Source organism: Salmo trutta, chromosome 22, assembly GCF_901001165.1.
Source record: "Salmo trutta chromosome 22, fSalTru1.1, whole genome shotgun sequence".
NCBI lineage: Eukaryota > Metazoa > Chordata > Actinopteri > Salmoniformes > Salmonidae > Salmo > Salmo trutta.
This window is the reverse complement of record NC_042978.1, coordinates 29,570,057-29,714,235: the sequence shown is the minus strand read 5'-3', so window position 1 is coordinate 29,714,235 and position 144,179 is coordinate 29,570,057. Positions and strand designations below refer to the sequence as shown.

At 42.5% G+C, this 144,179-nt stretch overlaps 4 protein-coding genes, 1 long non-coding RNA gene and 1 pseudogene across 5 annotated transcripts in view; 5 read left to right on the top strand and 1 right to left on the bottom strand.

The window, feature by feature from the left end:
- The first annotated feature begins 6,560 nt into the window (after nucleotides 1-6,560).
- LOC115158562 (regulator of G-protein signaling 5) lies at nucleotides 6,561-8,803 on the top strand. Its single transcript, XM_029707664.1, has 4 exons — nucleotides 6,561-6,788; nucleotides 7,066-7,211; nucleotides 7,612-7,778; nucleotides 7,941-8,803. The coding sequence occupies exons 1-4, from the start codon at nucleotides 6,619-6,621 to the stop codon at nucleotides 8,139-8,141; spliced, it is 684 nt and encodes a 227-aa protein (XP_029563524.1). The 5' UTR covers nucleotides 6,561-6,618; the 3' UTR covers nucleotides 8,142-8,803.
- Nucleotides 8,804-11,804: 3,001 nt separating this feature from the next.
- On the top strand, nucleotides 11,805-16,329 carry LOC115158561 (uncharacterized). Its single transcript, XR_003868688.1, has 3 exons — nucleotides 11,805-11,942; nucleotides 14,197-14,406; nucleotides 15,941-16,329. It is a non-coding gene; the product is annotated as an uncharacterized LOC115158561 (long non-coding RNA).
- A 24,565-nt stretch (nucleotides 16,330-40,894) lies between these two features.
- Nucleotides 40,895-52,804, top strand: LOC115158560 (regulator of G-protein signaling 5). Its single transcript, XM_029707663.1, has 5 exons — nucleotides 40,895-41,038; nucleotides 44,089-44,202; nucleotides 45,464-45,525; nucleotides 50,377-50,543; nucleotides 50,654-52,804. The coding sequence occupies exons 1-5, from the start codon at nucleotides 40,995-40,997 to the stop codon at nucleotides 50,813-50,815; spliced, it is 549 nt and encodes a 182-aa protein (XP_029563523.1). The 5' UTR covers nucleotides 40,895-40,994; the 3' UTR covers nucleotides 50,816-52,804.
- Nucleotides 52,805-68,772: 15,968 nt separating this feature from the next.
- On the bottom strand, nucleotides 68,773-83,965 carry rgs4 (regulator of G protein signaling 4). Its single transcript, XM_029707662.1, has 5 exons — nucleotides 83,792-83,965; nucleotides 83,287-83,385; nucleotides 75,578-75,639; nucleotides 70,739-70,902; nucleotides 68,773-70,252 (listed from the first exon to the last, which is right to left on the bottom strand). Exons 1-5 carry the CDS (start codon nucleotides 83,833-83,835, stop codon nucleotides 70,013-70,015), a joined length of 609 nt encoding a protein of 202 aa, XP_029563522.1. The 5' UTR covers nucleotides 83,836-83,965; the 3' UTR covers nucleotides 68,773-70,012.
- Nucleotides 83,966-99,018: 15,053 nt separating this feature from the next.
- Nucleotides 99,019-103,247, top strand: LOC115158969 (tripartite motif-containing protein 29-like; annotated as a pseudogene).
- Nucleotides 103,248-122,680: 19,433 nt separating this feature from the next.
- Nucleotides 122,681-144,179, top strand: part of LOC115158558 (carboxyl-terminal PDZ ligand of neuronal nitric oxide synthase protein) — a 199,905-nt gene continuing 178,406 nt past the window's right edge. The window contains exons 1-2 of the mRNA XM_029707660.1: nucleotides 122,681-123,266; nucleotides 123,510-123,581. Of these exons, the coding sequence (XP_029563520.1) occupies nucleotides 123,162-123,266; nucleotides 123,510-123,581 (177 nt within the window). The 5' untranslated portion in view covers nucleotides 122,681-123,161. The remainder of the gene's footprint in view (nucleotides 123,267-123,509; nucleotides 123,582-144,179) is intronic.

The following is a 144,179-nucleotide window of genomic DNA, read 5'->3' as shown; positions in this document are numbered from 1 at the left end:
TATCCCCACACACACTTCTTATTTACTGGATTTCACAGGCATTATGGTGCCTGCTGCTGGCCTTCAGAACACTCACCACACCACTGGGCAATTCACACAAGTTGCTAGGGAAACCATGGTTTTGCAGGATACAGAGAGACAGACTATTATATAAAATTATGCCTGTGGATTTTGTGTTAAGATGGAAACACTGAACTGTTTCTGTTGCTAGCTGAGGTGAATAACAGTTTTTTTTTAAATGGCCATGCGAGGACAGAAAGTACACTTGATAGAGAAGAGACAGAAAGTACTCTTTGTGATCAATGCTGATTGGTTACATCAATGCAATCAATTATTGATGTTTGTGTAGCGGAAGCCCCTTTGGAGCCACATAGAGAAAAATATGTTGTCCAAGGGAGAGGGTGCTAAACTCTCCTATGTTGCTAGCAAAAACTTTACTTTGAATTTAAGAAAAATATATATATTGAATGGGGTTCGACTTTAATTAGGGACAGACGTTCCGCTAGCGGAACGCCTCACCAATATCCAATGGTAGAGTGTGGCGCGAAATACAAATACCTCTAAAATGCTATAACTTCAATTTGTCAAACATATGACTATTTTACACCATTTTAAAGAAAAGACTCTCGTTAATCTAACCACATTGTCCATTTCAAAAAGGCTTTACAGCGAAAGCAAAACATTAGATTATGTCAGGAGAGTACCCTGCCAAAAATAATCACACAGCCATTTTCAAAGCAAGCATATATGTCACAAAAACCAAAACCACAGCTAAATGCAGCACTAACCTTTGATGATCTTCATCAGATGACACTCCTAGGACATTATGTTATACAATACATGCATGTTTTGTTCAATCAAGTTCATATTTATATCAAAAACCAGCTTTTTACCATAGCATGTGATGTTCAGAACTAGCATACCCACCGCAAACTTCCGGTGAATTTACTAAATTATTCATGATAAACGTTCACAAAAAACATACATTATTTTAAGAATGATTGATACAGAACTCCTTTATGCAATCGCGGTGTCAGATTTTAAAATAGCTTTTCGGCGAAAGCACATTTTGCAATATTCTGAGTACATAGCTCGGCCATCACAGGCTAGCTAATTTGACACCCACCAAGTTTGGTGCTCACTAAACTCAGAATTACTATAAGAAAAATTGGATTACCTTTGCTGTTCTTCGTCAGAATGCACTCCCAGGACTTCTACTTCAACAACAAATGTTGTTTTGGTTCCAAATGATCCATAGTTATATCCAAATACCGCCGTTTTGTTCGTGCGTTGAGGTCACTATCCGAAGGGTGACGTGCGAGCGCATTTCGTGACCAAAAAATTCAAAATATTCCATTACCGTACTTCAAAGCAAGTCAAACGCTGTTTAAATCAATTTTTATGCTATTTTTCTCGTAAAATAGCGATAATATTCCAACCGGGCGACGTTGTATTCATTCAAAGGCTGAAAGAAAAAAATGGAGTAGTCTCGTGAATGTGGATCTCCAGTGTCACTGTTCCCAGCCTGACCACTAACAAATTATCCTGCTGTTCTTCGCCCAGAGACTGCAGACACCCCATTACACTTTCTGGCGCCTTCTGAGAGCCAATGGAATCATTAGAAAATGTCACGTTACAGCACAGATGCTGTATTTTCGATAGAGATGCTACAGAAGGACAGAAATTGTCAGACAGGGCACTTCCTGTATGGAATCTTCTCAGGTTTTGGCCTGCCATATGAGTTCTGTTATACTCACAGACACCATTCAAACAGTTTTAGAAACGTTAGAGTGTTTTCTATCCAAATCTACTAATTATATGCATATTCTAGTTTCTGGGCAGGAGTAGTAACCAGATTAAATCGGGTACGTTTTTTATCCGGCCGTGAAAATACTGCCCCCTATCCCAAACAGGTTAACAAACACATTAATAAGTACATTAGACTTCATGAAAGCACTCCCCATTTGTGTCCAAAAGGCCTTTATAATTTTTTCAGGACCCAATAAACCAAAAAATGCTTAAACGTTCAAGCCTTGTCTTCAGCTGCGACCCAGAATGAGCTAGCAGTGACCAAACAATTTGTCTCGACCGCCCAATTGGTCCCAGACTGCTCTCCTGTTTCCTGAAAGAGCAGTGGAAAGCAGGACATCTTTAAAGCTGAATGCATAATCTCTGAGCCTCTAACAACCAATACCTAATAACTAAAGCATCCCTCCCAGCTGGATCCAAATGGAGCTGCCATATAAGGCTTAGTGGGAGATCTGGGGAAGGCCATGATAGAATGAGATACAAAGAGCTACATTGGAGTGAATTATGATACCAAGGGGCTAGGTAAGGTACAATGATTATACCTAGGGGCTAGTTAAGTTAGAGTGAGATATTTTATGTAGGGGCTGTGTAAGGTAATAATAATATGTGGTGTATAATACCTAGAGGCTACATAAGGTAGAGTGATTAAACCTTGGGGCTTCATAAGGTAGAGTGACGATACCTAGGGGCAACATAAGGCAGAGTGATGATCCCTAAGGGGCTACATAAGATAGAGTGAGGATACCTAGGGGCTACATGAGGTAGATTATACCAAGGGGATACATAAGGTAGACTGATGATACCTAGAGGCTACATAAGGCCGAGTGATGATACTTAGTGGCTACATAAGGTAGAGTGATTATCCCAACTGGGCTACATAATGTAGAGTAATGATACCTAGGAGCTACATAAGGTAGACTGATGATACCTAGGGCTACATAAGGTAGAGTAATTATACCCAGGGATAGGTAAGGTAGAATATGTTGTAATACCTATTGGCTGCATAATGTAGAGTGATGATACCTAGCACCTAAGTGAGGTGAGGTCAGGTGGTCTGAGACCAAATGTGACTAAGAAGGTACGGAGAGGTACTGTAAGGTACTTGTCCTCAACGGCTACCCCTCATGGTGTCACACAAGGAGAGAAGAATAATTACCACAGATAAAACGTTTGTAATACTGTATTCCGCCCTGAACTGAAATGTCAATTCAGGTTTTAGGCAGTGTTGTTCGGCTTTGCGGTGTTCGTTATTTTAATGTTAAAACTGAACACTAATGCGACAAGCAAACAAAAGAACATTCGAACAGTTCCGTCAGGTGCAAAACACTAAACAGAAAATAACTACCCACAAAAACCCAAAGGAAAACAGGCTGCCTAAGTATGGCTCCCAATCAGCAACAACAATATACAGCTGTCCCTATTTGAGAGACATACCCGGCCGAAACAAAGAAATACCAAACATAGAAAAAAGGACATAGAATGCCCACCCCAACTCACGCCCTGACCAACCAAAATAGAGACATAAAAGGATCTCCAAGGTCAGGGCGTGACGGTACCCCCCTCCCCAAAGGTGCGGACTCCGGCCGCAAAACCTAAACGTATAGGGGAGGGTCCGGGTGGGCATCTACCCGTGGTGGCAGCTCGGGAGCAGGGCACAGGACGGACTGATTCATCCCAGCGCTCCAGAGACACAGTACGCAGCACCGGCGCAGGATAACCTGGACCGAGACAGCGCACCGGAGACCAGATGCGCTGAGCTGGAACACTCCGCCCCGGCTCAATGCCCACTCTCGCCCGGCAGATGTTAGGAGCTGGGCTCTCAACGTGTACTGGGGACACCGTGCGCTCTACCGCATAACACGGTGCCTGATCAGTACTAAGATGCCTCCTGTAAGCACGGGAAGTTGGCTCAGTATTCCATCCTGACTCAGGCCAACTTCTCGAGTTCCCCCCCCAAAAAAATGTTTGGGGCTGCCTCTCGGGCTCCCGTAGCTCCCGTAACTTGTCCTCCCAGAATCTTCGCTCCTTCTGCCAAGTCCATCCGTCAACCCGATGCTCCAATCCACGCTGCTTGGTCTTCTTATGGTGGGTGGTTCTGTAATGGTCTTCGTCGTCCTCGGATGAAGGGGAAGAGAAATCAGACCAAAATGCAGCGTGGTAAGTGTTCGTTATTTTAATGTTAAAACTGAACACTAATGCGACAATCAAACAAAAGAACAACCGAACAGTTCCGTCAGGTGCAAAACACTAAACAGAAAATAACCACCCACAAAAACACAAAGGAAAACAGGCTGCCTAAGTATGGCTCCCAATCAGCAACAACGATATACAGCTGTCCCTGATTGAGAGCCATACCCGGCCGAAACAAAGAAATACCAAACATAGAAAAAGGGACATAGTATGCCCACCCCAACTCACGCCCTGACCAACCAAAATAGAGACATAAAAGGATCTCCAAGGTCAGGGCGTGACACTTATCAGGGGATCTTCAATCAAATCAGGTCTTTGTGAGTGTGTTATATTTTGCATCTAACTGTGGCAGAGTATCAGCTGCTTGTGTATATTTTCAGAATCCCAACCAAAGACTGAAAGGCTACTACGAACTGCTACTAGACCTGGGTAAAGCATCCCTTATATGGTTTGCCTTCCAATAACTGATCTTCACCTCTATAAAGAAACCCTCATCTTAGCATAAATGTTGAATTACTTGTGTGTATGCCAGTGCTGTAGGTTTGTAAATCAAATTTTATTTGTCACATGCACCGAATACAACAGGTATAGTAGACCTTACAGTGAAATGCTTACTTACAAGCCCTTAACCAACAATGCTTTAAGAAGTTAAGATTTTTTTTTTAAATAAGTGTTAAGTAAAAAAAAATGAAAATAGAAAATAAAAGCAACAAATAATTAAACAGCAGCAGTAAAATAACAAGTGAGGCTATATACAGGGGTTACCGGTACAGAGCCAATGTGCTGGGGCACAGGTTAGTTGAGGTAATTGAGGTAATATGTACAGTACACGTAAGTAGAGTTAAAGTGACTATGCATAGATTATAAACAGAGAGTAGCAGCAGCGTAAAAGAGGGGTCTGGGTAGCCCTTTGATTAGCTGTTCAGGAGTCTTATGGCTTGGGGATAGAAGCTGTTAAGAAGCTTTTTGGACCTTGACTTGGCGCTCCGGTACCGCTTGCCGTGCGGTAGCAGAGAGAACAGTCTATGACTAGGGTAGCTGGAGTCTTTGACAATTTTTAGGGCCTTCCTCTGACACCACCTGATATAAAGATACTGGATGGCAGGAAGCTTGGCCCTAGTGATGTACCCCCTCCTGAAATCCCTCCTGAAATCCCTCCTGAAAGGGTTCTACCTAGCACCAAAAAGGCTTCTACTATGGGAACAAACAGAAGAACCTTATATGGTTCTACTTAGCACCTTTTTGTCTAAGCGTGTATACAAGCAACTATGAAGGCAGAGATGCTTTGTAGAGATGTTGTTTGGTTTGAATGTTTCTGGACTCTTTTCACCTGAGTTGATTGAAAAAGGGCTCAAAACAAGGTATTTCTGTTTCATTGTAGTATGTGTTTGCATTATTACTGTTTGTATATACTGTACGCTCAGTTTACAAAACATCAAGAGCACCTTCCTAATATTGAGTTGTACTCCCTTTTGCCCTCAGAACAGCCTCAATTCATCAGAGCATGGACTCTATGAGGTATTGAAAGCATTCCACAGGGATGCTGGCCCATGTTGACTCCAAAAGTGTGCTAAGCTGTCATCAAGGCAAAGGGTGACTACTTTCAAGAATCTCAAATATAAAATATATTTTGATTTGTTTAACACTTTTGTGGTCACTACATGATTCCATGTGTGTTATTTCATAGTTTAGATGTCTTCACTATTATTCTACAATGTAGAAAATAGTGAAAATTAAGAAAACCCTGGAACGAGTAGGTGTGTCCAAACATTTTACTGGTATTGTTTATCCAATCAAATGTTGTAATGATAATTAAACTTTACAAAATAATCAAACCACATTTCCTTCCCTGAAACAGGCCCTGGACTTTTTATATCTATGAGATCATCTTTGTTGAGGGGTAATTCCTACAGTTGTAAGATGTAGTATTATTACTGTATTCTCATCTTATCTCCCCTGTTATCTCATGTGTGTTTGTGTCCAAGCAGTGATCATTAACAGCAGACAAAACAGCAGCCCCAGACTTTGCCTAGTCAAATAAAGTTTAACAAAAATACAGCAGACAAAGGAAGAGCGTAATAATTGTGCTGACATCCAACAGGTGGTGGATATAACAGTGCACATGTTGGCACCTCTTCCTTATGGTTAGTAAGCACTGCCACACATACACACATGAACTGAACACATGTAAGCACACACGTGAATGGATGCACACACACCCTGAAATGGACACACACACACAAATACCCGCTGGTCCATGTAAGTGGGAGATTAATTTTGTCCAATTAGACAATAATATGTTTTCAGCTAGCAGAAAGAAAACAAACAACATGAAGGACGTGTGATTTCAGGGATGTCGAAAAAAAAATATAAAAAAATATCAGAAGCTTTTATCATTAGGTCACACAGTCATATCCCAGCTTCACCCTCCCTCCATCTCTCGCCCCCTCTCTCCTTTCTATCCCTCTCTCGTTCTCTCTCTCCTTCCTTCCTTTCCACCTTCCCTGCCTTCCTATTCCTTTTCCTCCTTCCCTATCTCTCTCTCCCTATGTCTCTCTCTCTCTCACACACACACACACACGCAGAGTCCTCAGGCCGTGTCATTGGCTGAGCAGGCTGATGATGAGTCGCAGGCTGGAGGATAAAAGCTCTCTGCTCCCTCACTGCAGACACACTCTGTTGATATCAGTTCAGCTGCTACACATCTACCTATCTTGCTATCGCTCTCTACCATCCACAGCAACTATGTGCAAAGGACTAGCATTACTGCCTACCACCTGCCTGGAAAGGTATATAGAACAATTTTTTTACCATCCACAGGTTTACTGTTGCCGTCTCTGGCATTTGGATTAGAGGATTAAAGGGGATAATTATTGGGTGTTGTAGCTTCTGTAATGGTGAAAGTGAAGGCGGCTTTGGTAGATTCTAAATTTAGACCTTGCAGCGCAGAGACGTGTCTAGATTTTTTTGTGACTAGTTTGTAACAAAATATTGTGCTGAACAAGGACATAATTCAAGGACTTGTGGTGTATTTATCTAACCTATGGTGTTATTCTCTCTCTCTAGGGCCAAGGAACTAAAAGCAAAGCTGGGCAGGTTTCTGCAAAAACCCGACTGGAGTCTAGCAAGCTGCAAAATAGGCAAAACTAGACCTACTCTGGAACAATGCATGAGGTGGAAAGAGTCTTTCGAAAAGCTGTTGTCCAATAAGCGTAAGTAAACCTTACTCTGAAGACACTGCAAACACACATGCAAACATACACGATTAGTCTAGTTCCGACATAAATAATCCTTTAAGATTAGAGTGGGACATTTTGTCCAATTTTAGTCCCAGATTTTAGCCCCAGTATTACTGGAAGCTCGCTAATTACGAAGATAAGAGAAGACTTGATCCTCACTACATCACACAGCCGCTACTGTAGATTAGAACACACGTGCTGGCACTGTGCTGGTGGCTATACCACAAGATATAGACACATGCATACACGTGTACAGACACACACAGCAGATAATGCAAGGACACAGATGCTAGGATAACCCACTGCACAGCATCATTGTTATTGCACTGTACCAATATGAATCTCTCTCTCTCTTTCTCTCTCTCTTCATCAGATGGACTGATGGCCTTTACAGCTTTCCTGGTGTCAGAGTTCAGTGAGGAGAACATTGCGTTCTACGTTGCCTGTGAGGACTTCAGGAGCACTAAGTCTGCTGCCAAGCTGTCGGCGAAAGCCCAAAGAATCTATGATGAGTTCATCTGCACCGACGCACCCCGGGAGGTATGCATTGCCAACAGCTTGCTTTACTCTCCCTCACCTATGGAATTTGCATAGCATCCCACGTTCAATAATCTTAATTATAACTCAAAAGTGAAAAACAAAAAACCTTAATTCAGACTGCAGCAGATGACTAACCTCCCTCTCTCCATTCTCTCTCTCCAGGTGAACATTGACCACGAGACTCGTGACATCACCAGGGCCAACCTGAAAGATCCATCTACATCCTGTTTCGACATGGCCCAGCATAGGATCTACCTTCTCATGGCTAAGGACTGCTACCCTCGCTTCCTTCGTTCCCCGGCTTACAAAGACCTGATCAGCCAGCTCCGTGCCAAGTGCACATCCATCTCCAAGAAGGCGTGAATTAGTAATAGGGGACCTACTGTGGTCGTCTGAAATTTTAAATAGAAAAGGAATGCATTGCCCTTGAGCATTGAACGTGCGTGAAGCCTCAAGACAGGAATTGTACAGATGGACGAATGTCTCGTCATGAACCAGAGGTTCTGGTGCCAGCTACTCTGAAAGATGAGAGTCAATCACCATAAAGCTCTGAAGGAGAGAAAGAGAAAAGTGATACCCCATGAGGACGGAAGTTGAGACTTGAACAAGAACTGTGATGGCAATATCACCACATGATGTCGACTATCATCAGTGAATGTACAGAGACAGAGTGGGCTGAAGGAAGGGTGATAAAGGATGCATTGACAATTTGCATTGACAAGTTGGACATTTACAATCAAAGACACACTGTTATAGTGTCCCAGTCAACTGCATCTATGTCTAACACTGTGTTCATGACTAGGCATGTTTCCTACATGTTTTTTTTAATGTTTATGGGAACTGAGTATTTATTCTATTGATTTGTTTCTACTCTGTTCTGTTGTCTCTGTGATAAATATTCTGTTTCACAAGACCAACAAATGATGAAAAACTGTGCAATATATTTCTACTGTTATCTGATTCTTGATGTTTTTTACTGTAAAACATAAGTTATTTGAATAAAAAACAAAACCACAATATTAAAACAGTGTCTCTGTCATATTTCTCTTTTAGATTTTATTCTAATATCACTTCCAATATCACTTTTGAGTCAGTTCACTATATTGATGAGTGTAACGGCTGTCGGGAGAGAGAGTAGACCAAGGCTCAGCGGAGTTAGTGTTCATCATGATTTTAATTTACTAAAGAACACTACACAAAACAAAACGAGAAAACTGACAGCCAAACAGTCCTGTCACGTGCAAAACACTTACCCACCAAAACCCAAAGGAAAAACATGCTCCTTATGTGTGACTCCCAATCAGCAACAACGAACTTCAGCTGTGCCTGATTGGGAGCCACACAAGGCCTAAAACAAAGAAATACAAAAAACCTAGAAAATGAACATAGAACGCCCACCCAATGTAACACCCTGGCCTAACCAAAATAAAGAACAAAAAACCCCTCTCTATGGCCAGGGCGTTACAATGAGGTAACTGAATAGTAGGTTGTGATCAGCAGGGTTGGGGAGTAATCTGATTACAAAAAAACTGTAACTGTAATCAGTTACGTTACCAGCAAAATTATTGTAATCATATTACAGATACTTTTGCTGGTAACGTATGCAGAAAAAAAGACATTAACACCTTTATGTTTTCTCGATGACATTCAATTCAGCATTGAAAATAAATTGTGCTTTATTGTCACATACACCACATAGGTTGTTGTTTTACAGGGTCAGCCATAGTTGTACTGCACCACTGGAGAAAATTAGGGTTATGTACCTTGCTCAAGGGCACATAAACAGATTTTTAATATTGTTGGCTCAGGTATTCAAACCAGCAACTTTTTGGTTACTGGCCCAATGCTCTAACCGCTAGGCTACTTGCCACCCTACAAAGGCACAAGTTTAAGTTTGCTCCACCTCAGCGAGTCTGACCACAATTCAGACCACTGTGATGACACATCAAATGTGTTTGATGGATCCTTTTAGTCTTCTTCTAATATTTCTTAGACGGAAAGTAATCCAAAAGGAACTGAAAGTAATCCGATTACGTTACTAAATTTGGCTAATTCAAAAGTTATGGTACTGATTACAATTTTGGACAGGTAACTACATTAGTAGCTATAACGGATACATTTATAAAGTAACCTACCCAACCGTGGTGATTAGTACATGTGGGTTCGATTCCCACGGGGAACCCAGTACGAAAAAGAAAAAAAAAGTTTATTTTTATTTTTTTAAATGTATGAAATGAAATGTATGCATTCACTACTGTAAGTCGCTCTGGATAAGAGCGTCTGCTAAATGACTAAAATGTAAAATGTAATGATTATGCCTGCGTAATACAACACTGGCAACGTGCCATTTAATAAAATGTTCACTATATACTGTAGTTAATAACTAAGTAGCACAAAATATGTAATTTAGCTATGCATTTTCTATATATTTACTATTCATAATACCGATCAGAGCCTCTCCTTACGAAGCTAGACAACATTCAGTGTAGCAGGATATCAGACATACAATACAACGGTCATCTCCGGATGATGATAGAACATGTTTGCTCATACTCTATCATTACTATGATTATTATGAGGCTATTTTCATTAAACCCAATCAGCAGTGATATTAACTTTAGACTAATTGGGTCAGCAAGGCAACCGTTTTGGGATGTATTCCAAATCACCAGGAACACCAAATGTTCCTGCCAGCTAATAACTGTGCATTGTATGTGCATTGTGTAGACTATCTGAGCTTTTGTTTCATATGGTGTGAACTGGAAGCTAGTTCTTGGAAACAGGAAATAAAAGAGAGATAGTGTGAGAGCATCTACGTAATATAGAGTCATAAAGCCTTGTTAGTTATTATTGTTTGATCAAGTCATCTATATTTGCAACCAATGATATAAATCAAACTAGCATTGTGGCATAACAGTTCTCAGCATATATCATATGCCTACCGAACTAGCTTTATTGACACTCCTCTGCTGCTACAACCACATCAGCCATCTTACATATCCACAATGGTTCATAATCATGCTGAGATTATGTCAAACCAGTTGTATGACTTCATTTAGATAATGTTGAGGTAACACTTTTCAAGTACTGTCACTAATACATAGGCAATGTAACTACATGGTAACTATTCAAGTAATGACTTTGTTGGTAGACTACACAATATTGCATAGTACCCACTACAAATGTGATAAGAATAATTATCTGATTTAGAAAATGTAATTTTGAAGATGTCTTTTAATCAGCCAATGTCTTAATGACAAGTGTCCAAGTCATGGTTATTTATATGTCATCAGTGAGGAGTGGACCTAGTGCAGGTGGAACACAGATCTGCTGAATTTTTATTTAGGTTAGATCTGATCTTATTTGGAACAAAATGTTCATCAGTCCCAGCCGAGGAGTATCAATAAAGCTAGTTTGTAGGCAAATGCTGAGAGCTGTTCAATGCATTGGGAATGCTGAAGAGGGCTACTCGGGACTATTTTGATGAAGCCTCTTCAGCATGGACTCACAGATGTAAATTCCCTTTAGTGGAGCACCAGGCAATGTTCTGACTGGTAAAGCAATGTTCCAAACCAGAGATAATGGTTGTTTGACCTTGAAGGTAAAAGTAACAAATATAAAAACTGAGCTCTATATCTGACATGGTACAGGTGTCTTCTTTTTTTAAGCCCATAACCGTGTGTGAGGTGTATATTTTTGTTTCAAAGTAGATTTGTTTAAGACTACAAATAAACACTCTGTGTGACCCTGATTTAGCCCACTGCAGTTAAAGGTTTAATGGTGATCTTAGCTAGTACCCAGTTGGGTTAATATTTTGGGCCATAAATGGGTCTCAAAAATATATTTTTAATGGGCTGTAATTTAGTCATCTGGTGTTATTTTTCAGGAATTATGATTGGAACCTGGTCGGGTTAACCAGTTTGGTCACACACAGGCAAACCCATGTGGGCAACATAGGTCCCAAAAGGGGCCTTTAACATTTGTAAATGGGTTATAAGTGGGCTATCTGGCGTGAATATGGTCAGAGGTTGTCTCTGGAACCCAGTTGCGTATACCACCTGGGGCGCATACGCATTCAATATTGGGCACAATACAGAATTTATCATTTAGGCGCTAAACGTTGGAGATGTCCAGGCAAGACAACGGGAGCTGGAAATTCGACCGGTAAGTGGAACTGACTAAATGTAATATTTGCTTGTGTTGTAAGCTAATCGTTTTTTGTATTTTCTGCTGCTGCCTGACTGCAGACTCGTTATAGCTAACATTAGCTAATTAATGTTTGGCATGGTTGCTAGTTAACGCTATTTGGTAACGTTAGCTAACTCAAGGCGGGCTGAAATACAATGGCTAGCTAGCAACTTCACTCGAAGAGTCACCTTGTTGTTGAGTTAGCTAGCTAGCCTTGTTGTTGAGCGAATTGACTTGTGTTGTCGAGTTAGCTAGATAGCCGTGTCAGTCACGCACAAACTATAGACAACATCCAGTCGTTTTCGATGGAAGACAAATGAGCCGAGTAGGTGGGATCAAGTGTCGAGATGGGTTTTTCAATGTCGCGTTTATTGGTCTATCAGAAGTCAGTCAGATGGGTTCCTCCCTGTTTCATTACAGCATAGTAATATGGCTGGGCACATTGGTAAACTAACGTTAGCTAGCCATGCTGCCTCATGCTAGTTGTGTTAAACCCAGCTATACATTTGTTGTATTACTGGTAGCTAGCATGTTTTATCTATCAGTGATCATTGCTTTGGCGATTGATTCGATGGGTAGTCATGGATACAGCACATTACAGATTACACAGCCAAGGACGTGTGACTCACCATGCAATAATTACTCCAAATGCATCTTCTCATTGTTTATTACTATTACATACATTTCAACGTTTGTTGGAAACTGGAAAAGGGATGTAACACCCTATCATTTTACAGTAAACAATGTATTTGTTGATGAGATATGTTTCTATTGTGAAAAAAGCTGATTCACAGGAGTAACTTACTATTAGTGGGAAAACTTGCAAATAAATGTACGTATTTAAAAAAAAAAAATTGGTGAATTAGCTAGCCAGATATCTACTTGGGACAAGCTAGCTAGCTACCGCCAAGAGGATGAAGACCATTTGTGCCTTACTGAATATGCATGACGTTCATTAGGAAAACGCCCACTATTTAGTGCACTCGTCCTTATTAACAAAGTAATCTCTATAAACAATTAGGTAAGTCAAGTCTACCAAACTTAGTGATCTCTGTTTCTTATAGATTCTATTTTTGGAAACAGAAAACTGTATGTAGATCAAATGTTTCATTTATGAGAAAATGTGCAGAATGTGTTGCCAAAATCCATCTAGCTCCATCTCCCACTGCCGGCCACCAGGCTTCCAAATATGGTAGTGAGAGGAAACGCCAACCGGATGTCTCACATTTGTACGTCCAGTGAAATATCTGTCTCATCTATCTGCTATAGCCGGCTTTGTTGAATTATCCAGTTAACATTGGTTAGCTAGCTTGTTTTGCATTGGACCTAACTTTAACATGGTTTGCTTGCTGAACAAGCTTGCATTAGTAGTAAACGAAAAACTCGTGTTTGAACCACTCTGAGTTGATTTTGTCGTTCTTTGTGAGTGAACATTTCTTAGTAGCTAATTATACGGCCCTCGCTGTATTTATCCGCTGTTGGCCGACTCGGTCCAAGCCATGTTTGTACCCAGGCAAATACAATTTGACGGGACTGTATTAAATGGCAGCTGCCATTTTGGTTGCAGAATGCTGATAAATTGATCACGGTTCACATGCAATAATGTGTTGGGAATTTATTATTTTTATGGAATCATGTCCTTTTTTTGTGGAATCGATTTAAGGACTTAAGTATTTTTTTGTGGATTTTTTAATTTTTAATTTTATAAAGGTTTTATAAAGGAACCCAAAACAAAACTGAAATTAGAAACTTTGCCTCCTACACTAACTAAAATAAATATCATGTTAAATTATTGAGCTGGCTAAACTCAGCTTGTTATAACAGGCTGATCAGAAAAGTTGAAATTAGATATGATTTTGGAATTGATTCTCAAATCGCAATGGTCAAAAATATTACAATTATATAATCATAAGCAAATAAGTGGTAAAGGGTTCTTTTGGCTGCGTTTACACAGGCAGCCCAATTCAGATATTTTGCCCAATTATGGGCAAAAGAGCCGATCTGACTGGCCAAAAGACCAATTAGTGGAAAGAAGAAACTGAATTGGGCTGCCTGTGTAAATGCAGCCAAAGGGGCTCATGTAGCCCACATGGGTTTATCCATGTCTGGCCAAAACGTTAACCCAACTAGCTACAGTACCAGCTAAGATGACCATTTAGAGCCCTTAGATAAAGACTGAAATGTTGCACTAAATCAGTAACCTTAAATAGGTAATGTTTTCTTTTCACAGCTACCTATGAACAGGCCTGGATCAAACTTAAAAAGGCAGAGGAGAATTCTGATCTGCAGACACTCAAACATGGATGAAAAAGAGTCAGGACCTAACTGTGGTAAAACAGCAACAGCAGCACTGCTCGAGGGGCTGATTTCCCTATGAATACTATCATAAATGTGGAGGCGATGGAGCAAAAGTTACTTGACAGCTTTCCTGAATGGAGTGGTAGGTGCTATGAAAGGGATGTTTTACAAAACTATTGTAATATTTTATTAGTCCACTGTTAATACAATACCAAAAATGTTGCATGTTAGCAATCACGATAGAGTACTTTAAGTACAGTGCAAAAAGTATGATGATGCAAATTACCAAAATGATTGTTCTATATGATTTGCATCATCACACTTCTTGCTTTGTACTGCAGTGTTTCCCAATCCTGGTCCTAGGGACCCAAAGTGGTGTACATTTTAGTTTTTTGCCCTAACACTCACACACTTCATTTCACTAAGCAACTCATCATCAAGCCTTTGAATTGAATAAGGCATGTGAATGCAAGGGCAAAAACTAAGATGTGTACCCCTTGGGACCAGGATTGAGGAACACTGGTGTACTAAAAGTCCTCTAGCTTGAGAACTTCACATACTGACATGCACATTTTTGGGATTGTATACAGGGTGAGGAAACCAATGTGTACATTTTGTAATTTTGATTGAACTATCACTTTACTCAGAGTTCCTGCATTGCATTTGATCTGAGCATGTGCTATAAATAAACATTTATGTATTTTACAAAGAACTGCTTTAGTCATCTCTTAAGAAAGCTTGCATGGGCAGCAGCATCTGGGGCCTACATGGAGACTGAGAACAAACCCAGGTTGGTCCCAGGTGGGCAGCCCAATTGAAAATCACATTCACAGCCTACCTATTGCCCATATACTGTAGGTCTCACTACACACCCATTGGGGCTGCCGAGTGGTGCAGTGGTCTAAGGCACTGCATCTCAGTGCTAGAGCCGTCACTACAGACCCTGGTTCGATTCCAGGCTGTATCACAACCGGCCGTGATTGGGAGCCCCATAGGGCGGCACACAATTGGCCCAGCATTGTCTGGGTTTGGCCGTGGCAGGCTTTCATTGTGAATAAGAATTTGTTTTTAACTGACTTGCCTAGTTAAGTAAAAAGTAACCCATTGGATAAACCACTTGGGCAACTTATGAAGCTCAACATTAACCCACATAAAGCTTATGGCAACCACATGTGGGGCCAACATGGATACTGAGGACAACTTTTTGGGTCCTAAGTGGTTATCCTATTTGGGGGCCACATGTTAAAACCCTTCTTCAACCCATGTAGGCTTAACTTGGGGCCCCTGTGGGTAAAAGCACATTTGTCCACTGGAGGCCCTCAAGAAGCCCAAAATGAACCCACATAGTCCAACATGGCAACCACATGTGGATACTGAGGACAAAACTTTCTGGGTCTCTGTTGGGTTTCCCTCATGGGCCCAACATGGAAATGTTGGTTGGGTTCTAGCTTATTTTAAGGGAAAACATATTTATTGGCTAAATGTGTTGACTCTGATTTTGTTTGTCTGGTAATGAACATTTCCAATCATATTACACAGTTTTAGATACCTTGCAATGCTATTATGTTTGGAGAGAATACAACATGATTATGATATTTTTCTCACGTCTAACAACCCTGAAACATTGCTTTTCTTTCGCTTTTGTATTACCTCACCCTGTCTATCATCCCCTACAGTAAGCTGTGGAGCAGGAGGTGGACTGTTACGCAAAGGCCACTTCATCATCTCGTCTGTTAAATCATCTGCATGATAGTGGAGAGAGAGTGATGCAGACTTCAGTATGTGTCATCAACTTCCTGACATAACTGACATAACCTTCTAGGAAGCCATTAATTTCATCAAAACAACCTGTAGAAACTACCCTGAAATTCATCCACTGATGTTTTTATAAAGTCTAGATGGTATAAACAAAAACATAAAGGTACAATACATAACATTTACAGATATCAAGAGTTCGTGTTGCAGTGTGTGGTTTAAATGCATTTTACCTTTCACCATTGTAATCTTCTATAGCTTCATTGTTAACAAGAAATGTCATGGAATAAATATACTTCAAGGCAATGTAGATCATAGGCTACCTTCTATACATGATTTCTCAATGCCAAACCTCTTATTGCTAACGCTTGTCAGAAGCTAAGCTACACTGTATATACAAAAGTATGTGGACACCCCTTCAAATTAGTGGATTTGGCTATTGCAGGCACACCCGAGCACACAGCCATGCAATCTATATAGTCTAACATTGGCAGTAGAATGGCCTTACTGAAGCGCTCAGTGACTTTCAATGTGGCATTGTCATAGGATGCCACCTTTCCAAAAAGTCTGCTCATCAAATTTCTGCACTGCTAGATCTGCCCCGGTCAACTGTAAGTGCTGTTATGAAGTGGAAACATCTAGGAGCTCAGTGGTAGGCCACACAAACTCACAGAAAAGGACCGTAGAGTGCTAAAAATCGTCTGTCCTTGGTTACAACACTCACTTTCTAGGTATGCGGATGACCCAACACTATACACTATACCTCAACTAAATCTTGTAATAAATAATGTGGAAATTGAGCAAGTTGAGATGTCTAAACTGCTTGGAGTAACGCTAGATTGTAAACTGTCATGGTCAAAACATATTGATGCAGTAGTAGCTAAAATGGGGAGAAGTCTGTCTATAATAAAGCGATGCTCTGCCTTCTTAACAACACTATCAACACGGCAGGTCCTACAGGCCCTAGTTTTGTCGCACCTTGACTACTGTCGTGTGGTCAGGTGCCACAAAAAATAACTTAGGAAAATTGCAATTGGCTCAGAACAGGGCAGCACGGCTGGCCCTTGGATGTACACAGAGAGCTAATATTAATAATATGCATGTCAATCTCTCCTGGCTGAAAGTGGAGGAGAGATTGACTTCATCACTACTTTTATTTATGAGAGGTATTGACATGTTGAAAGCACCGAGCTGTCTGTCTAAACTACAGGTACACAGCTCGGACACCCATGCATACCCCACAATACATGCCACAAGAGGTCTCTTCACAGTCCCCAAGTCCAGAACAGACTATGGGAGGCACACAGTACTACATAGAGCCATGACTACAGTACATGGAACTCTATTCCACATCAAGTAACTGACGCAAGCAGTAAAATTTTATTTAAAAAACGGATAAAAAAACACCTTATTGAACAGCGGGGACTGTGAAGCAACACAAAAATTGGCACAGACTCATGCATACACACACACACACACACACACATACGCACGAGACATACACATGGATTTAGTACTAAAGATATGTGGTAGTGGTGGAGTAGGGGCCTGAGGGAACGCAGTGTGTTGTGAAATCTGTGAATGTATTGTAATGTTTTAAAATTGTATAAACTGCCTTAATTTTGCTGGACCCCATGAAGAGTGGCTGCTGCTTTGGCAGCTAATGGGGATCCATAATAAATACAAAAATACCAATACTACCGAGTTCCAAACTTCCTCTGGAAGCAATGTCAGCACAATAACTGTTCGTCGGGAGCTTCATGAAATGGGTTTCCATGGCTGAGCAGCCGCAAACAAGCCTAAGATCACCATGCGCAATGCCAATAGTCGGCTGGAGTGGTGTAAAGCTCGCCTCGCCGCCATTGGACTTTGGAGCAGTGGACACGCATACTCTGGAGGGATGAATCACGCTTCACCATCTGGCAGTTCGACTGACAAATCTGGGTTTGGCGGATGCCAGGAGAACGCTACCTGCCCCAATGCATAGTGCCAACTGTAAAGTTTGGTGGAGGAGGAATAATGGTCTAGGGCTTTTTTTCATGGTTCGGGATAGGCCCCTTAGTTCCAGTGAAGTGAAATCTTAACGCTACAGTATACAATGACATTCTAGATGATTCTGTGCTCCCAACTTGGTGGCAACAGTTTGGGGAAGGCCCTTTCCTGTTTCAGCATGACAATGCCCCATGTAATGCCCCTGTGTACAAAGTGAGGTCCATACAGAAATGGTTTGTCGAGATCGGTGTGAAAGAACTTGCTTGACAGGTCTGTACAGAGCCCTGACCTTAACCCCATCAAACACCTTTGGGATGAATTTGAACGTTGACTGCGAGCCAGGCCTAATCGCCGAACATCAATGCCCAACCTCATTAATGCTCGTGGCTGAATTGAAGCAAGTCTCCGCAGCAATGTTCCAACATCTAGTGGAATTCCTTCCCAGAAAAGTGGAGGCTGTTATAGCAGCAAAGGGGGGTGACCATATTAATGCCCATGATTTGGAATGAGATGTCTGACAAGCAGGTGTCCACATACTTTTGATTGTATAGTGTATGTAACCAAGAGCCCCCTGCATGAGGTCGACCACTGGGATAACATTCACAGGAGAGTACTGCCACCATGTGGGGATAAACTGATACAGCACAACATCCTTTCAATTCAATTCAAAGGGCTTTATTGGCATGGGAAACATGTTTACATTGCCAAAACAAGTAAAACAGATAATAAACAAAAGTGAAATAAAACAATCAAAACATCATTGTAAGCCTGCCACACACGCACTATACAATACATGTATTAAACATAAGAATGAGTGTGAGTTTTTGTCACAACCTGGCTCGTGGAAAGTGACAAAGAGCTCTTATAGGACCAGGGCACAAATAATAATATAATTATAATCCATCATTTTGCTCTTTATTTAACCATCTTACATATAAAACAATATTTTTTCATCAAAAATTGTGAATAACTCACCACATGTTAATGAGAAGGGTGTGCTTGAAAGGATGCACATACCTCTGCAATGTTGGGTGTTATTGGAGAGAGTCTCAGTTTTAAATGATGTTCTACACACAGTCTATGCCTGTATTTAGTTTTCATGCTAGTGAGGGCCGGGAATCCACTTTCACATAGGTAAGTGGTTGCAAAGGGCATCAGTGTCTTAACAGCACAATTTGCCAAGGCAGGATACTCTGAGCACAGCCCTATCCAGAAATCTGGCAGCGGCTTCTGATTAAATTCAATTTTCACAGAACCGCTTGTTGCAATTTAGATGAGGCTCTCTTGTTAAGATATTGGTAAGTGGACTAGAGGCAGGGCATTAAAGGGATAACGAATCCAGTTGTTTGGGTCGCCCATTTCGAAAGTACCTGCGTAATTGCGCACCCATCTCACTCAGGTGCTTCGCTATATCACATTTGACATTGTCCATAAGCTTGAGTTAATTTGCACACAAAATATATACAATGATGGGAAGACCTGTGTGTTGTCCTTGTTAATGCAGACAGAGAATAGCTCCAACTTCTTAATCATAGCCTCAATTTTGTCCCACACAGTGAGTATAGTTGCAGAGAGTCCCTGTAATCCTAGATTCAGATCATTCAGGAGAGAAAAAACATCACCCAGATAAGCCAGTCGTGTGAGAAACTCGTCATCATGCAAGCAGTCAGACAAGTGAAAATTATGGTCAGTAAAGAAAACTTTAAGCTCATCTCTCAATTCAAAAATACGAGTCAAAACTTTGCCCATTGATAACCAGTGCACTTTTGTATGTTGTAAAAGCGTTACATGGTTGCTGCCCATATCATTGTATATTGCAGAAAATACACGAGAGTTCAGGGGCCTTGCTTTAACAAAGTTAACCATTTTTACTGTAGTGTCCAAAACGTGTTTCAAGCTGTCAGGCATTTCCTTGGCAGCAAGAGCCTCTCGGTGGATGCTGCAGTGTACCCAACTGGCATCAGGAGCAACTGCTTGCACACGCGATACCACTCCACTATGTCTTATTAATTAATTATTTGACTAAGCTACCTGTATTTGACATTGTGTTGTTATTTCGCTGAACACTAGATGGTTTAATTTTATTTTTGGCAGTGAAACGAGGCTACTCAGGTGAGAAAAAAACATCACCCAAATGTATAGCCCTGTTGGAAAATCTAAATGGACAGTTTTCAAATGTGAATCACATTTTTATTTGGCGTACCCCAATGGCATTGCGCGTTCCCCAGTTTGGGAATAGCCGACTCAATAGATATGGTAGTTTATCAAAATTGTATTTGTTTTCGGATTCTTTGTGGGTCTGTGTAATCTGGGGGAAATATGTGTCTCTAATATGGTCATACATTTGGCAGAAGGTTAGGAAGTGCAGCTCAGTTTCCACCTCATTTTGTGGGCAGTGTGCACATTGCCTGTCTTCTCTTGAGAGCCAGGTCTGCCTACAGCGGCCTCTCTCAATAGCAAGGCTATGCTCGCAGAGTCTGTACATAGTCAAAGCTTTCCTTAATTTTTGGTCACTCACAGTGATCAGGTAGCAGGAGACGCCAACCATTCTTCTGCAGATGGGTGTAAAACTAGTAAAATAAATTGATGTTTATTTCAATGGGTGAGGGAGAAATAACTTGTAGTCTGTATATATGAATGGACAACGCCATCAATCACGTGACACCATTCATTCCTATGTGAAGACTTACTAGTGCATTGAAGCCAAAGGAAGTTGGTTAAGATGGCTTCTCATGGAGACATAAAATGCAGTTTGAGCTACTCCAGGAAGTGACATTCCAGGCTAGCTCAGTGCTGCCCCTCTTATTGAATAACTCCATTTGAAGGCCAACCGGGGTACTGCAGGCTGCCATTGGCAAGTCAATTATCCTCATAACATCTTCTGTGTGATTTTTAGATAATCGGTTCAAGGACATACATCTGGTGTAGTAGAAGCAATTATTGGTACCATGATTGTCTTGGACACATGTTTTTATTTACACAAAGATTGCCATTTTTTCATTCACTATAGTGGGGGGAATCCTGTTTTCTGAAAACAACGCCTGCAGTACGCGGTAGGTCTTGAACTTCTATGGCTTCAATGATAGGGGGCAGTCCTTCTCCACTTAGGCGGTAGTTCTATGAGGGAACCACCAGTGGGGGTACTAGGCTTCTAAATAAAACAGAAGCATTGAGCCCAGTTCTGTTCCCCCCCCCTTCTCCTCCCCCCTAATAGACTGGGGAAAAAATGTATAAAAAATAATGCTTTCCAGCCAGCATTTAAATGCTTTATCATTATCTTTAACCCTGCATTGTTGGAAAACATGTAAGTATTTCACTGTTAGTCTACACCTGTTGAAGTATTGTATACTTCAGAGAGAAGAGGAAGAAACCGAACTGATCTGGACCTCTGACAATTTATTTCACAGCAGAAAATTACTTAAGTATATGGTTTCTTTAGAACTACAGTACCAGGTATGAAGGAAAACCAGCAATACTTCAGTTTAAGGGCTAGTAAATAAATACACCTGGGCTAGGAACTTGTTATCAGACTAAGCTATAGTTGTTTACGAGCATTTCGCTACACCCACAATAGCATCTGCTAAATACGTGTATGTGACCAATAAAATCAGATTTTGTCCTCTTCCACCTGTGGTCATGTTTGAAACGTCTGCCTTTTCACATCCCAAGCTCTGAGGCCGTCGTCCTCCCACCACTCTCTCTAACCCCCAACAAATACTGTACTTTCCATAATATTTTGGCAGGGTGACACAGTATGTTATCATAAGTTATGAGAAAGAGATGTTGGGGGAGATGGAGAGAGGGAGGGAGAGAGAGGGGGTCCATATTTTCCAATAACTGCTAGGGAGGGATTTTTGGAGGGGGGGGGGGGTCCGTTGATGTCCCTTGAGTTTAAATACTTCTGAGGTTAAATGTAGATCCAATTTGGTTACATCTAACCTCAACTAGGAAGGATAGCAAGAGAGGGTGTGAGAGAAGGAGCAAGAGAAAAAGAGAGAGACGCAACTGCATGTTACACTCAAAGCGTGGGAAATGTTTTGTTGCGTGTCCCTAACGGAAAGGGAAAACTGTGCTATCCCCTGACCTTGGTCTCCATGGGGTTTAGATGGTCTATCCTCTGTGGATCACAGAGAGACCATCTCATAGGCCATTTCTCTGTTATTTCATTCAACTCACCATAAGACAAAGAAAATACTCAAATATCCTCAAATATGTATGACTTCCTACTGAGTGCCTGTTCATCACAGATATGTTCCATATAAGCCCACTCACAACATCAGAAATGCAAAAACCTTCTATAAAAATAGTCTATTCAAGAAAATGTGTATTTAATTTTTGTTAACCTGAACGTGTTGGCTAACCTTATCTCAATCCACGGGCTTAGTGTTAGATGAAGAGTGGCAGGAGACTGGACTGCTGTGACCTCAGCAAAGCTTTGACTTGGCCTCTCTCTAAGATCAACTAACACTCTGATTGAGCCTCCACTTTCACATTCTCTGCTTTTAATCCCCTCTGCACTCTGTACCTGCGTGAGAAATCCATTCTGCGCTCCCCTGAGAACATTCTGTTCCCTCTGAATCGAGGCACCCTTGATGAGGAACATAGTGATAAATATGAAGTAAGAAACAGACTGATGCTTTCTGGGCGATTGCACAAAACAAGCAGCAGGTTATTTGTTGTTGTTTAGCTCTCCGAAATTAATCTCAGCGTTCTTTGCATGTTGCTCCATGTTTGAATTTAACTCACATAGGACTGAGAAAATGAACGATCAGGCCTAATCTGCTAAATTCTGATACCAGGGAATGCTTGACATATTTCTACACAAGAGGTCCTGGTAATCAAGACAATATATTGAGAGGAGAATCTGGCTTTCTAGCTTTGATAGCTATAGTACTGTACATCTCTATAATAGGGAGAATAACGAGAGACTACATGAAGTGTGTTCAAGTCTTGCAGGCCAAACGAAGGGTGAAATCTCTCCTGTGAAAATATGATTTTGCTCAATACCTCAGATCTTATCTGACCTACCATAGTCCAAAAAGTATGCAGTTCTGGCCCACACAGTCAATTTAGTCAAATCTCTGTTAGATGTGTTCATCTGTGTGAACCCCCTCCTCTCTCTCCCTGTCAGCCAGCCAAACACTATAGATTACAGTGAGCTCCGTAGGCTACAGGGTATTTAAAATTCCACAAAGGGGATGTTACAAAAGCACAACTCAGCCTTCCGTTCCCCTCGCCATCTCCAAGATCACACAAGTGGTCACCTCAGACTGCAGCCATTTTCCATTATAACTTTAGTTTGGTTTGGCTGTTTTCTAACTCGCCTCTTTAAAGGCAAGCAGTCTGATCTGCCTGCTTCTTCTGCTAAACCAAACACATCGAGACTTCAGGCCCAGATTGAATGTTTTGCCATAATCATCCTCATTATTATGTGGAGAGACATCGGGTTCATCAGACACTGAAGTGGAGGTCTTCTGATTATCGTTAGTGCATTTTGTCCTTGATAACAACACATGGAAAATAAGTTGAGGTTCCTTAATTAATACAGGTGGTGCGATTCCTGTTTCTTACCCTGTATGCTTGGTTTTTGGTTCTTGCTCATGATTGCTACTGCAATAAACAGCATCAGTGCCTACCAAATATACAGTAAATACAGTTGAAGTCGGAAGTTCACATACACCTTAGCCAAATACATTTAAAAGCAGTTTTTCACCATTCCTGACATTTAATCCTAGTAAAAATTCCCTGTCTTAAGTCAGTTAGGATCACCACTTTATTTTAAGAATGTGAAATGTCAGAATAATAGCAGAGAGAATGATTTATTTCAGCTTTTATTTCTTTCATCACATTCCCTGTGGGTCATAAGTTTACATACACTCAATTAGTATTTAGTAGCATTGCCTTTAAATTGTTTAACTTGGGTCAAACGTTTCAGGTAGCCTTCCACAAGCTTCCCACAATAAATTGGGTTAATTTTGGCCCATTCCTCCTGACAGAGCTGGTGTAACTGAGTCAGGTTTGTAGGCCTTCTTGCTCGCACACGCTTTTTCAGTTCTGCCCACAAATTTTCTATAGGATTGAGGTCAGGGCTTTGTGATGGCCACTCCAATACCTTGACTTTGTTGTCCTTAAGCCATTTTGCCACGACTTTGGAAGTATGCTTGGGGTCATTGTCCATTTGGAAGACCCATTTGTGATCAAGCTTTAACTTCCTGACTGATGTCTTGAGATGTTGCTTCAATATATCCACATAATTGTCCTACCTCATGATGCCATCTATTTTGTGAAGTACACCAGTCCCTCCTGCAGCAAAGCACCCCCACAACATGATGCTGCCACCCCCGTGCTTCACGGTTGGGATGGTGTTCTTCATCTTGCAAGCATCCCCCTTTTTCCTCCAAACATAACAATGGTCATTATGGCCAAACAGTTCTATTTTTGTTTCATCAGACGAGAGGACATTTCTCCAAAAAGTGCAATCTTTGTCCCCATGTGCATTTGCAAACCGTAGTCTGACTTTTTTATGGCGGTTTTGGGAGCAGTGGCTTATTCCTTGCTGAGCGGCCTTTCAGGTTCTGTCGATATAGGACTCGTTTTACTGTGGATATACAGTGAGGGAAAAAATTATGTGATCCCCTGCTGATTTTGTACGTTTGCCCACTGACAAAGAAATGATCAGTCTACAATTTTAATGGTAGGTTTATTTGAACAGTGAGAGACAGAATAACAACAACAAAAATCCAGAAAAACGCATGTCAAATATGTTATAAAATTATTTGCATTTTAATGGGGGAAATAAGTATTTGACCCCTCTGCAAAACATGACTTAGTACTTGGTGGCAAAATCCTTGCTGGCAGTCACAGAGGTCAGACGTTTCTTGTAGTTGGCCACCAGGTTTGCACACATCTCAGGAGGGATTTTGTCCCACTCCTCTTTGCAGGTCTTCTCCAAGTCATTAAGGTTTCGAGGCTGACGTTTGGCAACTCGAACCTTCAGCTCCCTCCACAGATTTTCAATGGGATTAAGGTCTGGAGACTGGCTAGGCCACTCCAGGACCTTAATGTGTTTCTTCTTGAGCCACTCCTTTGTTGCCTTGGCCGTGTGTTTGGCCTTGGCCGTGTGTTTTGGGTCATTGTTTTGGGTCATAGCCTTCCCTGTAGCTCAGTTGGTAGAGCATGGTGTTTGCAATGCCAGGGTTGTGGGTTCGATTCCCACGGGGGGCCAGCACAGAAATGAAGTTCTATGAAATGTATGCATTCACTACTGTAAGTCGCTCTGGATAAGAGCGTCTGCTAAATGACTTAAATGTAATGTAATATAAATGTAATTGTCATGCTGGAATACCCATCCATGACCCATTTTCAATGCCCTGACTGAGGGAAGGAGGTTCTCACCCAAGATTTGATGGTACATGGCCCCGTCCATTGTCCCTTTGATGCGGTGAAGTTGTCCTGTCCCCTTAGCAGAAAAATACCCCCAAAGCATAATGTTTCCACCTCCATGTTTGATGGTGGGGATGATGTTCTTGGGGTCATAGGCAGCCTTCCTCCTTCTCCAAACACGGCGAGTTGAGTTGATGCCAAAGAGCTCCATTTTGGTCTCATCTGACCACAACACTTTCACCCAGTTGTCCTCTGAATCATTCAGATGTTCATTGGCAAACTTCAGACGGGCATGTATATGTGCTTTCTTGAGCAGGGGGACCTTGCGGGCGCTGCAGGATTTTAGTCCTTCATGGCGTAGTGTGTTACCAATTGTTTTCTTGGTGACTATGGTCCCAGCTGCCTTGAGGTCATTGACAAGATCCTCCCGTGTAGTTCTGTGCTGATTCCTCACCGTTCTCATGACCATTGCAACTCCACGAGGTGAGATCTTGCATGGAGCCCCAGGCCGAGGGAGATGGACAGTTCTTTTGTGTTTCTTCCATTTGCGAATAATCGCACCAACTGTTGTCACCTTCTCACCAAGCTGCTTGGCGATGATCTTGTAGCCCATTCCAGCCTTGTTTAGGTCTACAATCTTGTCCCTGACATCCTTGGAGAGCTCTTTGGTATTGGCCATGGTGGAGAGTTTGGAATCTGATTGATTTATTTCTTCTGTGGACAAGTGTCTTTTATACAGGTAACAAACTGAGATTAGGATCACTCCCTTTAAGAGTGTGCTCCTAATCTCAGCTCGTTACCTGTATAAAAGACACCTGGGAGCCAGAAATCTTTCTGATTGAGAGGGGGTCAAATACTTATTTCCCTCATTAAAATGCAAATCAATTTATAACATTTTTGACATGCGTTTTTCTGTTTGTTTTGTTGTTATTCTGTCTCTCACTGTTCAAATAAACCTACCATTAAAATTATAGACTGATCATTTCTTTGTCAGTGGGCAAACGTACAAAATCAGCAGGGGATCAAATACTTTTTTCCCTCACTGTAGATAATTTTGTTCCTGTTTCTTCCAGCATCTTCACAGGGTCCTTTGCTGTTGTTCTGGGATTGATTTGTACTTTTCACATCAAAGTATGTTCATCTCTAGGAGACAGAACGCGTCTCCTTCCTGAGTGGTACAGAAGGCCATCATCCCGAAGTCGCCTCTTCACTGTTGACGTTGAAACTGGTGTTTTGCTGGCACTATTTAATTTAGCGCACAGATAAAATTCGACAACATCCGGTGAAATAGGAGCGAGCCAAATTCAAAATACAAAATCGTATATTTAAACATTCATGAAAATACAAGTGTCATACATGATTCTTTAGCTTAGAATCTTGGTAATTGATCCGCGCTGTCCGATTTACAATAGGCTTTACGGCGAAAGCATAGCATTCGATTATCTGAGGACAGCGCCCCACAACAACATATATTTTCAAACCAGCACAGGCGTCACAAAATCATAAATATTGATAAAGTAGATCCCTTACCTTTGAAGATCTTCCTCTGTTTGCATTCCCAAGGGTCCGATAAAGTCCTTCTTTATATCCCAAAAAGTCTGTTTAGTAGGCGTCATTGAGTTCAGTAATCCACCCGTTCAACACGCAGACAAAGAAGCCCCAAAAGTTACTGGTAAAGTACGTCCAAACAAGTCAAACGATGTTTCTAATTAATCCTCAGGTAGTCTAATATCTAAATAAATGATAATATTTCATACGGAGACTAGTATGTTCAATAGGAAAGGAAAATAACAAAGAGCGTGCCCTCGTTCACGCGCGCAAAGAGACTGCTTTTGCCTTAGTGCTACTCTTGGATAAACTACTATTTCTCGTTGGTTTTTCAAAAACAAGCTTGATACCATTTATAAAGACTTGACATCTAGTGGAAGCCATAGGAACTGCAATCTGGGAGGTGGAAGTCATAGTTTTCAATAGCTTCACATTTGAAGTGGCTGGGAGCTCAAAATAAAGAAATTCCGGAGGGATTTTCCTCGGGTTTTTGCCTGCCATATCAGTTCTGTTATACTCACAGACATTATTTTAACAGTTTTGGAAACTGAGAATGTTTTCTATCCAATTATACCAATTATATGCATATCCTAGCTTCTGGGCCTGAGTAACAGGCAGTTTACTTAGGGCACGTCAGACAGGCGGAAATTCAGGAAACTAGACTGTGCACTGAAACGGTAACCTCTCTAGGGCCGGCGGGACGAAATCGTCCCACCTACGTAACAGCCAGTGGAATCCTGTGGCGCATTATTCAAATACCTTAGAAATGCTATTACTTCAATTTCTCAAACATATGACTATTTTACAGCATTTTAAAGACAAGACTCTCGTTAATCTAACCACACTGTCCGATTTCAAAAAGGCCTTACAACGAAAGCAAAACATTAGATTATGTCAGCAGAGTACCCAGCCAGAAATAATCAGACACCCATTTTTCAAGCTAGCATATAATGTCACATAAACCCAGAAGACAGCTAAATGCAGCACTAACCTTTGATGATCTTCATCAGATGACAACCCTAGGACATTATGTTATACAATACATGCATGTTTTGTTCAATCAAGTTCATATTTATATCAAAAACCAGCTTTTTACATTAGCATGTGACGTTCAGAACTAGCATACCCCCCGCAAACTTCCGGAGAATTTACTAACAATTTACTAAATTACTCACGATAAACGTTCACAAAAAGCATAACAATTATTTTAAGAATTATAGATACAGAACTCCTCTATGCACTCGATATGTCCGATTTTAAAATAGCTTTTCGGTGAAAGCACATTTTGCAATATTCTAAGTAGATAGCCCGGCATCACAGGGCTAGCTATTTAGACACCCAGTAAGTTTAGCCTTCACTAAACTCCGATTTACTATTAGAAAAGTTTGATTACCTTTGGTGTTCTTCGTCAGAATGCACTCCCAGGACTTCTACTTCAATAACAAATGTTGGTTTGGTCATAGTTATGTTCGAGTGGCGTTTTGTTCGTGCGTTCAAGACACTATCCGAATGGTAAATAAGGGTCACGCGCACGGCGCATTTCGTGACAAAAAAATTCTAAATATTCCATTACCGTACTTCGAAGCATGTCAACCGCTGTTTAAAATCAATATTTTATGCCATTTTTCTCGTAAAAAAGCGATAATATTCCGACCGGGAATCTGCAATTAGGTAAACAGACGAAAGAAAATAAAGCACTGGGTCGACTCGGGCACGCGCCTAAGCCCATTGTCCTCTGATCGGCCACTTGTCAAAGGCGATAATGTGTTTCAGCCAGGGGCTGCCTCGATATCGTTCAGCTTTTTCCCGGGCTCTGAGAGCCTATGGGAGCCGTAGGAAGTGTCACGTTACAGCAAAGATCCTCAGTCTTCAATAAACAGAGGCAAGAAGAACAACACCTTGTCAGACAGGCCACTTCCTACATGAAATCTTCTCAGGTTTTTGCCTGCCATATGAGTTCTGTTATACTCACAGACACCATTCAAACAGTTTTAGGGCTCCGGGCAGCCGAGCGGAAATGGAGGAAAACTCGCCTCCCTGCGGACCTGGCATCCTTTCACGCCCTCCTCTCTACATTTTCCTCTTCTGTCTCTACTGCTAAAGCCACTTTCTACCACTCTAAATTCCAAGCATCTGCCTCTAACCCTAGGAAGCTCTTTGCTACCTTCTCCTCCCTCCTGAATCCTCCTCCCCCTCCCGCCCTCCTCTCTCTCTGCGGATGACTTCGTCAACCATTTTGAAAAGAAGGCTGATGACATCCGATCCTCGTTTGCTAAGCCAAACGACACCGCTGGTCCTGCTCACACTGCCCTACCCTGTGCTTTGACCTCTTTCTCCCCTCTCTCTCCAGATGAAATCTCGCGTCTCGTGACGGCCGGCCGCCCAACAACCTGCCCACTTGACCCTATCCCCTCCTCTCTTCTCCAGACCATTTCCGGAGACCTTCTCCCCTACCTCACCTCGCTCATCAACTCATCCTTGACCGCTGGCTACGTCCCTTCCGTCTTCAAGAGAGCGAGAGTTGCACCCCTTCTGAAAAAACCTACACTCGATCCCTCCGATATCAACAACTACAGACCAGTATCCCTTCTTTCTTTTCTCTCCAAAACTCTTGAACGTGCCGTCCTTGGCCAGCTCTCCTGCTATCTCTCTCAGAATTACCTTCTTGATCCTAATCAGTCAGGTTTCAAGACTGGGCATTCAACTGAGACTGCTCTTCTCTGTGTCACGGAGGCTCTCCGCACTGCTAAAGCTAACTCTCTCTCCTCTGCTCTCATCCTTCTAGACCTATCTGCTGCCTTTGATACTGTGAACCATCAGATCCTCCTCTCCACCCTCTCCGAGCTGGGCATCTCCGGCGCGGCCCACGCTTGGATTGCGTCCTACCTGACAGGTCGCTCCTACCAGGTGGCGTGGCGAGAATCTGTCTCTGCACCACGTGCTCTCACCACTGGTGTCCCCCAGGGCTCTGTTCTAGGCCCTCTCCTATTCTCACTATACACCAAGTCACTTGGCTCTGTCATATCCTCACATGGTCTCTCCTATCATTGCTATGCAGACGACACACAATTAATCTTCTCCTTTCCCCTTCTGATAACCAGGTGGCGAATCGCATCTCTGCATGTCTGGCAGACATATCAGTGTGGATGACGGCTCACCACCTCAAGCTGAACCTCGGCAAGACGGAGCTGCTCTTCCTCCCGGGGAAGGACTGCCCGTTCCATGATCTCGCCATCACGGTTGACAACTCCCTTGTGTCCTCCTCCCAGAGTGCTAAGAACCTTGGCGTGACCCTGGACAACACCCTGTCGTTCTCCACTAACATCAAGGCGGTGACCCGATCCTTTAGGTTCATGCTCTACAACATTCGCAGAGTACGACCCTGCCTCACACAGGAAGCGGCGCAGGTCCTAGTCCAGGCACTTGTCATCTCCCGTCTGGATTACTGCAACTCGCTGTTGGCTGGGCTCCCTGCCTGTGCCATTAAACCCCTACAACTCATCCAGAATGCCGCAGCCCGTCTGGTGTTCAACCTTCCCAAGTTCTCTCACGTCACCCCGCTCCTCCGCTCTCTCCACTGGCTTCCAGTTTAAGCTCGCATCCGCTACAAGTCCATGGTGCTTGCCTACGGAGCTGTGAGGGGAACGGCACCTCCGTACCTTCAGGCTCTGATCAGGCCCTACACCCAAACAAGGGCACTGCGTTCATCCACCTCTGGCCTGCTCGCCTCCCTACCTCTGAGGAAGCATAGTTCCCGCTCAGCCCAGTCAAAACTGTTTGCTGCTCTGGCACCCCAATGGTGGAACAAGCTCCCTCACGACGCCAGGACAGCGGAGTCAATCACCACCTTCCGGAGACACCTGAAACCCCACCTCTTTAAGGAATACCTGGGATAGGATAAAGTAATCCTTCTAACCCCCCCCCCCCCCCCCCAAAAGATTTAGATGCACTATTGTAAAGTGGTTGTTCCACTGGATATCATAAGGTGAATGCACCGATTTGTAAGTCGCTCTGGATAAGAGCGTCTGCTAAATGACTTAAATGTAAGTGTAAATGTAGAAACTTTAGGGTATTTTCTATCCAAAGCCAATAATTATATGCATATTCTAGTTACTGGGCAGGAGTAGTAACCAGATTAAATCGGGTACGTTTTTTATCCGGCCGTGTTAATACTGCCCCCTAGCCCTAACAGGTTAATGAATCTGCCAGTTGAGGACTTGTGAGAAGTCTGTTTCTAAAACTAGACACTATAATGTACTTGTCCTCTTGCTCAGTTGTGCACCGGGGCCTCCCACTCCTCTTTCTATTCTGGTTAGAGCCAGTTGTTCTGTGAAGGGAATATTACACAGCGTTGTACGAGATCTTCAGTTTCTTGGCAATTTCTCGCATAGAATAGCCGTCATTTCTCAGAACAAGAATAGACTAACGAGTTTGTCAAGGATTCTAGGAGTGGTGGTTGGAGTCAGGCGCAGAGAGCAGAGGTAAAGTATATCGTCTTTATTTTCTCCGGCACAAAACGGTCACGCCAAAACAGAAGGGCGCGTAATAATAATGACCAACCCAAAACACAGGGCAAAACGGTCCGGAGAGAAAATAAGACGTCAGCCAGCACATCCAAAATACAAACAGCGAAATAAATATATTCCCACGGCACAAAAGCAAGGGGCGCAGCCCGGTAAATCTTCTTACTAAACCTGTCATTAAAAATGTAACAATCACGGCCCACCGTCCTGAGTGGACAATAAACAATCCCGCACAACACACCAACTGAAAACACACACTAAATAAGGCCCCACTAATGACAGACACAAAACAGGTGTGGAACAGAGGCAAAACCAAAAGACACGGAAACAACGATCGGTGGCAGCTAATAGGCCGGCGACGACGACCGCCGAGCGCCGCCCGACCGAGGAGGGGCGCCACTTTCGTTGGATCCTGTGACAGAGTTTCAGAAGAAAGTCTTTGTTTCTGGCCATTTTGAGCCTGTAATCGAACCCACAACTGCTGATGCTCCAGATATTCAACTAGTCTAAAGAAGGCCAGTTTTATTGCTTTTTTAATTAGGACAACATTTTTCAGCTGTGCTAACATAATTGCAAAAGGGTTTTCTAATGATCAATTAGCCTTTTCAAGTGATAAACTTGGATTAGCTAACACAACGTGCCATTGGAACACAGGAGTGATGGTTGCTGATAATGGGCCTCTGTAGGCCTATGTAGATATTCCATAAAAAAATCTGCCATTTCCGGCTACAACAGTCATTTACAACATTCACAATGTCTACACAGTATTTCGGATCAATTTTATGTTATTTTAATAGACAAAAAAAATGTGCAAAAACATGAACATTTCTAAGTGATAATATAGTGTATATTTTAGATTTTAGATTCTTCAAAGTAACCATCCTTTGCCTTGATGACAGCTTTGCGCACTCTTGGCATTCACTCAACCAGCTTCATGAGGCAGTCACCTGGAATGCATTTCAATTAAAAGGTATGCCTTGTTAAATGTTAATTTGTGGAATTTCTTTCCTTAATGCGTTTGAGCCAATCAGTTGTGTTGTGACAAGGTAGGGGTGGTATACAGAAGATAGCCCTATTTGATAAAAGACAAAGTCCTATTATGGCAAAACCAGCTCAAATAAGCAAAGAGAAACAACAGTCCATCCAATGAGATATTGTGTCCAAACTTTTGACTGGTACTGAAAGTATTCAGACACTTTACTCATTACTTTGTTGAAGCACCTTTAGCAGTGATTACAGCCTTGCTTTTTCTTGTGTATGACACTACAAGCTTGGCAAACCTGTGTATGGGGAGTTTCTCCCATTCTTCTCTTCAGATGCTCTTAAGCTTTGTCAGATTGGATGGGGAGCGTCGCTGCACAGGTATTTTCAGGTCTCCAGAGATGTTCGATCAGGTTCAAGTCCCTGGCTTGGCCATTCAAGGACATTCAGAGACATTTTCCGAAGCCACTCCTACGTTGTCTTGGCTGTGTGCTTAGGGTCGTTGTCCTGTTGGAAGGTGAATCTTCGCCCCCAGTCTGAGGTCCAGCAAGCGATACCGGAGCGCCAAGTCTAGGAACAAAAGGCTCTTTAAAACAGCTTCTACCCCAAGCCATAAGACTGCTGAACAATTAATCAAATGGCCACCGGACTATTACATTGACCCCACCCCCACCCCTCCATTTGTTTTGTACACTGTTGCTACTCGCTGTTTATTATCTATGCATAGTCACCTCACCCCTACCTACATGTACACATTACCTCAACTAACCTGTACCCCCGCACACTGACTGGGTACCGGTACCCCTGTATATAGCCCCGTTATTGTTATGCTATTGTGTTACTTTTTATCATTTTTTACTTTAGTTTATTTGGTAAATATACTCTTCTTGAACTGCACTGTTGGTTAAGGGCTTGTAAGTAAGCATTTCACGGTAAGCTCTACACTTACCGTCAAATAAAGCTGGAGCAGGTTTTCATCAAGGATCTCTCTGTACTTTGCTTCGTTCATCTTTTCCTCGATACTGACTAGTCTCCCAGTCCCTGCCGCTGAAAAACATCCCCACAGAATGATGCTGCTACCACCATGCTTCACCGTAGGGATGGTGTCAGGTTTCCTCCAGATGTGACGCTTGGCATTCAGGCCAAAGAGTTCAATCTTGGTTTCACCAGACAAGAGAATATTGTCTCTCATGGTTTGAGTCCTTTAGGTGCCTTTTGGCAAACTCCAAGCGGACTGTCATGTGCCTTTTACTGAGGAGTGGCTTCTCTACCATAAAGGCCTGATTGGTGGAGTGCTCCAGAAATGGTTGTCCTTCTGGAAGGTTCTCCCATCTCCACAGAGGAATTCTGGAGCTTTGTCAGAGTTTGGCTGGGTGGCCAGCTCTAGGAAGAGTATTGGTGGATCCAAACTTCTTCCATTTAAGAATGATGGAGGCCACTGTGTTCTTGGGACCTTCAATGCTGCAGACATTTTTTTGTACCATTCCCCAGATCTGTGCCTCGATACAATCCTGTCTCGGAGCTCTGCGGACAATTCCTCATGGCTTGGTTTTTGCTCTGACATGCACTGTCAACTGTGGGACCTTACATAGACAGGTGTGTGCCTTTCCAAATCATGTCCAATCAATAGAATTTCCCACAGGTGGACTCCAATCAAGTTGTAGAAACATCTCAAGGATGATCAACGGAAACAGGATGCACCTGAGCTCAATTTTGAGACTCATAGCAAAGGGTGTGAATACTTATGTAAATAAGGTATTTCCGTTTTTATTTGTAAACATTTCTAAAAACCTGTTTTCACTTTGTCATTGTTGGCTATTGTGTGTAGATTGATGAGGGAAAAAATCATTTCATCCATTTTATAATAAGGCTGTAATGTAACAAAATGTGGAAAAAGTCAAGGGGTCTGAGTACTTTCCCAAAGGCACTGTATATCTCTATAAAAATTATTTTATAAAGCCACTTAAAACCCTTTAGACTGACACCGTCATTTCATTTGTGGTGGAAACTCATTTTTCTCTCAATGAGGATTCATTTATTTCTCTAAGGAGAGGAATGATAACTCAAATATCTATTTATCTCATGGCCTGTATTTAGCTTCGGCTACACTTGCATAATGGGAAAGAGAGAGAGGCATTGTAATTTAAAAGCAAATAATTTTAAGCAGGCGGGTTCTCCGGAAAAGCCTTTGCAAATAAACCTCCTTTATCTAAGCAATTAATGGTGCTGTGGGAAAAGCCATTTAATTTCCTCTCTCTTCTGGCCTGTGATAGCATTCTGGAGAAACATGACACCTTTGTAGGAATCCATCCAGGCCTGCCTGTCATGGGTCAAGTCCAGTCCAGTTTTTAACAGTTTAAAAGTGTTGAGATCACTGGTGTAGCTCACACCCAAACGATTTGGGGGCCCCAACCCCCATCTTCATCTTTTTCAGGTTGGGGTCCCCTCGGAGATCAGGCCCCGCAGATTTTATATGAACATTTATGTTTTTATTTATTCTATTACAGGAAATGTACTTTCAAACTGCAACATTTTCTCTTAGACTCATGGCAAAATGTGTAGAATAGCAGGAAAATAACTCTAAAACAACAACATTTTCACTCGACCTCATTGCAAAATGACTAAAATAGCATGAGATTAGCTATAAAACCGCACATTTTTCTCTCTGCTTGGAAATTGTGGGCTTCCTTGCTAAACTGTGCTACGCCACTGGTGGAGATAGCATTGGAAATAACAACGTGATTCAGAGGAGTTTGGTTAAATCCTTTCCTTTCCTTGGCATCCCATTTGGTTTCATTGATCAAGCCTAGCCTCCATTCCATTGGTTTCATTCATACAGCCTCCATGATGATGCTTGTTCTATTGTAATCTGCTTTATCAGCCTCTCTTGCTGTTGACCTTTGCCAAGGAGGAAGTAAAACGTCAGAGGGGCAGTCTGAGAGCCACGCTAAGGCACTCAAGGAGTCATAACAAAGCACAGAGATTACAGCAGGATTGGTGCTCTGTGGTATTTCTGGAGAAATGTCAATGTGAGATTACACTCGCCTTCCTGCTTCGTCAAACACTCTGGCACCAGGAAGCCTGATATATTCTGTTTTCCCAGGAAACCAGTGATTATGGCAAATACCACGGCTTATTGCACTTAAACGACCAAATAACAACATGATTATTCATGTTAAGTGGAGATGGGAGATTTGAACGATACTTCCATTTTTGGAAAAGGGTCTTGTCTTAGAGAAATTATAACTGGACAACTTGTTCTTTCTTCAGATCCCTTAGAAGTGAGGTGATTTTAGAAATAGTTCTATAGTACTATAAAATATCCATGCAGGTGTTCTGCCTACTCTTTGAAGTGTGATTGGAATGGCATTCGAAATATTGTACCAGGATTAAAGTCAGATTTCATTAAAACTGAAATCAATAACGCGGTAATAAAACATATGACCTCATTCACATGATGTAACCAAAGTTTAGATCCCCTGCTGCCAACATTACAGTTATTGAATCTTCATCTTGGTGATAGAGCATAATGTGAGGGTTCAAATACTTGGCCTCGCTTTACATTACAAGACCATGTATTTGCTAGTATAGCTAACTACTATGTAGTACATAGTTAATACGTAATTACACTGTTTGTAGTACCACTTATTCATTACGACCAAATAGTTAATGCATCTGGACCATTTTAAAGAATCCTGTCTAATTGCTCTCCATATAAGCACAAACTGTATGTGAAATGACAACTAACAACGAAAACAATGACATCCCAGCCAGTGGGGTTGCATGGCAGTGTTTTCCCTTGGCAGACCTTTCTTTGGGTCATTACATCCCTAAGCTGAGCATAGAGCATATGTCCATGGAACAAACAAACTGCCCGGCTGCCAACTGGTCCATGTTTATTTGAACTGCATTATAACGATCGTCTTTGGCAGTTTGGGCTTCCAGTAAAGTCTGTAATCAAAACAAAGTGTTTGTGGTTTTGTATGCTTACATGGTCTCTGATCCGTTACCACTGATGTTGCTGCTTAGAGCACACAAACACTTTCCAAACATGCTAGCTTTTGATGGAGCTGCCACTAACAGAGAAAGTTATTTTGCTTTTTTCTCTACCCCCATCTGCCTGACACAGTGCTGCTGTTCTACTGAGGCGGGGAAAATTGGGGAAAATGTATTGTTCACCATGTCATCAAGATAAGCCAAGCTGCTTGGCGCCCCTTTATGGTCCACTTGAGAACATGCCAGATGACATTCTGTTATCAACAATACTGAACCAATTTCCCTCTCTTCAGTTTCCATTTCTACAAAAAAATGTCTGTCAATAGTCCAATCTGTCACTGTTGATGTCTGGAGGTCTATAGATTAGATCCATAGCCTACATGTTCTATAGACAACACAGCACACAAGGAGCAAAGACAAGTTAGCAAGTCTCAACGAATCTGGTCAAAATATTAATTCTTTGGCCTTTGTTATTGTAACTCAGGGGAAAACGTTATCAAGTAAGTTTGATATTTCAGTAGAACAATGTTAAGACCCTTGTTTATGTAACTAGTGTGGTCCTGGTTTGTCTGGGACAGGAACGGCACCTTCTCCTGTTCAGGAAACTGGCCTCTGTTTTCCGTGTGCTCTCCAAATATCCCTCCCTGCCAAGCAGCCTGGTCTCTATAGCATGGCTACCGGCTGTAAATCATGTTCCGTCGACCAGAGAATGGTATTGTTTTAGTTCCTGTCTTGGATCTCCAGCATCTCTGAGCCAAATTAAGGGTTCTCTTTTTTTCTTTCTACACAGAATGTTCTTCAGACAGTAGAAGGATCAGACTGTATGTCATGTTTACTTGTTCTTTGAGTATCATGAGTGTGTAATTGCAATTTTTCAAGCTTGTTCATCATTTGTTTTTGACATTTGTTGTATTTTTTCCCCCGTGTTCTTCTCAGAGGATTCCTCACATTAGATTTGGAGGGATTGTTTACTTTCAATGTACTGTAAACATGCAGATGAAGCATAAATGGTACCGAGGGACTGATTTACTGCATTATGGTATTTTGTTCAAAGCAACTAACGGTTAACATTTATTGAATATATGTTGGACAATTTAACCTCTAAAATTCCAGCACCATGATCCAACCAACCATGCTGATGTCAGCCATGGTTATTGTGTGAGAAGTTGTCACAAGTTACATTTTTTTATTTTATTTAACCTTTATTAACTAGGCAAGTCAGTTAAGAATAAATACTTATTTACAATGACGGCCTACCAAAAGGCAAAAGGCCTCCTGCGGGGACAGGGCCTGGGCTTAAAACTAATGTCTAGTTTGAAAACAGACGCCTCACAGGTCCTCAACTGACAGCTTCATTAAATAGTACAAAACACCAGTCTCAATGTCAACAGTGAAGAGGCGACTCCGAGATGCTGGCCTTCTAGGCAGAGTTGCAAAGATAAAGCCATATCTCAGACTGGCCAATAAAAAGAAAAGATAAGATGGGCAAAATAACACAGACACTGGACAGAGGAACTCTGCCTAGAAGGCCAGCATCCCGGAGTCGCCTCTTCACTGTTGACGTTGAGACTGGTGTTATGCGGGTACTATTTAATGAAGCTGCCAGTTGAGGACTTTTTGGCATCTGTTTCTCAAACTAGACACTCTAATGTACTTGTCCTCTTGCTCAGTTGTGCACCGGGGCCTCCCACTCCTCTTTCTATTCTGGTTAGAGCCAATTGTTCTGTGAATGGAATAGTACACAGCGTTGTACGAGATCTTCAGTTTTCTGGCAATTTCTCGCATAGAATAGCCTTCATTTCTCAGAACAAGAATCGACTGACGAGTTTCAGAAGAAAGTGCTTTGTTTCTGGCCATTTTGAGCCTGTAATCGAACCCACAAATGTTGATGCTCCAAATACTCAACTAGTCTAAAGAAGGCCAGTTTTATTGCTTATTTAATTAGCACAACAGTTTTCAGCTGTGGTAACATAATTGCAAAAGGGTTTTCTAATGATCAATTAGCCTTTTAAAATGATTAACGTGCCATTGGAACACAGGAGTGATGGTTGCTGATAATGGGCCTCTGTAGGCCTATGTAGATATTCCATAACAAATCTGCCGTTTCCAGCTACAAAAGTCATCTACAACATTAACAATGTCTACACTGTATTTCTAATCAATTTGATGTTATTTTAATGGACCAAAAAAATGTTTTTCTTTCAAAAACAAGGACATTTCTAAGTGACCCCAAACATTTGTACGGTCGTGTATGTTCATCGTTACAACCTTAGTAGGCACATTGTTAAATCTCAGAGCTGTTTCCAAAAACCATCATTACTAAAGTTGCACTTGAAAAGTACTAAATCATGTTTTGCAGAGGGGTCAAATATTTATTTCCCTCATTAAAATGCAAATCATTTCATAACATTTTTGACATGCGTTTTTCTGGATTTTTTTGTTGTTATTCTGTCTCTCACTGTTCATGTAAACCTACCATTAAAATTATAGACTGATCATTTCTTTGTAAGTGGGCAAACGTACAAAATCAGCAGGGGATCAAATACTTTTCCCCCCCACTGTAGTTGGTCCTTAATGGACAGAAATGAGTCCAATGGTCCCTTTATGGACGCTATAGTCTTGTTTTTATCCGACGTTTAGAAGTTGAGCTAGGTAGGAGCAGAAAATAATCTGAAAACTCAATTGCTAACAACCCTTTAAAAAAATCTGGAATGTGGTTTTCGGGGAACAGCTGGACAGCCCATGACGAGAGGTGAGGAGTGTGTTGTGTACCTCCAGTCAAGTTGATTTGCAAATTTTCATAAAGCTTGGTGTTATATTGGCTTAAGTATGATGGTAGGGCGAATTTAATTTAACATTGAGCCTCAACCAATGCCTATACTATTGTGGGGGCTAATAATGTACATTTTAAGGCTTCAAGTTCAACCCTTTGTCTACTGAGAGTAGCTCATGACAGAGTTGGCATGGGAAAGTCAACCTCCAAAGTGAACAAGCCTTTTTTGCTTTACTGTGCATTAGTAACAATGGCTATCAGCTATATGGGAATGGGAACTTAACATCCCAAGTCCAAACCTCAGTCTACTTGCTAGTGCCAAAGAAAGCTGGAGAGTGTGGGTGTGGCCTCTATGTCTATGCATTCCATTACTTGTCAATGGGGAAATGCAATCACTGTTTACTATTGTTTTCTTGATTACAGCATGGTCAGTTGCATTTGTCACACTGTCTAATCAACACAATGTTGCAAACAATTCAACACACAACTACTTTACATTGTTGTATTTCCATCATTTTATCAACTTCTTCTAACATGAGGTCCAGTCCTCTTGTAATAATTATATATGAACAAAAAATGACTGTCTTAACTCCCATATGAATTATAAGGTTTGGTCTTTCACCTTGTTTTCTTAAATGGCTGTAGATGGGATATCTGTGACTGAACGTTTCCTATTTATAGCTAATGATGTTTGCTTTGTGTGATGGTTGAAAAGGCCTAGCATACATTGCTCAAATAGATCATGTTTATCTGAAAACAATTTTTTTCTAATTGAGAAAGATAATCAAAAGGAATGGGAATACTTTATTTAAAGGTCCATAATAAACCATTTATAAGGCATTTACAGTTTGCTCACCATTTATTAAATCATTACTCCAACATTTGTAAATATCAGTACGCTAGTTATTCACACACATATATATATATATATATATATATATATATATATATATATATATATATATATATATATATATTTCCTTAAACATCCTGTTTTGTGTGATAATTGTTTTACCAGGTACCACAGGAATGTCTAGCAATGGCATGCCCATCTTTCATCTTTCTGTATTTATAAAGTATAGATAGAGTTCACTTTAGATTTGGGACTGCAAAAATACTTTACTAATGATTAGTACATGGTTTATAAATGTGGGAGTAATTATTAATACATTTTGAGCACACAATTTATAAATGCCTTTGTTTATTAAGGACCCTTTAAATAAAGTTTTACTAAAGTAATCTTGATTTGCGTGTTAATAAAAGGGATACTTCGGGATTTTGGCAATGAGTCAGATGAACTCGTGGATATACTTTTCATGTCTCTGTGTCCAGTATGAAGGAAGTTAGAGGTAATATCGCAAGCCAATTCTAATAAAGTTAGCACAATGAATGGAAGTCTATGGGTATCTACTAGCATGGATTTATCTAATAAATTACTTAACAAATTTCTCTTTCACCACCTGATCAATGGTTGAGTTCAGTGCAACTTTTTTATCTTTGGAAATGTAAGCATCTGATCCCAGATCTGTGGTTAGGGATTAACCTCTACTTCCAACCATACCAGTTCTAGCAGACCACTTCTCATGCAGTCGACCCTGACTCCTCTGCCTGCAGTCGCAGACATCCGTTTCATTGGCTAATGCTCTTGTCCCAAAGCCAATAGGCTCTCTGTATATAAACTCCCCAAGAGTGCTGAAGGACAGTCAAAAAGAAAAAGGACTCTGAATCTTACGGTGGTGGACTCACTCAACAAAACATCAAAAAGGAAAACTTCAGAAAATGTGTAAAGGATTAGCTGCGTTGCCCCAAACATGTCGGATAAGGTGAGATACCAAAAGCATTGTGCTCTTCTGTTTCTCTGAAAGGGTAATCTCTCCTATTTTTGCCTGAAATAAGCCCAGATAAATTACATTCAAAACATTTCTGAGTTGATTTCTTAGTCAGAAAATGTTTGATCTATATTAAAAATCAGATTTCTGTATTTATAGTTTTTTTTTCATTTTGTAAAAATGCTGAGATGTTTTTAGCATGGTTTAAATTATTGAAAGATTCTGTATGGTAATCTAGATTATTGTGAATATAGTTCATTTTAAGACAAATGGAAAGTTTAAAGTTGATTTAAATACTTGATCAAACATTTTCAACTGTCCAAAAAGTTACACATTTCCAGTTGCAGAGATTAAGGTATAGTTTCATGATCTTAATACCTGAAGGATAGCATTTGGCTGACTGTATTCCCATTTGCAGCACCAACTCAGCAGCAGGTCAATTGCGTCCACATGCAAGACAGGAACATTTAGCCAAGCTTAAAAGCAAAACAGAGGTTCACTATCTGCTCTTTGTCATCCTCTGGTCATGAATTTATAAAACAGTAAAAGCAGCCAAAAGGGAAAGTGGAATCAGTATAATATACTGCACTGCCCTGTTCCTGTTAAATGGGTTGATTAATATAGTATTCATGCATATGATGTATACTTTTATATTGAGTTATGGATTTCCTAAATCAGACTATTATTTGGAGAAGTATTTTTATGAAATAGTAGGAAGTTCATAAGTAACTTATGGCAATAATTCAGGGATGTTTTTCAAACAGGCATTCCCTGAAAGCCGCTCATCAGTCAAACAATTAGAACAGTTACCAGTTGATCAAAAAAACTAAATTTAAGATACAGTATAGTATCCTTTTCATGGGGGATTTCTTTTTTAATTACACATCGTTACTTGGAGATGTCCTAAAAAAAGTTGCCTAGACCAATGCTACTAACACGTCTAAAAATCATAACAAATTATTTTCTTCTTCATGTGGGCTATCCTGATTTAAAATGTCAATGCCCTGAACTCCTGGGCAATCTCTTAATTACAGCACTGGTTAGAATGAATATTCTGTAGAAACCCATGGAAATGTGTGGTCTGTTGTAGTTAGGGTTGAAAATTCCTGGAACTTTCAATAAATTCCTTGGTTTTCCAGAAATTGCAGTTGAAAGATCCCGGAGATAGGAGGGAATAAGCAGGATATCTGGAATCCTCCAACCAGGATTTCTGGAAAACCAGGAATTTGAAAGTTCCTGGAATTTTGCAACCCTACCTGGAATCTATACTCTTAGAAAAATGGTGCTATCTAGAACCTAAAAGGGTTCTTTGGCAGTCCCCATAGGAGAACCCTTTTTGGTTCCAGGTAGAACCCTTTACATTGACATTTACATTTTAGTCATTTAGCAGACGCTCTTATCCAGAGCGACTTACAGTAGTGAATGCATACATTTCATACAATTTCATAATTTTTTTTTCCTGTGCTGCCCCCCCGTGGGAATCGAACCCACAACCCTGGCGTTGCAAACACCATGCTCTACCAACTGAGCTACAGGGAAGGCAGAGGGTTCTATGTGGAACCCAAAAGAGTTCTACCTGGAACCAAAAAGGGTTCTATCTGGAATTAAAAAGGGTTCCTCCTATGGGGACAGCCAAAGAACCCTTTTGGAACCCTTTTTTCTAAGAGTGTAGATGTAGTTGGGTGTCATCCCCGGTCAGGAACAACAAGGTCTGTCTTGCTAACAAGAGGCTGCACGTGTGTCTGCATGTGTGGCTGGGGTTTTAGTTGAGCCCATCTATTGATCACTGACTACATGGATCGATGAAAGGTACAAAGAGGAATCAACTACATGAGGCTCACCACGTCATGAATTATTGATCAGACTTTGTTTTGTTTAGTTGTCTCTGCTGTTTTTCTAACCTGAGTAATGGGAGCAGTAGATAATGATAAAGGTGGGTATTCTATTCAAAGTATTTTTGGTTTACTCACTTAAATGTCCTCTTTGTAAAAAAAATATGTATTTTGATTATTGCCTTTTTGCAAATAGCAAGTAAAATTGTTAGTGTGTAATTGTGTCCACAAAATATTGTGGACACTCTCTTTAAGTTTGAGATGGCTTAGAAGTGGGTCTTTTGATTATTCTGATTAATAGTTAACATAATAAGCTGATTGAAGATTAAAATGAAAGTCATATTATAAAAATGACATAACCTTTTAGCCCTTTTACATGTTATGATTAGATTATAATGTAATCTAACTCCTGACACTGTGCCATTGAAAACAAAGGCTACATCACAGGACCTCTACTAATGGGTCTGATTCATCTGAGGATGTGTTTGTATTATCCTGGGTCTGATTCATCTGAGGATATGTTTGTATTATCCTGGGTCTGATTCATCTGAGGATGTGTTTGTATTATCCTGGGTCTGATTCATCTGAGGATGTGTTTGTATTATCCTGGGTCTGATTCATCTGAGGATGCATTTGTATTATCCTGGGTCTGATTCATCTGAGGATGCGTTTGTATTATCCTGGGTCTGATTCATCTGAGGATGTGTTTGTATTATCCTGGGTCTGATTCATCTGAGGATGTGTTTGTATTATCCTGGGTCTGATTCATCTGAGGATGTGTTTGTATTATCCTGGGTCTGATTCATCTGAGGATGTGTTTGTATTATCCTGGGTCTGATTCATCTGAGGATGTGTTTGTATTATCCTGGGTCTGATTCATCTGAGGATGCGTTTGTATTATCCTGGGTCTGAAAGGGGAAATTTAAAATCCAAATAAATGAATGTGTAGGCTTAGTTTATGATTAGTCCCTCCTTTTTGAGGTTGGGTATGTATTTTGCTCTGTTGCTGATTGCTGTTCAACTTGTATTATATTGAACTTGATTGATTAGTTATAGCTATCTGTGTCTCACTTGGTTTATCTGAATACAATCTGCATTAGCCAAAGTCATTACTAGTGTTGTTATACTGTTCTAACTCATGAATGTGTGCCATTTAAAACATTACAGCATCCTCCTAAATGGCCTTATTTCCTCATGACTTTCCTTTCTTAGGGCTAAAGAGATTAAGTCTAAGTTGGGGGTTCTCCTCCAGAAGCCTGAGAATGGCATTGACCTGATCATCCCATACCCAGAGAAACCAGAGAAGAAGCCAGAGAAGCTTCAGAAGTGAGTAGCACAGACAGTCCTCGCACACACAAAGATTAACAGGAATGCATTCTCTCTCGCGTGAGTGCGTGAACACACCTTATCGCTACATGGTCTGTCAGTTACATCCCTGACTCAGATTCAGTCAATTTTCAAGTGATCATTTTACTTCAAGTGCTCCTCAAAGGAGTGAAACGTTTAGGCCTTACTCTACTTCAAACAGTGTCAAATAGACAATTGTAAATTACTTCCATGATTTCCTGCTTGGCTTTCATCTCCAAATCTGACTTAGGAAGAGAGGGAGAGCTTGTCTCCATGCCTGTGGAATGTCAGTATGCATGTTAGCCTCATAATTGATAGCCGTGCATGTACAGAGACCATTGCATGTACTGTATCAGATGCCTGGAACATCTCCGTCCCAGGCACTGGAACTGACAAGACCAAGATAATGGTTGTTTATCACAAAAATGTATATACTGTACTATATGTGTTCAGTCTCTACAGTTTATCATGCACTACCTTCTACAGGGAAATAATCAGTTGTATGTATGATTACGGAAAGTGAGTGTTGAAGGAAGAGGAGAAAGAGAAAGCAGGAGAGAGAGAATGAGGGGGAGAGAACATCCTGTGAAGTGTCACAGTGATGTTTACATATTAAATAATCTCCAAATTTACCATAACAGCATTGCATACTGTGTCTTCCACTTAATTGCGTAACCTCTTACATAATGGATGTTTGCAAGCTATTTACCCACTAGCTCAGTAGAACAGCCATCATTAAAGATGAGATGCTGAAGGGCTCTCTCTCTCACTAGTGTGTGTGTGTGTGTGTGTGTGTGTGTGTGTGTGTGTGTGTGTGTGTGTGTGTGTGTGTGTGTGTGTGTGTGTGTGTGTGTGTGTGTGTGTGTGTGTGTGTGTGTGTGTGTGTTATGGGAGGGCAATCGAGGACCTCAATGACCTTACAGGGAGCAGTATGAAGAGGCTGTGAGTGGCAAACCTCTGACCCTGGGGATAAAACACTCCGGGTGGGATTCTCTGAATCCAGCTGTTAACATGGCCTTCTGATAATGGGCTGACTTGGTGAAGATGAATAGGCAGGAAATATATTCCAACCAAAGGCTAGTATTGTTTGGGCCTTACAGAAGATACAGTTCTTCTCTTTCTTTGGTTAGTAAGGACTGACCGTGCTCATTTGCTTGTCTCATGTTAAATGAAGTTTACGGTGATTGACTATAATATGTGGGTGTTGTATTGTGTAATATTGTGTTTGTGTGTTGTACAGGCCTATTCCTGAGGAGGCTTCTCAGTGGCGTGAGTCCCTGGACCATGTGCTGACCAACAGCTGTGAGTATGCCCAGATCTACAGGCATGCGCACGCAAGCACACTCTCACACACACACACAACAAATAAGTCCTTACGAAAAGCCATGAGGTCTTGTGCAAAACAATATGTTTCTTCACCCCATCATATGAAACTTTACGAGTCATGCCAAATACAGAGCAGACAGACTAGTATAGGATTCCAGTAACTCTGATGGTATTGATTACAGTAACTCTAATGGTATTCACTCTCGTTATCCAGATCCAGAGAAGTAACATTTCATAATCCATCTGTGGACATAACATCTATATTGTGTAATAAATGAAACCTGCGTCTAAAATTAAACTGCTGGAAAATATGCCTTCCTCAAAGGCCTGGTCTAAATGTTCCATTGTGGTGCATTCCTCTAGGCTGTGTGTGTGTGTGTGTGTGTGTGTGTGCACGCGAATGCCAGGAATCTCTCCTTACTCATAACATACAGTGCATTCTGTAAGTATTCTGACCCATTGACTTTTTCCACATTTCGTTACATTACAGACTTATTTTAAAATTGATTAAGAAAAAATATTCTCATCAATATACAGACAATACCCCATAATGGCAACGCAAAACAGGTTTTTAGAATTTTTGGAAAATGTATAAAAAATAGACCATTTACTCAGTACTTTGTTGAAGCACCATTGGCAGCAATTACAGCCTTGGGTATTCTTGGTTATAATGCTACAAGCAGTGTTTGGGGAGTTTCTCCCATTCTTCTCTGCAGATCCTCTAAAGCCTTGTCAGGTTGGATGGGAAGCGTCGCTGTACAGCTATTTTCAGGTCTTTCCAGAGATGTTCGGGCTCTGGCTGGGCCACTCAAGGACATTCAGGCCACTCCTGCGTTGTCTTGGCAGTGTGCTTAGGGTTGTTGTCCTGTTGGAAGGTGAACCTTCACCCCAGTCTGAGCTCCTCACCCCAGTCTGAGCTCCCAGTCTGAGCTCCTTTCATTAAGGATCTCTCAGTACTTCCATCTTTCCCTCGATCCTGACAAGTCTCCCAGTCCCTGCCACTGTAAAATATCCCCACAGCATGATGTTGCCACCACCATGCTTCACCGTAAGGATGGTGCCAGGTTTCCTCCAGAAGTGATGCTTGGCATTCAGGCCAAAGAGTTCAATATTGGTTTCATCAGACCAGGCAATCTTGTTTCACATGGTCTGAGAGTCCTTCCTTTGGCAAACTCCAAGTGGGATGTCATGTGCCTTTTACTGAGGAGTGGCTTCCGTTTGGCCACTTTACCATAAAGGCCTGGTGGAGTGCTGCAGAGATGGTTGTCCTTCTGGAAGTTTCTCCCATCTCCACAGAGGACCTCTGGAGCTCTGTCAGAGTGACTGTCGGGTTCTAAGTCACCTCCCTGACCAAGGCCCTTCTCCCCGATTGCTCAGTTTGGCCGGGCGGCCAGCTCTAGGAAGAGTCTTGGTGGTTCCAAACTTCTTCCATTTACGAATTATGGAGGCCACTGTGCCTTCACACAATCCTGTCTCGGAGCTCTATGGGCACTTCCTTCGACCTCATGGCTTGGTTTTTGCTCTGACACGCACTGTCGACTGTGGGACCTTATACAGACCGTTGTGTGCCTTTCCAAATCATGTCCAATTAAGTTGTAGAAACATCTCAAGGATGATCAATGGAAACAGGATGCACCTGAGCTCAATTTTGAGTCTCTTAGCAAAGGGTCTGAATGCTTATGTAAATAAGGTATATATATATATAGGTTTTTAGAAAGTTTTACAAATTTAATATATATATATATATATATATATATATATATATATATTATTTTTATTTTTATATTAAATTTGTATAAAAAAAAATATATATATATATATATTTTTTTTTATATTACATTTGTAAAACTTTCTAAAAACCTGTTTTCACTTTGTCATTATGTGGTATTTTGTGTAGATTGATGAGGAAAAACATTTATTTAATCAATTTTAGAGTAAGGCTGTAATGTAACAAAATGTGGAAAAAGTCAAAGGGTCGGAATACTTTCCGAATGCACTGTACATGTGTAAATCATATATTCATCTGGGATCAGATATGTACAGTGCTTACGTACATAAGTACATGTTTATGTGGGTTGTAATGGTATCACATGCTTTGATCTTAGTGTATGGTAGTGGCCTACACACACACACACACACACACACACACACACACACACACACACACACACACACACACACACACACACACACACACACACACACACACACACACACACACAACCATCAGATTAACCCAGTGGTGCAACTCCTCTGAGCAGCCCCATCAGTCTCCTCTCCAGCAAAACTCATAGCTTGTAGAGTAGCTATGAAGCTATGAGAGGTTAGGGCTGTTATTGTAACTTCCCCAGATAGAGCTCAGCTCAAAACTAAAGTGATTAATTACCCGGGAACTGGAAACTGCTGTGCTCTGATTATCTAATGAAGAACTTTTGACATTAACATTACAGTTAATATGGATTCCCCCTGAGTTTCCCTCATGAGGTTTAAATAGGTGTTTTTCAATGTTCTATATTTATTCTCAACCAAATGCTCTACTGTATTACTGCAAACACTCATACAGCCACATCACTTACTGTAAAGTGTTACGTTCCACCAAGACAAACTCAAATGTCGCTCACAACAAAGGGATCTAACAAAAAAAATTATTGACAAAGAGAAAGGGGTTCAAAAGGGGTTCTGAAAGGCACCCATGTGGGTGCCCCCTGAAAATTGGCAAAGCCACTAGTAAGGGGTTCTGAAAGACACCCACCATGGATGCCCACTTGGATTGCCTCCGGAAAGACCAACTAAAAGAAAAACCCACAACAACTTAGGATAGAGAGTGAAAACAATATGGAGCAAAACAAACATGGGAAACACCAAAACTGGCTTCTTTCAAACTTAAATAAGGTGCGCTCGAAATCGCATCCCAGCTGACAAAGTGCAGCTCTCCCAACATCGCTCACCCTCAACTGGAGCACTCAGCCAGCCACTCCTAAATAGCACCTGGGTCAACACAGGTGAAACACCTTCCTACTAACGAGATGGCAACCAGCACAGGTATAGCACATACTGACTGACGAGGTGACACCAATCGGTGCACCCTATGTGCTAAAGTCCAACCTCAAAATATAAATGGAAAAACCAAATCCTGTAATGAAAGCAATATTGTAAAATGGGGAACTTGTAGTCGTAGGGGCAGAAATCTTGCAGGAGGCAGGCAAGTTCTGTTGCAGAAGCTATGCTTTTACGTTCAGGTGACGATTGTGGTCTAGACCCACAATCTGAAATATTTACAAAATAATAAAATGTAATTTTACTTAAATGAAAAGAAAATGCCTTGTAGGCAACCTGTCTATTCCATAAAGACTCAGGTTGGGGTATACCAGGCTTACATAAGCCTCCCCTTACAACTACCAAGATCACTCTGCCAAAGAAGCCAAAACCAGGAATTTAAATTCTCTCTGCCCCTCCCTGGGACATACCACTTTCAAAATGACAATTAAACCACATACTGTAACTGGTGTTAAATGCAAAAGGCATAGGCCTAGTTCGAAATCCTTAATCACATATTAGTGTTAAGCAGACAATCATAATCAGAACTCGTTCATAAAGGAACTTCATTTAATTCACAATTCACACTCATTCATAATATTGGCGTCCTGCGGGAAGGCCATGAAGGCACCTGCGCGCACACACATACCTTTTACAAAACAGGTACTCTGGCATAAGGCAACTAACAACAGGAATGCTGGGAGGCTGTGAAATATCTAGGTAGCTAGCTACCTCCTCATTTGACTCAAGACTAAGCTACTACCTTGCATTCAGGCAACCTAGCTAGCTAGCTACACTTCAAACTCTAGCCCTCTAGGGATATCAGAAAATGTTACCTAGCTAGCTAGCATTTAGGTTAGCTTAGTTATCGAACTAGCTAGCTAGAGAAAAACGTAACCACTAAGTCATGTAAAATGTGTCAAATAATTGATTTCCTCACATCCGCTAGCTAAATTGCTTTCTCCAACAGGTTTCCACTTATTGGTTCCTCAGTTTCCCCATTGCACCTCTGGAGCCAAAATCTAAATGAACCTTGGACCTTTGAACCACCATCTGAGTGTTCCTTCATTTGCTAAATTGCATACATTTTAGTTTGTGGCATTGGAGGGTGTGGTTAACAAAACAAATCATTTCCTAATGTTTGTTTTGCAATTTGAGTTAAAAAAAAATAAAAAAATTCTCCAAAACTTCTCTTGAAGTTGCACTTCCTGTACATTTTAATTTAGACATGAAGTGCTTCCTGTGTGGCAATGATACATGTACAGTTTCTTCTCACATTCAATGTGGGAATTCTGCCTGGGACCCACAAGCAACAAATAACCTTTATTTTAAAGTGTACACTAAAGAACATTTGACACAGATGAGGAGCTCCAAGAACTAAACATCAAACAATCACATTTGATGGAAATAAATAAAGTGAAGTGGCTGGATCAGGATGCTGGTTATTTATTTATATATAGTCAGGCCCAGTATAATGTTCTCAATTCAGCAGACACTTTTATACAAAATGACTCACAAGCAACACATATTGAGGATTAGCGGGCCATGTAAGAATCCAACCCAAACTCTGCTGTTGTAAACACTGTGCTACTGTACCAACCACATAAGCTATCGGAGATAGTCCTATCACATCATCTAACAGTTTAAAACAGAGGCACAGTGGCAGTTTGTCTCCAGAATTCAGGTCTCATGGGAGATGTTAGAGGAATGGCACAATGCTCTCTGTGTGGCAGGAAAATATGGGACTACTTGTTCTCTCTCTCTTTCTCCATCTATCTCTTCATCTCCAAGGTGGCCTGGCCATGTTCCGTAGCTTCTTGCGCTCTGAATTCAGTGAGGAGAACATTGAGTTCTGGGTGGCCTGCGAGGACTTCAAGAAGACCAAGTCTCCCATGAAGATGGCTGTGAAGGCCAGGAAGATCTATGAGGACTTCATCCAGACCGAGGGACCCAGAGAGGTGACAGAAAATGTGGCCATCAAATCTGTCGTTGTATTTGTTGTGGAAGCCCAGACTTACCTTTGCCTGCCTTTCTATGTCTCTTTCTCGCTCTCTCTTCCTCCCTCCAGGTGAACATTGATCATTACACCAAGGATGTGACCCTGAGGAACCTGGTTGATCTTTCCCCTGTGACCTTTGACCTGGCCCAGAAGAGAATTTATGCTCTGATGGAGAAGGACTCCTTTGGCCGCTTCCTGAGATCTGAGCAGTACCAGGAGCTGGTCAAATAAGGAGATGATCGCAGAATAAGGGTCAATTCCAAACCAATTGGATGTCATTTGAAGTGGATGGAATTAGGCCTTTTTTAAATAATTTGATGCAAATGACACAAGCGAGACTGCAGGTTTGATAACTAAGGGCCATCATAAAGATTGATCTCATTCTAGACCAACTTAAATCTATATTTCAAATTACTTCTATATTTGTCTTATCTACCTGCAGCCAATCAAAATGTCACATGTCAATTCAAAAAGTAAAGAGTATGGAACATACATTTTGACAGTATTTGTTAAATAAGGGACAAACAAACCACCAATCAATTAAACAGTGATTTAAACAAATACATTGGAACATCACATCTCTTGGGAAGATTTACCAAAGGTCATAAATATTGCAGACAAAATCTCTCGCAATGATTTTGTCCCATAGTCTAAATAACAAGGAAGATCCTAGACAGACAGATAGACACACCATATTTGTACATCATAGCTTTCCCAGAAAAAAAACTGAAGTGTCTTTCAGAGTTTCTGGAGAGAACAATCTGACCTCTGCCTTGAGACTCTTAGTGACACATCCAGTACCCATCAAGTGTTCTAAATGGGGGAGAACGGGTGAGGGACTTGGCCACACTAGCGTTCACACAGCCAAGTGATAAACAGTTTAAAAACAACAGACATAGAGACCAAGTGTCTTGAGTAGCTGTGAGTTGGCTCCAACGTGCTCTCAGGCCATCCTTGGGATCAGTGGTAGGCAGTTTGTTCAGTGGTTCACGGGCCACTGCGTTGTAAGTTGCTAAAATGGGAAAACCAAGTAGGGGTGGATCTCAGAAGAGAAAAGAACTCTATTCTCCAGATAATTCTTTTTGACCCATTTGAACTAAGTAGGCATACATTAATTCATACATTAATTCATACATTAATTCATACATTAATTCATACATTAATTCATACATTAATTCCATCTTAGGTCATTTCAGCCATTCATTTCACCTACAGATGGTCATGAAGCAAAGGAGATGAGGAAAGGACACACGCAATACAACATCATTTTAACGTTTAGGAACTTTACTAACCTAACCAAAGAGAAAGATATGCACTCCATTATTGACTAACTAATCTTATCCAGAATTTCAATACAGCTTTCAGCATTTCTGTTTGTCACTAACCATTCACTATAATAACTAGCCTTCACACCTTTCATAGTCAGAGAAGTATATGGTTTTGAGGGTGGAGGTCTTTGGTTATGCAAAGGGTCTCTCAGTCCCATGTAGCAATAATATATCACTACCTTACAGTGTGTTTCTATAATGCTCTTCTATGTTTTTATGTATTTAAGAAGTGCAGCTGTCATAGCCATTTCATTGAAGTACTATTACACAAATACTCAATACCTTAATAAGTCCTTATTGTTGCCCAATACAGCATAATTTGACTTTCTGCAACACTGCAGGTCAGGAGTTGACAATTGTAGTCATTTTAATTAACTGATTTTCCCATTTATTTTCACTTGAAGCTAAAGTGACAAAATGTTAGATCACATACTTTGTAATCACTTGACATCATATAGTAATTTAAAGTTTAGTAACAATACCAACACAAAAAACATGTTTCTAAAGTGGCATTGATAAGGGTATTCAGTTGCATAGATTGGCCACTCTACTGCTATTGCTCAAGATGTCATGCCTTTAGTGAAAACACTTGATGAAAACATCAGTAAGGACTTATGTGGTGCTAAGTTAATATCTGACTCATACAGTCTGTGCATGTATTATTTGTAGTCACCCACATAAAAGGCATCAATACATTAAATTCCTGAAGATGTATTTATTTTTCTATGTAAATACAGTATCTACCAGTATTTAGTAGTATTTGTGTTGATTAAGTTATTCATGACTACCCCACTGGAATGAATGGGAGTTGTGGCCAAGAGAGCACTGGGGTCCAGGAGTATCTAGGAGAGAACTGTCTTTTCATTGTCATAAAAGAGAAAACATCTGACTATCTATTGTCACTCTGTTTTTATTATCCAATATCAGAGGATTTTTTTCCCTTTTTGCGATCACAAGTTTATCATTAACTGAAAACATCTCTCAACATAGTACCCAAGAGAAGGCATACTCAAGGATTACACAAGCATATTTGTTTCTTATAAACACCAAGTGTTTCATGATAAGTAATTATGTGTCTTTGTGTGATGACATAAGGGATATTTATTACACAGATACATACATATACAAAAGGAATAAAACCCCCAAATAACCATTTAAAACCTTGAGCATCATAAAGCCCATTGAAAATAAACACCCACTAGGACATTTTCCAACAACAAAACACGCAGCTTTTTGAGGCTGAGTTAGCTAACGTCCTTACTCTTGACTTGTGTTTTTCCCACACGGCGAGTGAGGGTGTTTTTCTTCTTCAGAACAAAGTGCGTCAGTCGGACCCCGGAGGAGTGCATCGTTCGCCGGCGAGCGAATGAAAATGTCAGAATAGCGAGTGGAAACAGAAAGGAAGCAGATGCACTCTGGGAGATACAGCCAACACAAACAGTGTCAAGTCCTAACATGTACACACTCCTTATTACGGTCACAGTTCCTAGAATCACAGAAGGGTTGTGATGGCCCCTTGGGGGCATCGGTGAACCTGATAAACATCTCGTTGGGTTTCTCTCTTTTAGATGTATTCACTTCTCACACAGTAGTGTGTTATATGTGTTGACATCTACCCAAAGCTGTGTCATTGGAAAATATCAAGAATATCAGTCAGACATCTTAGTAGATCTTTATAATATACCTTTCATGAGCAAACCAACCCATTGTTTATAAGGAGTGTAAATACTATTAAAAGCCTGACCAGACAACATTATTTTATAATGTTAAGAAATAGCTGACATCTCTTTATACTGCCTGGCCAAGCAACACCACTACCATTCCATGAACCATGCAGACCACTAGCCATATGTCCAAATATATACCCAGAGAGTACACACAATGCTAACCCAGAGATGACAACCCACACACTGTGTAGATGGGCAGATAGCACCTCAATGCTTGTTATGGTCATCTGTTATATTGTTATACCATGCAACATGAAGAGATTGTGGAGTACAAAAAGGGGTAGGATTACCGAAACAGCAAGCCTGCTCTTATAAATGATGTGTTTACAAACATAAGAAAAAGAGTTTCACCTTCTCTCCTCATTTGAACTTTTCAACTGCTCCTAGTCTCTTAGTCTCTAGAAGCAAAAGCTGTCTCATCCTACAGCATACAGTGAGGAAGCTTCTCAGCTGAATTTACTCATCTGTCAAGGAACATCACCATTAAGACTTGGGAAGAAAACTAAACTGTGCTTCCTAGGGTCTCTAAGTTTAGATCCCACTGATGGATGGTGACCATAAACCTCCATATAATGTTAACACTTTATTTGGATAGTCCATCTGTCGATGCTCTATAGACTATCTACAGACTATCAGTAACATTTCAACAAATTTTCTACTAACCCTAGCCCTAACCTTAACCCTTATCGTAACCCTAAACTTAACCCTAACTGTAACCTTAGCAAGCAGTTGCTTATCAACAGATAGTTGGTTGATTGTATGACCTACAGATGAACTATTCAAATAAAGTGTGACCAATATGATTGATGTTTACAATAGTTTTTTCTGAGAGCATTGTGAGCTTCTTACTCACTTGGCTCCACTTTAAAGACTGGAATGTTCTGTCCCTTTCACTGACATAGTCTGTAACATATGCAGGCACACACAGACACACACACACACTGAGGTCATTCATACCCGATAACTCTGTGGCAATAACTCCAGAACTTTGTCATGAATGCTCTGAAAATAGTTTTGGTTTAAACACTGATGGTAAAAAAGCAATGAATAATAGACTGAACAGACAGCACACTTGAACTTCATTCTTATTCATTCAGATCCATAATTGCAAAAGCTAAGGGTGAAGGAGCCAGGGGGGATGGGGGACATGTCCCTGCCCCAATTTTAGAAGCAGGTATATATAAATAAAAAAAGCAGTCTGGGTCTCAACCTACTGTTGAGGGTTACAAAAGTAAAATATATAAGGTGCAATTTTAAATGTTGGTTGAATGGACCTGCAGTTGCTCTCCCAGAGCAAGGTTCCAGAGCTGCAGGCCCCCACAACTCCAGAGATGCAGAGCTGCAGCCTGGAGGACTCAGTATGATGACATTACTAACACCAGGCCCTCTCAGTGACTCTGTAAAGACCAGACATGCATGGCTTCTGTCCTGCCTGCAGCTACAGAGACACAGAGAGGAGAGGAAACAGAGGGAGAGAAAACAGAGAGAGAGAGAGAGAACAGAGAGAGAAGAAGAGAGAACCAAGGGAGATAAAGAGAAAGAGAGAATAGAGGGAGAGAGAGATAGAGAGAGAGAAAAATGGGGAAAGTATGCTGTAATGATATGCTGCGGTTGGTAAGGATAATGTAGCTTTGCTAACAAATTGGCAGCCAACGTAAAGTAACTTATTTGAAAAGTCATTACTTTATTACTGTCACGCCCTGACCTGAGAGAGAGGGTTTGTTTCTCTATGTGGTTAGGTCAAGGTGTGGGGTGGGCATTCTATGATGTCTATTTCTTTGTTTTGAGCCGAGTATGGTTCCTAATCAGAGGCAGCTGTCTATCGTTGTCTCTGATTAGGAATCATACTTAGGCAGCCTTTCCCCACCTGTAGTTGTGGGATCTTATTTTTGTACTGCTTGTTAAGCCTGCAAGACGTTACGGTCGTTGTCATTGTTTATTGTTTTGTTTGTAGTGTTCTGATTTATAATTAAATACAAAGATGAACACTCACCACGCTGCACCTTGGTCTACTCCCTTTGACGGTCGTGACAATTACATTGCTCAATATTTTCTTAACATTTGTCATAATTAGTTAAAGCAATGAAATTGTATCCACTCTTGTCTGACTTCAGCTGCATATTTTCCGTCATTTTCTTGAAATCTGAAAACGTTGTGAAGCCACGCACATTTCGGAAGAATTGTATTATGGGCCCTAAATGCACGGAAATAGTGTACACTGCTTGTACACTTCGTATTTTGCCGATTTTAGTATGGCATACGGGAACTTTTGGCATACTAACTATATCCATCCACCAATAGCATACTACATACTAAATTTACATAACAAATAGTACGATTAGTGCGGTTAGTATGAGTATTCACATGGCTTTCTCACATGGCTTTCTCAGATGTCTCAATTCTTATTAGCCAATACCCATCACGTGATCGGGTCCTTCCCACAGGCATTTCAGCTAAGAAGTAGGCTACAAGTGAATGATGACAGACACATCGTGGACGCAACTGCGTGTGTCCCTTTTATCGAATTCCGAGGCGCACATTGAAGAATTTAGAACTGTCCACATTTAGCCTACTTTTCATCAGCCAACAAGATGAGTAGGCCTAATGAACAGCAAAAGCACTAACCTATGTCAATCTATTATCCTCCATCCTCTATTATCCTCCATAAATAATTATTCCAAATATACTCTGGGACAGTTGTGGGATGCGATAGATCCCAAATAAATACAACCACTCACATAAAAAAAGGCATGCGTTGTTTCTTGCCTTACTGCACAAGCTGGGCATCAATCAGAAGTGATAATACATTATTCACAAGTGATAGGCTAACATTGTCACCCATCAGAATATTCTTAACTTAATATAGTCTTTAAAAGAAAATATGACCCCTTTTTCTCCGCAATTGGTAGTTACAGTCCTGTCCCATCACTGCAACTCCCATACGGACTCGGGAGAGGCAAAGGTTGAGAGCCATGCGTCCTCCAAAACACGACCCAGCCAAGCCAGACTGCTTCTTGACACTGCTCGCTTAACCGGAAGCCAGCCGCACCATTGTGTCGGAGGAAACATCGTCCAACTGGCGACCATGTCAGCGAGCTTGCGACCGGCCCGCCACAGGAGTCGCTAGAGCGCAATGGGACAAGGACATCCTAGCAAGCCAAACCATCCCCTAACCCAGACGATGCTAGACCAATTGTGCACCGCCTCATGGGTCTCCAGGTCGCGGCCGGCTGCAACACAGCCCGGGATCGAACCCGGATCTGTTGTGATGCCTCTAGCACTGCGATGCAGTGCCTTAGACCGCTGCGTCATTCTGGAGGCCCAATTTCATGTTGTCTTTACAGATGATAAATAATATACGTGTGAAATTAGTTTTGATTTAGAATGGACAATTATAAAGCACCCGTCTCGGAACAGGGGCATGGAAGAAAAAAATACAGCACGTCATCTATGTACTTACAGTGCATTCGGAAAGTATTCAGACCCCATGACCTTTTCCACATTTTGTTACGTTACAGCCTTATTCTAAAAATGATTTATTTATTTTTTAAATCCCACATCAATCTACATACAATACCCCATAATGACAAAGGGAAAACAGGTTTTTAGAATTTTTTGCAAATGTATTAAAAATAAAATACTGAAATATTCAGACCATTTGCTATGAGACTCAAAATTGAGCTCAGATGTATCTTGTTCCCATTGATCATCCTTGAGATGTTTCTTGATCAGAACCCACCTGTGGTAAATTCAATTGAGTGGTCATGATTTGGAAAGGCACACCCCTGTCTATATAACTCCCACAGTTGACAGTGCATGTCAGAGCAAAAACCAAGCCATGAGGTCGCGAAAGAATTATCTGAAGAGCTCCGAGACAGGATTGTTTCGAGGCACAGATCTGGGAAAGGGTAACAAAAAATGTCTGCAGCATTGAAGGTCCCCAAGAACACAGTTGCCTCCATCATTCTTAAATGGAAGAAGTTTGGAACCACCAAGACTCTTCCTAGAGCTGGCCGCTCGGCCAAACTGAGCAGTCAGGGGAGAAAGGCCTTGGTCAGGGAGATGACTCAGAACCCGATGGTCACGCTGACAAAGCTCCAGAGTTCCTCAGTGGAGATGGGAGAAACTTCCAGAATGACAAGCATCTCTGCAGCACTCCACCAATCAGGCCTTGATGGTAGAGTGGCCAAATGGAAGCCATTCCTCAGTAAAAGGCACATGACAACCCGCTTGGAGTTTGCCAAAAGGCACCTAATGGACTCTCGGACCATGAGAAACTAGATTCTCTGGTCCGATGAAACCAAGATTGAACTCTTTGGCCTGAATGCCAAGCATCACTTCTGGAGGAAACCTGGCACCATCCCTATGGTGATGCATGGTGGTGGCAGCATCATGCTGTGGGGATGTTTATCAGTGGCAGGGACTGGGAAACTAGTCAGGATCGAGGGAAAGATGAACGGGGCAAAGTATAGAGAGATCCTTGATGAAAACCTGCTCCAGAGCGCTCAGGACCTCAGACTGGGGCGAAGGTTCACCTTCAAATAGGACAACAACCCTAAGCACACAACCAAAACAATGCAGGAGTGGCTTCGGGACAAGTCTCTGAATGTCCTTGGGTGGCCCAGCCAGAGCCTGGACTTGAACTCGATCAAAAATCTCTGGAGATGCCTGAAAATAGCTGTGCAGTGATGCTCCCCATCCAACCTGACAGAGCTTGAGAGGATCTGCAGAGAATAATGGGAGAAACTCTCCAAATACAGGTGTGCCAAAATAATGTCTGTGAGTATAACAGAACTGATATGGCAGGTGATACCCGAGGAAAATCCATCAGGAAAAGTTGTTTTTGAGGTCACAGGCCATTTCAATGCTAGCCTATTGGAAAGACAAATATATAGGACCCAGATTGCAGTTCCTATGGCTTCCACTAGATGTCAACAGTTTTTAGAAAGGGTTTCAGGCTTGTTTTTTGAAAAACGAATGAGTAGTTGTAGTTTTTCCAAGGTGTCCCTCATTAGAAAAGTAGTCTTGTTGCGCGCGTGAATGAGGTGCGGCCTCTTTGTTATTTATCTTCCCAATTGAACATACTATTTTCCGTCTTAAATTTGATAATTTATTTAGATATTAGAGTACCTGAGGATTAATTAGAAACATCATTTGACTTGTTTGGACTAACTTTACCAGTAACTTTTTGGATTCGTTTGTATGCATGTTGAACGAGTGGATTACTGAAATCAATGGCGCAAACTAAACTGACATTTTTGGATATAAAGAGGGACTTTATCGAACAAAACAACCATTCATTGTGTAGCTGGGACCCTTGGGATTGGAAACAGAGGAAGATCTTCAAAGGTAAATGATTTTTTTATGGCTATTTGGGATTTTGTGACGCTTGTGCTGGTTTGAAAAAGTATTTTGATGCGGCTTTTTTTTATCTGACAAAGCGGTTGGATTAACAAGAAGTTAAGCTTTTAAACGATGTAAGACACTTGTATTTTCATGAATGTTTAATATTACGATTTTTGTATTTAGAATTTTGCGCTCTTCAATTCCACCGGATGTTGTCGTAGTGGCACGTTAGCGGTACACCGATCCTAAAGCAGACAGAGAAGAGCTCCAACTTCTTAATCATAGCCTCAATTTTGTCCCGCACATTGAATATAGTTGCGGAGAGTCCCTGTAATCCTAGATTCAGATCATTCAAGCGATAAAAAACATCACCCAGATAGGCCAGTCGTGTGAGAAACTCTTCATCATGCAAGCGGTCAGACAAGTGAAAATTATGGTCAGTAAAGAAAGCTTTAAGCTCATCTCTCATTTCAAAATAACGTGTCAATACTTTGCCTCTTGATAACCAGCGCACTTCTGTATGTTGTAAAAGCGTTACATGGTTGCTGCCCATATCATTGCATAATGCAGAAAATACATGAGAGTCCAGGGGCCTTGCTTTAACAAAGTTAACCATTTTCACTGTACTGTCCAAAACGTCTTTCAATTTGTCAGGCATTCCCTTGGCAGCAAGAGCCTCTTGGTGGATGCTGCAGTGTACCCAAGTGGTGTCAGGAGCAACTGCTGGTTGGGTACCACTCCGCTATGTCTCCCTGTCATGGCTTTTGCGCCATCAGTACAGATACCAACACATCTTGACAATCAAAGTTCATTTGATGTCACAAAGCTGTCCAGTACTTTAAAAATATCCTCTCCTGTTGTCCTGGTTTCCAGTGGTTTCCAGAAGAGGATGTCTTCCTTAATTGACCCCCCATAAACATAACAAACATATACCAGGAGCTGTGCCAAGACCGCAACATCTTTTGACTCATCCAGCTGTAACACATGGAAATCACTGGCTTGTATGCTAAGCAATAATTGTTTTAAAACATCTCCTGCCATGTCACTGATGCGTTGTGAAACAGTGTTGTTTGATGAAGGTATTGTCTGTGTAGTTTTCTTGGCCTTTTCCCCCAGTATTGTCCCGGTCATATCCGCGGCAGCAGGTAGAATTAAGTCCTCCACAATAGTATGGGGTTTGCCTGTCCTAGCCACTCATTAGCTCACCATATTAGACGCTTCTAGCCCCTTCTTATTAATGGTATCTGTTGCTTTTATACATGTCTTACTACTCAAATGTCGTCTTAATTCTCGCTCAAAAAACTCCCTCGGCTTATTTTTCAAGTTGTCATGTTTCGTTTCTAAATGTCTGCGCAACAGTGAAGACTTAATCAAGTTGTGAGTCAATGTAGTTCTCATCATATTTGCGCAGGTCTAACATATTTGCGATGGTCCAATATCCCTGTCTGTTGTTCCATGCTTCCCCGGGTAAGGGGGCAGTAGCTCTTCAGCTGCATCAGATTCACAACTGTCAGTGTCCTTGCTAGCTGGGCTAGCAACAAATGTAGAATTACTGATGATAGCATTGGATATGCTCGTGGAAGCAGAACAACTTGTGTCATCAACAGGTGCAGGTGTAGTACTGCTGGTAGTAGCAGTACTACCAGTACAGCTGGTATGTGTCTCTATGGACGTGGGCCTTATTTTTGTATTTATTTATTTATTTATTTTTAATTTTCGAGCAAACAGAATGAGCAGCAGCTACGTTTGGTTATATACGGACCGTTAGCGGAGAGAGTAACGGTTAATGTGATTGGATGTTACTTATTTGACTTGGCTACTGTACCTGTATTTGACATTGTGTTGTTATTTCGCTGAACACTAGATGGTTTCCTTTTATTTTTGGCAGTGAAACGAGGCTACTCAGGTGAGAAAAAAACATCACCCAAATGTATAGCCCCATTGGAAAATCTAAATGGACTGTTTGAAAATGTGAATCACATTTTTATTTGACGTACCCCCGACGGCACTGCGCGTACCCCTGCAGGCATAGCCTATAGAAAGGTTGCGCAACATGAGCTCATGGGCTCTCATCAAGTGTTTGATTCGATTTTCAATTACATTTGCATTGATGTCAGAGTGATTAGAGGGACAATAGAGTGCTGAGTACCAGGCAGTTAGCAAGTTTGGTAGGCTACTAATGATCATCAGCAGCATCAGAGTTTGGAGAAGCCTAATTACCGTGAATAAACAGTGACGTGGAATTTGACAGCCATCATGACTCGTGACCGCCGTTGTGAAGGTAATATGGTCACCAGTGGCCCTCAGTATTTTTTCAAGAGCGTGGCCTTATTACTATTACAGCATATACAGCATATACTCTCATTCATATTCCATTCACCTAGTTCATTGTAACAGCGATAGGTTTAGGCCCAATCAAGACATCAAAACTAAGAAATAACAGATATGGAATCATGTAGTAACCAAAAATGTGCCAAACAAATCAAAACATATTTTATATTGGAGATTCTTCAAAGTAGCCACCCTTTGCCTTGATGACAGCTTTTCACACTCTTAGCATTCTCTCAACAACAATCATGAGGTAGTCATCTGGAATGCATTTCAATTAACAGGTGTGTCTTCTTAATGCATTTGAGCCAATCAGTTGTGTTGTGACAAGGTATGGGTGGTATACAGAAGATAGCCCTATTTGGTAAAAGTCCATATTATATGGCAAAGACAGCTCAAATAACCAAAGAGAAATGACAATCCATCATTACTTTACAACATGAAGTGCAGTCAATACGGAAAATTTCAAGAACAGTCGCAAAAACCATCAAGCGCTATGATGAAACTGGCTCTAATGAGGACCCCCACAGGAAAGGAAGACCCAGAGTTACCTCTACTTCAGAGGATAAGTTCATTAGAGTTAGCAGTCAGAAATTGCTGCCCAAATAAATGCTTCACAGAGTTCAAGTAACAGGTACTTCTCAATAAATCAAATCAAACTTTATTTGTCACTTACTTACAAGCCATTAACCAACAGTGCAGTTCAAGAAGAGCGTCTGCTAAATGACTTAAATGTAAGAAGAGTTAAGAAAATATTTACCAAAAAAACTAAAGTAAAAAAATTATCAAAAGTAACACAATAACATAACAATAACGAAGCCATATACAGGGGGTACCGGTACCGAGTCAGTGTGCGAGGGTACAGGTTAGAGGTAATTTGTACATGTAGGTAGGGGTAAAGTGACTATGCATAGATAATAAACAGCGAATAGCAGCAGTGTACAAAACAATTGGAGGGGAGGGGGTCAATGCAATAGTCCTGTGGCCATTTGATTAATTATTCAGCAGTCTTATGGCTTTGGAGTAAAAGCTGTTAAGGAGCCTTTTGGTCCTAGACTTGGTGCTCCGGTACCGCTTGCAGTATGGTAGCAGAGAAAACAGTCTATGACTTGGGTGACTGGAGTCTCTGACAATTTTATGGGATTTCCTCTGACACCACCTATTATATAGGTCCTGGATTGCAGGAAGCTTGACCCCAGTGATGTACTGGGCCGTACGCACTACCCTCTGTACGGTCAGATGCTGAGCAGTTGTCATTCCAGGCGGTGATGTAACAGTCAGGATGCTCTTGATGGTGCAGCTGTAGAACTTTTGAAGATCTGGGGACCAATGCCAAATCTTTTCAGTCTCCTGAGGGGGAAAAGGTTTTGTCGTGCCCTCTTCACGACTGTCTTGGTGTGTTTGGACCATGATAGATCGTTGGTGATGTGGACACCAAGGAACTTGAAACTCTAGACCCGCTCCACTACAGCTCCATTGATGTTAATGGGGACCTGTTTGATCCGCCTTTCCTGTAGTCCACGATCAACTCCTTTGTCTTGCAAACATTGAGAGAGAGGTTGTTGTCCTGGCACCACACTTCCAGTTCCCTCACCTCCCTATCATCGTTGTCGGTGATCAGTCCTACCACTGTTGTGTCGTCAGCAAACTTAATGATGGTGTTGGAGTCGTGTTTGGCCACCCAGTCATGGGTGAGCAGGGAGTACAGGAGGGGACTAAGTACACACACGCAGTGTTGAGGATCAGCGTGGCAAAAGTGTTGTTGCCTACCCTTACCACCTGGGGGCAGCCTGTCAGGAAGTCTAGGATCCAGATGCAGAGGGAGGTGTTTAGTCCCAGGGTCCTTAGCTTAGTGATGAGCTTTGTGGGCACTATGGTGTTGAACGCTGAGCTGTAGTCAATGAACAGCATTCTCACATAGCTGTTCCTTTTGTCCAGGTGGGAAAGGGCAGTGTGGAGTGCGATTGAGATTGCCTTATCTGTGTATCTGTTGGGGCGGTATGCGAACTGGAGTGGGTCTAGGGTATCTGGGAGGATGCTGTCGATGTGAGCCATGACCAGCCTTTCAAAGCACTTCATGGCTACTGACGTGAGTGCTACGGGGCGGCGATCATTGAGGCAGGTTACCTTCGCTTCCATTGGCACAGGGACTATGGTGGTCTGCTTGAAACATGTAGGTCTTACAGTCAGGGAGAGGTTGAAAATGTCAGAGAAGACACTTGCCAGTTGGTCCTCTCATGCTTTTAGTACACGTCCTGGTAATCCATCTGGCCCCGCGGCTTTGTGAATGTTGACCTGTTTAAAGATTTTGCTCACATCGGCTACCGAGAGCAATATCACACAGTCATCCAGAACAGCTGGTGCTCTCGTGCATGCTTCAGTGTTGCTTGCCTTGAAGTGAGCATAAAAGGCATTTCGCTCTTCTCGTACGCTCACGTCACTGGGCAGCTCGCATCAGGGTTTCCCTTTGCAGTCCATAATAGTTTTCAAGCCATGCCACATCTGACGAGCATTACAGCCGGTGTAGTAGGATTCAATCTTAATCCTGTATTGACGCTTTGCTTTTTTGATGGATCGTCTGAGGGCATTGAGGGATTTCTTATAGGCGTCCAGGTTAGTGTCCCGCTCCTTGAAAGTGGAAGCTGTAGCCTTTAGCTCGAAGCAGATTTTGCCTGTAATCCATGTTTTCTGGTTGGGATATGCACTTATTGATGAAGCCGATGACTGAGGTGATGTACTCCTCAATGCCATTTGATGAATCCCGGAACATATTCCAATCTGTGCTAGCAAAACAGTCCTGTAGCGTTGCATCCTCGTCATCTGACCACTTCCGTATTAAGCGAGTCACTGGTACTTCCTGCTTTAGTTTTTGCTTGTAAACAGGAATCAGGAGGATAGAATTATGGTCAGATTTGCCAAATGAAGGGTGGGAGAGAGCTGTGTATGCATCTCTGTGTGTGGAGTAAAGATGGTCGAGAGTTTTTTTCCCTCTGGTTGCATATGAAAATATGCTGGTAAAAATGTCGTAAATCTGATTTAAATTTGCCTGGATTAAAGTCCCCAGCCACTAGGAGCACACCGGGTGAGCATTTTCTTGTTTGCTTATGGCCTTATGTAGTTGGTTGAGTGCGGTCTTAGTGCCAGCATTGGTCTGTGGTGGTAAATAGACAGCTACAAATAATATAAATGAGAACTCTCTTGGTATATAGTGTTGGTCTACAGCTTACCATGAGGTACTCTACCTCAGGCGAGCAATACCTAGAGACTTCTTTAATATTAGACATCGTGCACCAGCTGTTATTGACAAAAATACTCACACACCCACCCCTCGACTTACCAGAAGTACAGTTGAAGTCAGAAGTTTACATACACTTAGGTTGGAGTCATTAAAACTCATTTTTCAACCACTCCACAAATTTCTTGTTAATAACAAACTATAGTTTTGGCAAGTCGGTTAGGAGATCTACTTTGTGCATGACTCAAGGAATTTTTCCAACAATTGTTTACGGACAAATTATTTCACTTATAATTCACTGTATCACAATTCCAGTGGGTCAGAAGTTTACATACACTAAATTGACTGTGCCTTTAAACAGCTTGGAAAATTCCATAAAATGATGTCATGGCTTTAGAAGCTTCTGATAGGCTAATTGACATCAATTGAGTCAATTGGAGGTGTACCTGTGGATGTATTTCGAGGCCTAGCTTCAAACTCAGTGCCTCTTTGCTTGATATCATGGGAAAATCTAAAGAAATCAGCTAAGACCTCAGAAGAAAATGTAGTCTGTTTCATCCTTGGGAACAATTTCCAAACGCCTGAAGGTACCAAGTTCATCTGTACAAACAATAGTACGCAAGTATAAATACCATGGGACCATGCAGCCATCATATCGTCTCCTAGAGATGAACATACTTTGGTGCGAAAAGTGCAAATCAATCCCAGAACAACAGCAAAGGACCTTGTGAAGATGCTGGAGGAAACAGGCAATAAAGTATCTATATCCACAGTAAAACGAGTCCTATATCGACATAACCTGAAAGGCCGCTCAGCAAGGAAGAAGCCACTGTTCCATAACCGCCATAAAAAAGTATACGGTTTACAACTGCACATGGGGACAAAGATTGTACTTTTTGGAGAAATGTCCTCTCGTCTGATGAAACAGAAATAGAACTGTTTAGCTGTAATGGCCATCGTTATGTTTGGAGGAAAAAGGGGGAGGCTTGCAAGCCGAAGAACACCATCCCAATCGTGAAGCACGGGGGTGGAAGCATCATGTTGTGGGGGTGCTTTGCTGCAGGAGGGACTGGTGCAATTCACAATATAGATGGCGTCATAAGGATGGAAAATTATGTGGATATATTGAAGCAACATTTTAAAACATCAGTCAGGAAGTTTGGTCACAAATGGGTGTTCCAAATGGACACTGACCCCAAGCATACTTCCAAAGTTGTGGCAAAATGGCTTAAGGACAACAAAATCAAGGTCTTGGAGAGGCCATCACAAAGCCCTGACCTCAACCCTATAGAAAACTTGTGGGCAGAATTGAATAAGCGTGTGAGAGCAAGGAGGCCCACAAACCTGACTCAGTTACACCAGCTCTTTCAGGAGGAATGGGTCAAAATTCACCCAACTTATTGTGGGAAGCTTGTGGAAGGCTACCCGAAACATTTGACCCAAGTTAAACAATTTAAAGGCAATGCTACCAAATACTAATTGAGTGTATGTAAACTTCTGACCCACTCGGAATTTGATGAAAGCAATAAAAGCTGAAATAAATCATTCTCTCTACTATTATTCTGACATTTCACATTCTTAAAATAAAGTGGTGATCCAAACTGACCTAAGACAGGGAATTTTTACTAACATTTAATGTCGGGAATTGTGAAAAACTGAGTTTAAATGTATTTGGCTAAGGTGTATGTAAACTTCCGACTTCAACTGTATGTATACAGTACCAGTCTAAAGTTTGGACACACCTACTCATTCAAGTTTTTTCTTTGTTTACTATTTTTTTACATTGTAGAATAAAATAGTGAAGACATCAAAACTATGAAATAACACATATGGAATCATGTAGTAGCCAAAAAAGTGTTTAACAAATAAAAATAAAAAATACATTTTGATTGTTCAAAGTAGCCACCCGTTGCCTTGACAGCTTTGCACACTCTTGGTATAAAGAAAAACCCTTGATTGAGTAGGTGTTCTAAAACTTTTGACCGGTAGTGTATACTGTATATATAATATATTGTATGCTGTATAAACTTTTTGGGCCCAGGTGCTTCATACCCGGTAAGCCACTGCATTAATCCGGCCCTGTGTGTGTGTGATTATGTTCTTCACGGACTGTTTGAAAGATAAGGTCTTTTACACACACATGCTCAACATTTGCAGCTCTCTGTGTATAGCGTATACGGCAGGCCTCCGCTTTTCATCAGCTAGATGCAATGAAGGCTCACTCTTATTTTCAGTAAAGAGCTCAGAGTCAATACCAAACATCTATCAGATTGTTCAGTAAAATTCTAAGCTTAAACCTTTTGTCACAAAGTCTACCGAAGGTGGCTCCTCTCCCTGTTCGGGTGGCGCTCGGCGGTCGTCGTCGCCGGCCTACTAGCTGCCACCGATCCTCTTTTCCTTTTCGTTTGGTTTTGTCTGGTTTTGTGTTATAACTGTTTTGAGTTAGGTAATTAGTGGGGTATTTAGTCTTGCTGTCTGGGTTTAGGTTTTTGTGCGGGATTGTTTGTTTGTTGCTTTTCATGAGGTTTATGTGGGGTGTTTTTGTTTTCTACAGTATTTTTGTAGAGGACGTGATTTCTGCTACTGGACTGTGCTCCAACCGCTTTAGGTGGACATTGTTATTTTTGTCTGATACGGTTTTTCCTTGTTTATTTTTCGCATTTGGATTTTGTGTGGAATTAGGAAAATAAACACCCTATGTGGTCTCCTGCGCCTGACTTCACCCTCATCACTCTAGTGAGCCGTGACACCTTTTTATGTTTCTTGGAGCCAGACCTGGGTCAAATACTTGAGCTGACCGAGATTTACAGCAATTACCAATGGAATACCTCCAAAAGTGCATACTCCAGCTAAATCAAGCTAAACTACCTTAAATATCTCTAAGTATTTGAAGGTACAGTGAGGGAAAAAAGTATTTGATCCCCTGCTGATTTTGTACATTTGCCCACTGACAAAGAAATGATCAGTCTATAATTTTATTGGTAGGTTTATTTGAACAGTGAGAGACAGAATAACAACAAAGAAATCCAGAAAGACGCATGTCAAAAATGTTATGAATTGATTTGCATTTGAACATATTTTCCCTTATTCTGTCAATTCAAGTTAGAATTTAGACTCACCAAGAGAATATTTATGTAACATTGGATTAAAAGTGGGTACAGATTTGATCACACTTTTGTTGTTGAGAATATTCCTGTACCGCAGGAAATGCAGATGCAGATGAAATGCAGCTTTGTGATTGACATACATTTACTGAAAACCCACACTAACAGACGGTTATATTAACAGTATTGCACTTTTCATGTAGCCTAATCAAGCAACATTATGGAGATTGCATGGCTGTGTGCTCCATTTTATACACCTGTCAGCAACAGGTGTGGCTGAAATAGCCGAATCCACTAATATGAAGGGGTGTCCATATACTTTTGGTCTTGTAGTGTATCTTCAGTGTGGCTCTGAATTAACAAGCTTTAATGGCCAAACAAATGACCCTGATGTTTTTGGCACCCATGAGAGCTGTGCGAAAGGTAACATGAAAAAATAATAATAATAAAAAATATGTCCACTCGTTGTTTGCTGCTCCCACAAGTGCTTTCAGTGACACACAAACAACCTTTAAATCGACGTGATCTGCATCAGGCCACTGACGTAAGTCCTTATCTTTCTAAATATGGCTTGTTATAGGACGGTTCAAGACTACGTATGGGAGAAGCAAAGAGTGAGTGAACCTAGTCTTCTCTACAGTTGCTTGTTCTATTTTTGCCCAACTCTTATGCCAAGTTGTATGTATGTAAATACTGTCTTTTCCACATTAAAGCTGCAGTCTGTGGTAATAAACTGGTTGGAATAGTGTGTACTGGAGCATATCTTCTGTCACTGGCACTGTGACCTCTACAGTGGGAGGTAAAATCAATATTTATACTGAGAGCAGTCCATAGTTTCTAGTAGTTTAATCTAGTGTCTGTGTAACTCTCTGTCATCCCGTTTCTCTGTTTATCAACAGATGAACGAATTAAATCAGAATTTTTTGGTGGTGATGTATTCAGTTTATACAGGGCAATTGAATGATTGGAATACATGGTCGTAGGAAACTGCATATTGCCTTAAATAGAATACGTACAGCTAGTGTGCTGAAATTAGGATATGTATGTTTTCTAAACTGGTACATTTTACAATATTGGCCTTTCGTTCATTTGGATAAATGTATGAAAATAAGTAACCAACTCTGTTGATGCATTGTTTTATTCACAAATAAATGATGAATAAACGTGTCAAGAAAACAACAAGAAAATAAATATGAAGATGATTATTACATTATATAATAAATATTTAGCCATCATCATTGGAGGCGAGTAGGAGTAATGTTTTAACAAAACTTACAGAACCATATAATGATATCAATAGCATTACCAATAACCATATAATGATATCAATTGCTTTACCAATAACCATATAATGATATCAATAGCATTACCAATAACCATATAATGATATCAATAGCATTACCAATAACCATATAATTATAAAGTATCAATAGGTTTACTTCATAAGCACATCAGCTGAAGCAAGTCGCTGAATTGCTCAAATGGGTGTGTGTGTGTCTGTGTGTGTGTGTCTGTGTGTGTGTTAGGGGTGAATAGAGAAATAATTACAGATATTTTCTCCCTATGTTGTGAATCAAAACATCACCTGGTCATGACTTTGTTGTTAGGTTAACAGAAGGCCAGTGAGTTACACCTTAGCAGTGCATGAACTGGTCACAGGTAAAGTAAAGACAGAAAACAGAGTCAAACAAAAACATCAGTCAGGTGAAAGAAGCTTTTAACACCAATTCATTTAGAAACTATAATCTAATTTAACACTCAGTTTGAAGAAGTGCATTTTCATTATTGGTGTTTAAGCATGACTTAGCATGGAGCCCTTGATTAAAGCCAGACAGAGGGGACACAGGGAACTATTCGATTCCCACGGGGGGCCAGTACAAAAAAGAAATGCATGAAATTAAAAAAAATGAAATATATGTATTCACTACTGTAAGTCGCTCTGGATAACAGCGTCTGCTAAATGACAAAAAAAAAACAAAAAAAACAAACCAGGGTGAAATACCTAAATGCGTGTTTGAACCATTTGAATATTTTTAGAGATCTGGAAGATATTCAGTGTAAAGAAAGCAGCCCCTCGCACAACAATGAAAATCAGAGAAAGGAGCATCCTTTCAGGAGCATATTTCTCCTGAAAAATAACATCTCTGACAGTTCTCTCCCTCTCCAATCGTCCCCTTGTCTCAAAAATAATCTATTTCTGATGCGTGTTGAAATAGTTATCTGGAACAATGGATAGAAAAAATAAAACACCAGCCACTCATAATAATGTTTTCTATTCAAGACTACCTGCTCTTTCCCTCCCAGATTGACAAAATGTTACACATTCTTCAATCTGTCCTTGTTTCTCTCTCCATCTCCATCTATGCACCACATCTGTTCTCAGAACAGCCTATTTTCCCTCCTATCTTCTTCAGTGCACAGAGTGGGGTGGTGGTGCTCAACAGGGACAGATCCTGGATCAGTTTGGAGTGGAGGAACCTTCTGTATGAGTCTTTCTCCATCAAAGTGAAGATCTTCTGCTGGGCGTCATCAAAACAGGATAAGCCGGCAATAGACAGGTTCTGTCTGGTCTCCTCTCGCGTTGCTGAGTCCAGGTTCACCTGATAGGGAGAGGGAAAAAGAGATATACACTGTATAAGTAATGCAATAAAATATGGATACTGTACCAACAAAATGTGCCACAAAAAGTGCTATAAAAATCCAAAAGTACAATCCCAAAGGAAAAACTACAGGTGTTTTTCGAAAGGGGGGACTCATTGAAGGGGAAATCCTCAGTTGAAACAATAACAAAGCATGCTCTGTTTCGGTGAAAAGATGAGGGATGGGGATGGAGAAATGTAACCACTCTCAAATTCATAGAAATCAAAATGATATGATACTATAAAAATTATAGTTTAAACCATCTTTTGAGAGTGGCTCTCAGTTGGTATAGGTTGTGTTGCTCTTGTTAACGTAATATTTGCATATGTTCAGGCCATCATTGTAAATAAGAATTTATTCTGTCTTGTCTGTCTTGTCTGGTTAAATAATGAAATATAATAATTTTAAAAAATCCATAAACATGCCAATCATTATTCCCATTTGACCTCATTTGGAGAGTCTGCCTCAATGTACTGTTCGTAGATCTCTTTAGCTTTGGCCGCCATCTTGTCTGGGGCAGACTTCTTGTATTCCTCGCAAGCGTTCCAGAATTCCAAGTTCTCCTGGCTGAGCTCTGACTTCAGGAACGCAGTGAACACTGTACGACCACCTGATAGACAGACAGACAAACAAACAGAGAAAGAAGTTAGGTTAGGTTAGGTCAGTCTCTAGATTGACCTAACTAGGTCAGTCTAGAGACTGACCTAATTAGATCCTCTTACTTAGCATGTGTAACATCCAGAGATATTTCCAGGGTGCTGGGTTGAGTGTTCGATATGAAACCACACACTATTAAACTATCCTAACTGCTTTTCTCTATTATAAGGGGGGGGGGGGGGGGTAAGAGAGAGTATCCCTCTGTAGGGTGTCAGTGGTGGAGGTCAAGGCCTGGATGGTTCTCAGGAGGCGTTGCTCCTGCTCTGTGTCCCAGCCTGGTCTCAGACTAGACGTAACATAGTAAAAGTAAAAACTATGATACGTTTGGTATGGTTACATAAGACAGATGGTTATTGACGCAAAAACAAAAGTATGGTGGTTGGTTGGGGTGGATGGGTAGCCATATTTTATTTTATTTATTTTACCGTTATTTTACCAGGTAAGTTGACTGAGAACACATTCTCATTTATAACGGCCTGGGGAATAGCTTCAGGGGAGAGGAGAGGGATGAAAGGCAAACATCTAGCAACCCAAAGGTTGTGAGTTCAAATCTCATCACGGACAATTTTAGCTAATTAGCAACTTTTCAACTACTTACTACTTTATAGCTACTTTTCAACTACTTATCATGTTAGCTAACCCTTGCCACAATCCTAACCCTAACCTTTAACCTAACTCCTGAACTTAAGCCTAACCTCTAACCCTAACCCCGAGCCTAGCTAACGTTAGCCAGCTAGCTAACGTTAGCAACCTAGCTGGAAATCATAACATATCATACATTTTGGTCATTCGTAACATATAGTATGTTTCGCAAATTCGTAACATATTGTACATTTTGCAAAATGGTAACATATAACACGAATTGAAATTAGTAACATATCATACGAAATGGGTGCTGGACATATACAAATTATATATGGTTTCCCCACAGGGTGTCCCCACACACAGCTTGACACCACAGGGACTGTCAGCACACACACACACACACACACACACACACACACACACACCCACACACTGTTTGTTCACCAGCACCTGCTCGCAACTGCTAATAACCCAACCACCAGAATATACAGTTGAAGTCGGAAGTTTAACTACACCTTAGCCAAATACATTTAAACTCAGTTTTTTACAATTCCTGATGTTTAAATCATGTAAAAATTCCCTGTCTTAGATCAGGTAGGATCACCACTTTATTTTAAGAATGTGAAATGTCAGAATAATAGTAGAGAGAATGATTTATTTCAGCTTCTATTTCTTTCATCACATTCCCAGTGGGTCAGAAGTTTACATACACTCAATTAGTACTTGGTAGCATTGCCTTTAAATTGTTTAACCTGGGTCAAATGTTTCGGGCAGCCTTCCACAAGCTTCCCACAATAAGTTGGGTGATTTTGGCCCATTCCTCCTGACAGAGCTGGTGTAATTGAGTCAGGTTTGTAGGCCTCCTTGCTCGCACACGCTTTTTCAGTTCTGCCCACAAATGTTCTATACGATTGAGGTCAGGGCTTTGTGATGGCCTCTCCAATACCTTGACTTTGTTGTCCTTAAGCCATTTTGCCACAACTTTGGAAGTAAGCTTGGGGTCATTGTCCATTTGGAAGACCTATTTGCGACCAAGCTTTAACTTCTTTACTGATGTCTTGAGATGTTGCTTCAATATATCCACATAATTTTCCTGCCTCATGATGCCATCTATTTTGTGAAGTGCACCAGTCCCTCCTGCAGCAAAGCACCCCCACTACATGATGCTGCCACCCCCATGCTTCACGGTTGGGATGGTGTTCTTCGGCTTTCAAGTCTCTCCCGTTTTTCCTCCAAACATAACAATGGTCATTATGACCAAACAGTTCTATTTTTGTTTCATCAGACCAGAGGACATTTCTCCAAAAAGTACAATCTTTGTCCCCATGTGCAGTTGCAAAACGTAGTCTGGCTTTTTTATGACGGTTTTGGAGCAGTGGCTTCTTCCTTGCCTTTCAGGTTATGTCGATAGAGGACTCGTTTTACTGTGGATATAGATACTTTTGTACTTGTTTCCTCCAGCATCTTCACAAGGTCCTTTGCTGTTGTTCTGGGATTGATTTGCAGTTTTTGCACCAAATACATTCATCTCTAGGAGACAGAATGCATCTACTTCCTGAGCGGTATGACGGCTGCGTGTTCCCATGGTGTTTATACTTGCGTACTATTGTTTGTACAGATGAACGTGGTACCTTCAGGCGTTTGGAAATTGTTTCCAAGGATGAACTAGACTTGTGGCGGTCTACATTTTCTTCTGAGGTCTTAGCTAATTTCTTTTGATTTTCCCATGATGTCAAAGATGGCAAAGAGTCACTGAGTTTGAAGCTAGGCCTTGAAACACATCCACAGGTACACCTCCAATTGACTCAAATTATGTCAATTAGCCTATCAGAAGCTTCTAAAGCCATGACATCATTTTATGGAATTTTCCAAGTTGTTTAAAAGGCACAGTCAACTTACGATATGTAAACTTCTGAGCCACTGGAATTGTGATACAGTGAATTATAAGTGAAATAATCTGTCTGTAAACAATTGTTGGAAAAATGACTTGTGTAGATGTCCTAACCGACTTGCCAATACTATAGTTTGTTAACATGAAATTTGTTGAGTGGTTGAAAAACGAGTTTTAATGACTCCAACCTAAGTGTATGTTAACTTCCGACATCAACTGTATGTGATAAAGTGAACATCTGCACTAACCCGCAAATATAGAAAATGTGTTGTAGAGTCAGAGACGGCAGAACGATTTATTTAAAGGGTGTGCAGAATTTTTTCTGCTTACAGTGAGGGAAAAAAGTATTTGATCCTCTGCTGATTTTGTACGTTTGCCCACTGACAAAGAAATGGTCAGTCTAGATCAAATACTTATTTCCCTCATTAAAATGCAATCAATTTATAACATTTTTGACATGCGTTTTTCTGGATTTTTTTGTTGTTTTTCTGTCTCTCACTGTTCAAATAAACCTACCATTAAAATTATAGACTGATCATTTCTTTGTCAGTGGGCAAACATACAAAATCAGCAGGGGATCAAATACTTTTTTCCCTCACTGTACATACAAGGCATCATCCAACATCCGCGCAATTGCGGATGCCAACACATAGTGGCTCAAAGACAAAGCCTATTTTTAAAACACCAAATTAGGCCTACCTTATTATAAATTAGAATGATAATGATAATGATGAGAATGATAATTCTTCACTTTTTATGTGTGAAACATCCATGCTGCATCTGCATTACAACATTTAATCCCTATCAGTTTTATCATGGGAATATGTATTTCGATCTTCTTGAATGATATACACATAATTAGTTTAATACTGTTTAATCAAATTTTAGAGCGGATAGAGGTAAGAAGCTACACAGCCAGCTGTATTTTGTTTCAATCAAAGTATATTTAGCTTCATGTATATTTGGTGTATAATTTTACAGCAAGTAATGCTTAATCCTGCAGAAGTTAGCCTAATATTATATTAGGCTATGTGAGAGGTTATAGACCTACAGTCAGATGTCCAGATTTCAGTTTGGCTACTATTCCATTTAACCCATCTGAGACTACAGTTCCCTTGATGTGCCATATTGAAGTCCCCATCTTGTGACTGGAATTTGTATAGCGCCATACAATAATCACACATAACATAGCCGGCACCGCTATCATCCTCTTTTCACCAAATCTTTCCCAAACATTGCTGTTCAGTCCCTCCCTTCTCTTTATTTTCAAGTCAACTCTCTATTTCGCAGCATTCCTCTTATTTAATAAAAATCCAAAATTTGTATTTTTGCCTCAGTGGATCGTCGTTAACTTTTTCTTCCCAAGTTCCCAAAAGCATTTGGCGATTGGTGTGTATTTGACATGTGTACAGTTAGGCACTAATGCCAGATAAAATAATGAAACAACTATGTAGCCTATAGATATGAATTTCACAAGAATGTACATTTATGGATTTTGTGTATGCATTGTTTTCCATTTATTCAACCTGACCACCACCCACCCGCCCTTCATCCACACAATATTTAATTACCCTAAACCCTCCCGCCGCGTGGATATAACCGCGCGGTCTGAGAGTTATGGTTCATCCTGCGCATCACACACACACACAGGGAGGGAGCAGAGCAGCAAGCGTCTAGGGGCTACCCAGCATACCCTCGAGACACATAGCACATGTCCAGAGCATGAAAACGTATCCGGAGAGCTGGCTGAAGTCCCCAACTACACACAGCTAAACACACAAGTACCCTACAGCCCACACAGGCATCATGACATCAGTCTTTAAACAGAAACCCAGAGAGTGATAAAGCCCATTGAATTGAATTTCATTTAGTTGAGTTGGGGTCGGAGAGACAGTGGGAGAGGGGGTGAGGGAGATACAAATGTCACTCAAGTTTTGAAGAAATGTTGTTCCGTGGTCTGGCTTGGTAATAGGTGATGGTAGAGTTTTTTCAGAGATTCAGGAATTCTACACAAGACCCAGTAGAGAGCTTCAATTAAATTCAAAATCAATACATCTTTTCAATTCAGTAAACCACCATAACATTTGAGCAAGATCGACTCCCCAATCCTACAGTATTCTAAAGATGTCTCTTTGATTTGTGAGAAACTCACCTTCACAATTCATCAGGTTGTTGAAGGACAGCTTCCATTTCTCCACATCAGCAGGTGAAACTCTAAAACCAGAGAAATAACATAATTATTATACTGTACACCTGTATTACTGGGATAAACAATAATATTATTAATATTTCAGTACATCTCTTGTGTGATATCCCACAGTTCTTGACCTGCATATTGCTGATGACCTGTATTTTAATGATAGCCGACCAGTAGATGTCATATCTACCATCTTACATAATGTTCTTTACAACAGGACATACTGTATTTGACACTGTATTTTGACTACTATATTGACTACTGTATTTTCCATGAGCATCAGCCATACCAGATGCACCTCTTCGAGCTATTGAGTAACCAACCACTTATTTACATTACTCACCTATTTGAGCTAATGAGTAACCAACCATTTTATAACATTATAAACTGGGTGGTTTGAGCACTGAATGCTGATTGGCTGAAAGCTGTGGTATATTTAAGCAATAAGGCACAAGGGGGTGTGGTATATGGCCAATATACCACGGCTAAGTGCTGTTCTTACGCACGACGCATCACGGAGTGCTTAGACACAACCCTTAGCCGTGGTAAATTGGCCATATACCACAAACCCTGAGGTGCCTTTTTGCTATTATAAACTGGTTACCTACATAATTAGAGCAGCATAAATACATGTTTTTTGTCATAACCCGTGGTGTACAATCTGATATGCCATTGCTGTCAGCCAATCAGCATTCAGTGCTCAAACCACCCAGTTTATAATAGACCATATACCACGGGTATGACTAAACATGTATTTTTACTGCCTTAATTACATTGGTAACCAGTTTATAATAGCAATAAGGCACCTTGGGGGTTTGTGGTATATGGCAAATATGTCACGTCTAAGGGCTGTATCCAGGTACTCCACGTATCGTCGTGCGTAAGAACAGCCCTTAGCTGTGGTATATTGGCCATATACCACACCCCCTCAGGCCTTTTTGCTTAATTATACACCTCTTTGAGCTAATGAGTAACCAATATTTTATAATATTATACAACTCTTTGAGCTAATACGTTACCAAACTGAGCAATCAGGGGAGAAGGGCCTTGGTCAGGGAGGTGACCAAGAACCTGATAGTCACTCTGACAGAGCTCCAGAGTTCCTCTGTGGAGGAGGGAGAAGCTTCCAGAAAGACAACCATCTCTGCAGCACTCCACCAATCAGGCCTTTATGGTAGAGTGGCCAGACGGAAGCCACTCCTCAGTAAAAGGCACATGACAGCCCACTTGGAGTTTGCCAAAAGGTACCGAAAGGACTCTCAGACCATGAGAAACAAGATCCTCTGGCCTGATGATACCAAGATTAAACTTTGGCCTAGATTCCAAGCATCACGTCTGGAGGAAACCTGGCACCATCCCTACGGTGAAGCATTGGGGTGGCAGCATCATGCTGTGGGGATGTTTTTCAGCGGCAGGGACTGGGAGACTAGTCAGGATCGAGGGAAAGATGAACAGATCAAAGTACAGAGAGATCCTTGATGAAAACCTGCTCCAGAAAACCTTCAGAAAACCATTAAAATAATGGCGACGGAGGAGATGGATGCCATTTTACGGGTTCCTAACCAATTGTGCCATTGTGTGTTTTTTCACGTTATTTGTCACGTATTCTGTATATAATGTTTCTACCACTGTCTCTTATGACCGAAAAGAGCTTCTGGATATCAGGACAGAGATTACTCACCTTGGACTGGACAAAGATTTTTTCTTTAACGAGTCGGATGTGAAGGATTTACTTCAGACACCCAACAAGGCCCAAATTCCCGTCATTCGCATGAAGAAGAGATGGAGATATCGGGGACGTAGGTCGGGGTGCCTTGTAAGGATCTGACGGCGAGTGGGTAATCTGCCTCTACCATCAGTCCTATTAGCCAACGTATAATCATTGAATAACAAAATGGATGAGCTACAATCATGAATATCCTACTAACGGGACATTAAAAATTGTAATATCTTATGTTTCACGAGTCATGGCTGAACGACGACATGGATAACATACAGCTGGTGGGGTTTTCGCTGCATCGGCAAGACAGAACAGCTGCCTTCGGTAAGACAAGGGGTGGGGGTCTGTGTATATTTGTAAACAACAGCTGGTGCACAAAATTGAATATTATCAAAGTCTCTAGGTTTTGCTCGCCTGAGGTAGAGTATCTCATGACAAGCTGTAGACCACACTATTTACCAAGAGAGTTTTCATCTATATTTTTCGTAGCTGTCTATTTACCACCACAAACGATGCTGGCACTAAGACCGCACTCAATGAGCTGTATAATGCCATAAACAAACAGGAAAACACTCATCCAGAGGTGGCACTCCAAGTGGCCAGGGACTTCAATGCAGGGAAACTTAAATCCGTTTTACCTCATTTCTATCAGCATGTTAAATGTGCAAACGGAGGAAAAAAAACTCTAGACCACCAAATCTGACTGACTATAATTATATCCTCCTGATTCCTGCTTACAAGCAAAAACTAAAGCAGGAAGCACAGGTGACTCACTCAATACAAAAGTGGTCAGATGACGCAGATGCTAAGCTACAGGAATATGTTCTGGGATTCTTCCAATGACATTGAGGAGTGCACCATATCAGTCACTGGCTTCATCAATAAGTGCATCAATGACGTCATCCCCACAGTGACCATACGTACAGTACATACCCAAACCAGAAGCTATGGATTACAGGCAACATCCACACTGAGCTAAAGGGTAGAGCTGCTGCTTTCAAGGAGCGGGACTCTGGAATCCGTTAAATTGCCCTGGGGGGTGCGAACAAAGGATCCGCTTCGGGAAAGTCATATTCCTATTCCTGGTCGTAATGCTGGTAGTGCTTGTGAGTTACCGCCGCTCTGATATCCAATAGTTCTTCCCAGCTGTATGACATATTACCTGAATTACCTCGACTAACCTGTGACCCCGCACATTGACTCTGTGCCGGTACCCCCTGTTTATAGCCTCACTAGTGTTATTTTACTGCTGCTCTTTAATTTGGAGACTTACATTTCCCTCACTAACTTTAAACATCAGCTATCTGAGCAGCTATCCAATCGCTGCAGCTGTATATAGTCCATCTGTAAATAGCCCACCCAATCTACCTACCTCATCCCCACATTGTTTTTATTTACTATGCTGCTCTTTTGCACACCAGTATCACTACTTACACACCATCATCTGCTCATCATCATCTGCTCATCTATCACTCCAGTGTTAATCTGCTAAATTGTAATTACTTTACTACTATGGCCTATTTATTGCCTTACCTCCTCATGCCATTTGCACACACTGTATACAGACTTTCTTTTATTTCTATTGTGTTATTGACTGTATGTTTATTTATTCCATGTGTAACACTGTGTTGTTGTTTCTGTCGCACTGCTTAACTTTATCTTGACCAGGTCGCAGTTGTAAATGAGAACTTGTTCTCAACTAGCTTACCTGGTTAAATAAATGTGAAATAATCTATACATATACAGTGCCTTGCGAAAGTATTCGGCCCACTTGAACTTTTCGACCTTTTGCCACATTTCAGGCTTCAAACATAAAGATATAAAACTGTAATTTTTTGTGAAGAATCAACAACAAGTGGGACACAATCATGAAGTGGAACGGAATTTATTGGATATTTCAAACTTTTTTAACAAATAAAAAACTGAAAAATTGGGCGTGCAAAATTATTCAGCCCCCTTCAGTTAATACTTTGTAGCGCCACCTTTTGCTGCGATTACAGCTGTAAGTCGCTTGGGGTATGTCTCTATCAGTTTTGCACATCGAGAGACTGACATTTTTGCCCATTCCTCCTTGCAAAACAGCTCGAGCTCAGTGAGGTTGGATGGAGAGCGTTTGTGAACAGCAGTTTTCAGTTCTTTCCACAGATTCTCGATTGGATTCAGGTCTGGACTTTGACTTGGCCATTCTAACACCTGGATATGTTTATTTGTGAACCATTCCATTGTAGATTTTGCTTTATGTTTTGGATCATTGTCTTGTTGGAAGACAAATCTCTGTCCCAGTCTCAGGTCTTTTGCAGACTCCATCAGGTTTTCTTCCAGAATGGTCCTGTATTTGGCTCCATCCATCTTCCCATCAATTTTAACCATCTTCCCTGCCCCTGCTGAAGAAAAGCAGTCCCAAACCATGATGCTGCCACCACCATGTTTGACAGTGGGGATGGTGTGTTCAGGGTGATGAGCTGTGTTGCTTTTACGCCAAACATAACGTTTTGCATTGTTGCCAAAAAGTTTGATTTTGGTTTCATCTGACCAGAGCACCTTCTTCCACATGTTTGGTGTGTCTCCCAGGTGGCTAGTGGCAAACTTTAAATGACACTTTTTATGGATATCTTTAAGAAATGGCTTTCTTCTTGCCACTCTTCCATAAAGGCCAGATTTGTGCAGTATACAACTGATTGTTGTCCTATGGACAGAGTCTCCCACCTCAGCTGTAGATCTCTGCAGTTCATCCAGAGTGATCATGGGCCTCTTGGCTGCATCTCTGATCAGTCTTCTCCTTGTATGAGCTGAATGTTTAGAGGGACGGCCGGGTCTTCGTAGATTTGCAGTGGTCTGATACTCCTTCCATTTCAATATTATCGCTTGCACAGTGCTCCTTGGGATGTTTAAAGCTTGGGAAATCTTTTTGTATCCAAATCCGGCTTTAAACTTCTCCACAACAGTATCTCGGACCTGCCTGGTGTGTTCCTTGTTCTTCATGATGCTCTCTGCGCTTTAAACGGACCTCTGAGACTATCACAGAGCAGGTGCATTTATACGGAGACTTGATTACACACAGGTGGATTCTATTTATCATCATTAGTCATTTAGGTCAACATTGGATCATTCAGAGATCCTCACTGAACTTCTGGAGAGAGTTTGCTGCACTGAAAGTAAAGGGGCTGAATAATTTTGCACGGCCAATTTTTCCGTTTTTTATTTGTTAAAAAAGTTTGAAATATCCAATAAATTTCATTCCACTTCATAATTGTGTCCCACTTGTTGTTGATTCTTCACAAAAAAATTACAGTTTTATATCTTTATGTTTGAAGCCTGAAATGTGGCAAAAGGTCGAAAAGTTCAAGTGGGCCGAATACTTTCGCAAGGCACTGTATATATTTTTTTATAAAAAAAGAAAATATATAGATTTTTACTTATCTATTCTTTTACTTAACACTTATTTTTCTTAAAACTGCATTGTTGGTTAAGGGCTTGTAAGTAAGCATGCACTGTAAGGTCTACACCTGTTGTACTCGGCGCGTTTAACAAATAACATTTGATTTGATTTGATTTGGGGTGAAGGTTCACCTTCCAACAGGACAACAACCCTAAGCACACAGCCAAGACAACTCAAGAGTGGCTTCGGGACAAGTCTCTGAATGCCCTTGAGTGGCCCAGCCAGAGCCCGGTCTTGAACTCGATCAAACATCTCTGGAGAGAGCTGAAAAACAGTGCAGTGAGGCTCCCCATCCAACCTGACAGAGCTTGAGAAGATCTGCACAGAAGAATGGGAGAAACTCCCCAAATACAGGTGTGCCAACCTTGTAGCGTCATACCCAAGAAGACTCGAGGCTGTAATTGCTGCCAAATGTGCTTCAACAAATTATTGAGTAAAGGGTCTGAATACTTATGTTAATCTGATATTTCCGGGGGGGGGGGGGGGGTTATACATTTGCAACATTTAGTTTGTCATCATGGGGTATTGTGTGTAGATTTATGAGAAAAAAAAAACAATTTTATTCATTTTAGAATAAGGCTGTAACATATCAAAATGTGGCAAAGGTCAAGGGGTCTGAATACTTTCCAAATGCACTGTATAATAGTTATATATTGTACAATCTGTGTGTTTCCCTTCTTTTTATTGGCCCTGGGCCAGGTCAAGGTCCGGTATCTCAAAATCATCTTAAGGCTAAATTCATCTTAGAATCGTAGGATCCTATTTTCAACAATGAACTTAGCCTAAGATGCGTTTATATTTATCTGTTTGACAGTGTCAGAGTAGCCACTAATTTTGATAATTTGTGTAGTATTAAAAAATATTATGATAATGTCTTGTAGGCCTAAGATTTTCCCACTATGTGTGTAAATCCTAAAAATGCTTCTGCTGAACTGTATGCGACTAGGCATAGTTATATTAAAGGATTTTTTTTTTTACTGAAAGTACCATTTACATTTTTGATCTCAAAGTAAAACGAGTTCACCTACATTGGCTACAATTAGATTATCAAAGTTGATCAATATTTGAGGTTGCAATTAAGGGGTTGTGTTCATTTTTTCTCATCATGAGGTCATTGATTAGATGTAGTGCTAATGAAATAAAAAGTCAGGCTGGATATTGTCTATGCTAACTAGTTTAGGGACAACAGATGCTAAACAGATGCAAAAACTGGTTGAATCAACTTTGTTTCCACGTCATTTCAACAACAAAAATAAATGTGATGATGTTGAATCAACGTTGAAAGCTGATTGGATTTGCAAAAAATCATTAAGGTAAGGGAATTTTGTCTTTTTTTCACCCAACCTTTCACCTAAATACATGGACATGTTGACATGTTTTGTTAATTTCACGTTGAATTCATGTGAGTTGACAACTTAACCAAATGTAAATCAAAACTAGGTATAGACCTGCATTAAAACCTATTTACTCACGTGTACAATGGGTATTGCCTTGAGAGCATTATTGCCCATGGTGTGATAAATGAATTTAATGGAGTCTGAAGGCTATTTTATCTATGATATATAAACGCAACTTGCAACAATTTCAACAATTTTACTGAGTTACAGCTCTTATAAGGAAATCAGTCAATTGCAATAAATTAATTTGGCCCTAATCTATGGATTTCACATGACTGGGCAGGGGCACAGACATGGGTGGGAGGGTATAGGCCCACCCACTGGGGATCCAGGCCCAGCCAATCAGAAAGAGTTTTTCCCCACAAAAGGGCTTTATTACAGACAGAAATACTCCTCAGTTTCATCAGCTGTCCGGGTGGCTGGTCTCAGACGATCTCGCAGGTGAAGGAGCCAGATGTAGAGGTCCTGAGCTGGTGTGGTTACACGTGGTCTGAGGTTGTGAGGCCGGTTGGACTTACTGCCAAATTCCCAAAAGGACATTGGTCGCGACTTATGGTAGAGAAATTAACATAAAATTCTCTGGCAACGGTTCTGGTGGACATTCCTGCAGTCATCATCACAATTGCATGTCCCCTCAACTTCAGACATCTGTGGCACTGTGTTGTGTGACAAAACTGCACATTTTAGAGTGGCCTTTTATTATCCCTATCAGAAGGTGCACCTGTGTATTGATCATGTTGTTTAATCAGCTTCTTGATATGTCACACCTGTCAGGTAGATGGATTATCTTGACAAAGGAGAAATGCTCACTATCAGGCATGTAAACAAATTTGTGCACAACATTTGAGGGAAATCAGCTTTTTGTGCATATGGAACATTTCTGGGATCTTTTATTTCAGCTCACGAAACATGGGACCAACTCTCTTACATGTTGTGTTTATATTTTTGTTCAGTCTGTATGATAATGAGTATCAAGTGTTTATTTGCTGCTCACATATAACAGGTCTCCCTGGTAAAATAGATCCTTAATCTCAAAGAGATGTCCTTTATAAATACATAATAAATAAATCAATACATTCAAAGTGTCACTATTCTCCTGTACACTCACCTCTTGACAACGGCCGTCTTCTCTTTGACTTGTTTCTGGTCTGTTGGAAACTCAGGCTTCTGGAGCAGAAAGCCAATCTTGTGTTTGATGTCTTTGGCACTGAGGGAGGAGAGAGAGTGGGTAGTGTTTGGCTACAGAATGTATCAAAACATCTCACAGTCGTGTGTCCTATTATATGTAATGCAGTTACTGTATAACAGAACCAAGATGCCTGGCACACAAGGCTCGTATTCAACATACATTAATGTCTGAAAATATCCCATTGCAGCACAGACATGACATCTTTCAATTGTTAGAATCTCACATGACATGTTGCATTACTTTTGTTGCATCAAATTTTAAACCAAGCATTTTAAACCAAGCATTTTAAACCAAGCATTTTAAACCAAGCATTTTCCAACTGTTACTGTTGCATTTATCCTCTTCCATACAACTAAATACATGTTCCATGCATGTTGATAGGGATCTACAATAACATGCTAACAAACTAGAATAACCATCTTACCTTTTTAAGCAGGTTGCAGGCAGTGTTGCTAATCCCTTACACATGTTGTATGTTTGCTCAATCCAAATCTAGGAGAATGATTTGCAGTGGTTTGGAGTTAAGAGGAGAAGTCTGTAATAGTATGACTGTTAGTCCTCTCAGTGTTTCAGTGGTATGCTGTGTCTTGGTGAAATATCCTCCAGCAGTTGGGGTTTTATACAGCTACAGTGCTCACACACAGGCGGAGAGCCAATCACAGCCCTCACTGGGCTAAGTATGCTCGATCAATTCTCTCAAAGGTGGAAAATAATATGAGCCGGGAGAAGAGCACTGAAGTGGGTAACAGAAACAAAAGGTGTTTTTCACTGAAGAAAAGGTGATTTCCATTGCCTTCCCTCTTTGGAACGATTTAGGGTAATTATGTTCTTGTAAAGAAGCCAAAGATGTACAAATACTTTCTTTATTTGCCAATATGATTTGTCCAATATTGCTTTTGCCACCTTGGATCATCGTGTGCTCTTCTCAATGTTATGGATCACTGGCTTGTGGATGGTGTTGACATACTAGCTTATGGCTCTCGCTTTGGTTGCATTGATTGAGTCAACATTGTATTGACTTACACATTTGTGCGTGCACATGATGCATAAGGACAAGGTATGAATGGCTCGGATGGAACCTGCGTCGTTTGCACACCACTTGACTGTGTTAGCCTGCTGAGCTAAAGTCTAGGTATTAGACAGAGAGATCAGAGAGATAGCACAAATCTTCAGGTCTCAGGCTAGGATAATCCTTATGCGAGTGTGGTTCACCAAAGCACCTCTGTTACAAAGAGGTCCATTAACATGGCATTGACATCATCATCAACTCCCCTCATTTCAAACTCCACATTCCCAGAACATTCCCTCAGCCTCTCCTTTCATCAACGGCCCAAACTCAGCCTTCTTTGATCTACATGCAGGCAGTGGTGTAAAGTACTTAAATAAAAATACTTTAAGCGTACTTAAGAAGTTTTTTGGGGTATATTTTTGACAACTTTTACTTTTACTTGATTACATTTCTAAAGAAAATAATTTACTTTTTACTCCATACATTTTCCCTGACACCCAACAGTACTCGTTACATTTTGAATGCTTAGCAGGACAGGAAAATGGTCCAATTCATACACATATCAAGACAACATCCCTGGTCATCCATACTGCATCTGATCTGGCGGACTCACTAAACTCACATGCTTCATTTGTAAATTATGTGTGAGTGTTGGAGTGTGTCCCTGGCTTTCTGTAAAAAAAAAACAATAATATGGCTCCATCTGATTTGCTTAATATAACACATTTGAAATGATTTGTACTTTTACATGTACTTTTTTATATTTATAAGCACTTACATTTACTTTTGATACTTTTAGACTTTTACTCAAGTATTATTTTACTGGATGACTTTCACTTTTACTTGAGTCATTTTCTATTCTTTATGTCACGTCCTGACCAGTAAAGGGCTTATTTGTTATTGTAGTTTGGTCAGCCCCACGCACTAGGCTTCCAGTGCATCAGCCCAGTCCAGTACGTCCTGTTCCTGCTCCTCGCACTAGCCCTGTGGTGTGCGTGCTTAGTCTGGCACGCCCTAAGCCAGCCCCACGCACCAGGCCTCCAGTGCGTCAGCCCAGTCCCGAGATTCCGGCAACAGTGCCTCGTCCAGAACTTCCGGCAACAGTGCCTCATCCAGAACTTCCGGCAACAGTGCCTCGTCCAGAACTTCCGGCCACAGTGCCTCGTCCAGAGTGTCCGGCAACAGTGCCTCGTCCAGAGTGTCCGGCAACAGTGCCTCGTCCAGAGCTTCTGGCGACAGTGCCTCGTAGAGAGACGGCCCACTGTCCGGAACCAAGAGAGACGGCCCACTGTCCGGAACCAAGAGAGACGGCCCACTGTCCGGAACCCAGAGTCGTCCCACAGTCCAGAGCTCCCAGAGTCGTCCCACAGTCCGGAGCTCCCAGAGTCGTCCCACAGTCCGGAGCTCCCAGAGTCGTCCCACAGTCCGGAGCTCCCAGAGTCCAGTCCAGGGTCTACAGTGACAGGCTTCAGGCCGAGGTATTCAGTGGGGGTGGACTGGTCAGGTAGGGGACTAAGGCCTAAGCCCAAGCCACCTCCACTGTAGGAGGTTTTGGGAGGGGGGGGGTGTAGCACGGGAGCCATCGGTGACGGTAGCCACCCTCCCTTCCCTCCCTTTATTTTGGGGGTTTATTTTTTGTATAATTTTGTTTTTTTGTGAGGTGCATCCGGGGTCTGCACCTTTGGGGGGGGGGGGGGGGGTACTGTCACGTCCTGACCAGTAAAGGGCTTATTTGTTATTGTAGTTTGGTCAGGACGTGGCAGGGGGTATTTGTTTAGGGGTTTGTTATATTATGTGTTCATGTAGAAGGGGTATTTGTTTAGAGTGTTTCGGGGTTTTTGGGCTATATGTTTTGTAGAGGGGTGTTGGTTTAGAGTGTACCGGGTTTGGTTCTAGGTTAGTGTTTTCTATGTTAGTTCTAGGTTGTTTACATGTTCAGTTTATTGATTTGTGTGATGCTGGTTACACTTGTTTTCACAAAATGGCCATTAACAGAACACTATCCTGCCTAAAGCATGTGTGTGCATGCATACACGTATGTGCTGTCTTCCAACGTAACAAAAAAAAACAGACATATTCACACTGGACAGTGCAGTGTACATGTATACAGAAAAGCAGTCATTGACATCATGGTGCATATGACTTGCCCTGTTGAAAGGCTACAGGGCAATGCACAGTGGACACAAGACATGAGTCATCCACAGAGCAATTTCCTATGACCTCATAGACTCTCCAACGATTACCGCATAATTGATCTAGACCTGGGCCAACGATGAAAGACAAAATTCTTCCGGATTGTATCCCTGCCTGTGTGTGTGTGTGTGTGTGTGTGTGTGTGTGTGTGTGTGTGTGTGTGTGTGTGTGTGTGTGTGTGTGTGTGTGTGTGTGTGTGTGTGTGTGTGTGTCAAAGCGTGGTGTTTCAGAATCACCCCTGGGCAATAAAACTGAGATCGTACATGACTTTAAAGAAATTAACCCTGTGTTATCTCCATGAAGAGTTCACACTGATATTCACACCTACTGACAGACTGAGAGGACGCTGTGACAATAACATAAGTCGCTCTCGCACACACACACACACACACACGCACTAACACAGATAATCAGTAATTTCCCAGAAAGGTAAGGCTCTTTAGTATAAAGCCAGACTTATAAAGCCAGGTACAGGGCCACATTAAGAAATTGTTTCTATGCTGTAGCCTTCCCAACTGTAGGAATACTGGTAACTGCCAAAATAAAGGAAACACTTGGGTAAACAAGGGATACAAAGTATACTACATACAAAAGTATGTGGACACCTGATCGTCGAACATCTCACTCCAAAATCATGGACATTAATATGGAGTTGTCCCCCTTTGCTGCAATAACAGCCTCCACTCTTCTGGGAAGACTTTCCACTAGACTTTGGAACATTGCTGCAGGGATTTGCTTCCATTCAGCAACAACAGCATTAGTGAGGTTGGGCACTGATGTTGGGCGATTAGGCCTGGCTCACAGCCCAAAGGTGTTCGATGAGGTTGAGGTCAGGGCTCTGTGCAGACCAGTCAAGTTCTTCCACACCGATCTCAACAAACCATTTCTCTATGGACCTTGCTTTGTGCACTGTCATGCTGAAACAGGAAAGGGCCTTCCCCAAACTGTTGCCACAAAGTTTGAAGCACAGAATCGTCCAGAATGTCATAGTATGCTGTAGCCCGAACCATGAAAAACAGCCCCAGACCATTATTCCTCCTCCACCAAACTTTACAGTTAGCACTATACGTTAGGTCAGGTAGCGTTCTTCTGGCATCCTCCAAACCCAGATTCATCCGTCAGACTTCTAGACGGTGAAGCATTATTCATCACTCCAGAGAACGCTTTTCTACTGCTCCAGAATCCAATGACGGCGAGCTTTACACAACTCCAGCAGACACTTGGCATTCCAAGTGCTTATAATTTGAAGGGGTGTCCACATACTTATGCATATATAGTGTATATGTACTGGCAGGGGTTCCCCCCCCCCCCCCCCCCCCCCCCCCCCGCCCACCGTCCCCCTGGGCGCACGTGTGCCAAGTCATTTTCTATGGGCACAAGCACTGTTCATGACACAAACTGTTTACACTCCTCTTTTTGGCAGAGACTAAATTTTGCAGGTTATTTCCTGAAATTCTACACATTTTGTCATGGGGTGCAGATAACATTTTGCAGTTTTAAAGCTCTGTTTCTTGTAATTCTATACATTTCCTATGTCTAATATGTATTCATGTGATATTCAAGAGACTCAAACATTACAACAAAATCTATGGGCAATACAACCTAGCTAAAAAGCTGACATGGGCTAGTTGATATGGACATTTCTGACAAGTTATAAATAGCTTTCTAAGGTACTGTTTGCAATGAATGACATGAGAAGAGGAAAACTGATGATGCACTACCCAATTTGGAAATTGCACTTTGTGTATTCTACTATTACAACTTTCAAGAGTAAGTTGAAAGACGGACTGAGTCCCTTTTATGTATTTATACAGTATACATTTCCTTCTTTTTTTTGTTTTACTGCCCCTTTGGCCCCCCTCAGGCCTGGCCTTGGGCCCAGGGGCTTCAACCCCGGTAAACCCCTATATTAAGCCGGCCCTGGCCAGGTGGTAATGACATTTTCCTCTAGGCCTGAACACACTTGTTTTTCTGTAGACACTGAGGCAGGCTAGCCCGCCTGGCTATCAGTAGCCTCTTTCAGTCAGGGCTACACACAACAAACACCCATTGTGTTCTGTCAGCATGGGGTTGACTGAGGGATAGGTGCAGTTCAATAAACAGATCTTCTCATTACCATGACAATCTGGAATGTATTTGAGGATGTTTTGTCTCATTAGTTAGTTAACCGAAACCTCACATTCTGGAAGTTCTAATGGAATGTCTGACTGAAATAGAGACAAAAATTTGTGGTGATTCAATTTGTTGACAAACTATGGGACATGGTTGGTTGGTTGTGTGACAAAAGACCAAATTTCAGGCAGAGTAAAAGTATTACCATATAGATGAGATAGGTGAGATAGGTGAGAGAGAGAGAGAGCGCGAGAGAGAGAGAGATTATGGTTAGTGTGTGCGCCGGCAGCATTCGGGTGTTATGCTACTAAACCACATTTTTGTATTTGTGATTCCAGGAGTGACTCTGCAAAGCCTTCATGATTGATGGCACACATACAGTGGGAGAAAAAGTATTTGATCCCCTGCTGATTTTGTACGTTTGCCCACTTACAAAGAAATGATCAGTCTATAATTTTAATAGTAGGTTTATTTGAACAGTGAGAGACAGAATAACAACAAAAAAATCCAGAAAAACGCATGTCAAAAATGTTAGAAAATGATTTGCATTTTAATGAGGGAAATAAGTATTTGACCCCTCTGCAAAACATGACTTAGTACTTGGTGTCAAAACCCCTGTTGGCAATCACAGAGATCAGACGTTTCTTGTAGTTGGCCACCAGGTTTGCACACATCTCAGGAGGGATTTTGTCCCACTCCTCTTTGCAGATCTTCTCCAAGTCATTAAGGTTTCGAGTCTGACGTTTGGCAACTCGAACCTTCAGCTCCCTCCACAGATTTTCAATGGGATTAAGGTCTGGAGACTGGCTAGGCCACTCCAGGACCTTAATGTCCTTCTTCTTGAGCCACTCCTTTGTTGCCTTGGCCGTGTGTTTTGGGTCATTGTCATGCTGGAATACCCATCCACGACCCATTTTCAATGCCCTGGCTGAGGGAAGGAGGTTCTCACCCAAGATTTGACGGTACATGGCCCCGTCCATCGTCCCTTTGATGCGGTGAAGTTGTCCTGTCCCCTTAGCAGAAAAACACCCACAAAGCATAATTTACATTTTTACATTTTAGTCATTTAGCAGACGCTCTTATCCAGAGCGACTTACAGTAGTGAATGCATACATTTCATACATTTTTTTTTCTGTGCTGGCCCCCGTGGGAATCGAACCCACAACCCTGGTGTTGCAAACACCATGCTCTACCAACTGAGCTACATGTTTGACAGTGGAGATGGTGTTCTTGTGGTCATAGGCAGCATTCCTCCTCCTCCAAACACGGCGAGTTGAGTTGATGCAAAGAGCTCCATTTTGGTCTCATCTGACCACAACACTTTCACCAGTTGTCCTCTGAGTCATTCAGATGTTCATTGGCAAACTTCAGACGGACATGTATATGTATTTTTGAGCAGGGGGACCTTGCGGGCGCTGCAGGATTTCAGTCCTTCACGGCGTAGTGTGTTACCAATTGTTTTCTTGGTGACTATGGTCCCAGCTGCCTTGAGATCATTGACAAGATCCTCCCGTGTAGTTCTGGGCTGATTCCTCACCGTTCTCATGATCATTGCAACTCCACGAGGTGAGATCTTGCATGGAGCCCCAGGCCGAGGGAGATTGACAGTTCTTTTGTGTTTCTTCCATTTGCGAATAATCACACCAAATGTTGTCACCTTCTCACCAAGCTGCTTGGCGATGGTCTTGTAGCCCATTCCAGCCTTGTGTAGGTCTACAATCTTGTCCCTGACATCCTTGGAGAGCTCTTTGGTCTTGGCCATGGTGGAGAGTTTGGAATCTGATTGATTGATTGCTTCTGTGGACAGGTGTCTTTTTTTACAGGTAACAAGCTGCGGTTAGGAGCACTCCCTTTAAGAGTGTGCTCCTAATCTCAGCTCGTTACCTGTATAAAAGACACCTGGGAGACAGAAATCTTTCTGATTGAGAGGGGGTCAAATACTTATTTCCCTAATTGAAATGGAAATCAATTTATAACATTTCTGACATGCGTTTTTCTGGATATTTTTGTTGTTATTCTGTCTCTCACTGTTCAAATTTCCCCCACTGTATAAATCGACAGAGACAAAAAGGTTGGTGTCAGAGGAAGGCCCTAAAAATGGTCAGACTCCAGCCACCCAGGGCATAGACTGTTCTCTCTGCTACTCCATGGCAAGTGGTACCGAAGTCAGGAACCAACAGGACCCTGAACAGTTTCTACCCCAAGCCATAATACTGCTAAATTGTTCGTTCAATTGTTAACCAAATAGTTACCCAGACATTCTGCATTGACTCTTTTTGTACTAACATTTTTGACTCATCACATACGCTGCTGCTACTGTTTACTATCTGTCACTTTATTCCTAGTTATTTGTACATATCTACCTCAATAACCTCGTACCCCGGCACATTGACTCTGTACTGGTACCCCTTGTATAAAGCCAAGTTATCGTTACTCATTGTGTATCTATTATTAATTATTTTATTACTTGTTTTACTTACTTGTTTTACTTTTCTATTATTTCTCCATTTTCTTTCTCTGTGCATTGTTGGAAAAGGCTTGTAAGGAAGCTTGTAAGTAAGCATTTCACTATTAGTCCAGACCTGTTTTTTACGACGCATGTGACAAATAACATTTTATTGGATTTGATTGGATTTGTCTGTGCATGATCAATCAGTGTGATTTAGAGAAGCAGAGGAGACAGAGATGCCTGCTTTTCTGTGTCCAGACTATAACTCATAATCACAACTGACACATCAAAACATTCATGCTACCCTGTTCTGCATCCTACATACTGTAGTTTATGTGACTGATATTATTTTCAACTGACTGACTGACTGACTAACTTTGTCATTACATTTTCAAAACATGAAAGAATGAGAACAAACGAAACCCCTGATTAGACTGTTGTCCTGACGTTACACACTTGGAACTCAAATGTTCTGACAAAACTAACAAGCAAGCCTTTCTACGCTTAATCAACTGACCCGTAGACAGGTAGCTAGTCTGGAGTGGGGAGGGGGCACATGTGCACATTGTTTAGTAATCTTGTCAGTCATTGGTGGATGTGTTATCAACAGCTGTGAGGCTACGTGCAGCACAGCACAGGGCAGGAGATGGATATCAGACCAGATGTCGCTGAGTGACCGGCTTCTCCGCTTTCATCTGAGGCATGGTGGGGTGGGGCTGGGGAAGGTGGGTTGGATGCTTGCGAAGGTGGGATGGAGGCTGAGGCTGGGGCCGGAGGTGTGGAGGGCTATGGAGGTGGGCTGGGGCTGGAGTCTATAACAAATACATTGTATGGACAAACACCTGGCCAGATTCTATCCAGGCTGAATCTTTTAGAAGGCTGTAGTCTGTAGCCACTCTCTATCACTGAGGTGTGTGATAATAGGGTTTATTAGGCTTCAGTCAGTCCTCCAGTCCCTCTCAGTGTTTGATGTTGATTGGGTTCTTTCAGGACATGTTCCATACACACTCTTTATTTGGCTTAGTAGCACTGTGTTGCTCAAGATGGTTCAGTCGATGATACAACTTGAATACAAAAGATTGTCACCCCCGCAAGTACACTCTTTATTTTAATTCAGTTCTATTTCAAATAAATCGTTGCATGGACTTTCTATTCAAGTTGGATTACTCCTGGGCTACAGCTCCCAATGACAGATGGATAATCACTTTTAAGAGAAGAACACACCAGATTTTTGGACATTCTAAATTTAGCCACCAAGTTTGGTCACTATTTTTAACCACATTCGTCATAGCTTTCATTAACTACATTTCAGAGTTAATTTGACTTTCTTTGCTTTCAACAGAAACATCAGAGCCTTCCTCATTGATAGTTAACCCTTTACATAAAATGTTGAATATAAATTAAACTATTATATACTATTAACTACTACATAAATGAACATACTGACGTGAATCATAAATAACCATTAAGGCCTTTCCTCAATGGATGGAAAATTAACATCTTCTGCAAGAGAGCCACTGGGGTGCATGTGTTGCATGAAGTCTCCTCCAGGAATAGTTTGATATGGTGTCTCTGTCCTGTAGGGGAGATTGGGGTAAGTTGAGCAATTTTTTACATTCAGCATCACTCCATCAAGGGAAATATAGTATTATTTTTAACAAAGATATCTACAAATATTTCAGGTTGTTGTGTATCTGTGGAATAATTCGGAATTCATGTAAACAGTTTTTAAAACATAGCTTGCCCAAAAAAGTGGTCTCTTGGCACAACTTAGTGTAATTTGTAAGTTGATCTGCAGAACAGGGTACGTTAAGCCACTTTCAAATGTCTGTTCTGAATGAAATATTACCACTACTTTTTTAAACCATGTCTATCTTAATTTCCAAAACACAATTTAACAATCAGAATTGCCTTTTTGTCTTTAAATAATTTTAAGCATCTTTTAAAACAGCCTTAACACCTAACACTTTGTACTTTTTTGTTTTAACACTTTTAACAGACCAGGCCCTGCACCCTCAAATCCCAGCAATAACGCCTTGTATTACACCTGGGAAGAAAACACTTCAATTTGTTCAACTTGCATTGGCTCAACTTACCAGAGCAAACATTTTGACTATATTAGTCAACACAGCTACAAGTACGCACTTTCAAATCAAATCAAATAACATTTTATTTGTCACATGCGCCGAATACACCAGGTGTAGACCTTAGAGTGAAATGCTTACTTACAAGCCCTTAACCAACAATGCAGCTTTAAGAAAATACCTTTAAAAAAGTAAGAGATTAGAACAACAAATCATTAAAGAGCAGCAGTAAATAACAATAGCGGGGCTATGTACAAGGGGTACCGGTACAAAGTCAATGTGCGGGGGCACTAGTGTCGAGGTAATATGTATATGTAGGTAGAGTTCAAGTCAAATAACATTTTATTGGTCACATACACATGGTTAGCAAATGTTATTGCGAGTGTAGCGAAATGCTTATGCTTCCAGAGCTTACAGTGCAGCAGTATCAAACAGGTAATATCTAACAATTCCACAACAAAACCTAATACACACAATCTAGTAAAGGAATGGGATGAGAATATATAAGAATAAAATATATGGATGAGCAGTGAGAGAGCAGCTAAGATGCAATAGATAGTAAAGAATATATAGTGAAGGATACACTATACAGTATATATACATGAGATGAGTCATGTGAGATATGTAAACATTCTTAAAGTGGCATATGTCCTTGATTATCTTTTTTGCCTTCCTGTGACATCATGTGTCACGCTCTGGATGAGCGTTTTCCTGTTTGCTTATGGCGGTATACAGCTCATTGAGTGGTATGTAAGACAGCTATGAAAAATACAGATGAAAACTCTCTAGGTAGATGGTGTCGTCTGCTTTCATGCTAGGTTTAGGACCTCATAAAGCATTTAGAGACCAACTGATGTATAGAATAATGGTAAAATGATCTACTTTGGTTTAGAATCAAGCATCATGAAACCTCTAACACAAATACATTTGACTTGATGAAAATCAGTTTGAGACATAACTTGCATTATCCTTCAGACTCCATTAAATTAGCTCTTCCTAAATTTGGTCAAATTGTTTCTTTTGTGTATGGTCTCACAGAATCAAGGGTGGCTCAACTTAACTCTTAACTTACCCCACTCTCTACTACCATCTCTCCTTTGGGGAGAGGAAGCCTTAACCCACCCAATACACATACTGCCCTGGGGACACACGAGGACATGCACCGGGGATTGGAAATAAGAGTGTGTGTCAGCTAAGACGTCATGTTCCTGAGGTCTCAGGGTAGGGACAGAGGCTGAAGCCACTGTTCAACTCAGAGATAGGTTGGGATGGGAAAGATGGGGCTTACCTTTTTTGGGGGGGGGGGGGTTAATGTCCAATTTCAAATGACAGTACATTGACATTTAACATATGGAGTGACATATGGCGTATGTAATCAGTATAGTCTGTTATTGAAAAATAGCTTAAAGTCTGGATAGGGATGGGTGCAAGGTAACGCAATGGGTATGTCTGTAAGAACACAAGGAGTGGGTAACCTTTCAACTTTTTTTAGAACAGCTTTGTTAGTGTTTTGTAGCCTTCAAATGTCACAGCTGAAAGATGTTGTTGTCTAGGTAAACAGAAACATGACGTTAAAATAAAACAGGCACATGGTAAATAAAGGGCAAACATATCCAAACTGAAATACTCCAAATGCTACAGTGTTACACAACTAGCAAATAAGGGAAGTGCACTTATATGCACAACAATCAAACAATATAAATCTACATAGCAATATGAACAAAATACCTTGGCCACCACTCCACACTCATGCAATACACATTCAATAACACGTCTGTAGTGGTCCATGCTGGTTTGGTTGAAAGAGGACTAATGACTGCAGGTGGGGGCATTTAAAGGGTTATCTGTGATCTGGTTGATTTAGTTGAATGAGGTGTGTGGTGACTAATAGGGTGGCAGGCTCCCCTCCAAGGTAAAAGGGAAGTAGGAGGAGTTTTGTACAATTTGATTGTACATATGAGTTAGCTATGTTGTTTCTAGCAGCCACTCCCCACCAGACCTTTCAATTATGTGTACTTTGATCCACATGTGTTATCCATACAACCTGCTAAACAGGTTCAATAAACCACTCCTTATCTGAATGAAGGTTTCAGAGTAAACAAAGCTTAACTCAGACTCACTCCCAGTCTACATCTCAACACAACATTGCCTCTACACTTGATGCATTTAACAACCAAAATGTATGTGTTTGTGAGAGTCTCCGCTTTCGATCGTGTGTTCATATTCGTTTCTATCCCAAACCGTTCAAACTCTGCAGATGTTTTTGTGAGAAGACACATTTTCGGGATGTCTCCTGGTCTGACAAACACTGCTGTAGCTTTGCCACCTTCCACCACAGATGCAGCAGCCCATGCAAAAAAAAACAGATATCTCTAGCTTAACCAGACAGATTTTGATGGGGAATTTTGTAGTATGCTAATTAGATTGACAAGTGGGCGCATCAATCGATTCTAGGGGGGTAAAGACTGTAGTGAAATTAAATGTATTATTTTCTTTATGACATTGTTATGCAGACAATGGATGATTATTGCTGTTAAGGCTGTTATTTTGTAAAAACAGTTCCATTAAACTGAATGGTAACGTCAGAAGTCCATATTGGTTCCTAAGTGTGTCCCATTTCTCTGCTTGTCTTCTTTCACCTGCACTGACCTGAGAGAACTGGACAGGCTAAAGATATATTGAACAGAATTCTGAAGAGCTCTAGTGACACACTGTGGTTAGGCTAAAACACATAGAATCTGCTGCTTCTATTACTCTCAAGTAATGTGGAATCAGTGTATTTAAAATGTTTTAGTGCTTTTTATTTCTCTACTCCTTCTTCTACCCATAAAGGATGCAACATACAATGTCAAAGACATACACTGCTCAAAAAAATAAAGGGAACACTTAAACAACACAATGTAACGCCAAGTCAATCACACTTCTGTGAAATCAAACTGTCCACTTAGGAAGCAACACTGATTGACAATAAATTTCACATGCTGTTGTGCAAATGGAATAGACAACAGGTGGTAATTATAGGCAATTAGCAAGACACCCCCAATAAAGGAGTGGTTCTGCAGGTGGTGACCACAGACCACTTCTCAGTTCCTATGCTTCCTGGCTGATGATTTGGTCACTTTTGAATGCTGGTGGTGCTTTCACTCTAGTGGTAGCATGAGACGGAGTCTACAACCCACACAAGTGGCTCAGGTAGTGCAGCTCATCCAGGATGGCACATCAATGCGAGCTGTGGCAAGAAGGTTTGCTGTGTCTGTCAGCGTAGTGTCCAGAGCATGGAGGCGCTACCAGGAGACAGGCCAGTACATCAGAAGACGTGGAGGAGGCCGTAGGAGGGCAACAACCCAGCAGCAGGACCACTACCTCCGCCTTTGTGCAAGGAGGAGCAGGAGGAGCACTGCCAGAGCCCTGCAAAATGACCTCCAGCAGGCCACAAATGTGCATGTGTCTGATCAAACGGTCAGAAACAGACTCCATGAGGGTGGTATGAGGGCCCGACGTCCACAGGTGGGGGTTGTGCTTACAGCCCAACACCGTGCTTACAGCCCAACACCGTACAGGACGTTTGGCATTTGCCAGAGAACACCAAGATTGGCAAATTCGCCACTTGGCGCCCTTTGCTCTTCACAGATGAAAGCAGGTTCACACTGAGCACATGTGACAGACGTGACAGAGTCTGGAGACGCCGTGGAGAACGTTCTGCTGCCTGCAACATCCTCCAGCATGACCGGTTTGGCGGTGGGTCAGTCATGGTGTGGGGTGGCATTTCTTTGGTGGGCCGCACAGCCCTCCATGTGCTCGCCAGAGGTAGCCTGCCTGCCATTAGGTACCGAGATGAGATCCTCAGACCCCTTGTGAGACCATATGCTGGTGCGGTTGGCCCTGGGTTCCTCCTAATGCAAGACAATGCTAGACCTCATGTGGCTGGAGTGTGTCAGCAGTTCCTGCAAGAGGAAGGCATTGATGCTATGGACTGGCCCACCCGTTCTCCAGACCTGAATCCAATTGAGCACATCTGGGACATCATGTCTCGCTCCATCCACCAACGCCATGTTGCACCACAGACTGTCCAGGAGTTGGCGGATGCTTTAGTCCAGGTCTGGGAGGAGATCCCTCAGGAGACCATCCGCCACCTCATCAGGAGCATGCCCAGGCGTTGTAGGGAGGTCATACAGGCACGTGGAGGCCACACACACTACTGAGCCTAATTTTGACTTGTTTTAAGGACATTACATCAAAGTTGGATCAGCCTGTAGTGTGGTTTTCCACTTTGATTTTGAGTGTGACTCCAAATCCAGACCTCCATGGGTTGATAAATCAGATTTCCATTGATTATTTTTCTGTGATTTTGTTGTCAGCACATTCAACTATGTAAAGAAAAAAGTATTTAATAAGATTATTTCATTCATTCAGATCTAGGATGTGTTATTTTAGTGTTCCCTTTATTTTTTTGAGCAGTATATTTTTTCAAACCATGTCAGGGATGTCATGAAGTCTCTCCAGTTCCATGACTCGCCACATAGAAACAACCACTCCACACAAGGGTGTTAATTAATCACCGTGTTCCTTAGCCCCCCGAGGACTCAAACATTTACCTGCAAATGCATTTGCAGTCATCAAGCTATGCTTTCATACAAAGGTCTAACAGTATATAACCCTCTATAGCACCCTACATGCAAAGAGTCAACTAAACGCATTGTGCACTTTAAATCACAAAGTCCACCTTCTTTACACATAATATCTCTGGCTCCTGCTGGTGGGAGATCAACTCTGCAGCCTGCAGCGAAGGCCTATCCAACACAATGAAGTCCTCAGGGGGACCATTCGTTCCCTCAACCCTTTTGACCGCCTCTGTGTATGAAATGCACTGGACGGCTCTGACTTTGGCAACTTCATTCTCCTTCACCCTTGACAGGCACTCCAAAGATGTAGTAACATGATTTCCAACAATTCACAGTTTCTTCCTCACGTTCACCATGACCTTCTTTTTCACACCTTCCACATCTCTGAATCTTCCGCCTGCAGACACTTTATGTCCATCAATGATGCATTGCAGCATACAGTATCATGCCAAAGATATCAAGTCACATTTTCTCCAGCCATGTCAGAGACGTCATGAAGAAAGTCTCTCCAGTTCCATGACTCACCACATGAAAAAAAGCCACATGAAAACAACCACACCACCTGAGGGTGTTAATGAATCACTTTGCTTAGCCCGCGAGAACTCAAACCTTTACCTGCAAATACGTTTGCATTCAGCAAGCTATGCTTTGTGTATAACCCTCTAAACCACTCCTTTATAGCACCCTACTTGCATTTAGTTGACTGAACGCATTGTGAACTTAATCATGAACTGTATCTTGAGAAAACCTTTTAAGTGAAACCTACAGTTTTGATTTGCAGCCATTCTAAGTCCATTCTTACAAACCACTCCTCATAATACCTTTCTATTACGTGGCATATTTTGATCCACAATCGTCATACAACAACCTGCTAAGCAGGTTCCATAAGCCACTCCTTATCTGAATGAAGGTTTCAGAGAAAATTAAACTTAAGTCAGACTCACTCACCTCCATTTTACGACTCAACACAACATTGCCTCTACACTTGATGCATTTAATCGGATGGTCTGTACTCTTTACTTAAAAAAAATTATTGAAACTCATTCCAAGTCTGTAGACCTGTCTGTTGACAAGAAAATGGTAGCTGCTAACATTTCTGTTGCTAGGGAACAATTCTGTTGTTCGATCTGTCTGGACATATTGAAGGATCCGGTGGCAATTCCCTGTGGACACAGGTACTGTATGGACTGTATTGAGGACTGCTGGGATCAGGATGATGAGACGGGAGTCAACAAATGCCCCCAGTGCAGACAGACCTTCTTTCCAATGCCTGTTTTGAACAGAAACACAATGCTGGCTGAATTGGTGGAGGAATTGAAGAAAACAGGACTCCAAGCTGCTTCACCTGCTCACTATTACGCTGGACCTGGGGATTTGGAGTTTGATGTGTGCACTGGGAGAAAATTCAAACCTGTCGAGTTCTGTCTTGTTTGCCAGACGTCCTCCTCAGGGCATTAGCAAGGCTTTGGATGTCTTTGCCATTCCCACTGAATACCATGACCTCCTGGAAGTTTTCAGTAAGGCACGTGCTACTTCTCTTCCCCCACACCTTCCTTATGATTGTGCCATTGATCTCCCAGGCACCACACCATCCCGTGGTCGGCTATATTCCCTATCCGGGCCGGAGACCAAGGCCATGGAGGAATACGTAGAAGAGTCTCTGGCCACTGGAGGCGTCCGTCCGTCTGCATCTCCTGCCGGAGAAGAAGGACAAGACCCTGCGTCCGTGCATTGACTACCGGGGTCTGAATGACATTACGATTAAAAATTGTTACCCACTACCACTCCTCTCCTCGGCTTTTGAACCTCTCCAGGGGGCCACCATTTTTTCCAAGCTGGACCTTTGGAATGTCTACCACCTGGTTTGGATATGCGAAGGAGATGAGTGGAAGACAGCATTCAACACAGCCAGCGGACATTATGAGTACCAGGTCATGCCGTTTGGACTCACCAACGCTTTCTTCCAGGCTCTGGTAAACGATGTGCTCCGGGACATGCTAAACCATTTTGTGTTCATCTACCTTGACGACATTCAGTTTTTTTCCCGGTCTGCCCAAGAACATGTTCTTCATGTCAGACAGGTCCTTCAGCGCCTCCTGGAGAACCAATTGTTTGTGAAATCCGAGAAGTGTGAGTTCCACCGCTCGACAATCTCCTTTCTGGGATATGTCATCACTGAGGGAAATGTCCAAATGGATCCTGGAAAAGTGAAAGCTGTGGTAGATTGGCCTTAACCTACATCCAGGGTGCAGTTACAACATTTTCTGGGTTTCGCTAACTTCTACCACCGTTTCATTTGGGGCTACAGTACCCTGGCGGCCTCCCTCTCTGCACTCACCTCTCCCAAAGTACCGTTCACATGGTCTCCAGCTGTCGACAGAGCCTTTGTGGACCTGAACCATCGGTTCACCACAGCACCCATCCTCATCCATCCGGACCCGTCTCCTCAATTTGTGGTAGAGGTTGATGCTTCTGACGTTGTAGTGGAGGCCAGCGATCTGCCCAGGACCAAAAGGTTCATCCCGGGCCTTCCTGTCCCATCGTCTCAATCCTGCAGAGAGGAACTATGACGTAGGCAACCGGAACTCCTGGCGGTCAAGATGGCGTTGGAAGAGTGGAGGCAATGGCTGGAAGGAGCAAAACATCCTTGGTCTGGGCCGACCATAACATTTTTGAATATCTCCGTACAGCCAAGCGCCTCAACTCCAGGCAGGCCCGGTGGGCTCTCTTGTTTACAATATTCAACTTCACCATTTCCTACCGCTCAGGGTCCAAAATGGGAAGCCTGATGCCCTCTCCTGCCTCTACAGTTCCTCTGCCACACCCTCAGTCTCTGAAACCATTCTCCTTACCTCATGCCTTGCAGCCTCAGTGGGTTGGGCGATTGAGAACCTGGTTTGCAAGGCACAACGTTCCCAGCCTGGACCTGAAGGGGGCCCGGCTAACCGGTTGTTTGTCCCTAATTCAGTCTGCTCCCGGGTCCTGGAATGGGCTCATTCCTCCAGGCTGACCTGTCATCCAGGTTCCCGCCGTACCCTAGCAATCCGCAGACAACGTTTCTGGTGGCCCACAATGGTTCCTGATGTCTCTGCCTTCATTGCCGCGTGCACGGTGTGTGCTCAGAACAAGACTCCACGCCAAGCTCCTTCTGGCATTCTTCAGCCACTACCCGGCTCATCGTCCCTGGTCCCATATCTCTCTGGACTTTGTCACTGGGCTTCCCCTGTCTGATGGCAACACCGTCATTCTGACGGTGGGTGGAATGGTTCTCAAAGGCCGCTCATTTCATCCCTCTCCCGAAACTTCCCTCTTCCAAGGAAATGGCCCAGCTCATGGTGCAGCACGTCTTCTGGATCCATGGACTCCTGGTGGATGTGGTTTCCAACCAGGGTCCTCAGTTCTCGTCTCAGTTCTGGAAGGCATTCTGCACCCTTATTGGGGCGTCGGCCAGCCTATCCTCCGGATTCCATCCCCAATCTAACGGCCAGTCAGAGTGAGCTAACCAGGACCTGGAGACCACCCTAAGATGCCTGATCTTAACCAATCCCACTACCTGGAGCCGACAACTGGTCTGGGTGGAGTATGCCCAGAACACCCTTCCCTGCTCAGCCATGGGACTCTCCCCTTTTGAGTGCTCCATGGGGTACCAGCCTCCACTCTTCCCAGAACAAGAACCGGAAGTCCACGTACCCTTGGCCCAGATGTTCGTCCACCGCTGTCGACGTACCTGGAGAAGAGCTCGGGTAGCACTTCTCAAGACCAACTCCAAGTATTGTCAACAAGCGGACCGCCGCAGGACTCCAGCTCCCCACTACCGCATTGGGCAGAGGGTATGGCTGTCCACACGGGACCTGTACCGCAAACTGTCCCCCCATTTCATTGGCCCTTTTCCCATCTCTAGAGTCCTTAGTTCCACTGCTGTCCATCTGTTGTTACCCCTTACCCTCCATATTCTCCCTACTTACCATGTGTCAAGGATTAAGCGCGTGTCTCACAGTCCTTTGTCTTCTGTCCCCATCGCCGACTTCCACCGCCGACACCCCTGTCAACCATGTAGGATGCCAGGCCTGTTTTGAACAGAAACACAATGCTGGCTGAATTGGTGGAGGAATTGAAGAAGACAGGACTTCAAGCTGCTCCACCTGCTCACTATTACGCTGGACCTGGGGATTTGGAGTTTGATGTGTGCACTGGGAGATAATTCAAACCTGTCGAGTTCTGTCTTGTGTGTCACACCCTGATCTTGTTCACCTGTCCTTGTGATTGTCTCAACCCCCTCCTGGTGTCACTTATTATCCCCGGTGTATATATCCCTGTGTTTCCTGTCTCTCTGTGCCAGTTCGTCTTGTTTGCCAAGTCAACCAGCATTCTTCCTTGCTCCTATTTCTCCCAGTATCTGTTTGTTTCTAGTCCTCCTGGTTTCGACCCTTGCCTGTCATGACTCCAAACCCGCCTGCCTGCCACTCTGCCTGTTCTGATTACCAGCCTGCCTATCCCCTTGCACTGTTTTGGACTCGGATCTGGTTTCTGACCCCTGCCTGGCCTGACCTCGAGACTGCCTATTGTTTGGTGCTGTTTGGACTCTGACCTGGTTTATGAACGCTTACCTGTCCCCGACCTGCCTTTGCCTACTCCCTTTGTTATAATAAATATCGGAGCTCTACCATCGGCCTCCTGCGTCTGCGTTTGAGTCTCGCCTTGTGCCCTTATATTGTGTGTCTGGCTTCTTACTGTGAGACTCACCTCCAGACTCGCCGTTAATCTCCTGCCATCAAGAAGCACAAGCTGGTCAAAGTCTCCCAACAACTACAGCAGAAGATCTGCTCTCATCATGATAAACTGCTGGAGATTTACTGCCGTACAGATCAGCAGTGTATCTGCTATCTGTGTACAGTGGATGAACATAAAGGTCATGATACAGTCTCAGCTGCAGCAGAAAGAACTGAGAAACAAAATCAGGTGAAATTGAAACAGGAAACATTTCAACCGAAATAAAAGAAAAGCTGGGGGAGAATAAGAAGTTCCAAAAAGCTATGTCGTCACTCAAACATTCTGCACAGGCAGCCATGATGGACAATGAAAGGATCTTTACTGAGCTGATTCGCTCCATTGAGAGAAGGTGCTCTGAGGTGAAAGAGCTGATCAGAGCCCAGAGGAAGGCTGAAGTGAGTCGGGCTGAAGGACACCTGGAGCGACTGGAGCAGGAAGTGGCTGAGCTATGGAGGAGAGACGCTGAGCTGGAGCAGCTCTCACACACAGAGGATCCTATAGATTTCCTCCAGAGGGACAAAGTCCATTCCAACCTTCCTGCATCTGAAGAACTGCCTACCACCACTATCAACCCAGGCTGTGACTTTGGGAGGGTGAAACAATCTGTTGGAATTGAAGCTGCAACTGGAGAGCTACTGTAAGGAGGAAGTGGTGAAAATAACCCTTGCAGTGCAAGCTGTTCAAATGCTGCAGGCAGTGAAGTTAAGCCCACAAGCTGTGAAAACTGTCCTTACATCGAAACATGCAAAACCGATCAAAGTTTCATTGAAGAAGTGTCACACCTGCAGTGCTGTTTCAAATTCTGGTATCTGTATAAGATGTTGGATGAGCATACAACAGTTAAAATGTAATGTTCCTTAGGGTAGGGATAGAGGCTGGAGCCACGTTAATCTCAGAGGGTCCATCCATCCTTCTCATCCCTCATATTTTAAATTACATTGACTTTACACATAGTGAAATATGGTGTGTGATATGGTGTGTGTGCAATCCCAGTGACTAGTTAGAATTATAGTGTACTGTACGTATTTAGCTATGTTGGTACTAGCAACCATTCCCTATAACACATTGTGATTTGAACACATTGTACACCAAGTCATTTTGATGCACAATGTCATATACAACCCTGGTAAACATGGTTCTACTTACTCCTTTTTCCTTTTCCCTCACGTGTGCTTTATTTTGAATTGATTTACTTATGGATTTATTCCTAGCATGTGCTGTTTTGGTTAACTTCTTATTTGAATGACTTCCTTTCCTTTCTTCTTCAATGAGGTTTACGGCAGTTGCCATCCAATATATGTTGTATTTCCGCCACCAACTAGACTGTGGTAAAAGTCCCTTATACGTCGTGTGGAAAGAAAACTACAAACTACCCTACCATCTAACCCTACACTCAATAAAAACCCACCATCCTATTCCACTATTTAACCCTATCTGGACCTACACCAGGCCTACAATCTGGGAGGACGGGACACCACCACTCAACACACCCTGTAACTTTTCTGAAGACAAATCTCATGCACCCAAATAATTATCTGCAGCTGCCACCACAACCTCTATTTTCTGGGACTTACGTTCCATCCCTGCTGTAAAGATAACCATTGTAACCTTAACCTGTCTCTCACGCACCGGACATTTCTGATCCCCAGCACCATGGGCACTTTTACAATTAACACATATCTCTTCTTTCCCCAATACTAAACATGCCTTTGTCTCATCAAATCAAATCAAAATGATTTATATAGCCATTTTTACATTTTCTTTTTACATTTTAGTCATTTAGCAGACACTCTTTTCCAGAGCAACTTACAGTAGTGAATGCATACATTTCATACATTTTTTTTTTCCTTCCGTACTGGTCCCCCGTGGGAATCGAACCCACAACCCTGGCATTGCAAACACCATGCTCTACCAACTGAGCCACACTGGACCACCCTTCTTACATCAGCTGATATCACAAAGTGCTGTACAGAAACCCATCCTAAAACCCCAAACAGCAAGCAATGCAGGTGTAGAAGCACGGTGGCTAGGAAAAACTCCCTAGAAAGACCAAAACCAAGGAAGAAACCTAGAGAGGAACCAGGCTATGAGGGGTGGCCAGTCCTTTTCTGGCTGTGCCGGGTGGAGATTATAACAGCACATGGCCAAGATGTTCAAATGTTCATAAATGACCAGCATGGTCAAATAATAATAATCATAGTAGTTGTCGAGGGTGCAACAAGTCAGTAACACAAGAGTAAGTGTCAGTTGGCTTTTTCATAGCCGATCTTTGAGAGTATCTCTACCGCTCCTGCTGTCTCTAGAGAGTTGAAAACAGCAGGTCTGGGACAGGTAGCACGTCCGGTGAATAGGTCAGGGTTCCAGCAGGTCTGGGACAACAGGTCTGGGACAGGTAGCACGTCCGGTGAACAGGTCAGGGTTCCATAGCTGCAGGCAGAACAGTTGGAACTGGAGCAGCAGCACGGCCAGGTGAACTGGGGACAGCAAGGAGTCATCAAGCCAGGTAGTCCTGAGGCATGGTCCTAGGGCTCAGGTCCTCCGAGAGAGAGAGAGAGAGAGAGAGAGAGAAAGAAAGAAAGAAAGAGAAAGAGAGAATTAGAGAGAGCATATTTAAATTCACATAGGACACCGGAAAAGACGAGAAATACTCCAGATGTGACAGACTGACCCTAGCCCCCCGACACATAAACTACTGCAGCATAAATACTGGAGGCTGAGACAGGAGGGGTCAGGAGACACTGTGGCCCCATCCGATGAAACCCCCGGACAGGGCCAAACAGGTAGGATATAACCCCACCCACTTTGCCAAAGCACAGCCTCCACACCACTGGAGGGATATCTCCAACCACCAACATACCATCCCGGGACAAGGCCGAGTATAGCCCACAAAGATCTCCGCCACGGCACAGCCCAAGGGGGGGCGCCAACCCAGACAGGAAGACCACGTCAGTGACTCAACCCACTCAAGTGACGCACCCCTCCCAGGGACGGCATGGAAGAACACCAGTAAGCCAGTGACTCAGCCCCCGTAATAGGGGTAGAGGCAGAGAATCCCAGTGGAAGGAGGGGAAACCGGCCAGGCAGAGACAGCAAGGGCGGTTCGTTGCGCCAGCCTTTCCGTTCACCTCCACAACCCTGGGCCAGACTACACTTAATCGTAAGGACCTACTGAAGAGATCTGTCTTCAGTAAAGAATTAAAGGTTGAGACTGAGTCTGCGTCTCTCACATGGGTAGGCAGACTATTCCATAAAAATTGAGCTCTATAGGAGAAAGCCCTGCCTCCAGCTGTTTGCTTAGAAATTCTAGGAACAATTAGGAGGCCCGCGTCTTGTAACCAGGGGGTGAGGCCTCATTTAACACAGTAAATTCATCAGGCTTAAGCCATGTTTCAGTCAGGCCAATCACATCAAGATTATGATCAGTGATTAGTTCATTGACTATAACTGCCTTTATAGTGAGGGATCTAACATTAAGTAGTCCTATTTTGAGATGTGAGGTATCACAATCTCTTTCAATAATGGCAGGAATGGAGGAGGTCTTTATACTAGTGAGATTGCTAAAGCGAACACCGCCATCTTTAATTTTGCCCAACCTAGATCAAGGCGAAGACACGGTCTCAATGGGGATAGCTGAGCTGACTACACTGACTGTGCTAGTGGCAGACTCCACTAAGCTGGCAGGCTGGCTAACAGCCTGCTGCCTGGCCTGCACCCTATTTCATTGTGGAGCTAGAGGAGTTAGAGCCCTGTCTATGTTCGTAGATAAGATGAGAGCACCCCTCCAGCTAGGATGGAGTCCGTCACTCCTCAACAGGCCAGGCTTGGTCCTGTTTGTGGGTGAGTCCCAGAAAGAGGGCCAATTATCTACAAATTCTATCTTTTGGGAGGGGCAGAAAACAGTTTTTAACCAGCGATTGAGTTGTGAGACTCTGCTGTAGAGCTAATCACTCCCCCTAACTGGGAGGGGGCCAGAGACAATTAATCGATGCCGACACATCTTTCTAGCTGATTTACACGTTGAGGCTATGTGACCTCTGACTGTTTCATCCTAACATCGTTGGTGCCGACGTGGATAACAATATCTCTATACTCTCTACACTCGCCAGTTTTAGCTTTAGCCAGCACCATCTTTAGATTAGCCTTAACGTCGGTAGCCCTGCCCCCTGGTAAACAGTGAATGATCGCTGGATGATTCGTTTTTAGTCTAATACTGCGGGTAATGGAGTCGCCAATGACTAGGGTTTTCAATTTGTCAGAGCTAATGGTGAGAGGCTTCGGCGTCTCAGACCCCATAACGGGAGGAGTAGAGACCAGAGAAGTTTCGGCCTCCGACTCCGACTCGCTTAATGGGGAGAACCGGTTGAAAGTTTCTGTCGGCTGAATAAGCGACACCAGTTGAGCGTTCCAACAGCATTTCCCTCCAGAAGCCATGAGAAAGTTGTCCGGCTGTGGGGACCGTGCGAGGGGGTTTATACTAACGTTACTATCTGTACTTACTGATGGCACAGACGCTGTTTCATCCTTTCCTACACTGAAATTACCCTTGCCTAACGATTGCGTCTGAAGCTGGGCTTGCAGCACAGCTATCCTCGCCGTAAGGCGGTCATTCTCCTGTATATTATGAGTACAACGACTGCAATTAGAAGGCATCATGTTAATGTTACTTAGCTTCGGCTGTTTGAAGTCCTGACGAACCATGTCCAGATAAAACCTCCGGGGTGAAAAAGTTGAATGAAAAAAGTTGAGTGAGGGAAAAACTAAAAATATACGGTAATAAAAAAGTAAAAACCGTGAAGTAGTCAGGTAGCAAAGTAAGATCGGCAACAAAACGCACAGCAGCACGTAAACAAGTCTGCAAGTTGTGACCGGAAACATCCCCTTCTGCACACTTCTCACACCTAGGAACCTCTCTCCTACACACTGTTGCCACATGTCCATAAGCTTGACACCTGTAACAACATAATGGTTTAGGCACAAAAGCTTGTAAGGGATAACTGAAATATCCTAAAATCACTTTGTCGGGCAAAGACTCAACATCAAAACTCAAAAGAACAGACAACGACTCTTCTGTTTCACCACTCACACCACCCTGCCTACGTCGCATCAAACGACGATCATCACAAACACCGGGAATCTTCCCCTTCAGCTGGTCCACCTTCACATTTACAACTACCCCAGAAATAATTAATTTTAATGGTGCCATTCTTGAGAGCAAAACAAGTCATAGCTCTTGTCCCCATTCGTGTGATGCGGAGCACCCGCTCCCTCTGACCAGCAGAAACACAAACAATTATCACAAGACCACTTCGGGTTACCTTTACCGATTCCACAGCACCCAACTCCATTTTCACCCACCCTGAAACAACATATGGATCAGCTAAAAGACAGGGGCCCACTTTCTCCAGAAAATCTCACTCCTACCGTAGCAGACTCATCTTTATCCTGACCATCGGTGCAAGGCTCAGGCTCCAAGAAGTTAACCACACCTGTCACCCCCAGGCAATTTGCCCTCATTCACTTCCATCTTGCCTTCATAACTCGATCCCGCTTACGGCACACTCTGTTTGCACTTGCCACTAGCCTTCTTCAAAATACTTTCTCCACTTTTTTCTGCCATCTTCAACAGATTCAAGCTCACCCTCTAACTCCCTCGTTCTCTTCAACCCTCTCCACCTCTCTCTTTCTCTCCATTCCTCCTCCGTATTCGTAGTATACTTTTGTGATAATAATGCACTTTTCCTAACATACATCTCGTTCTTACACCTGAGGAGTATTGGAGTTAAATATCTGTCCCTGCACAAAGGCAGCTCTCAAACAATGTTCAGCAGATTCAAGCCAGCAACGGGAGAGGATAGGTGCAACAGGCGTGACTGCCGCATCGGAACGCCATGATGCCAATGGCGAGGCAACGAATGCTCCATGCCAAACAACTATGGACTCTAGCGTGTATGTGGTGTTTTGTGCCCGGCCTGTCCTTGTTTTGTGTTCTGTGTTGCTTTTATCCTGTAACCCCCTTTTAACAGTAAAAATATATTAAAGGACCATAAACACTGACTGTCTGCCTCCTGGCTGTGATATTGGTATTGAAAGAACTTTGGTTTTTGACACAGTTTCCAACCTCTGAATGAGGGTTTAGGAGAAAACAAAGCTTAACTCGGACTCACTCACCTCCACTCAGGATTGAGAACACATTATTGGGCTCTCTCTTTCTCTAAACTCTTTCTCTAAACTCTGTGCATTTAATTGGTCTGTACTTACGTTTAACTACTTCTAGACTTTCAACCAATTTTAACTAAGTCCAAGTCAGTATACCTATCTATTGGCAAGAAAATAGCAGCTGCTAATATTTCTGTTGATAGGGACCAATTCTGTTGTTCGATCTGTCTGGATCAACTGAAGGATCCAGTGGCAACTGCCTGTGGACACAGATACTGTATGGACTATATTGAGGGCTGGTGGGATCAGGATGATCAGAGGGGAGTCTACAAATGCCCTCAGTGCAGACAGACCTTCATCCCAAGGCCTTTTCGGAAACAGAAGTACAATGCTGGCTGAAGTAGCAGAGAAACTATAGAACGCTAGACCAGTAGACGTGGAGTGTGACATCTGCACAGGGAGAAAATCCTGTCTGGTGTGTCTGGCCTTACTGCGAGTCTCATCTCCAGCCTCACTTTGAATCTCCTGCCTTTAAGAAGCACAAGCTGGTCAAAGCCTCCACACAACTACAGCAGAAGATCTGCTCTCATCATGATGAACTGCTGGAGATTTACTGCCATACCAATCAGCAGTGTATCTGTTATGTGTTTGTTAGATGAACATAAAGGTCATGATACAGTCTCAGCTGCAGCAGAAAGGACAGAGAAACAGAATCAGTTGAAATTGAAACAGGAAACATTCCAACATAAAATTAACTGGGGGAGATGGAGAAGTTCAAAAAAGCTATGATGTCACTGAAACCCTCTGCCAATGTAGCAATAGAGGACTGTAAGAGGATCTTTGCTGAGCTGATCTGCTCCATTGAAAGAAGGGGCTTTGAGGTAAAGGAGCTGATCAGAGCCCAGGAGAGGGCTGAAGTGATTTGGGCTGAAGAATGCCTGGAGCAAACGTGGCAGGAGGTGGCTGAGCTAAGGAGGAGAGACTCTGAGCTGGATCTCTCATACACAGAGGACAACATCTATTTCCTCCAGAGATACAAAGACCACTATGATCATATTGTGTCTGAAAGATTGCTTATACCACCATCCTGTGTGGCTCTGTTGGTAGATTATGGTGCTTGAAAAAACAGTGTTTGAGGTTTGATTCCCATGGGGAACCAGTACAAAAATGTATTAAGTCACTCTGGATAAGAGTATCAGATAAAATATAAATCAACACAGGCTGTGATTTTGGGAAGGTGAAGGAATCTTACCTAAAGCAAGAGCTGGAAAGCTACTGTAAGAGCGGGCTGTGGAAAATGAAAATTCCAGTATATTTGGTCCTTTTAAACAAGGTACACATACAAAATGATGCCCACATCAAGGATAAACACAAAGTACACAACTTATTTCCATTGTGGTCCTCTTTCATGATAGCATTTGGCAAGTTTGGCATATGTGGCAGGACGAAAAAACAGAAGCTGAAATGGCAGGCCAATTTGTTTATTTATTCAGTGCAATCTGTCCACATGATGCAACCAGTACAGCCAAGCTCGGGAGAATAATTACCAGTACAATCTCCTTTTGGAGCCAATACAATTCCAAATACTAGTTTCTGCAGTTATTGTGAAGAATTTGATAATGATGATTTTGATTATCCTTGCCACTCATGGAACGATTTAGGATACTTGGGATCTACAGGTGGTAGGATAGTGTCGGATTTGCTTGACTTCATGAAGATGCTCTTATATTATGAGATCAAGTAAAAATTACAACCAAAACATGTTTTAAAGAAATGTGGGTCTTTCTATAAGTAATGGGGCCAATATGTGACTTTGGGATCAACATTTCAAAATCGTTTGAAACAAAAATAAAATGATTTTTATGCAGTTCCACGAATGTACTTAGAGGGATACAAGTGAATATATGCAAATTGGCCCATAAGTCCACCTAAAGTGCATTTGGAAAGTATTCAGACCCCTTGACTTTTTCCACATTTTGTTACGTTACAGCCTTATTCAAAAATGGATTAAATACCTTTTTCCCTCATCAATCTACACACAATACCCCATAATGCCAACACAAAAACAGTCTTCTTGGGAATGACGCTACAAGCTTGGCACACCTGTATTTGGGGAGTTGCTCCCATTATTCTCTGCAGATTCTCTCAACCTCTGTCAGGTTGGATGGGGAGCGTCGCTGCACAGCTATTTTCAGGTCTCTCCAGAGATGTTAGATCGGGTTCAAGTCCGGGCTCTGGCTGGGCCAATCGAAGACATTCAGAGACTTGTCCCGAAGCCACTCCTGCATTGTCTTGCTGTGTGCTTAGGGTCGTTGTCCTGTTGGAAGGTGAACCTTCGCCCCTCTCTGAGGTCCTGAGCGCTCTGGAGCAGGTTTTCATCAAGGATCTCTCTGTACTTTGCTCCGTTCATCTTTCACTTGATCCTGACTAGTCTCCCAGTCCCTGCCGCTAAAAAACATCTCCACAGCATGATGCTGCCATCACCATGCTTCACCGTAGGGAAGGTTCCAGGTTTCCTCCAGACGTGACGCTTGGCATTCAGGCCAAAGAGTTTGGTTTAGTCATACCAGAGAATCTTGAGTCCTTTATTTGCCTTTGGGCAAACTCCAAGCAGGCTGTCATGTGCCTTTTACTGAGGAGTGGCTTCCGTCTGGCCACTCTACCACAAAGGCCTGATTGGTGGAGTGCTGCAGAGATGGATGTGCTTCTGGAAGTTTCTCCCATCTCCACAGAGGATCTCTGGAGCTCTGTAAGAGTGACCATCGGGTTCTTGGTCACCTCCCTGACCAAGGCCCTTCACCCCCAATTGCTCAGTTTGGCAAGGCGGCCAGCTCTTGGAAGAGTCTTGGTGATTCCAAACTTCATCCATTTACGAATGATGGAGGCCACTGTGTTCTTAGGGACCTTCAATGCTGCAGACATTTTTTTGGTACCTTTCCCCAGATATGTTCCTCGACACAATCCTGTCTCGGACCTCTACGGACAATTCCTTCAACCTCATGGCTTGGTTTTTGCTCTGACATGCACTGTCAACTGTGGGACCTTATATAGACAGGTGTGTGCCTTTCCAAATCATTTCCAATCGATTGAATTTACTACAGGTGGACTCCAATCATATTGTAGAAACATCTCAACGATGATCAATGGAAACAGGATACACCTTAGCTCAATTTCGAGTCTCATAGCAAAGGGTCTGAATACTTATGTAAATAAGGTATTTCAGATTTGCATTTTTTTATAATAAATTACTAGTTTAATAAATAAACACTGCTTTTGCTTCATCATTATGGGGTAATGTGTGTAGATTGATGTGAAAAAAAACATTGTTTCATCAATTTTAGAATAAAACTGTACCATAACCAAATGTGGAAAAAGGGAAGGGGTCTGAATACTTTGCGAATGCACTGTATACAACAACATAGGCCTGAGACTATACATCCTTAAGCAGGGTTCATACAGCCATTGGCAAGTAATATTCAAGGACTTTCAGGGAATTCTTCAAGCACTTAATTGATATTTTCAAGGACCTCAATGTTATACAATTGTATAATTTATATAACTGTACATATAGGGTTTAACGTAGAACCCCCCCAGCACCAAAAAAACATGCAAAAAGTGTAAAAGATAAAGTAGGTTATTACCACTTTAAGAATAATGATATTTTTTAGGCCTTGATTTTCAAAATAGTATTACATTCTAAAATATGTGAGAATAATGTGGACATTGCCTGACTAAATAGATTGGATGCATGAATGGCAATTTTTCTGTAGCCTACGTGGCCGACGCAGGCACACATAGACCTTTTAAAGCCACGAATAGCGATAACATTGTGTAATGAGAAAGTGATCAAAAACCAGGTTCTATTTTTCATGGGGATTTGTATGGAAAGCCAGGTTGAAGCCAACATTAGATGTCTTCCTCATAATACCTGCATGTGGCTTTACCGCAGCAGAGTACCACAACACCCCTCAATTGAAGCAGCGGGAAACAAATTTAAGTGGCCAAATCTCTCACAAAAACTGATCAAAAATGAAAACAGATTATTATAAGGGAGCAGGAGAACTTAGAAATTGGCTACAATAATTGCAAGGACGTTTCAAGCACCAAAATTAGGAAATGTCGGATTTTCAAAAAAGTCCGATTCCAGTATTTGAATTTCTGAGATCAAGTAGGCTACTTCAAGCCCCTTGTATTGTTTAAAATTACAGGTGCAAGTGGAAAACAAATGCATTTTATTGAATATACAGTAGCTATGATCCCCCTTATATCTTAATGTAATGACATAAAACAAATGTGCAGATTATTATCAATGACTTAGCAACAGCTGTAACAAGTTGACCAGTATAGAAAATCCTTACTGGTACCCTAGTTTATAGAAATACCCATGTATTTGTCGGGGTTTGGGGACTAAAAAGATGAGATAAGGGAGTTTAAAGTAAGATTGAGGAGTTAGTTAATCACTAATCAGTATACAATATAAGAATTCTGTTAAATTGTATACTGTGGTTAGACATTACTTGTCTGGGCTTGCATTTTGTATGTTTTATGTAGGCCTATGCTGTTGATTTAACTTTGGTTTCTGAATGTTCATATGCAATTAAAGATTGGTAAAGATTTGTGTAAAGATTTAATTAAAATCAAATGTACTATTTTCATGAATTAGACTTGTAATGCTGTTATTGCTGTTAATAAATATGTTATTTAACAAATTATTTTTACATTAAACTGAATGGTAATGTCAGAGGTCTATAATGGTTCACGTAATGGTTCTCCTCGTCTTCTTTCCTTCATCTGCACTGTTCTGAAAGAACTGGACAGGTAATTGAAAGCTACATTTAAATTAAATTATTAAGATATCTAGTGACACACTGTGGTTAGCCTAAAACAAAGAATGTGGTGCTTTTAAATCTTGTCAAGTTCCATGGAATTACACGTTTTGTAGTGCTTTATATTTATCTACTGCTTATTTACCCATAAAGCCTGCAACATACAATGTCAAAGTTATTCCGTTGCCTCTAGCTTCTCTTAAATGCAAGCAAAACTAAATGCATGCTCTTCAACCGATCGCTGCCCGCACCCGCCCACCCGTCTAGCATCACTACTCTGGACGGTTATGACTTAGAATATGTGGACAACTACAAATACCTAGGTGTCTGGTTAGACTGTAAACTCTCCTTCCAGACTCACATTAAGCATCTCCAATCTAAAATTAAATCTAGAATCGGCGTCCTATTTCGCAACAAGGCCTCCTTCACTCATGCTGCCAAACATACCCTCGTAAAACTGACTATCCTACCGATCCTTGACTTCGGCCATGTCATTGACAAAATAGCCTCCAACACTCGACTCAGCAAATTGGATGTAGTCTATCACAGTACCATCCGTTTTGTCACCAAAGCCCCATATACTACCCACCCCTGCGACCTGTATGCTCTTGTTGGCTGGCACTCGCTTCATATTCGTCGCCAAACCCACTGGCTGGCTCCAGGTCGTCTATAAGTATTTGCTTGGTAAAGCCCCGCCTTATCTCAGCTCACTGGTCACCATAGCAACACCCACCCGTAGCACGCGCTCTTCTGCACATCTATCACTCCAGTGTTTAATTGCTAAATTGTAATTATTTTGCCACTATGGCCTATTTATTGCCTTACCTATCATGACACAAGGCGAGACCCTTATGCAGACAGAGGAGGCAGATGGTTGGAGTTTAAGATGTTTAATAAATCCAAAGGGAGTAGGCAAGAGAATGGTCGTGGACAGGCAAAAGGTCAAAACCAGTTCAGAGTTCAGGAGGTACCGAAGGGCAGGCTGGCTCGAGGTCAGGGCAGGCAGAATGGTCAGGCAGGCGGGCATGGAGTCCAGAAAACAAGCAAGGGTCAGAACCGGGAGGACTAGCAAAAGGAGAAAAGGCAAACCAGGAAAACGGGAAAACCACTGGTAGGCTTGGACATACAAGACGAACTGGCACAGAGAGACAGGAAACACAGGGATAAATACACTGGGGAAAACAAGCGACATCTGGAGGGGGTGGAGACAATAACGAGGAAAGGTGAAACAGAGTTGTAAATGAGAACTTGTTCTCAACTGGCCTACCTGTTAAATAAAGGTGAAAAAAATAAATAATAATAATTCCAACTGAAGTCTCTCCAGTTCCATGACTCACCACATGAAAACAACCAATCCACACGAGGGAGTTAATGAATAACTTTGTTGCTTAGCCCCTGAAAACTCAAACAATTCCATGCAAACACAGTTGCATTCATCAAGCTATGCCTTCAGACAAAGGTCTAACAGTGTATAACTCTCAAGCACCCTACATTCACAAAGAGTAAACAAAACACATTGTGCACCCTAAAGTCATAACATATTTTCCAAACTGTCTTCACAACTTGCAGCCATTCTGAGTTGAGGGTGTTTTTCAGTTCAGTTCAACTGCCTTTAAAATGTAATGATTAACCTTGCCTCATTGTGAGTGCAGAGGCGGGTCTCTCCAATGTCTCTGAGTCAGCTGAATTGTGATGCACTGCCTAATGTGGGATAAAGAGAGAGAGAGAGAGAGAGAGATGCTAGTATAATATGAAGTCAAATGTCTACTGTTTGCTGATGACCTGGTGCTTCTGCCCCCAACCAAGAAGGGCCTACGTCAGAACCTATAACATCTCCAAAAGATTCTGTCAGACCTGGGCACTGACAGTAAATCCCAGTAAGACAAAAAAATGTTGTTCCAAAAAAGGTCCAGTTACCAGGACCACAAATACAAAATCCATCTAGACACCATTTACAACTGCGACCTGGCCAAGATAAAGCATAGCAGTGTGACAAAAACAACAACACAGAGTTACACATAAACAAACGTACAGTCAATAACACAATAGAAAAAAACTATGTACAGTGTGTGCAAATGTAAAAGAGTAGGGAGGTAGGCAATAAATAGGCTACTGAGAAGAAGAATTACAATTTAGCATTAACACTGGAGTGATAGATGTGCAGATGATTATGTGCAAGTAGAGATACTAGGGTGAAAAAGAGCAAGAGGGTAAGTAATAATATGGGGATGAGGTAGTTGGGTGTGCTACCTACAGATTGGCTGTGTACAGGTACAGTGATAGGTAAGCTGCTCTGACAGCTGATGCTTAAAGTTAGAGAAGGAGATATAAGACTCCAGCTTCAGTGATTGTTGCAATTTGTTCCAGTCATTGGCAGCAGAGAACTGGAAGGAAAGGCGGCCAAAGGAAGTGTTGGCTTTGGGGACAACCAGTGAAATATACCTGCTGGAGCGCGTGCTACGGGTGGGTGTTGCTATGGTGACCAGTGAGCTGAGATAAGGCGGGGCTTTACCAAGCAAATACTTATAGATGACCTGGAGTCAGTGGGTTTGGCGACTAATATGTAGTCAGGGCCAGCCAACGAGAACATACAGGTCGCAGTGGTGGGTAGTATATGGGGCTTTGGTGACAAAACGGATGGCACTGTGATAGACTACATCCAATATGCTGAGTAGAGTGTTGGAGGCTATTTTGTCAATGACATGGCCGAAGTCAAGGATAGGTAGGATAGTCAGTTTTACGAGGGTATGTTTGGCAGCATGAGTGAAGGAAGCCTTGTTGCAAAATACGAAGCCGATTCTAGATTTAATTTTAGGTTGGAGATGCTTAATGTGAGTCTGGAAGGAGAGTTTACAGTCTAACCAGATACCTAGGTATTTGTAGTTGTCCACATATTCTAAGTCAGAACCGTCCAGAATAGTGATGCTGGTCGAGCGGGAGGGTGCGGGCAGCGATCGGTTGAAGAGCATGCACTTAGTTTTACTACCATTTAAAAGCAGTTGGAGGCCACAGAAGGAGTATTGTATGGCGTTGAAGCTCATTTGGAGGTTTGTTAGCACAGTGTCCAAAGAAGAACCAGATGTATACAGAATGGTGTCGTCTGTGTGGAGGTGGATCAGAGAATCACCAGCAGCAAGAGCGACATCATTGATATATACAGAGAAAAGAGTCTGCCCAAGAATTGAACCCTGTGGCACCCCTATAGAGACTGCCAGAGGTCCGGACAACAGGTCCTCCAATTTGTGTCACAAAAAATGTTGTACTCGTCACGGAAAATGTCGTACTGGAGAGAAGAGGACCAAGACGCAGCGGGAATAAGGATACTCATGTTTTAATTACCAAAAAAAGGAGTAAAGCATCCACTTGACAAAACAATAAAGATGACAACAGCAACAGTTCTGCAGGCTATTAAACGCAGTGCAAAAACAACTACCCACAACCCCAAAGAAAAACACACACACCTATATAGGACTTCCAATCAAAGGCAACTCAACACACCTGCCTTCAATTGGAAGTCCCAATCAACAACAAACATTCACACACACAAAACTGCCACGTCCTGACCCCAAAACTAATACAATAGCTCCATCTGCTGGTCAGGACGTGACAGTACCCCCCCCTCAAGGTGCAGACCCCGGAATGCATCTACCAACAGAAAACACCAACAACAACAAAAAAATCCCCAACAAAACCCATTAAAAAATAACCCCTAAACAATAAGGGAGGGAAGGGAGGGTGGCTGCCGTCAACGACGGCACTGTGCTACACCCTCCCTCCCCAACCCACCTATCCTGGAGGTGGCTCAGGTGCAGGATGTGGACCTTGCTCCACCCTCGGCGTCGCCCACTTCGGTGGCGCCGATAGCTGCGCCGGGCAGACGGGCCACTCGGGCTGGCCGGAGGACTGGAGGGCCACTCGGGCTGGGCCGGAGGACAGGAGGGCCACTCGGGCTGGGCCGGAGGACAGAAGGGCCCAATCGGGCTGGGCCGGAGGACAGGAGGGCCACTCTGGCAGCTCCGGGCAGTCTGGCGACTCTGGCAGCTCCGGGCAGTCGGGCCACTCTGGCAGCTCCGGGCAGTCGGGCCACTCTGGCAGCTCCGGGCAGTCGGGCCACTCTGGCAGCTCCGGGCAGTCGGGCCGCTCTGGCAGCTCCGGGCAGTCGGGCCACTCTGGCAGCTCCGAGCAGTCGGGCAACTCTGGCATCTCCGGGCAGACGGGCCACTCTGGCATCTCCTGACTAGCGGGCGGCTGTGGCGGCTCCTGACTAGCGGGCGGCTCTGGCGGCTCCTGACTGGCAGGCAGCTCTGGTGACTTACGACTGGCGGGCAGCTCTGGCGACTCTTGACTGGTGGGCAGCTCTGGTGACTTACGACTGGCGGGCAGCTCTGGCGACTTACGACTGGCGGGCAGCTCTGGTGACTTACGACTAGCGGGCAGCTCTGGTGACTTACGACTGGCGGGCAGCTCTGGTGACTTACGACTGGCGGGCAGCTCTGGTGACTGTTGACTGGCGAGGCTGGGCTGACGCACTAGACGCCTGATGCGTGGGGCTGGTACTAGATGTGCCAACCTGGAGACACGCACCTCAGGGCTAGTGCGGGGAGCATCCTTGCCCCGTCAAACAGCCCTTGTGCCCCCCCCAAAAAAATTATTGGGGCTGCCTCTCGGGTTCGCTTAACTTGTCCTCCCAGGTCCATCCTTCCTCCTCGTTCGTCCGCTGCTTGGTCCTTTGGTGGTGGGTAGTTCTGTCACAAAAGTTGTCATGGTCGTCACGGAAAATGTCGTACTGGAGAGAAGAGGACCAAGACGCAGCGGGAATAAGGATACTCATGTTTTAATTACCAAAAAAAGGAGTAAAGCATCCACTTGACAAAACAATAAAGATGACAACAGCAACAGTTCTGCAGGCTATTAAACACAGTGCAAAAACAACTACCCACAACCCCAAAGAAAAACACACACACCTATATAGGACTTCCAATCAAAGGCAACTCAACACACCTGCCTTCAATTGGAAGTCCCAATCAACAACAAACATTCACACACACAAAACTGCCACGTCCTGACCCCAAAACTAATACAATAGCTCCATCTGCTGGTCAGGACGTGACAATTTGACACACTGAACTCTATCTGAGAAGTAGTTGGTGAACTAGGCGAGGCCGTCATTTGAAAAGCCAAGGCTATTGAGTCTGCCGAAAAAATGCGGTGATTGACAGAGTCGAAAGCCTTGGCCAGGTCGATGAAGACGGCTGCACAGTACTACTGTCACTTATCGATGGCTGTTATGATATCGTTTAGGACCTTGAGCATGGCTGAGGTGCACCCATGACCAGCTCAGAAACCAGATTGCATAGTGGAGAAGGTACGGTGGGATTCGAAATAGTCGGTGATCTGTTTGTTAACTTGGCTTTCAAAGATTTTAGAAAAGCAAGGCAGAATGGATATAGGTCTATAACAGTTTGGGTCTAGAGTGTCTCCCTCTTTGAAGAGGGCGATGACCGTGGCAGCTTTCCAATCTTTGGGAATCTCAGACGATACAAAAGAGAGTTTGAATAGGCTAGTAATAGGGGTTGCAACAATTTTGGCTGATAATTTTAGAAAGAGAGGGTCCAGATTGTCTAGCCCAGCTGATTTGTAGGGATCCAGATTTTGCCGCTCTTTCAGAACATCAGCTGTCTGGATTTGGGTTAAGGAGAAGCGGGGGTGGGGGGGGGGGCTTGGGCAAGTTGCTGCAGGGGGTGCTGAGATGTTGGCCGGGGTAGGGGTAGCCAGGTTGAAAGCATGGCCAGCCGTAGAAAAATGCCTTTTGAAATTATCGATTATCGCCGATTTATCGGTGTTGGCAGTGTTTCCTATCCTCAGTGCAGTGGGAAGCTTGGAGGAGGTGCTCTTATTCTCCATTCTCCACTTTACAGTGTCTCAAAACTTCTTGGAATTAGTGCTACAGGAAGCAAATATATATATATATATGGAGAGAGAGAGAGAGAGAGAGAGAGAGAGCGTAGATGGCTGTCTATTGTGTGAGCTAAAGAGTGTGCAGATCGAAGGCAAATCATCGTCAATCAGAGCATCCCTTTCTTTCGCCAGTCCCTCTCTCTTCTTCTTTCTCCCTCCTCTTTCTTTCTCATTCTTTCTCTCTCTCTTTTCTCTCACACCTCTGGGTAGACTCATTATGCAAATTTTAGAGTAGAGTAGGTTGCAGTTGGAGGAAAAGACAGAGTTTAGAATGATGCCCACACAGAATTACAAAAAATACATTACAATCATCACGGCCTTAGATCTCCTGTGGAGAGACTCCATCTTGTAGTGCTGTACATGCAGGCCTAACTGAAAACACCTATTCATACCCTAGGGACCCCTCTTTCTCTGTGTGTAGATCCAAGTGAGCAGATGAGAAAGGCAGAGTAGCTTAAATGGTGCGGTAAAGACATTGAGAGAGAGAGCAAGAGAGAGAGAGAGAGAGAGAGAGAGAGACTAATGCCTTAATGATACCTTCCATTTGTCATCATGTCATCAGTCTGTCTCTGTACTGAGTGCTGTCTAGTGTTAATCTCTGCAGTTCTTGCGCCCCTATGGGAGCAAGTAATATTACACCCACAATGTGAACCTTGAACAGGAGCTTCTTATTCATCACATCAGAGTAAGGAGACAAGAGAGAGAGAGAAAAGAAGAGCTAGAGACAGAGAGAGAGAGAGAGAAAAAAAAGAGTGTCTATGTTTCTCAGAAAGCAGGATGGAATATGTGCTTGAATGATCGCTCATCTTTGGAGTTAATTGGCAATGTGAAAGACACGTCATTGCTCAAATCCTTTCTGCATCTATATTCAAAATATTCAAAAGCTTTATATTATTGCACACAAAGGCACTTCCAGCTCTCCAAGTGATGTACTGCATGCAAACAAGGAAGTCACTGCATAAAAGCACCCCAGGTCAATCATCTGCAGGACCAAAGAGTAATGTGGTGTGGATGAGTCTCTGTGTTTCTTCTAACTGGATAACAGTTTATGTTCTTCCTGCATACGGGGCCACGGCAATAACCATCTGTTAAAAGATTTTTTTTACAATTTTGCCTTTTGACTGTCGATATTGGATGTTTTACGCTCTCTTCATCCACCCAGTTAACTCAGTAAATCTCCAGCTTCCCCTCATTGAAACCAGTTTTGTCACTTCTCTTTCTGTGTTTCTCGCTCTCTCTCTTTCTCGCTCTCTTGCTGTTTCTCTTTCTGTCTCTCTCTCATCTTTCCCATGTACAATGTCCTTGGGATTTGGAAAGCAGCAAATGAAAAGTAACATTATTCTAAACTCTGTCTGTTTTTTGTGTCCTTGGATTGGGAAATGGCACAATAATTTTATTATTATTTTCTCTTTCCCTCTCCTCCTCTTCTCTCTCTCTCTGCTTGTCTCTGGGGAGTGGTCCATCCCCTGCTTGTGTCACTTGCCCCACATTCTTAAAGAAATGCCATGATTAATTCAGATTAAAAGGCCCCTGGGCTAGCTGTATGTGTGTGTGTGTGTGTGTGTGCGTGTGTGTGTGTGTGTGTGTGTGTGGAATGGAGCTCATAGCAGCAGCAGGGGCTATTAACGGACCAGCATGCCTCTCTTCTGTTCTGACCCACTGCCACCGAAGACATCCCCAGCCTGCACAGCTAAACACACTAATTAAAACACTACGTGTATCACAGCACATTAAATACTGTAAATGATCACAAGGTTATTACTTCATAGCCATTTTAGATGCACTAGAAAATGTAGAACCACCTGAGGTAGGAATAATTGTGGCTGTATAATCAGCGGCAGTAGCCTAATCGCAGAAATGGTCAGTGACGGCAGAATCAGAGATCCCTCTTCTAAAGAATCAAGAAGCATAATGACTGATGTCTAAAATCCACTTAATGCTGGGAGCATATTATGCTTTCAAAGCCAGCACAGTATTGAGCACACACAGATGGAAATGGAGACCAACGACTAAAGGGAGATTATCCATTATGTTCTTTCAAGAGAGAGCTAGTGTGACTTGGGCTGTTTCGAATAGTCTAAAGTTGCTTCCTCTCCTTTCCTTCATGCACACTGATCTGAAAGCACAGGATAGGTGATAACAGATGGCCCAAGGCATCCCTAAATTATCCATATGATTTTCACCCAGGAGAGGAAGCGACTTTAGACTGTTAGGATTTACGCCGTTACTGCAATTATCTATTTCACTGCTTGGGACAACATGCTGATGATTAATGAGATGAGGAGATGAAGCCACTTAAGACTATTGAGATGCAGCCTCAGACTAGTTAGTCAGTACTGTGACAGCTTTTAGCCTCTGCCAGTGAAGTGTTGAGAATGTGAATTAGTGCTACTCCAATTCCCCACACATCTGAGACACCTTGGGGAGCAGAGCACTGCTTCTTACTGTAAGTTACAGTGCAGGTGACACAGATGGACTCTGCATTATACAACACCAAGCAGCATTCATGCACTTCATGTACAGAGCATGATGTACAGAATATTGCCTGCATTGCATAATAAGTGCCTTATTACAGTCATTAGCTTAGCTGACCACTAGTAGGTAGTCTTGCTCTTTCTAAATCTCAAGCTGCTGTCTATCCATTGCTATCACCCTATCTTATATCTGCCTAAACAACACCACTATTCTACATAATCATAATTTAACTTCTAATAAAGATACCTGTTCTAAAACATAGGATACATTGTTGGGTGAGGGAGAATTTACAAACACTTAGTTTGAGTTGGTTTAGTAATACAATGCATAAGCATAACAATGTGTTTTAGTTTTATACAAACTTCAAACAAGTGTTATAACACAGTTAGTTATACGTAGGCCTACAGTGTAACAGTGTGCACCTACACTGCAATTAGGCCTACACTGTAGCCGCCTTACATGCCTATGTAACTCATTAATCACTACCATGTAACTACATAGGTTTTAGGAAAGTTGGACCGAAAGAGCAACAATTCCTTCTCGTTAAGCCGCTGGTTGACATTCACGGCTTTCCTGGGGCTGAGTTCGAGCGTTTCTCCCTCCTACTATTCCATGATGTAACTCTGTTCCAATGAAAACAGGTGGATTTCCCAGATTCCTCCAATCCCGATCTGCCTTGAGAATCCATGGGAGAGAGTGAAGAGGCTGGTCATGGCGTTGTAGTGAAGTTCGTCAGGGGAAATACGGCAGGACCAGAACAACACAAATTTGGACTATTGTGTATAGTGTTTTTGGTTATAAGTGCTTTTACGTTGTTGGAAGTAACCTTGGGCTACTTATTTTTGGAAGTCAGTTGATTCGCAAGAGAGCGACGATTGTTTTTTATCAGAACGGGAAGCCAGCCTACTTGCGTGAGCAATAGATACAAAGTTAACGTTCGTTACACCTAGCCCACTGGATATACTAGTGTGATACTCAGGTGTGGGACGAGTCCAGTTGCTACGATGGACCACTGGAATTAAGGAATTTGGGACTCCTGATTTTTGGGAATATTTTAGCTGTCTGGCAGCGTTTTGGATTAACAAGTAACGTTAAATTCGTCTCCTTTCCGTGTGTTGAGAAAACGGATAGTCGGCAGTCATGCCAGCGAAAACAAAGTACAATCTTGTTGACGATGGCCATGATTTGAGAATTCCATTGCATAACGAGGAAGCATTCCAACATGGGATCAACTTCGAAGCCAAGGTGAGTTGTTTGTATATGTTATTGTATTGATATTATTTGCTAAACTATCATTAACTTTTGACAAACCAATGTTGTATTTTGCTTAATAAGGTTTGTTAAGTATCAGCCTAGGTTATATCCTAGGCTAATCCCCCTTCTACTTTTCCCTCATTAATGTTGTTAGTGTTGGTGTTTGAATATCGCAGTAGTAAAAACAAATATGGTAACATTTCTATAATTGCTTTCTGTTTTGATCCTAACCAGTACATCGGCAGTCTGGACGTGGCGCGGCCGAACAGCAGAGTGGAGATCGTAGCTGCTATGAGAAGAATACGGGTTAGTTATGCCCTTCATCTAAACAAACTAGTCACCAATCTCGGCTACTGATGTTCCATTGTGAAACAATGCCATAATGCCCATGTAGGTAGGCTAGGCCATGCGATAAATCTGGCTGGATTTGATGACAACAAGAACGTGAAAGAACTAAGCACAGATGCGCTTATAACAGTGTTCCTATCTGGGTGGCCTGGCTGCGTACCGGCTCCAGCGTAATTTAACCACGCCACTAGAAAGTGTGACAAATCAATCAACAAATGACTCGGCTTAGCAGAACTAAATCGGGTTAGTTAAGCAAAATATATTACTCAGGTTTATAGGCTCCAGAAAATTGTACGGGCCGCTTTTTCTTGTTCTCATGTGGTCCATGCGGTCGGACGGTGATCAGGGATGGCGCTCTTTGAAGTGAAGCAATGGGGTGGAAATGCTTTATAGAAACTGCGTTTCGCGGTCTCGCGCTCTTCATTGGTCTTATATTGTCTGATCGTTAGCCTATGGTCATCTTAAAATATTGATCTCAATATTCACCACCATACTGTGTTTCTTGTCTTATGACCATTTACTTGTGCTATATCCTGTTGAATTTCTACAGTTGTATATCCTGATAATTCTGGCTGTTTGGTGAAGGTAGGCTATGTCATTACTGTTTAACCAGTACAAGCAAAGGTTATAGGGTCAATATTTGCTCATGGCCCTGGCTTACAAGTTCCCGTAAGTGTGTGTGCAGTTTGAGTTTTATCTCAATAAAGATTACTATGTAATATCACTTCTCCTCAGGAGAAAGGTTTTATCTGTGTTTTTCAAATATGTGGAATATCAGAGAGATGAGAGAGTTCTCCCATACTCCCACCACACAACTGGGCTTTGTATCATTGTTTGTTATATTAAGACATTGTTACTCAGATGTTCTCTTCATTCCCTGTTGTTGCAGGCTCCTGATACTTGTCTAGTCAACTCACACACACATACACACACACACGCACATAAATACACCAAGGTGCAAATTATCCTATTAATTGTTTGAAAGCCGAGACCCCCTGCCCACAGTGCGGACCCCTGCCGGGGCAAATCAGCAGCTGTTGTTGTTGGCAGCAGAAAAGGCTCTACCTCTTACTGTGTGAAAATAGTTAAAACAGGCCTGGTCAACACAAAGGACGGAAACAGGCATCTGGGCCTGGTGTGGAAGCTCTGGCCAGACTGTTTGTATGGACTTTAAACTTTCAAGTCACATTTTTACATTGCGGTGTCCTTATTACTGTGTAATTATTCCTGTAAGTACAGTGTACTCCTAATAAAAAGTGTACTTTGTTCATATTGAACAGTATGGTATTAGTTTAAAGGTCAATATGTAGGCTTGTTGTAAAATAGCTGTGTTGGTTTGTCTCACTGTTAACTTATCTCACTAGTCTAGCAGCAAATTAGTGTTAATCAGTTTGTTTTCCCTGAGTCATGTGTCATTGCGATTGCTAAGCAACTTGTTGATAGTGTGTGTGTCACCTATCAGAACTGCCATGCCTGGTAACCAATAAAAAAAGAAAACAGCCGGGAACGGCCAATTGTACTGAATAAGAAAAAATCCTATTGGGAAATAATGCTTTTTAGCCTATTAATTGATGGAAATACCAGTCGATGGAAATACATTTGATTGGTCATGCTTATTGGTCTATAAACAATTTGCATAATTTAGTGGAATTAAATGGGCACGTATGTACAGTATATTCGTTATGTAGGCCTATCTTATTTATCATGCGTACAGCATTCAGATACAGAGCCATTGAATGGAAAACTGTCAGACAGCGCGAGAGCTGCTGCTACAGCATCTCAAACAGCAAACATATTAATCGGAAGGCAGGCTTCATCAGTGTGTCACACACCACTTTGCAATGAGCTAGTTGCAGTATGCATTTTGAAAACATACACTTCATTATTTGACACCTCAATATTTGAATACATATTATGAGGGGGGCCCCGCAAAACTGCGCTGCGCCACTGACGCACACACACATACGAGTCATCCACACACACACTTTTGCAGAGAGCCCATATTTCAGATAATCCATTCTTCTCTTAGTATTAAATGACATTTTATATGAATGATTTACAGCAGAGCATTATGAGAAATCTGTGCTGGGAGATAAATAGTAGAAGAGGAAGAGAATCAGGCTCTATATCTTAACTTAGCCTCCCTGTATAGCCTTAGTACTAGAGCTGCAGCGCTTCAGAGGAGAAGAGACCTTTGCAGTGTCTTAAAGGGATTCGTTTCTCATTAATCTGCTTTAGCTGGGTTAATTGACGGTGCTCTGATAGACCAGCAGAAGGAAATGATTAGAGGCAGACTAAGGATGAGAAGAGAGGTCCACTGCGCCAAAATGCATCAATTGACTACAACTAGCTTCTAATTCTGCTGTCTAGATGATGCTCTGATGCCCTTTGAAACATCATCATCAGTTTATCCATATGTGACCGACTGCCTCGATTTGGTGTAATGTAGCAAAATTGAAATTGTGTTTTTTACATTGGATAAAAGTAAAGACTCAGAGCTACCAAATGGTATATCATACACTGCAGTTGAGGAACAATAAGAAAGTAATTCTGCTTTGAAAGTTGATAAACTTGTAACCCGCCTTTTGAGAAAATGTTCCTGTTTTGGTACACCTACTGGAGAGCTCTTCGTCTACACCTATTCAGCATCGTTCACACCCTCTTAAGCCTTAGCCCCACCCATCTCTTTAAGGATTCACATGTGTGGCCATCTGCAAAACAGAGTGAGTTAGATAGTGTAGTAAACGACCAAAGATTTCAAGACTAAAAGGGGTTAAAGTAGTAGCCTACAATAAGACAAAACTCCAGGTAAAAATACCCCTTATCTAGTCCTTCGCCTATATCCTAATCTGACTTTTGTGCAGATCATGTTGTTCTTTACATTACCGTCACAAACACACTATATCAAATAAAATCAAAGTTTATTGATTTTATTTGGGTGCGTCAGAACTGTTCACAGTTGAGCTCACTCAGTTTAACTCAGTGCTGATTGGCTATTCTTTTATACTTTTTTTATCGAGGGATGTCAAATGCTCGCTGGCTGAATGCAAGGGTGACAACAATGTCATACTCTTTATGACAGAATCAGATAGATAGCCTATACATACAGAGACAGAGGGGCGCTGTTTCACTCGCTTGGATGCTTTCTCTGTTGAGATACAATCAGGCTCTTGCGAATTGAAGGAAAATTGTGAAAACACAGAGAGACTAAATCAATCATTTTAAATGTTTGTATAAAAAAACATTTTTTTGGGGGGGGCTAGCTTCCCTTGGCGTCCATGAAAACACGCCACTGATCCAAATACCAACTGTCAATTTACGCATACGATTATGAATACGAGTATGGCCATGTCGGCATGCCCCTACCAGACAGACTTGTCTAAATTGATGGGTCATGTGAAAGAAATGCTATATCCACCCCCAGCCACATAGCTAAGTGGATGGGTCACTATTGTCTAGACATGTACAGATGTTCATGAAATACAATAGATGGCCGTAATCAACCCCAGACACACCTGGCTAACTTGTTGGGTCATGGGGCGGCCGGTAGCCTAGTGGTTAGAGGATTGGGCCAGTAACTGAAAGGTTGCTAGATCAAATCCCCGAGCTGACAAGCTAAAACTCTGTCGTTCTACCCCTGAACAAGGCAGTTAACCCACTGTTCCCCGGTAGGCCTTCATTGTAAATAAGAATTTGTTCTTAACTGACTTGCCTAGTAAAATGAAATCATCTGGCGAAGTGGAGTCTTTTGTTTAGACATGTAGCTAGCTAACTAGCTAGCTAAACAATGAACTACTAGTAATACAAACTGATTGTCATAGCTAGCCACATGAAATGCTGTGGTATGACTCTTCAGGTAGATAAAGCTAACCAACTAGGTTCAATGTTAGCTAGCTAGCTAACATTATGCTATAACTAGCAATGCAAATGGATTTCTGAGATACAAATAATATTACTACACAGATCATACACGTAACGTTAGCTAGCGAGCCAGCAAGCTAACGTTCGCTAGCTGGCTAACAGAACGCTTTAACTTGCAAATAACACAACTTTCTGACAAAACTAGAAACGTATAATATCTGAAAATGTAGCTAGACTCTTACCTGTATACATGGGATAAACGCTTCACGGCAGCGTGTCTTTTCGGTTTGGTTTGTAGCTAGCTACAGCTTGTTTGCCTCGTTGTTGTGTCAAGTCACTCTGGTTCACAGTGACCGTGTGCAGAAAGTAGTCCATCACAACATTTTCTCACTGATCATTGTCAATAGCGCCTGCTAAATTCTGGGCAGCAATGTTGTTGAGATCAGTAGCAACACTTTTATGGTTCTCCATGGCTTACGTTATATCTTTAAAAAAAGCCGTATTTGGTAGCAAGGATTATCTACATATACTGAGCAGCTCATGTTATAGACAGAAGCCTGCTACATTGTTGACCAATCCGAACTCATCTCTCGGCATGTCCAGCCCATCCATTATCTCAGCCAATCATAGCTAGCATGAAGGTTCCTGACTTTTTCCGTGGCTAAACCAACTAGGCTCGTAATTTAACAATTTTATTCGTATTTACTGATGGCATACCAGTTTATTATTAAGGCACATGAAAGTTCACATTTTCCAGAAAGCATTTCTGTCTAGAAACATATGCCTTTCCTGTGAAGTAGTGACATGTGACATACACCTAGTTTCTTGAAACGTGTCACATATGTTATCATTTATAAGCAAGTTATAACCGTATAGTAATGTTGTCTATGATATATGTACATACAGTACCATTCAAAAGTTTTGACACACCTGCACGCTTGGCATTCTCTCAACCAGCTTCATGAGGTAGTCACCTGGAATGCATTTCAATTAACAGGTGTGCCTTGTTAAAAGTTAATTTGTGGAATTTCTTTCCTTCTTAACCTCTCTGGGGTATGTGGGATGGTAGCGTCCCACTCGCCAACAGCCAGTGAAATAGCAGAGCGCCAAATTCAAAACAACAAAAATCTCATAATTCAAATTTCTCACACATACAAGTATTATACACCCTTTTAAAGATAAACTTCTCATTAATCCAACCACAGTGTCCGATTTCAAAAAGGCTTTACGGCGAAAGCATAGCATTAGATTATGTTAGGACAGCACCTAGACAAGAAAAACCACACAGCCATTTTCCAAGCAAGGAGAGGCGTCACAAAAACCAGAAATACAGCTAAAATGAATCACTAACCTTTGATGATCTTCATCAGATGGCACTCATAGGACTTCATGTTACACAATACATGTATGTTTTGCTCGATAAAGTTCATATTTATATCCAAAAACTCAATTTTACATTGGCATGTAATGTTCACTTCCTGTTAATGAGCACATCAATTTACAGAAATACTCATCATAAACGTTGATAAAATATACAACTGTTATGCATAGAATTAAAGATACACTTCTCCTTAATGCAACCAATGTGTCAGATTTCAAAAAATCTTTACGGCGAAAGCACACTTTGCAATAATCTGAGTACAACGCTCAGTCACCAAAACAAGCCATATAGATACCCGCCATGTTGTCAACAAAAGTCAGAAATAGCATTATAAATATTTACTTACCTTTGATGATCTTCATCGGAATGCACTCCCAGGAATCCCAGTTCCACAATAAATGTTCGTTTTGTTCGATAAAGTTAATATTTTTGTCCAAATACGTCCATTTTGTTCGCGCGTTAGGTTCACTATTCAAAATGCAGAAGGCGCACGCACTAAAGTCCAGACAAAAAGTCAAAAAAGTTATATTACAGTTTGTAGAAACATGTCAAACGATGTGTAGAATCAAACTTTAGGATGTTTTTATCATAAATCTTCAAAAATATTCCAACCGGACAATTCCTTTGTCTTCATAAAGGAAAGAGAACTGAGCTCGTGCTCATGGCCGTGCGCGTAACTAAAATAATGGCCTACTGCCAGACACCTGACTCAAACAGCTCTTATTCGCTCCCCATTCACAGTAGAAGCCTGAAACAACATTCTAAAGACTGATCTAGTGGAAGCCTTAGGAAGTGCAATATGACCCCATAGACACTGTATATTGGATAGGCAATCACTTGAAAAACTACAAACCTCAGATTTCCACACTTCCTGGTTGGATTTTTTCTCAGGTTTTTGCCTGCCATATGAGTTATACTCACAGACATCATTCAAACACTTTTAGAAACTTCAGAGTGTTTTCTATCCAAATCTACTAATTATATGCATATTCTAGCTTTTGGGCCTGAGTAGCAGGCAGTTTACTCTGGGCACGCTTTTCATCCGGACGTGAAAATACTGCCCCCTACCCCGATGAAGTTAACGCGTTTGAGCCAATCGGTTGTGTTGTGACAAGGTAAGGGTGGTATACAGAACATAGCTCTATTTGGTAAAAGACAAAGTCCATATGGACAGCTCAAATAAGCAAAGAGAAACGACAGTCCATCATTACTTTAAGACATGAAGGTCACTCAATCCAGAAAATGTATAGAACTTTAAAAGTTTCTTCAATTGCAGCCGCAAAAACCATCAAGCACTATGATGAAACTGGCTCTCATGAGGAACGCCACAGGAAAGAAAGACACAGAGTTACTTCTGCTGCAGAGGATAAGTTCATTAGAGTGACCAGCCTCAGAAATTGCAGCCCAAATAAAGGCTTCACAGAGTTCAAGTAACAGACACATCTCAACATCAACTGTTCAGAGGAGACTGCCTGAATCTGGCCTTCGTGGTCGAATTTCTGCAAAAAAAAACACTACTAAAGGACACCAATAAGAAGAGACTTGCTTGGGCCAAGAAACACGAGCAATGGACATTAGACCGGTGGAAGTCTGTCCTTTGGTCTGATGAGTCCATATTTGAGATTTTGGATTCCAACCGCTGTGTCTTTGTGAGACGCAGAGTAGGTGAACGGATGATCTCTGCATGTGTGGTTCCCACCGTGAAGCATGGAGGTGGTGTGATGTGTGCGGGTGCTTTGCTGGTGACACTGACATGTATAGTTTTGAGTCATCCGCAAAGTAGCCACCCTTTGCCTTGATGACAGCTTTGCACACTCTTGGCATTCTCTCAACCAGTTTCATGAAGTTGTTTCCTGGAGTGAATTTCAATTTACAGGTGTGCCTTTTTAAAAGTACATTTTGGGGAATTTCTTTCCTTCTTAATGCGTTTGAGGCAATCAGTTGTGTTGTGACAAGGTAAGACTGGTATACAGAAGATAGCCCTATTTGGTAAAAAACCAAGTCCATATTATAACAAGAACAGCTCAAATAAGCAGACACCTCACAAGTCCTCAACTGGCAGCTTCATTAAATAGTACCCGCAAAACACCAGTCTCAATGTCAACAGTGAAGAGGCGACTCCTGGATGCTGGCCTTCTAGGCATAGTTCCTCTGTCCAGTGTCTGTGTTCTTATGCCCATCTTAATCTTTTCTTTTTATTGGCCAGTATGAGATTAGAGGTCGACCGATTAATCGGAATAGCCGATTAACTTCTATGGGCTAGTCCCACCTGCGGGACACAGCCAGTGAAATATCAGGGCGGAAAATTCAAAAACAACAAAATGTCATAATTCAACTTTCTCAAACATACAACTATTTTACACCATTTTAAAGAGAAAGTTATCGTTAATCTAACCACATTGTCCGATTTCAAAAAGGCTTTACAGCGAAATAAAAACATTAGATTATGTTAGGAGAGTACATAGACAAAAATAATCACACAGCCATTTTCCAAGCAAGATCATGTGTCAATAAAACCCAAAACACAGCTAAATGAAGCACTAACCTTTGACGATCTTCATCAGATGACACTCCTAGGACATTATGTTACACAATACATGTATGTTTTGTTCGATAAAGTTCATATTTATATCCAAAAACAGCATTTTACATTGGCGCGTGATGTTCAGAAAATGTATTCCCACCAAAACGCCCTGTGAATGTGCACTTCAATTTACAAAAATACTCATCATAAACGTTGACAAAATATCTAACAATTATTTTAAGAATTATAGATAGACTACTCCTGGATGCAACCGCTGTGTCAGATTTTAAAATAGCTTTACGGAGAAAGCACATTTTTCAATATTCTGAGTTCATAGCTCAGCCATCACGGTGAGCTATTCAGACACCCGCCAAGTTCGGGGCAACCTAAACTCAGAATTAGTATTAGAAATATTGTCTTACCTTTGCTGATCTTCGTCAGAATGCACTCCCAGGACTGCTACTTCCACAAGAAATTTTGTTTTTGTTCGAAATAATCCATATTTATGTACAAATACCTCCGTTTTGTTCATGCGTTCAGGTCACTATCCAAAGGGTAACGCGCGAGCGCGGAACGAGAGACGAAAAGTCAAAATGTTCCATTACCATACTTAGAAGCATGTCAAACGCTGTTTAAAATCAATCTTTATGGTATTTTTAACGTAAAATTGCGATAATATTCCAACCGGACAATAGCATATTCATTCAAGAAGAAAAAGAAGGAGGGGCGCGCTCGTGGGACCGAGCATATCCAATCCCTTTGATGCCAGGCAGACCACTCAGTAACTGAGCTCCTATTATCTGCCCAGTGACAGGAAAATGCTCAAACCACTTTCTGAAGGCTTTAGACAGCCAATGGAAGCCTTAGGAAGTGCAACGTCACCCCACAGACACTGTAGCTTCGATAGAGAATCAAAAGAAGAACTACAATTCTCAGACTTTCCACTTCCTGCTTGGAATTTTCTCAGGTTTCTGCCTGCCATATGAGTTCTGTAATACTCACAGACACCATTCAAACAGTTTTAGAGTGTTTCCTATCCAAATCTACTAATAATATGCATATTCTAGTTTCTGGGGCCAGAGTAGTAACCTGTTTAAATTGGGTACGTTTTTCATACGGCCGTGAAAATACTGCCCCCTAGCCCAGACAGGTTAATTAGGGCCGATTTCAAGTTTTCATAACAATCAGAAATCGGTATTTTTTAGACCTTTATTTAACTAGGCAAGTCAGTAAGAACACATTCTTATTTTCAATGATGGCCTAGGAACGGTGGGTTAACAGCCTTGTTCAGGTGCAGAACGACAGATTTTTACCTTGTCAGCTCAGGGATTCAATCTTGCAACCTTACGGTTAACTAGTCCAACGCTCTAACCACCTGCTTTACATTGCACTCCACGAGGAGCCTGCATGTTACGCGAATGCAGTAAGAAGCCAAGGTAAGTTGCTAGCTAGCTAGCTTAAACTTATCTTATAAAAAACAATCAATCAATCATAATCACGAGTTAACTACACATGGTTGATGATATTACTAGTTTATCTAGCCTGTCCTGCGTTGCATATAATCGCTTAGGTACACGTTGCTCCAACCATAAACATCAATGTCTTTCTTAAAATCAATACACAAGTATATATTTTTAAACCTGCATATTTAGTTAATATTGCCTGTTAACAAGAATTTATTTTAACTAGGGAAAATGTGTAACTTCTCTTGCAAACAGAGTCAGGGTATATGCAGCAGTTTGGGCCGCCTGGCTTGTTGCGAACTGTGAAGACTATTTCTTCATAACAAAGACAGCCGACTTCGCCAAACGGGGGATGATTTAACAAAAGCGCATTTGCGAAAAAAGCACAATTGTTGCACGACTGTACCTAACCATAAACATCAATGCCTTTCTTAAAATCAATACACAGAAGTATATATTTTTAAACCTGCATATTTAGCTAAAAGAAATCCAGGTAAGCAGGCAATATTAACCAGGTGAAATTGTGTCATTTTGCGTTCATTGCACGCAGTCAGGGTATATGCAACAGTTTGGGCCGCCTGGCTCGTTGTGAACTAATTTGCCAGAATTGTACGTAATTATGACATAACATTGAAGGTTGTGCAATGTAACAGGAACAACGTTTTGTTTTCGAGATGATAGTTTCCGGATTCGACCATATTAATGACCTAAGGCTCGTATTTCTGTGTGTTATTATGTTATAATTAAGTCTATGATTTGATAGAGCAGTCTGACTGAGCGATGGTAGGCAGCAGCAGGCTCGTAAGCATTCATTCAAAATAGCACTTTTGTGCGTTTTGCCAGCAGCTCTTCGCAATGCATTGCGCTGTTTATGACTTCAAGCCTGTCAACTCCCAAGATTAGTCTGGTGTAACCAATGTGAAATGGCTAGCTAGTTAGCCGGGTGCGCGCTAATAGCGTTTCAAACGTCACTCGCTCTGAGACTTGGAGTAGTTGTTTCCCCTTGCTCTACATGGGTAACGCTGCTTCGAGGGTGGCTTTTGTCGATGTGTTCCTGGTTCAAGCCCAGGTAGGAGCGAGGAGAGGGACGGAAGCTATACTGTTAAACTGGCAATACTAAAGTACCTATAAGAACATCCAATAGTCAAAGGTATATGAAATACAAATCGTATAGAGAGAAATAGTCCTATAATTCATTTACATTTACGTCATTTAGCAGACGCTCTTATCCAGAGCGACTTACGAATTGGTGCATTCACCTTATGATATCCAGTGGAACAACCACTTTACAATAGTACATCTATATCTTTTTTGGGGGGAGGGTGGGGGGGGTTAGAAGGATTACTTAATCCTATCCCAGGTATTCCTTAAAGAGGTGGGGTTTCAGGTGTCTCCTGAAGGTGGTGATTGACTCCGCTGTCCTGGCGTCGTGAGGGAGCATGTTCCACCATTGGGGTGCCAGAGCAGCGAACAGTTTTCACTGTGCTGAGCGGGAACTGTGCTTCCGCAGAGGTAGGGAGGCGAGCTGGCCAGAGGTGGATGAACGCAGTGCCCTTCTTTGGGTGTAGGGACTGATCAGAGCCTGAAGGTACGGAGGTGCCGTTCCCCTCACGGCTTTGTAGGCAAGCACCATGGTCTTGTAGCAGATGCGAGCTTCAACTGGAAGCCAGTGGAGTGTGCGGAGGAGCGGGGTGACGTGAGAGAACTTGGGAAGGTTGAACACCAGACGGGCTGCGGCGTTCTGGATGAGTTGTAGGGGTTTGATGGCACAGGCAGGGAGCCCCGCCAACAGCGAGTTGCAGTAATCCAGACGGGAGATGACAAGTCCCTGGATTAGGACCTGCGTCGCTTCCTGTGTGAGGCAGGGTCGTACTCAGCGAATGTTGTAGAGCATGAACCTACAGGATCGGGTCACCGCCTTGATGTTAGCGGAGAACGACAGGGTGTTGTCCAGGGTCACGCCAAGGCTCTTAGCACTCTGGGAGGAGGACACAATGGAGTTGTCAACCGTGATGGCGAGATCATGGAATGGGCAGTCCTTCCCCAGGAGGAAGAGCAGCTCCGTCGTGCCGACGTTCAGCTTGAGGTGGTGATCCGTCATCCACACTGATATGTCTGCCAGACATGCAGAGATGCGATTCGCCACCTGGTTATCAGAAGGGGGAAAGGAGAAGATTAATTGTGTGTCGTCTGCATAGCAATGATAGGAGAGACCATGTGAGGATATGACAGAGCCAAGTGACTTGGTGTATAGCGAGAATAGGAGAGGGCCTAGAATTGAGCCCTGGGGGACACCAGTGGTGAGAGCACGTGGTGCGGAGACAGATTCTCGCCATGCCACCTGGTAGGAGCGACCTGTCAGGTAGGACGCAATCCAAGAGTGAGCCGCGCCGGAAATGCCCAACTCGGAGAGGGTGGAGAGGAGGATCTGATGGTTCACAGTTTCAAAGGCAGCAGATAGGTCTAGAAGGATGAGAGCAGAGGAGAGAGAGTTAGCTTTAGCATTGCGGAGAGCCTCCGTGACACAGAGAAGAGCAGTCTCAATTGAATGACCAGTCTTGAAACCTGACTGATTTGGATCAAGAAGGTAATTCTGAGAGAGATAGCAGGAGAGCTGGCCAAGGACGGCACGCTCAAGAGTTTTGGAGACGAAAGAAAGAAGGGATACTGGTCTGTAGTTGTTGACATCGGAGGGATCGAGTGTAGGTTTTTTGAGAAGGGGTGCAACTCTCGCTCTCTTGAAGACGGAAGGGACGTAGCCAGCGGTCAAGGATGAGTTGATGAGCGAGGTGAGGTAAGGGAGAAGGTCTCCGGAAATGGTCTGGAGAAGAGAGGAGGGGATAGGGTCAAGCGGGCAGGTTGTTGGGCGGCCGGCCGTCACAAGTCACAAGATTTCATCTGGAGAGAGAGGGGAGAAAGAGGTCAAAGCATAGGGTAGGGCAATGTGAGCAGGACCAGCGGTGTCGTTTGACTTAACCTGTTGGGGATAGGGGGCAGTATTTGCACGGCTGGATAAAAAATGTACCCGATTTAATCTGGTTACTACTCCTGCCCAGAAACTAGAATATGCATATAATTATTAGCTTTGGATAGAAAACACCCTAAAGTTTCTAAAACTGTTTGAATGGTGTCTGTGAGTATAACAGAACTCATATGGCAGGCAAAAACCTGAGAAGATTCCAAACAGGAAGTACCCTCTCTGACCATTCCTTGGGCTTCTTGGCTCTGTTTATTGAACATTTAGGATCTTTGCTGTAACGTGACACTTCCTAAGGCTCCCATAGGCTCTCAGAACCCGGGAAAAAGCTGAATGATGTAATTCCAGCCGATGGCTGAAAAACTTTAGCGCGTTTGGATTGTGGTCAATCAGAGGGCCATCAGACTGAGGCTCGTGCACAAGGGGATCCCATGCTTTTTCTTTTTCTCTCTCTGAACGTAAACACGCTTTCCCGGTCGGAATATTATTGCTTTTTTACGAGAAAAATGGCATAAAAATGTATTTTAAACAGCGGTTGACATGCTTCGAAGTATGGTAATGGAATATTTAGAATTTTTTTGTCACGAAACGCGTCGGGCGCGTAACCCTTATTTACCCTTTCGGATAGTGTCTTGAACGCACGAACAAAACGCCGCTATTTTGATATAACAATGGATTATTTGGGACCAAACCAACATTTGTTATTGAAGTAGAAGTCCTGGGAGTGCATTCTGACGAAGAACAGCAAAGGTAATAACATTTTTCTTATAGTAAATCTGACTTTGGTTACTGCTAAACTTGCTGGGGTGTCTAAATAGCTAGCCCTGTGATGCCGGGCTATCTACTCAGAATATTGCAAAATGTGCTTTCACCGAAAAGCTATTTTAAAATCGGACATAGTGAGTGGATATAGGAGTTCTGTATCTATAATTCTTAAAATAATTGTTATGTTTTTTGTGAACGTTTATCGTGAGTAATTTAGTAAATTCACCGGAAGTGTTCGGTGGGAATGCTAGTCACATGCTAGTCGCCTGCTAATGTAAAAAGCTGGTTTTTGATATAAATATGAACTTGATTGAACAGACATGCATGTATTGTATAACATAATGTCCTAAGATTGTCATCTGATGAAGATCATCAAAGGTTAGTGCTGCATTTAGCTGTGGTTTGGGTTTATGTGACATTATATGCTAGCTTGAAAAATGGGTGTCTGATTATTTCTGGCTGGGTACTCTGCTGACATAATCTAATGTTTTGCTTTCGTTGTAAAGCCTTTTTGAAATCGGACAGTGTGGTTAGATTAACGAGAGTCTTGTCTTTAAAATGGTGTAAAATAGTCATATGTTTGAGAAATTGAAGTAATAGCATTTCTATTACAAGCGTCCCACCTAGCCCAGAAAGGTTAACAAACGAGGATCGGATGTCGTCAACCTTCTTTTCAAAATGGTTGACAAAGTCGTCCGCAGAGAGGGAGGAGGGGGGGAGGGGGAGGAGGATTCAGGAGGGAGGAGAAGGTGGCAAAGAGCTTCCTAGGGTTAGAGGCAGATGCTTGGAATTTAGAGTGGTAGAAAGTGGCTTTAGCAGCAGAAACAGAGAAAGAAAATGTGGAGAGGAGGGAGTGAAAAGATGCCAGGTCCGCAGGGAGGCTAGTTTTCCTCCATTTCCGCTCGGCTGCCCGGAGCCCTGTTCTGTGAGCTCGCAATGAGTCGTCAAGCCACGGAGCAGGAGGGGAGGACCGAGCCGGCCGGGAGGATAGGGGACATAGAGAGTCAAAGGATGCAGAAAGGGAGGAGAGGAGGGTTGAGGAGGCAGAATCAGGAGATTGGTTGGAGAAGGATTGAGCAGACGGAAGAGATGATGGGATGGAAGAGGAGAGAGTAGCAGGAGAGAGAGAGCGAAGGTTGCGACGGCGCAATACCATCTGAGTAGGGGCAGAGTGAGTAGTGTTGGAGGAGAGCGAGAGGGAAAAGGATACAAGGTAGTGGTCGGAGACTTGGAGGGGAGTTGCAGTGAGATTGGTAGAAGAACAGCATCTAGTAAAGATGGGGTCAAGCGTATTGCCTGCCTTGTGAGTCGGGGGATGGTGAGAGGGTGAGGTCAAAAGAGGAGAGGAGTGGAAAGAAGGAGGCAGAGAGAAATGAGTCAAAGGTAGACGTAGGGAGGTTAAAGTCACCCAGAATTGTGAGGGGTGAGCCATCCTCAGGAATGGAACTTATCAAGGCGTAATTCCTATCATAACTACAACCTAAAACATCTTACCTAGGAATTTTGAAGACTCATGTTAAAAGGAACCACCAGCTTTCATATGTTCTCATGTTCTGAGCAAGGAACTTAAACGTTAGCTTTTTTACATGGCACATATTGCACTTTTACTTTCTTCTCCAACACTTTGTTTTTCATTATTTAAACCAAATTGAACGTTTCATTATTTATTGGAGGCTAAATATATAGTTTAATATAGTTTAATCCTTGAGACGTTTCTACAACTGGATTGGAGTCCACCTGTGGTAAATTCAGTTGATTGGACATGATTTAGAAATGCACACATCTGTCAATTTAACCTCCCACAGTTGACAGTTATGTCAGAGCAAAAACCAAGCCGTGAGGTTCATGGAATTGTCCTTAGAGCTCCAAGACACAATTCTGTCGAGGCACAGGTCTGGGGAAGGGTACCAAAAAATGTCTGCAGCATTGTAGGTCCCCAAGAACACAGTGGCCTCCATCATTCTTAAATGAAAGAAGTTTGGAAGCACCAAGATTCTTCCTAGAGCTGGCCGTCCTGCCAAACTGAGCAATCAGGGGAGAAGGGCCTTGGTCAGGGAGGGGACCAAGAACCCTATGGTCACTCTGAATGAGCTCCAGTGTTCCTCTGTGGAGATGGGGAGAACCTTCCAGAAGGACAACAATCTCTGCAGCACTCCACCAATCAGGCCTTTGTGGTATAGTCGCTAGACGGAAGCCATCTCTTCAAGTAAAATGACAGCTCGCTTGGACTTTGCCAAAAGGCACCTGAAGGACTCAGACCATGAGAAACAAGATTCTCTGCTCTGATGAAACCAAGATTGAACTCTTTGGCCTGAATGCCAAGTTTTATGTCAGAAGGAAACCTGCCACCATCTCTACAGTGAAGCATGGTGGTGGCAGCATCCTGCCGTGGGGATGTTTTTCAGTGGCAGGGACTGGGAGACTAGACAGGATCTGTTTTGTGTGTTTGTTTTAGCATTGTTTGTAACTTATTTGAGGTCCAAAAGGCTCCTTAACAGCTTCTACCCCCAAGCCATAAGACTGCTGAACAATTAACCTCTCTGGCGCAGGTGGGACGAATTCGTCCCACCTACGTAACAGCCACCTGAATCCAGTGGCGCGATTTTTGAATCGTTTGAAATACTATTACTTCAATTTCTCAAACATATGACTATTTTACAGCTATTTAACCTGTCTGGGCTAGGGGGCAGTATTGAGAATTTTGGAAAAAATATGTTCCCATTTTTAACTGCCTCCTACACCAACTCAGAAGCTAGAATATGCATATTATTGTTCAGGTTTGGATAGAAAACACTCTGAATTTTCTAAAACTGTTTGAATGGTGTCTGTGAGTATAACAGAACTCCTATGGCAGGCAAAAACCTGACAAGGTTTCAAGCAGGAAGTACCCTGTCTGACAAGGAGTCGTGCGTCTTGCATCTTTTTATTGAAAAGTAAGGATCTTAGCTGTAACGTGACAATTCCCAGGGCTCCAATAGGCTCTCAGAGCCCGCGAAAAACCTGAAGGTTTACGAGGGAGCCTCAGGTTGAAACAGATTATCGCCTTTTGTAAGTGGATGCTCAGAGGACCTTTGAATGATGCGCGTGCATGAGTCGCTCCCGAGGAGAAATTTTATTCGGCTGTTTAGGCTCAATGCATACTCCCGGTCGGAATATTATCACTTCTCTACGACATAAATGGCATAAAAATTGGTTTTAAACAGCGGTTGACATGCTTCGAAGTACGGTAATGGAATATTTAGACATTTTTGACACGCCAATGCGCCATGCGCGGGACCGCGAAGAAGCATTCTAGAACTCACGAACAAAACGTCGCTGTTTGGATATAACGAAGGATTATTTGGGACCAAACCAACATTTGTTATTGAAGTAGAAGTCCTGGCAGTGTATTCTGATGAAGAACAAGCAAGGGTGGGTATCTAGACGAGATTCTTGTCTTTAAATAGCTGTAAAATAGTCATATGTTTGAGAAATTGAAGTAATAGTATTTCTAACGATTCAAAAATCGCGCCACTGGAATTTCAGTAGCTGTTACGTAGGTGGGACGAAATCGTCCCACATACCCCAGAGAGGTTAAAGACAAGACTCTCGTTAATCTAACCACACTGTCCGATTTCAAAAAGGCTTTACAACGAAAGCAAAACATTAGATTATGTCAGGAGAGTGCCCAGCCAGAAATAATCAGACACCCATTTTTCAAGCTAGCATATAATGTCACATAAACCCAAACCACAGCTAAATGCAGCACTAACCTTTTATGATCTTCATCAGATGACACACCTAGGACATTATGTTATACAATACATGCATGTCTGTTCAATCAAGTTCATATTTATATCAAAAAACAGCTTTTTACATTAGCATGTGACGTTCAGAAAAAGCATACCCCCCGCAAACTTCCGGGGAATTTACTAACAGTTTGCTAAATTACTCACGATAAACGTTCACAAAAAGCATAACAATTATTTTAAGAATTATAGATACATTACTCCTCTATGCACTCGATATGTCCGATTTTAAAATAGCTTTTCGGATGAAGCACATTTTGCAATATTCTAAGTACATAGCCCAGCCATCACGGGCTAGCTATTTAGACACCCACCCAGTTCAGCCTTCACCAAAATCACATTTCCTATAAGAAAAATGTTCTTACCTTTCCTGTTCTTCGTCAGAATGCACTCCCAGGACTTCTACTTCAATAACAAATGTAGGTTTGGTCCCAAATAATCCATCGTTATATCCAAACAGCGACGTTTTGTTCGTGAGTTCTAGACACTATCAGAATGCTACATCACGGTCACGAGCATGGCGCATGGCGTGACAAAAAATGGCTAAATATTCCATTACCGTACTTCGAAGCATGTCAACCGCTGTTTAAAACCAATTTTTATGCCATTTATCTCGTAGAAAAGCGATAATATTCCGACCGGGAATCTGCAATGAGCCTAAACAGCCGAATGAAATTTCTCCACGGGGGCGAATCGTGCACGCGCCTCATTCAATGGTCCTCTGATCGGCCACTTGGAAAAGGCGATAATCTGTTTCAGCCAGAGGCCGCCTCGTCATCGTTCAGGTTTTTCCCGGGTTCTGAGAGCCTATTGGAGCCCTAGGAATTGTCACGTTACAGCTAAGATCCTTACTCTTCAATAAACAGATGCAAGACGCACGACTCCTTGTCAGACAGGCCACTTCCTACATGAAACCTTGTCAGGTTTTTGCCTGCCATAGGAGTTCTGTTATACTCACAGACACCATTCAAACAGTTTTAGAAACTTTAGGGTGTTTTCTATCCAAACCTGAACAATAATATGCATATTCTAGCTTCTGAGTTGGTGTAGGAGGCAGTTAAAAATGGGCACATATTTTTTCCAAAATTCTCAATACTGCCCCCTATCCCAAACAGGTTAATCAAATGGCCACCCGGAATATTTGATGAGGAAAAACACATTTTTTAAATAATAATAAGTGTCACATCCTGACCATAGAGTGCTCTTATTTTCTATGGTAGATTAGGTCAGGGCGTGACTGGGGAGTTTATCTAGTTTATTTTTTCTAAGTTGTGTTCTAGTTTGTTTTTTCTATGTTGGGGTTTTTGTATGATTCCCAATTAGAGGCAGCTGGTCATCATTGTCTCTAATTGGGGATCATATTTAAGTAGTTGTTTTTCCCACCTGTGTTTGTGGGAGATTATTTTGAGTTAGTGCATGTTGCACCTCTGTCGTCACGGTTTGTTATTTTGTGTATAGTTTAATGTTTGTCTGGCTAAGTTTCACATTCTAATAAAAGATGTGGAACGATACTCACGCTGTGCCTTGGTCCGTTCCTACACACAAGCGTGACAGAATCTCCCACCAACAAAGGACCAAGCAGCGTGCCCAGGAGGAGCAGGGATTCTGGGCCCAGGAGAAAAGGGAGTGGAGGACATCCTGGACCTGGGAGGAGGTAATGGCAGGGGACAAGACCCTGCCATGGAAGCAGGCGGAGATAGCGAGAGAGGAACGGCGACGATACGATGAATTAGCACGGCAACGCCGGAAGCCCGAGAGGGAGGTCCAAAACCTTTTTTTGGGGGGGGGGGGAGAGATTGGCGGAGTCAGGGTTGAGACCTGAGCCAACTCCCCGTGCTTACCGTGGGGAGCGTGTGACCAGTTAGGCACCGTGTTATGCGGTGATGCGCACTGTATCTCCAGTGCGCATTCATAGCCCGGTGCGCTCTGTGCCTGCGCCCCGCATTTGCCGTGCTAGAGTGGGCATTTAGCCAGGACGGATTGTGCCGGCTCAGCGCTCTCGGTCTCCAGTACGCCTCCTCGGTCCAGGATATCCTACGCCAGCTCTACGCACTGTGTCGCCATTGTGCCTTCACAGCCCAGTTCGTCCTGTGCCGGCGCCCCGCACTTGCCGGGCTAAAGTGAGCATCCAGCCAGGATGGGTTGTGCCAGCCCTACGCTCCAGACCTCCAGTGCACCTCCACGGCCTAGTATATCCTGCGCCAGCTCTATGCACTGTGTCGCCAGTGCGCCTTCACAGCCCAGTTCGTTCTGTGCCAGCGCCCCGCACTTGCCGGGCTAAAGTGAGCATCCTGCCAGGACGGGTTGTGCCAGCCCTACGCTCCAGACCTCCAGTGTGCCTCCATGGCCCAGTATATCCTGTGCCAGGTCCGCGCACCCGGTCTCCAGTGCGTCTCTCCAGCATGGTACGCCCTGTGCCTGCTCCACGCACCCGGCCTCCAGTGCGTCTCCCCAGTCCTGTTCCGAGACCTGTTTCGGCTCCACGTACAAAGCCTCCAGTGATGATCCATGGTCCGAAGCCTCAAGTGATGATCCATGGCACGAAGCCTCCAGTGATGATCCATGGCATGAAGCCTCCGGTGATGATCCATGGCCCGGAGCCTCCGGTGATGATCCATGGCCCGGAGCCTCCGGTGGTAATTTATGGCACGAAGCCTCCGGTGATAATCTATGGCACGAAGCCTCCGGTGATGATCCATGGCCCGAAGCCTCCGGTGATGATCCATGGCCCGGAGCCTCCGGTGACGATCCATGGCCCGGAGCCTGTAGCTACGATCCATGGCACGGAGCCTGCAGCGACGGTCCCCCATCCGGAGTCTGCAGCGACGGTCCCCGGTCAGGAGCCTCAAGCGACGGTCCCCGGTCCGGAGCCTCCAGCGACGTCCCCGGTCCGGAGCCTCCAGCGACGGTCCCCGGTCCGGAGCCTCCAGCGACGGTCCCCGGTCCGGAGCCTCCAGCGACGGTCCCCGGTCCGGAGCCTCCAGCGACGGTCCCCGGTCCGGAGCCTCCAGCGACGGTCGGTGGTTCGGAGTCTCCAGCGACGATTCCCGGTCCGGAGTCTCCAGCGACGGACAGCGGTCCGGCGCCTCCAGCGACGGTCGGCGGTCCGGAGCCTCCAGCGACGGTCGGCGGTCCGGAGCCTCCAGCGACGGTCCCCGGTCCGGAGCCTCCAGCGACGGTCCCCTGTCCGGAGTCTCCAGCGACGGTCCCCGGTCCGGAGTCTCCAGCGACGGTCCGCAGTCTGGAGCCTCCAGCGACGGTCGGTGGTTCGGAGTCACCAGCGACGGTCCCCGGTCCGGAGTCTCCAGTGACGGACGGTGGTCCGGAGCCTCCAGCGACGGTCGGCGGTTCGGAGCCTCCACCAATGCTGGCGGATTCACAGGATGAGAGGGTTCTTCGTCCTGCACCTGAGCCGCCTCCAATGTTGGCGGATCCGCAGGATGAGAGGGTGTAAAGTAACAAAATGTGGAAAAAGTCAAGAGGTCTGAACACTTTCCGAATGCATTGTACATACCACACTGGTCCTGGAAAACTACTGGGTGTGCCAGCCCAACAATAACACACTACTAACACACCACATACCCATACTGTAGCCTTCTTACCTGTGTAAAGATGACTGGCTTCCCTGCAGGGAGACTGTGTTGGCTGACAGTAGCTGTGTATCAGTGGAGGCTCCTCAGAAGAGGAAGGGGAGGGCATTCTACTCAGTGAATTTGATAAAAATAAAAAAGTTATCCTTTTTAGATAAAACTATACTAAATATATTCACATCACCAAATAACTGATTAAAACACACT

What these genes read in the sequence shown, in the direction of transcription:
- LOC115158560 (XM_029707663.1), top strand. Translation starts at nt 40,995, where the DNA reads ATGTGTAAAGGATTAGCTGCGTTGCCCCAAACATGTCGGATAAG. An exon ending in AAGCCAGAGAAGCTTCAGAA is followed by an intron (nt 44,203 to 45,463) that starts GTGAGTAGCACA and finishes TGTGTTGTACAG; the next exon opens with GCCTATTCCTGAGGAGGCTT. An exon ending in CCATGTGCTGACCAACAGCT is followed by an intron (nt 45,526 to 50,376) that starts GTGAGTATGCCC and finishes TTCATCTCCAAG; the next exon opens with GTGGCCTGGCCATGTTCCGT.
- LOC115158562 (XM_029707664.1), top strand. Translation starts at nt 6,619, where the DNA reads ATGATGAGTCGCAGGCTGGAGGATAAAAGCTCTCTGCTCCCTCACTGC. An exon ending in AAAGCTGTTGTCCAATAAGC is followed by an intron (nt 7,212 to 7,611) that starts GTAAGTAAACCT and finishes TCTCTTCATCAG; the next exon opens with ATGGACTGATGGCCTTTACA. An exon ending in GCACCGACGCACCCCGGGAG is followed by an intron (nt 7,779 to 7,940) that starts GTATGCATTGCC and finishes CTCTCTCTCCAG; the next exon opens with GTGAACATTGACCACGAGAC.
- rgs4 (XM_029707662.1), bottom strand. Translation starts at nt 83,835, where the DNA reads ATGTGTAAGGGATTAGCAACACTGCCTGCAACCTGCTTAAAAAG. An exon ending in CCTGCAACCTGCTTAAAAAG is followed by an intron (nt 83,386 to 83,791) that starts GTAAGATGGTTA and finishes CTCCTCCCTCAG; the next exon opens with TGCCAAAGACATCAAACACA. An exon ending in AGGCAGACTCTCCAAATGAG is followed by an intron (nt 70,253 to 70,738) that starts GTCAAATGGGAA and finishes TCTCCCTATCAG; the next exon opens with GTGAACCTGGACTCAGCAAC.